A 142,174-nucleotide genomic window follows, 5' to 3' on the forward strand; every position below is an offset into this window, starting at 1 on the left:
TGCTATCATATCATAAATTACCTTGGAAACAAAGATTTGAAACTCTGGCAGAAGCACCAGTCAGACTGGGGTTAAAAACGTTAAGGAGAACAGTGTTATACACAGTACACATGGGGAGGACGAATGTTAATTGGTGTGCAGCCTAACCTGACTCCATGTCTGGAGTTTGTCCTCTGATTGAATGTTACTGCTGTTATAATCTATATAAGGCTAATGCTTAGTGGCTGATTGCATTAGAAGGTCTCCTGTGAACCAGTGACGGTGGACTGTTGAGTTTTGAACCCTTGTTCAGAAAGAGCTTGTTGTGATGATGATGACTCTTGTGTGCCTTAGAGGTGGCTCCTTTAACATCAGCAAAGTTGAACAATGAAAAGAATAGGAAAACTACAGGTGGTGTTATAGTCCAACCAAAGTCGTGTATAAATGAAACAATTTCATCAGCAAGCACGGACTCAAATTACTTTATGAGGAATCGTGTGCATTCAGTTGCTTTTAAACTTGTAGTTTGACAGAAATCCCTTGACAAGCCTCAGCGGTGGCCTCCACTGAAAGACTTTGTTCTGCTTTACTTTTGCTGGCAACCATTTAAAGGGTAACTGCATGACTGAGGCCAGTCTGGGTTTGTCCGATGTCCAATGTGTTTGTTTTTTTTTAACAATTTTTGAAAACATGTTCATTACTGAAGTGTTCATGGCGTTCAAAGTTTCCATGTATATTCATAAGAGGAAACGAGTCCATAGCGCCAGGTGAGCTTTGTTCTTGTGAAGTTTTCTTTCACTGAATATTTTCTAACCTGCTTTCTCTCTCTTACAGGCCTGGCTGTCAAGGAGCTGAAGTAAATCCATCGTGTACAGATAATTGTAATAAAAATTGGAAAACAGTCATTTGTCTGGTTTTGTTCACTGTGTTGTCGTGCCACGATACAAACATGATAGATTTAGGAAAACTGGATTGCATCGTGAAGTTGTGACCTGTGTCTGAGCTCCTGTGTAGCCCGCTAGTTAAAACAGGAGGGTCATGGTGTTTTCACAGCTTTCAATAATGTCTGATTTTGAGCTATAATCAAACCGAAAAGTATGTTTCAGCTCTCCACACCTGTTAAAACGTGTAGTCAAGTTTATCGAACCTCAGTGCTCATTCTGATAATCAAATGGCCATTAAGTACACATACACCAACTACTGTGGGATGAGGACTCAAGCAGTAATAATACATTTTATTTAGGGCGCCTTTCAAGGTCGCCGTACAAAATACAAATAAAAGTGCAATACAACAAGTAAACAGTAAAACAAGAGGATACTTAACTTTTTCAAATTAATACCTTGACAGTAAATCATGTTCAGACATTTGTCCTGCAAATGAATTCTAGTTTTCTGGATACCAGGCTAGTGGCCTCCACTGTTAGACTGTTGGACTCAATGAAATCAGTCTCACTGTGTAGGAAGTACAAACATGGAATAACCTGCCCACACAAACTTTAAAACACCTGTATATGTGCACTGCTGCTGTCTGGGTATGTGATAATAGTTATAAAATCAGGGTTTGTGCCTGAGTGGTGATAAATGGGTGATGAATGGGATAAAATCAAGCAGACACCCATTATTCTGTGGCTCGATACTCCAGTATGATTACTGAGGGAGGACCTGCAGATGTAAAAGCTGCATAAAGCAGTGTTTATCAGCCCTGGTGGCGGTGACCCCCTGGCCTGCATGTTGTAGACGCCCCCCCAGCTCCAACACTAATTCAAATGAGTGTCTCACTACCGGACTCCTGCAGACCTTCATGATGAGCTGAGATTTAGAACCAGGTGTGCTGGAGGACGGAAATAGCTCAAACATGCAGGGTAGACTGAGGAACAGTGGCAGAACCTCAGCAGCCTGAGAGGAAGGTAAAGACTGTTTGACTCGGACAGGTGAAGGTGTAGTTGTCCCAGATGACCACTAGGTGGCGGTGCAGCAGCTAATAGTGAGCAGGGAGAGTGAGGAAACAACACCTAAACAACGACACATTATGTCAAGCTGAGGATAATATAACCACACGGTGAGTGTGTGTGTGCTGTCTGATCAGTCTCACCTCAGACTGACATAAGTCTAAACTCCTTAGATTTTCGTCTTTGCGCGCTCCCGTATCTCCTCCTGTCCTCGGTGCGCGCTCCCGCTGTTGACTGTTGTGTGCGTGTGGAGCAGCTGTCTGTCGGACAGGAGCTGTGGGTGCTCACAGGCGAGGAGACATGGGCGCAGTGTGATTTCTTTTTTTTTTTTTTTTTCTCCCCTTTTTCATGCAAAATCTCAGTCGGATTTCACTTTGTAACATCACTGCTGTGCCTGCAGGACTTCTTGGACGCTTTTCTCTCATGCGTGGCTGAGAGTGTGTTTCCACAGACGAGCATGCTTTTATCACTGTCTTTGTTTGAAATGAGACGGGATTAAGATCTCCGGCAGCGGACCAAGCAGCCCGCTTCAGTAAAAGGAGGCTAATTTAGGCTGTAGCCTAACTTTTTTCTCGGGGCAGGGATGTCTTCGGCTCGGGTGGCTTACATTGCGCCCTGGTGGACTTACTGGCTTCACAATTTTCCTCACATCAACCTGAGGTTTCAGCCCACTGACAACAGCTTCCAGCCTGAAGAAGAGAACTACCAGCAGGTCAGTAGAGGATGGGACATGGGGCTTTACCAGGAGCCCCCCCACAACATGCCCTATATGGACGTTTAACGCATTGTGGCTTATTGGAGCCTCTTCCTATAATAATCCTGCTTCTCTCTTCCTATAATAATCCTTTAATGTATGGCTAATCATTTCCCTGACACTCCTGTGGTTTCACTACAATCACTTACAGGGTGTTTATTATCAGTATGCTCTCTGCTGCCTTCACATTCACATTACATTTTTCATTACTGATGACAAAAAGTGGCCCGTAATGTCTGCCTGGATGTTATCCAGTGCACTTAAGTGGTGACCACCTCCAAGAGTCCACCACATTTATTAGGAGCCCCAGCCTGTCTCACAGCTCAGTGAACCAAGACGCACAACGCTTGGAGTATTGATGCTGTGTGTTTTAGATGATTTCAGCGGTGCTCCTGAAGGCAACCATTGCTCCTCTTTGCAAAACTGGTATCACACCACTGAGTCTCATGTGCCTTTTTCAAAAAAGAATGATTAGATAGGCCTACATGCTGCCTGCCAGTGGAGATAGAACATGCAAGTGGGACAGATACTTAGTTTTTATGTCTGTGGGAGAGAGAGAGAGAGAGAGAGAGAGAATCAGGAAGCATTGTGGGTGAATCTTGGCATAGATGTGCTTCACCCATGGGAGTTAAATTGTCCCCATCCAACTCCAGAGGCGGTGACAGGGCTGTTTCACACAGTTCTGAAGTGGGTTGGGATGAGCTGCTGTGTGACTAATGTCCTGCTTATGAGCACATGTAAAGTACTATGAATGTTTTATCATTTCACTGCTGAATTTTTCAAGGCTACAGTTTAGCTGTCCTGTCAGAGCACATAGCTACATCATGCTGAGAATAGGTGACACTGAAGTTTGCTGCTGGAGTGTTTTAGCACAGTGGTTTTCAGGGTGAGGCCTGACAGAGTGGGGCCTCGTAAAGATGTGGAAGCCTTTAATTTGGGACAGACAATAGAATAATGTGTGTGTCAGTCAAATGTGAACTAGTAGAAGGATAAACATGCAGAAAGCAGTTCAATCCTGACTAATAATGCCTGGAGGAAAGGAGCTATAATATAAACTAGTATCACAAAAGACAATACTGTGGTGTATTGTTTTATCGAACTTTGCAATCACACTTTAACTTTTTCCATCATCAGTGGTACAAAATAAAGCCATTAATTTCAGTTACACAGGAAAACCTAGCTGAAGTTTGTTAATATTAGCCAACGGTAGCCACCATAAGCTACTGGTCTGCTAAATAGCAAAATGGAACGCAGCCATCATTCATTTGATCATTTCCTTACGCTTCTACCGTGAAAATGTCTCCTGTAAAAAAGATTTTTTTTGTTAGCTGGTTGGAAGCAAACAGTTGCCATCATCGTCATTTTTCTGGCCACATGTGACAAACATTGGTCTGACAATCGCTTTCTTTTAGCTCGTTTTTGGGTCTCCACCAACTCCTGATGGAAACATGGTGCCCCAGCTAACTGCTTTACCACGTCCATAAGCCATGTCACCAACGTTGTCTGCTGTTTGGTGTGTAGCATTAAAACATACTGACTCACTTTTTTCTGGAGCCAGCACCTTTGGCCCAGTAGCATCTTAAGGTGTTAAACACGTGAGCTGGGATGCTAACATCTGCTTTTACCTGCTGTCTTTTCAACAACAGTCGAACAGTAGTTTGATGCATTTTGGCTCCACAGTTTATCAGATGGTGTGCTGGTATCAGGCCGAGTGGAGGAGATTATTATTTATTTTTTTCTCTTCTCATGCTGCCTGTTTCCATTCTCAGTAGCGCTGTGGGATTGGAGGGAGGCTTGTCTTAGCGGGAGAGCAGCACTTCCTCCTGAGGAACTGTCAACCACAGGCAGGCACTTAAGTCAGGGGTGGGAAACTCTTCTCTATGTTCTCTATGGCTCTTGTTTGTCTGTTTGTCTCACAGCCGTGTCTCTGATACAGCCACGCTCCTGCTCTCTTTTGTCTTTCTTTCACAGATATAGGTCAGGCCCTTTATTCTCCCACTTCGTAGAGCAATTTTCTATAAAGCACCAAAGCTAATGACACAATTTCAAGCTGATGCAACACTATTTAGGCCATTACATTTCCTGTCCTTTGTGGGCTGTCAAGCTTAATTCTGCTCGCCACCTCCTGTTTTGACTGCATTAGTAGCAGTGATAATCTTCTAATACGCAATCAGGGAAAACGGGTGATATATTGCCCCTGGATTCACTTTCATAGTTGTTAAGTTGTAATTTATGCTTGAATTATTGAGGGCTATTTTTAATATAACTAATGAAATGACTCATCAGTACAATCAGTTTAATGTGGTCAGCAGCCCTTTGTAGGTGCCAGTAGTAGTCCTGCATACAAGGCAGCATACAGTCTATGTTTAAGAGGACTTGAGGACCTGTGGTACTAATGAGTGTTTTATCCAGTTTGTTTCCGTGCGAGAATGATTAACAGCTTTGCAACTGATGTTTAATGGTAAAGAATTCAATTTAACAGAACAAAAATCAAGCTTTATAATGGGACCGTGTAGTGTTGAGTCCACTCTTTTGTAAAAGAGTTGCTGAATCGATGTTTCATTGGCTGCTGCTGTGGAGAGTATTGAGCAGTTGAGCCATGCCTTTAACCCAGGCTGTATGCCTTTTCAGAGGAATTGTAATTGGCTAGCTGTGGCGTGGGCAGTCCTGGTGAATTCCTTTGTTGGCTTTGGTCCAGCAAATGTGATGGAATGCAAGGGGTTGTGATCTTTCACTGTTCTTTGTCTGCACGAGTGTGTGCACGATAGTAGGTTTCTCACCCTCTGTTGGACGCTGGTATTGTCAGCAATGGAATGTCTGTCAGCTGAATCACCTGACTAGAGTTTATCCTCTAATTTTTGTCTTCTGACAATAATAAAGCTATTCTTCTTCATCTCAGTCACATATTTAGAAAAATCTGACCCAGTGCTGCATTAAACTTCGAGTTAAGAGTCTTTTTTTGCTGGGGATGAGCCACCATGGGTCATATGCCTGCTACACTCAGAGCTGAAGCATGGAGCATCACACTGATCTCTCTGGAAGAGAGTCTGGGCATGTTTGGACAGTCCCTCTTTGGTGGAGTATCCGGTGTTGCACTTTTGAGTTACGAAAGTGCCAAAAGTTCTGTTTCGACAGTCAAACTCTGCCCACTACTTTCACTACTCCACATACCTGCTGTGTGAAGTGGAAAGTTATGACGTTAAGACACATCCACCCTCAGTTTGTTTTTAGCACCCCAAGATCTTCACTGACCTCTTGGTGAGAAAGTGCTGATGATTGCTTCGGGGATGCACATGCTGCTGAGAAGATCTGTGGATCTCTGCAGCGATCGCTCGGTCTTCCTCAGCCGAGTCCGTCTGATGTGTGAAATGTGTTTCTCTGCTCCTAATCTCTCCGTCCCAAGGATGGCAAGAGGGCGAAAACTGAAAAAGCTCACCCAAAAATAGGACTGGGGCCTAGTTTTTCTAATGTGTGTGTGTGTGTATGTGTGTGTGTCTGTGTGCATTGAGCCAGACATCATGTGTAGGTCAGCAGGTCCTCGTCCATCTGACTTCCCTTCCCATTTCCTGCTCTGTGGTGCAAACAAGTTTGTGCCAGATACGAACGTGTTCATCACATGTGCTGCCGCTCCTCATACCCATCCAGTCAAGGCACCATGAAACTATCCAAGCAGCCAGAACCACAGCATTTTATTTGTGATTATAAATGCTGTCATTAAGTCTCTGAGTGACATCGTTCTAGTCCGATGTAACGCTGCTTCAGTTTGCCTTACGATATGGTACATTTGTCTTTTGGTCTCTGAGCCAGCAAGCAGCGTTATTGCTATTATCGGGGGCTAATTACATCAAAACAAAATTAGAAATTAGGCTGTTGCTTTCTCTAATAATTAACTGACAGTACGTAGCTATTCCTGAGGGGAAAATGTGCCACGTTCTGTCTCACCACTAAAACAGTCTGCATGGGGAGGGAGCTACTGTAGCTCAGAGTGTGTTTTGTATTTCAAGCTCTTTGCGCTTGTTCCAACTTAAGTTTTAACAAACATGGACTTCCATCTAGGTTTTACACTTCCTGTATATAATTACGGAATGAAGAACGATGGTCTGGCCTCCAGCAGATGAGAACTTTTTGAAGGCTTTTCATCCATAGCGGCAAAATTTGTTCACAATAAAACAACATTCACTTTTTTTGTTTTTGTCTCTCCACTGATCATTTGAATGCGCAGCTCAGACAAGCTTCTATTGAAAGCTTTTATATTGCTGTTACCGTGGCCTAGAATGACACGAGGTAAATAAACAAGCCGACAGACGTGCTGTTCAATTACAGGAGCAAACACGCACTCTTAACACACTTGATCTTCTTGCTTTAGTGGCTTTTATGACAGAGATTCCCTGGCAACAAAGGCCCCACCTGAGTGCATCTACACGTTCTCCTCCTCCAGACCTTGCTGGGTTTTTTTTCTGTTGTCTTTGTTTTCCGTGTTTCTCTGTTTTTCTGTGGTCATCAGCATTTCCTTCACCGCCTCCCCTTTGTTCATTCGCGTTAGACATTCCTGTACCAATAGATGTGCTCATATAGATGCCATTGTGTTCTGCATGGAGGACAGAGAATCTATGTGAAGGATAAAATTTGTATTTAGAAAAAGATGGCATCCTTCAAGTGGTGAACTTGCTTTGATTGTATGGAGCAGTGATTCCATAAAGTGCAGTTATGATTGTGTCATTTTTGATTTAATTGATTATATTTGTTGACTTTGTGATCTTGAATACTTGATTGTCTTTGCAGCAGCTCATCTACAAGCAGCTGCAGTTTACTTATCACAGCTGATTTTTCAAGTGAACGCATTCTGTAAGCTCTTGGAGTAGCTTCGTTTTAGTTTGTGTGATAGAAAATCGACAATTATGCATACCAAGGGCTGGAAATCCATTATCTGCTCTGCTATCACAACCACTCTGAATGCATTGGAAATCTTACCACCTCCTATTGCCTCCTCGTCAGGAAAATCAATCTTAAATCTGTTGTTCTTGATTTCCATGCTCCTTGTCCAACCCCAGCCTCTCCCTGTTTGTGTGAACGGCTGTGTAATCTTATTGTTAAAACAGTGATTCACCTCAGCTCATCCTCCGTGGCAGTCACAGAATCTGTTTTTTCCTTACACAGCCGTCTCCTTAGTTCTCATTTGTTTCATGCGTACACATAAAAACACTCACTGTGTCCCCTCTGGCTCTCCAGAAGGTCATTAACCCCAATCTGTCTCTGTAGTGCTTGAAGCCAGTGATTAGCTTCACTTGATTGGCTAGATGGTATGGCCGAGGCCTGTACTAATAAGGCAGTATGTCCATCCCTCATACTGATCTAACGACATTTTAACAGGATGTGACGGCACTGACTGACTGTCCATGGTGACCAGGGTTCAGGATTGTTTGGTGTTCCTCTGCATGTCCTTGTGTCATTATTTCAGTTGGTGATGAAGAGCACAATGAGAACCTTCAGCAGGTCAGATCGAATGTATGCACCCACCCAAGCTGCATACAGCCACATTTTCCCTCCAGCAGAAACAACAATGATGAAAGTCTGCTCTTCCAATGAAGCTGGGGGGTTGGGTTTCCTTTGTTGTGGGGGTGCAGCATCAAAATCGCGACCCCTGGCTCCCTTGAGGGAAGGGTTTGGGCTTTGGGTCCACAGAAGGTGTCAAGAAAAGGGGGAGATAACATGCTTCACTGCACTCCAAAGAAGTCCTGGTATGCATGGTCTGCATAGATGTAGTTACTAAACAGAGATTCATGAAGGTCACACAGAACAGCAGTAATATGACACTATACGGAGAAAATGAGCAACCGCTACACCTGACAAAGCTCCTGGGTCCTTCAGTTTGTAATAACAAAGCGTGGAGCGCAACAAGGCAGTGCAGCGAAACCGATATAAAGGATCCTTTAGCAATGAAGCCCCTTCTTCCTGCCTCTTCCTCGTCTCATCCATAACCCATGGGTTGCTTTGCTGGGACTTAATGGCGTCCCAGCTGTGAACATGGGGCAGGCCCAGCCGAGTGCACTCTGCCGGAAAGAGCCCTGGTCCCTGGGGCGCTCACCCGAGTGTCAGAGTGGGACAGGCAGCAGCGTGGAGGAAGACAGTGAGTCAGACTGCTCCATTGATCTTTGTGTGGGGGGGGGGCATTTCTTCATAGCGATGCCTTTTCTCAAGGCACTCTTTATTCAGTAGGCTTCATTCAACCCTTCATGGTGGTACAACTTCATTTCATAAAGTGTGTCGAATGCTAAATGTATGAAAAGAAATCATTGAATGTGAATGTTTCACAGCACTCCACCAGTTTTGCAAAGCTTTGTCATAGCTTTATTCATACTTGGGACTAAAACTCAGCTTATCTCTGTTGCATTGATTTTGATCATTCTTTTTAAAACTAGTCTCATGTCTGCCCTCTAACTTTATGGATCCACAATACTAAATGACTTGAATACCCCTTTAGTAACTATTTCTGCGGGTCTCCAACAGCAAGAAGAGACTCCTGCTGCTCTCTTTGATTTTTCTGGTAGACTTTGTGTCTTTGTCCACATCTTCTTCCTTCTCTAAATGACCTGACACCCGTTTAACCCCCATCATGTTGAGGGAATGTCACTGTCCATTCAGGCCACACACACATGTATAGTACATCGGTGCACACTGCGCCTGGAGACCTTCTCCACCTCCGCACAGCTGTCTGCCACCTGCTGTTGAGCAGCCATGCTTGCGGAAGACACTTTATCTCTTAGCGTGCATTTAGCACCACTCCAAGTTTGTGGAATTCAGCTGTCACATCACAAGCCTGTTTAGCAGATGCATTGTAACAGATGGAGGTGCTTTCCATCTCCATGTATTAATTATGGTTATTACTTGTGTATTAAAAATTGATTTTTTTTAAAGGGCGCTGAGCATAAGGAACAGGCTATACACCACTTAGACTTCTGTGAGTTTGCATCTGTCTTGACATTCAGCACATCCTCCATCTCCTCTGTTTTCTGCCTCTTTCCATTCTGCTCCAATAAAGCAGCCTTTTAAACACTTGAGTCATTGAGAGGTGTGTATATTGAGGTCAAATTCTCTGGGTAAAACATGCCATGCCTTTATACATGGACTTTGAACATACACGTAACACAAAATCTCTGCTCCGACTCCTCCTGATGAAATGAAGTTGATGATGCGTGTGTGTGAAGCTTTAAAAATGGGCTGCAATAAAGTTGGATTTATTGCAGGGATTTTTAAATTGGATTGAGTCCTAAAATGGTTAGTAGATTAGTCATTCTATTTCAGAAGATTTAATTGAGTATTATAATTGATTTCATTACTTTTTACATTTTCCAGATAAAATGAAAATTGATTAATAGAAAAAAACAACAACAGATTACTCACTGATTAAAATAATAATTTGTTGTAGCCCTAATTGGCTCACACTGGATATACTTCTGTCTACTTTACATTTTGTTAAGTTCATACAGGGGTCACAGGTGTTTTCTTTTTTTTTTTTTGATCAACAAATGGCTCAAAAGTTCTTTTGAAAAGTATTCCTCTTCTAGTTACTATGCTCCGTTAGTTCACTCATGTGCCATCCCTTGAATTAGTCCATTACTCATCCTTTGGGGCAAAATTTATGGCCGGTTTGCCTTGTCACACACTTGTGTGCTCACTTTTGTACATACAACTACGAGATTCTTAGGTTTGCTCACTATTGTAGCAAACCTAAGTAAAATTGTACTAAAATTGTAGCATTATGCAACGTTCCTGCCTCAGGCCAAAGCCATCTACAACAGACTACAGCGTAATAGAAGAGAAACTGGGCCGTGCCCTGAGTAATGAAGAGTCTGTCTGGGGAGGCCATATGGATGAGGTAGCTGTGTCTTTGTCTTCCCTGTCCGGACAAAGGCACGAGCAAACACACACTTTGTCACTCAGGCATTCTTTGCTTTCCTTTTCTCTTTCCTGTGAATTCACTCATCCACACCCTGCTGCCTCACTGTTTTCATTACCTACAATATTCCCTCCATCACCCCCTCTTCCTATTTCTCTTTTTTCTCTTTATCTTCTCCCCCTCTGCTCCCTCCAGATCTCAGGGATTGCCTTTCCGCTCAGCTAGATCTTCCTTCCTTTCTTTCCCGCGTCATTGCCTCCAGCCTCACGCTCACCCCACCCCCTGTCTATAGGGACAATTGAGAGGAAACAAAACAGAGAAAACAGTGGAATAGGCCTCTTGAGTTAGGAATGAGTATGTAAGGAGAAGGGTGTTAACATATCGAGTCTGCTTTTATGGGAAACCACTCAGACCTAATTTAGGTAGCAGTTAAGTGGTCAGAGCTGCCAATTTGATTTTTACCAAAGAGTGAATGTGTGCACACTCTGGCCGGTAAAAGATAAATGGTGTTTTTAAACTTAATGGAAGGCTGGAGCACTTCGGAAGTGATGGTTCCTGGATGGGGTTGTGATGTGTGTGCCTTCTTGTGCACGTACAGTCGCTGTGTGCGACGTCCCTGAATGGATGCTACATAATTCAGAAGCCATTATTTTTGTTCCCCACTACTAAGAAAAAAGGACTGTAGAGGACGAGAGAGAGGGAGAGAGAGTGATAGACAGAAAGTGAAGAGTGTTGTCCTGGCCATAATGTTGGAATAAATGTTTCTACATTTGTGAGCTCCCTCTTACGCTTCATGCAATATTTTAATTATACATTAGGTTTTGAGGAGGCTCAGAGGCCCAAACACCATGAAACGTATCAGTACATGATAATATAAAGCAAAGTTTATTCCTTTGACGGTTGATGTGGACGCTAAGGAGCCAGGTCCCTCAACTGTCTACCTCCCCCTTCTGCCACATTCCCTCTTTTCTCTGCATTGCCTGGCTGCCAGGGAATCACAAGACTGAGGCATGGCAATTTAAGCAAGCCTGTCACATGCGGCTTAATTCAAATAGGCTGTGGTAATTCGCCCATTCACTCGTCCTCCCTCCCTGTCGCAAGGGCACCAACTAACCTGCACGTTTCCATGACGATATGAGCGGCTGGGTGGCCCAGTGTTTGCCCGTTCAGCAGGAGTTTCCCCCCTTTTTCTCCTCCGTCGAATAATCGGAGGCCTTCTCCCACCCAACCCCCCACGCTCCACCTGCGTCCCACATCTCCATCTCATTTACTGTGTTCACCTCAATTACACCCAGTTTACGCCAACTCTCATCACTCGAAAACCCCACCCGCTTTCCTCTCCGTCTCTTTGTCTCACCTTGGTGCACACTGCCATCCATCTGTCTGAGCACACCCATTAACGCATTTACTATTCCACCTCTTAAGCTGCGCCACTAAATTTGCTCTAATCTCCACACCTATTTTATGGGGCACTGGAGAATATGAGAAAGTCCAGAGGTCAGTGAGTGGATACTGCCCCGTCCTTCCTGTGACACCTCTTCTGCATTTTCTCCTTTCCTTTTTTTTTTTTTTTTTTTTTTGTCAGCGGATGTGTGGGAAGGCATGTAGCAGTGAAATGGGACAAGATGAGGCACTGCACCCCAACAGATGGGGCTGAGGAGAGGAGCCACAGCAGAAAGACGGATTGATTTTAGGGGGGAAGGGAGTAAATGATTAAAAGCAAAGATTCGTGCAGAAAATGCAAACTGATATTTGTATGCGTCTTGTGGTTGTAGTTTTGCTCGAGCATGAGCAAAGTCAACAGGAGGGTGATTCTGTCAGATGACATAAACAGCTGTTTTGAGGCTTGCTGAGGATTTTTCAATTCATGATGTACCTGGCACTTTTATAGCAATCATTGACATAATCCTGCAGATTATTCCATTTTTCCAATTTATAATCCCACTACTTGACTTGTGAGACACATAACATCACAGCATGAAAACAGATGGCCCAGCACCAAAAAGATTTCAAACTAAAAAGGAAGCGCAAGGGGAGAAAGGGGACTGAGCTTGAATAAACCCATCTGCTCACAGATGGATGCAGAATTCATTTGAGGCTGTTAGGACAGTCTTGTTGCTATTTTTGTCACAGCACTCCATCTCTCGCAGAAGGTGGGATGGGGGGCTAAAGGAGGAATGAGAGGGAAAAGTAGGTGCAGAGTTGTATGAGGAGGTGTCTGCTCTCCAGCTGTAGACAGTAGATGCAGCTGGCCTTGTTACTGGGGCTCCTGCAGACAAATTTGTTTCTCGGTGCATCTCATTACTACACTAATCACAGTAACCGGTGAAGTTACATTGAAGTTGTTTGTTTGCAGTCACAGAACAGTCACAGTGATGCTCTGCTTCGAGACATTTAGCAAAAGACAAACGGATAGGCTTTTGAACAGCTTTTTATCTGATGAACTCTGTAATCTGTAACGCAGTGCAAATGAAAAGTAAGAAACCAATTTTGTGAAATTCAATCATTAGAGCAAGCGCTGAAATGTCATAAATTGTATTTGGTAATTCTTGTGTTCCAGTGCCTCATGCTAACTCTTCACCAAAGCCTTGGAGAAAAGTCTCAGAGTTTCTAGTTCTTCACTAGCTAGCTTTTGCAAAGCACATTACCTTATTAGATATGCTACATACATGTATATGATACATTATCAAAATTGCAATGTCTTATGGGTAAGTGAACCAACAGGCACATTTCCCAAAGAGTAAAGTTACATAAAACGTGCTGGGAAGCATTAGTCATAAGTGACCCTACATTCCAGGTCAAAACGGTTGTTCATTGCTTGAGGCAAAGCGTAAGCTGCTTTTTGTTTCTGACTTTTCTGCATCATATCACCCCCCCCTCCTTCTCCCTCTCTCCCTCTCTGCAGTCTCTCATATTCCTGGGCTGTGTGGCGGCTGCGGGGCTCGGCCTCAACCTGCTTTGTCTGGCCATCTACCTGAGCTGTTTGTGCTGCTGCCGCAAAGACGAAGAGGATGAAAGCAAGAAGCCCAACTCCTGCTGCGTCACCTGGTCTGCTGTAGCTGCCGGCCTCATCACATGGTGAGAAAATCAAGACACGGACAAAGATGTCAGGACTAACTGCAGATTTATAGTGCACAGACACTCTCTGTTGATGTCTGCTGCTCTGTGTGTTTTCCCATTCTCTTTATTGGTCATTCAGTATTCCTAACGGGGAGCTGGAAATTGCATGGTGTTTTCACTGCAAAGACTCTCTGTCTGTTTCTGCACATTCTGTATTCCCACACGAGATCCATAACTTACTAGTTCAGAGCACGTAGACTCTCTGTATATTTGTCCATACAGTATGTCTGTTTGTCTGTTTCGATTTGTATTCTGGGGGTGTTCAGGGTCTCTCTTTCTAGTCTGCATCCCTTGTCAGTCCACCTCTCTTTTGAAATACTCTGAGCTTCTATTTGCAGTTCTGCAGATACTTGTGGTTTGGGTTCACAATAGCGTGCGCAGTCGTCTTGATTTCCTTCCTTTTGATGGGATTAGACTTTGATCTGCATCTGCTAAGACTCTTTTACCTCAGTGAGACATTGATGTGGATGAAAACTCTGTGATAACCCTTCCTATATTTTTGTATGATTTTGGGATTAAAAATCAGGCATAAAATGTAAGAGAGTGAGCAGTTTTGATATTTATATAGTACACTAGTGTTTTCTTGGAGCAAACGTATAAATTTGTGTTTTTCAAAACAGCTCCATATAAAGCAAACCTCCTAAGTATTGATAGCAGTATGATAGGAACATTACAGAAGTCCTGAAACTCAGTGCAGCTCAGGCATTATAATGGATTTTTTTAACGTCTAACAAATACTTTTTAAATAACATTTCCCCCAGCTTATTTCTTGCCTGAACTTGCAAATATAAAGTTTATCAAGCGTAGCCTATTTATTTGGCTTCTATAAAAAAACCTCCTGTTCACATTGCTGGCTGCAGCCCAATAATGGAAAGTAAGTTTCTGTTTACTAATGGTGAGTGAAAAGACATTTTTATCATTCATTTATCACATTTTATTTTTATCCTAGTAGTGCAGATCACGATCACAAGACAGTAAAAATATCGTATCTATACTGAATCTAAAACGTAATTGTCATGTGTTATGTACGAGGACATGGAATTGTTCGGTAAGTCGCTTCAGAGATTAAAACATTTTAAAAGAGGAGAAATGTTTCCTTATTTTTAAGATGGTATCTCACCCAATTTTCCCTTTTTAGATTTAACAGTGTAATGGATGTGATTTGCTTTGGCTGGAGGCTGCTGGATCTCATCAGCTCTATGGCGAACTGAAAACTTTCCCCCAATGTGAAATGACATTATGTTTAGCTGCGATAAAGATTAATGATATCAGGATCATAGCCATTAGCTGGTACACAGACAACCTAGAGCAGTTCATTATTTTTTACTGAGATCCAGTTTTTCATTCGGTTACCATTCAAATCAACTCTGACAAACATTAACCGTCAAACTACAGTGAGTTTGTTACAAAATTCCCAAATACATAAACTGCTGCAACACAGTCAGCACTTACATCACCAGATAGATCATATTAAGTCAATGAGATGTGCTTTCTCCACAAAGTGGCTAATTGAATTTGTTGCCAGATGAGTGGGTACTTCCCTCAACCATGTGACGGTCATGTTTAGCAACCAGTTGGTAATATTAAATTAAGCCTCAAAAATTATCGTACATCCATCTTTTTTCAGAGGAGGTTCATTGTTAAATGGAAACACACAGTGGTGTCAGGGTTGTCTAAAATATCCTGAGAGTTCAGCACGGGTAAGATGGTCTTTGTTCTGTACCGTCTCCGCTGGATCCCACCAAAAGTTTACATCCCCATCATGCCCAAAGCCACTAAATGCAATAAAGATGTAAAAAGAAAGGTAACACATACTTTAACCCCCTCAATTCAAAACGAACCACCTTTTAAATATCTATTTGGAAAGACCGCAGTAAAGCACTAATCATACACCACTCTGCTTCATGTCGCACACAGTTATTCAGTGGTTTCAATGGGTTCCAAATGGCTTCTGCTTCTTCTTCTGTTTATGTGATATTTAATAATGTATGTGCAGTTTCTTAAAAAGTAGACTGACTCAAAAATGGCAGCCCCCCCTCACATTAAAGATGCATGTTGCAAAATCAAAATTAGAAGAGTAAAACAGCAAGTAGCAGGAGCCAAGCACTATGGGAAATGTGGACACTACATGTAATGACATACAGCATATTCATGTAGTGTTCATCCAAGTCTAATTACATTTGACTTGATAGACTGGCTCAACTTGTTGGATGCTCTTGGAGGCCCTTGTGAATTGATTGCCTGGGAACTGGATTAGATTTTAAACATATTTGAAAAATGTCAGCCTTATGGCGTGTTGGTTTGTCTGAGCCAGATACTTTTAATTAATGACTTACAAGAAGGGCTTCATGCTTGGACCCCTAGAAATGAATGACCGTTTGCCGAGCTCCACCCCCATTAGTTAGCGTTACAACTTTCTGTTCTTTCACAGTGCAGTTTAAAAAGATAAGAAGGCAGATTTATCCCTCAAAGTTGTTTGAAATTACAGACCCACTGTTTCAAAAACTTCTGACTCAGAGCGACAGACACTGGCTGAAAACCATCTTTACTCTTCTACAAGATTTCTTCCTTTCAAACATCCATCTGTTCGGTCTAGCAGCTCAGGCTTTAAGTGGGAACCCCTGTCATGTCAGATACTGTAAAGACACTGTCGGTATTGTAGAATATGTCATGTTTGTGTCTCAAAAGTTGGTGCTTCATATATTTTTATTTATCTCTAAAAGAGCTCTTTAGTAATCCCATTAGAGTGACATAACATTTTGGTCTGGAATAGATTTAAAGAGTTTATGTGGCGCGACTTGATAAGTTGTAAGACGTAATATTATGAGATGAATGAAATGGGAGGAAACGTCCTCTGGGAAAATCGGCTCTCCTTCATGTCATTCTCAACTTTGATTATGTCAGTCTGCTGGATATGCCAGAGTGATATCCCGGTGGATTTTCTGTTGGACTTGGGAAGAGGGAAAACTGGCTTTATTTCAATCTCATCAGTCCTGATCTCTCCCCTCTTTCCATCCTCGCTTTGCTTTTCAGTTTATGTCCTGCTCCTCCAAACTCAGTCCTGCTCATCCTCCCCTCCTCCTCCTCCTCCTTCTGTCTCTGTTTCAAGTCTCGCCGTCCTCTACTCTAATTGCGTTTGGCAGTGGCTGGAGCTGATACGCTGTGATGTCCATCCTAATTAACACTGGTGAAACCAGAACAGATGTCACTCAGCTGTGGTTGCAGCCCTGCCCATGATGTAGCACATTAAGTGTGCAATTACACTGTAGTGTAACTGATCAAGCTGCCCATGCTAACGAGATCTGGACTGCAACAAAGGTACTGATAGTTTAGTTTAGTAAATGCAACCATGATAGTTTACAGTTTAGAATATTACTAGTTCTTTATATTACTGTAATAGTGTGGTATTTGTTGTTTTCAGGCAGAAAACTACTCCAAAGGAAGAAGAGACACAGCACAGACTTCTGCACGATTTATGTAAATGGTTCATCAGAAAGTTATTCTCTTTTCCGGGACACTTGAAATATTCATTTGTATCTGTTTATTGTGATAGGTGTCTGTTGACAATCAGAGAGCGGAAATGAGGACACAAGAAAAGGGAGAGAGAAAGCAAGGAGGAGAGATAAGCCGTCTGTTTACACGTTATCAGTGTACTCTGTTGGACCCCATGCAGAAATGCTTTGGCGCACCAGAAGCCTTTCATAGACTGCAATACAAGCACAGCAGCAGCAGTGTTTTAAGGCCCATATTCATTTTTGGGGTCATCTATTTTTAGTAACTGACAATTTATAACCTTGTTTTTGCTGCATCTCGGGCCTTAAATTGGCTATTTTGGAGGTTTTCTAGCTTTGGAGAAAATGGAGATGTGTGCATGAAAAATTTAGAAAGGAGCTATTTGTGTTTTATATTATAGGCCTACTGCGTATTAAGGGGATTTTTGGGGTTGCCCTTGCGGAGATTTCAAGAGGGCAGAGTGAAAAACAAAATCATCTGACTGTATTTGCCATATCAGGAGAGTCATAGCTGCCATTCTGGGGCACAATCTCAAATACTGAAACATGTCTATTCATAGTGTCTGCTGGCATTTTTCTGCTGCAGGCTTGAGCTTTAGGTTCCTTTTTTTTGAATTCCATTGAATGTCTTTTCTCCACTTTGTCATTTATCAACATGACAGGTTGGACTTTGGCTCAGTACATGCCGACTCAAATCTATGATATTCTTTCTCTCTGAATTAGACCGTGGATATTCTCTTTGAATTAGACGGTAGATATTTCAAGGAGCGGTACTAATGGAACTGGAAGGATGGAGAGAGTGAAAGAAGGAATGTGAAAGAAGAAATAGATTCTCTCCCTTTGCACATGTCTCTCTGTCCTACAAGTTTCCTAATATTAATTAGGTTCAACCCTTAAAATTTTTACATGGTTCATAGAAGTCCATGTTCCTCCTGGCTACTTTTACCCAGTACATGTTCTGTGTCTGGCAGTAGAGGATCTGTCTTTTGTAGGTGTTATTTTTTACTGGAGAACAAATAAAATGTACCACTGTGTGCGTCATCATCAGTGGATTATTATTAAATGTCGTTCCATGAAGGAAGTCAAATCATCTCCTATTCATTTTCTGCCTTTTTTCATTCTTGCTCTCTTTTGTGTCATACCATTTGTTGTAAGCTGTCTGTCTCCCTGTCTGCCTTCAGTATTCACTGTCTGCCTTTATCACTGTCAGTCTGTCTCTTTTGGTCTGTCTGCATCTGTCACTTCCTGTCTCTCTCCAAACCATTGTCTTTTTTTTTTTCTGTCTTTAATGTATGTCCGCTTCCCTTTCTCTGTGCCTTTCCCTCAGGGTTATATTAAGACCTGCAGGGTGGGTGGTTTACCTGCAGGGGGTTAGTTAATGAGACTCTGTCCTTGTTTTACTAATCAGGAAAAAAGCCCCTGTTGTTCTGCTCCACCTGCACTCAGCATCAACCACCGCACTGCTGCACAGCTACAACAGCTCTGCCAGACCTCAGTGATTCCAGGCGAAAGCTGCAGGAAGCACGGTTAACCGTGGATTTATTGTCTGTCTTTTCTGCTTAACACTTATCCGGAGCATCAGGGAGGAGTCCACAAGGTTAAGGAAACTGCACAGAGTCTCAATTAGGCTGACTGCTGCTTACCTTCCCTTTGGTGCTGACCTGACCTGCCTCTGGCCTTCTTCTGGAGCACATTTTGTGATGTGACACTGGTGGTATATAGCAGTGATTCCCAACCAAGGATACTTTTGCAATTGCTTTGGGGTATGTGGAAAGACTGTAGAAATTACAGCTTGATTTAAAAAATAAAAAATAAATGAAAACTTGTTTGCAAGCAAGCAGTTATGTTACCAGATAAATGGGTGCGATAGTTAGGGAAAGGTATTGGATGTGTCCATTAACTGTTGGAATCATCAGGTGAAAGTGATGGATACATGGTGAAACAACTAAAAGCAATGGTTAGTTGGTAGAAATGTTTTCCTAAAAATGATGGATAATGGCCGAAATAGTCAGCTAAAAGTTAAATAAATGGTAAATGATAAATGGTAATGGCTAAAAGTAAAGAATTTATCCATTACTGGTTGGAATAGTTAGTTAAAAGTAACACATTTGTCCAATACCAATTGAAGCAGTTGGCTACAAGTGCACATGGTTGAAATAAATGGTGAGATGGCTATACATCGATGTTGCGATTAAGAGATCAGAGAAAGCTGTATTGATCTTTTATGGTTTATTAGATGAGTGAAGAGCCTCACGCACTCATAAAACCTTGTAGAATTAATGAGGTCATGAAATATTGATCTTGAACAAATCAAATAGCCACGTACTCTCTGCTCAAATGTAGGAAATGAAGTGGAGCCCAATTAAACCCTTTTTCCTCCCTGTTTTATATCAGCTGGCATTGATTATCAGATAATGTAGTGCGTTCTGAATCAGTCTGAGCCAGTGTATGAGGTAGCTCTGCAATAATGAAGCTTCTGTTATACTTCAATGCGATGAAATATAATGTGTAAGAAGCACTGAAACTGCTCTGAAGGCTTGTAGTGGCCAGAGACCATGGTAAGACATTTTATGTTGGTTTTGGCTGTAATTTGTCACCCATATTACGCTGAATCTTTAACATTATATGCTTCATAAAAGTGGGATTTATTGTGAGGCTGTTGGACTGAATTGCACAGGAGGTGTATTTGAACTAGGGACCCAATGTTTCAAGAGTTTCCCTCAGGAAATATGTCAGCGGAGGTGTTGAGCAATGTCATCTCATGAGTCTAACAGATCCTGACTGGATCTCATGTTCTGATGAGTTTAGTGTGATGTGTGACCATGTGATGGTCTAACCAACCACATTACAGTAGCTTTATGGAGTTTATTGTGTCATTCAGTGACTCGCTCTTTCCCGAAAGTTAATGTTTTATTTCATAAAAGGATAATAATTTCCCGTCTTTATTCAAGGTGAGGCAGCCGGCCTGTACAATAGAACACAGCAGGTACCCTGGCATTTTACCGCATTGTTGGTTGTTCATCTGTTTGGTAGTAGAACTGGGACGTTCAGATCCTTACACCAGCTACAGTCCCTAATGGTGTCGTCTTTGCAAGAGAATCTTGTCCAGTGCCCTCAGAGTTTGTTGTTAAACATCGTGTTTCTATATCTGATTTAGTTGTGGGGTTTCTTTTTATAGACCAATTTTGTAGCTGCTTTTAAGTCTCATGATATGGCAGTACAATGCCGCAGCACTTTGGCAGGGGGGAGCACAGAGAGACTACTTAAGAGTGTGCATTTTGCTTGTTGGTGATTATTTTGTTTGTGCTGATGCTCCAGCTGAACAAATGAAATCCTTGGATGACTGAATATGCAAAAGCGGTTTCAAATTATGCCATTCCAAAACACTGTATTGTATAATTTCTGGTTCAAAGAGTGTTGTTTACATAAATGAACACAGACATCCAAACAGTTTCCTGCAGCTTCATTGCTCTATAGATACATATTTGTTTTTCCTGTTGTAGTGAACCATTCAGTTCTGAGCTGTGCACGAACAATTACAATCAAAGGGAGGTTCGCTCACACAGATTTCAGTTTCAGTCACTTACCTTTATGTAGTTCTTTAGAATATTTCATCTTATTGTCCATTGACAATTGGCTATTGAGTGGACAAAATAATGTTCCTGTCCTCTTTGAGGAATTGTCCCAAAGAGCCGCATTACCTTTTGTTTGTGTAAGTTGGGGTTGATGGACAAATTGATGATATGGCTTTATGATAATGCCCAAAAGCCTGGGTTAAAGGAAGGCATGAAATATTCATAAAATGTTATGTAGGTGCTGTTTTATGTTGTGCCACATTCCTTGCAGGCAGCACATCTGTACTACAGGAGTGTTTTAGAACAGAAAGAAAATCCTTATTTTTATGGTATGCATTCACTTTTGAATTCAGTAAGGGTCTGATAATGGCTTTGAAGCTGAGTAACTTTGAATTAATTGACTGAAAAGGACATCACCTCGGACATACACGATGTACATGTCAAGCAGCACTGCTGTTGTAATCTGCTCCCCTCATTAATTCGACAAAGGCTTACCTGTCCCTCCATGCCTCTTCTCTCCGCAGCGTCGCAGTGGGTGTGGGTTTCTATGGCAACAGTGAGACCAATGATGGCGTGTACCAGCTGACCTACTCCCTGTACAACGCCAATCACACGCTGGGCGGTGTGGACAGTCTGGTAGGTAAAACACAGACCTCCTCACATCAGTGACATGTGATGAGTGTCTCCTACACATAAACGCACATTAAGCTCGTAATGTCCCCGGATGAATAAAGTGGCATCGTGTTTTTAAAAACTAAAAATATTCAGTTCAGTTTGTGCTATTTCACATGCAGCTTATAGATGAAAGACCCATCTAGGAAGGAACAAACAGCTCTGACTGAAGGCTTCAGAAATATTGCTTGTGATGTATTCACACACACTGTGACACACATAAACACACACATCCAAGAAAGGAGGAAACCCCAGAGGACTCAATTTAGTATGCCTTTAAATGTTTTTATAGTCTTTTTTTATGGCCTTCTACCACTATACACAAATTGACAGCCAGTCCACACAAAAACTCCTCCCAGACAGAGAGTTCACACACACACACACACACACACACACACTCTCTCACACTCGCCCTCCCTTCTCCACCTTCTCCCATTCGCTGTTGCTTCAGCATAACCAAAGAATCGTCTTGTGTCTTTCTTGTGCTCGCTTTAGCTCCGTACGTGTGCACGATGCTGTTCTATTTTTATTTGCCTCACTTCCCATCTTAGAGGCGCTCATTACACAGACACCCAAATGTAGCTTGCTGTTGCCAGATTCACACTAATGACAAGGCGTTCTTCTCCTTGTAGTCACGAGTCGAACTCAGAAGTATAAACAGTTGGGTGTTTTTTCTCCTCTGTAGTCTTTCCCCACCGATGTTTTTTAAAAACTTTTTTTGTGAAGTAATATTAAGATTGTATGTCAACCCCGTTAGTGAAAGTACTCAGCAATTTAGCTTGGTAATGGACGGTGCTGTGTAGTCAGCCAAACTGCACGTCTGACTCCCAAAAACACGACCAGCACAGCTGTGAAAGCAAGACACTCAAATCAGGTGACATTTTAGTGGTGAGCAGGGATCTGAAAGTAGCAACTGAAATTATGAAGACTTGTGACTTCACTTTGAGCTTTGCTTTGACAAGATTTGTCTGACATTACTTCAGTGTTGAAGTATCACCTGAGCAGATTGACTTGACACATGCACTTGCATAGATTTACTTGAAACTTGTATGTATTGACTTGAGACTTGACTTAATACTTGTAAAAATTAACTGAGATTTAAGACTTGTGTAAAATGATGTTAGACTTGTATAGGTTGAACAGAGACTTGACTTGAAACTCTGACAAACAACGTATTCATGTTTTTTGGTGTCTGAACATTAGCTGTGGTCCTGTGATGGCGTCCGACAGCAAGTCACCCAGACTCTCTGCCTTGTCTAAGAGTAAGGATTAAGTCTCCATCTGCATTAATGGAGATTAATGTGGTGGTTATGTGAGCCACTTAGCGTGGGGCAACTCAAAGTGGCCTCAGTAATAAACACTTTACTGAGAGGGTGTAGAGCCCACAGCACACTCACTACAATGTGTTGAGACTTCTTACGCGATGAGGGATGAGGGAGAACGATGTCACATTTTAATCGAGTGGTTCTTGGCTATCTGGCTCCGATTGATGCATTTCATAAATAATTTCAGCAGGAAACATGTAAGAACTCTGATTATGGATGTTGAAAGATCAGTAGGGCTGCTGCAGATTGTCAGTTGGGATTAGTTCTCACGTGACATGCATTAACCAGCTAAAATAAACCGTAAACACGCCTTTTTGATTCACTCCATGTAATCGATTTAACCACAGCTTGCGGTACCTTAATACAGAGACATAGATACATCTACTTGTTGTTTCTAGATTGTATGAACAATTCACTGATGGTCTTTTATTACTCTCGTGAATCATTTAGCCATGTTCATTTCTCAAAGTCATATTAGATAGAGATGCATCGTGCTCAGTCAATTTGTTCCTCTCGGATGTGTGAACTCGTGCAAACACATAATTTGACATGGTGGCCTTTATTTTAAAATCTCATGCGTGTGAGTGTGTTTGCTTGTGAGTGCGCGTGTGCGTGCATGAGTGAGTTCATTGCACGCATCTATAGACTGTTAAGGAGTCTAGTTCTTGAGAAGCACAAAGAACCCAGTGTGCAGCACACAGTTCCCAGTCTCCCCCCACCTAATCAACCATGAGCCCAGGAGACAAAGCCATTTGATGGGGAAGAACAAGGAGCAACGCTAGCCTGTCTGATTGGCAGAGTCAAGATTGAAATCGGTATTGAAATCATTCTCAGTGAAGGCCTCACTGCCATTTAGCCCACACAAATGCCTTTTAGCCCAGCTCTGAGAGTGAGTTAGCTTCTAAAGACTCGCTATATAAGAGAGGAAAGGAAGGAAGTTAGACTCATTATCAATAGGTGCTCTTTTTTCTCGGCTACTGTTGAGAGCTGGATTTGTTACGGTCTGGAGTATATGCTTATGATGTGCTTATGAACACACACACATATTCACACAGAAATGCTCACAGTCTTTAATAGTGAGAATGTCCATTACACAAAGTGCTTGCATACTGAGGGAGGTGCGATTTGGAGACGCAAAAAGACAAAAAGGCCGTAAACTCTGGAAACTTGCCAGCCGAGATGTTTTATCTATGCTGTAATGGGACTGATGTGACATTTGATGCATGTAGCTGCACTAATAATAACTCTATTGTTTGGAGGTGGGTGTTGTGTGAGAATTTTGGCAGCCAGCAGTCACCAAATGGACCGGGTCAATGTCTGGGTCAGTCACCGAGCGTTTGGCCAGAGCTCAAACACGGTTTGGAAGTTGGCCCAATACATAATTACAAACATGCATGTATCTACAGGACTCTCTTAAGAGGCTTTTTGTAATAATACAAAAGTATTCATAATATGAGGGAACGGCTATGAGTTGAAAAACTGAACGGAATGATTTTCGTGTTTGAGAGAGGTTGAAGGATAATGAATTTGAGTGGACTTGAGAGGGGCGATAAATGTTCTCATGTACCCCTGATGTTTTGATATTTACCCTGCTTCTCTATCATATGGAGGAAACCTGCACAAAAATGGGGAGACCGTTTGCCTCCACACGGACATGTGGAGGTCCAGGTGGAGTTCAGACCTGCATGCTGAGAGGCCGCTATGCGAACCGCTGAGCCACCATGTGGTGTGTGTCTGTGCACATGCAGGTCCACAGTCTGACCCTGGTTTGTGTCCAGAAAAAATGATCACTGAGAAACGGTCCTCAAAGGAGTCTTCGCAATCGGTCTTTAGATTGGTATCCTATTGCTCCATTGATATCACCACCACAACACTAGCTGAATGTTTTGCACATCTGGTATTTAATCCACAATCAAAATTAGATTTATTGCCAAACAAGGTTTCGCAATGAATTTGCTTTGGTATATCAGATACTTACGATACAGAATGTGAGAAGAAATATAATAGAAATGTACATCATATCTGTTTTTTAAAAGAGCTAGATAAGCAATAAGAGGCACCTATACATTCAAAGTCCCGGAAGAACTGATCTTTTGTTTAGGAAATAGAAAGCACTGCCTTCCCTTGGCGTGAATGTGAAGTTCTCTTTGACATCTGCATACGTGTTTTAGTATGTGTGCTGGGAGGTGTGATCCAGTTGAGATTCAACTAATGGACACTTCTGCTGACTGTGTTAGTCTCACGTGGGTGGATGGGCAGCCTCGTAAAGCTAAAGGGAAAGTATTCTGACGCTGGTCCAGAGGTAGTCTCTGTGGCCAAACCACTTTCCACTCCACTTCACCTCTGGAGTTTCTTAAGAAAGTGAGAGTTCACACTGTGAGAGAGAGACACTCATAGAGTTAATGGCATTGTTCTCATTTGGTTGTGTATCCCAGTGTTTTGAGCAAACCATTTTTAGCGAGATGGTTGCCACTTCCTTCCTTTGGTCAACAATTGTAGCTGTGTGGGCCCTGGGTTTTCCAACGGTCGTGATTAAATGTCCGCTCTGTGTTTCATCAAAAAACCCATAAACACCTGCGTGTCCCTGCAGGATAACCTGGAAAAGCGAGTCATAAAGCATATGATGAGGAAAAAGGAATGAATATATTTTTAAAGAGATGTTCTGCTGAGCTGCGTTACACAGCGGTGAAGATGGTCTCTATCTTTGGGGTTAACAGAGCTGCTGAGGCACTTCAGACCCATGTTCCATTTCACGCTCTAGCTCCCACATTCAATTTTAATTGAAGAAAGTCTCTCCACTATCAAGCAGAGACAATGAGTCAACCCAGGAAAGAAGCTTTAATCCTATATCTTTAGTCCTCTAACTTTTGTTTTACCTCAACAAAAGCACTCATCGGTCCTCATTTATCAAACAATTACAGGACTAATACCGAATATAGGGGAAGTGATTCTTCGGTGTTTGTTCAGCAGCCAAATTGCAGCTTGAATGATTTCGTCAGCAGCAGCCATAGCGTGAGAACTGTGTGGAGCTGGGTGGCCATTTACAAACTGTGTAACAGTTAGAGCAGAGCACAAGATTCGAGAGGCAGAAAGTTGTCTTCATCATCGCACCTTTCAATAAACAACACGAAAACAAACCTTGGCAGGTCATTTTCTTTTTCAGCTCTGAGAGGTTTTTGTCTCTGAAGCAGCACTTCCTCAGACGCCATGTACCTGCACAAACGGGCTTAAAGATGAGATCCAATTCTTGTGAAGGAAGTGGGATTTGTAGATTTGTAGATGGATTGTAGAGCCCGAGAGGCGGTATTGTAATGCTGGTGGCAAGACTATTCAAGATAATTCAACAAAGAGTCTATTTTTATTCCTGATCTTGCTATATTAACTGTCAGATGAAAATAACCATCTGATATCAATTATGTGTAATAATGTATAATACAAGTATTTAGTTCTTTGATGCTATGTGAAAGACGGTTTTTTTCTCTGTAATTTAGGATCAGATTTTGTCAATTGATAGTTGAGCCAATGAGGCAAAGAAAAGGATGTGAAACAAAATTACCACAGTGAGCTAGAATCTCCATTTGATATTTGGCAGCACATTGTCATTTTTTTCAGCCTGAGGCCACTTGTCATTTGTCGCAGTTATGTAATTAATCGTGATTCCTTGTGGGGTTTTTTGTTGTTGTTGTTCATCCTCCGGCGTGTAGGAACGAATATCCCACAGTAAAATAGCTTTGCTGCAAACACATTCCGCTGCAAATTGTTTGTTTAGAAAGATGTGAGCCACAGAATGCTCCTCTTTGCCCTTAAAACATCAGACTGAGATCAAGACCGAGACTGGGACTGGGAATCATATCTTCTTGATCGGTGCAGCTCACTTACATGGTGAGGATCAGACCAAGACGAAGGAGAGATTAGCTGGATTGGCTGTCTCCCCGGGCCTTTTAGATAAGATTCTCACACAGGAGGCAAGGATCAGATACCAGCCTTCATTTCTCATCTGCAATTTCATCTGCTCAGTATAAAGAGGAAGCTGTTTCGAGGAGTGATAAGATGGTAAACTACAGAGCACCACGGGCCTGTGAATATGATCTCAGTATGATTCTTTTGTGTCATTTTGAAATATTAAAGTTACTATGTGTCTTCATGTGGTTTTTAACATAGTATAATTGAAACTGTCTATTCTTTTCTTTGTCTTTTTTGATACCGCCAGGGCGAATCTTCAAACTCTACACACAGCGGATGTAAAATAATAGTTATAAATTATTTTGTCATTTAAAATATTGATGATAGTGATTTTTTCTTTTTCCATCTTTACAGAAAGGCTACATAAGCTAATTTCTCTGGTGAACCTGCAACTTCCTCTATGCTATGAAAATTTTAATTTGCCCAATACTTTGGCTTATTCCTTCAAAAGTAGTGATATTCCCTTCAACCTCAACTGCACTTTGTGTTCAGTGCTATTTAGCAAATGTTAGCATGCTAACAGACCAAACTAAAACAGTGAACCAGGTAGATATAACTTGCTAAACATCAGCATGTTAGCTTTGTCACAGTGAGCATGTTAGCATGCTAATGTTAGCACAACTGTGCTAGCATGGCTGTAGACTGTCAGTGTTTGCAGTCTTCTAGTGTCGTCCGCACATTCAGTGCAAACCCAACTAATTACTTCCACCCAACCATTCCTCGCCTGAGCTTCAGCAAATCCCATCCCTGACAAACACAGCAACAATATGAGTTTTCCCTTCTGTAAATGCCAAGTACCCAAAGCTGAATGACGGAAATGTATTACCCTTTTTAATTATCAAATAGCAGGATGTCTCTGTGAATGCCATTTCCCCGTAAACAACTTCTCCCTTCAAGCTAGGCGCAAATTAATTAAAGCCAAGGAAATGGGTAGCGCCCGTACAGGAGATGTTCGCTCCACACAATCTGGTGTAGATGTATTTGGCCAACAAGGTAAAAATCTGATGTGTTTGCCTTAGAGGATCACACTTGGAGAATGGATTAGTTTCTATGTGATTACATGGCATAACAAATAAACTCTTGGTCTCATTAGTGAGGTATCAGTTTGTAAGAAAAAAGGCTGACAAACAACAGCAGTTGTGGAATACAAAACTCCAGCTCCAAACCTACTATTTCACCTCTGGGCTCTGTAGTTTTGGCTGTTATCCAAGTTGAACTGTTTACTCAAAATGAACCTCTTCACCGACACCCACACTCAGTATTCCAGCTCTCCCACTCTGTCCCCTCTCTCTGCTCCACTGCTGATTGGTAGTACAGACCAGCCTCATGTTTAGGCTGACCTCACCTTTGGTCACTTTTTTTTTATTTTTGATTTTTTTTGGCAAAACTTTCTCTGGCAGAAAAGTTGGCCAAAGGCACCCACACATGAGCAGGTTTCTCTGCTGTGTTCAGCTTTAAGAAATAATACATGCAATCATTCTAGTAAAAAGGCGGAGGATATGAAAACATTATTACTTTTTCAAACTGATATACAGCCGCCACCTTTATGAAACTTGTGCTTTACTGTTACCAGAATGGCACCCAATTACCAATTATGTCACTCGTTGCTTAGCAGTGCATACGTTATGCCTCATGAATGGTTAAGTTAAGTAGTGCATGGTCGGGCTGAGCTTTGAATGAATGGATGAATTCAATTAACAAGACAAAGAATTGTGTTTGTCAGTCTGTCTCACGTGCATTTGATAGAACAGATGCACTTCTTATCTTTTAGTAAATAAATGCAAACATCAGCATGTTAACAATGACAACACTACTGTGCTGATGTTTAGCAGGTACAGTCTTTACCGTGTTCACCATCGTAGTTTAGTGTGTTAGCGCACTTCATCTCACCCCTCCTCTTCTCTTGTACCCTCCAGGTGACTGGCACCATGGGCAGCATGAAGAGCGGCCTGCACCAGCACCTCGCAAGGCTGGACGAGATCTTTGCCACGCGGGGCGACTACGTGCAGACGCTGCAGTTCATGCAGCAGATGGCTGACAATGTGATCAAACAGCTGCTTGGCTTGCCTGACTGGGAGGAGGCTAAAGTGGACTTGGCATCCATCGCTGATCAAACGGCAAACATAGAGTACTACAGGTGAGGAGCAGATCTGTGCCATTGGCCAGGATGCCAATGTGCAGGTTTCTAGTTCAACAGAAAGAGAAAAGCAGCCAAAAATGGAATTAAACCAGAGCTGAGAGGACAAAATTCAGGATGTGGATTTTCTTCTAAATTTAAAATGTTTACTGTTGCCATGAATATTTTGGATGATTATAGTGCACCCACAATTTTGTGGGAGGCAGAAATGTATACATGCATTTCTAAATGCAAATCAGTAGAGTTTATTTACAGGTTATACAGGCTTATTTGGTAGAGAATGGCACAAGCACAAGCGAAGATTTACCAGGAATGACCCATCACGTTTATATAATCATATAGAAATCCAACAAATTGCTTCTTAAGCAAGATACACTTAAGCTCATAATATCATGCCTCTTTTGACTGCAGTCACTGAGCAATTTGTCAGTTGAACATGCAGCTGAATAGATAATTCATGTGTAGGTAGTTACATTCTCTACGTTATGACCTGAATATATCACATGATATTTAGTAGATGTAATGTGGTTGCATGTGTGTGTCATCCACTTATATGAACGTGAAGTCCCTTGGTTCTGTGGGACGTTTGACATTAGAAGAATCCTTTCAAACCGTTAGCAGTCGTTGCATCAGCACGTATAGAAAATAATGATAGCACAACGGTCTTAACAACTATATTGTGTTCAGAACTGTTATCGTAGGTCTTGTCTCATTAGTATTATACTGATAGTCTTATCATCTCAGAACAGAAACGGGCCCATGGCCAAGTTTTTTGCCTTGTGTAGGCTCGATGAGTGTTTCTGTGAGTCTGCAGTTACAGACAGGCTGGTGTGTTTGTATTGATTGTAATGTGACTCCTCTGCTCTGCCGATAATTCAATACCCCACAAAGCTCAACGCTAATAGAGTAGGCAGACTGAGAGCAGACAGCCAGACATTGTAAGTTAATGGATTCATTATCACTCGTCAACCCACCCTAACAAATAGTTTTGTGTGTGTGTGTGTGTGTGTGTGTGTGTGTGTGTGTGTGTGTGTGTGTGTGTGTGTGTGTGTGTCGTCTGGCTTATGAGAGTCTAAATGTTGCTGTGTCAGAGTTGGCTGTCTATCTTCACTACACTCATCCTGGAATATTTCATTTACTCTTCAAGCTTGCTGTTGGTCTGTATCAGTGCTGCATGGGTTTTGTGATTCATTTTAGTAATATGACAAACATCCATTCCAGGAATTGCCCCACGCTCCTCTTAATAGGGCCCCAAAGTTACCAGACTCTTTCTATTCTTATTCATTGTGGTCTATCTAGTTTTCTCTCTGTTCCTGAGGCTGACAATGTCAGTGCATTTTTCAGTTTTAGCTAGAAACACTCTGCAGTGCACAGGTATGTTAAGGGATGCACGTTCAACTCTGTCTATTCAGCTTCTTGATTCTCTAGACCCTGATTAAATACGCTTGATATTTACTCTCGCTGTTCAAAAGTCTAGATTTAATGGGTTAATGTGCATTTGCTGTTATGGCACTTAAACTGTAGAATGAACCACTTTTCACTACATCACTTTCACTTTCACTTCACTTTCATTACATCTAGAAGACAGATTATAAGTAATTACTAAAATTAAGTACCAGTTTGAATGACAGTGACCAGAGAATATCTATTGGGCACATGTAAGACGAACATACACAGTCATGCTCACAAGCCAGGAATTTGGTTCTCAGGTTTTTTTTGGTGGGAGAAATGTTGTCCTTGGTATCCATTCCCAACGAGAACATTTCATATGGTCCTTCAAATAAAGGTGGCTGTGATTCACATCTGAAACACATCTTTCTGAAAGGAAAACCTCAATATGACATTTGAGTCTAATGTAAGCAAACATTTACCATCCTGAAAAACCACATTATTACTAAAATAATATGTAGATGAAAGAGCAGGACAGGCTTACTGTCACTTATGTCTCTGCACCAGATTTTGCTTTCTTTCCATTTTGCGGTAGCTTAGCTCTTGTATTATTAATTCAAAACAGGGCACAGATCGACGTCAAACCTATTCTGCATGTTATGTAACCTACATTGACATCAAACTAAATTAATTAAAAAAAAAAGGCATTCATGAAAAATGTTATCGCTTAATTTAATAGATAGAATCAATGGCAAATTCTAACTGACCAAGTCTACCAAAACGGCAAAGCAAAGTGAAGGTCGAGGGTCTTCTTGAAGGTGAACACTGTAGCAACACCACAAAGCCACCAGAACAGATGCACAGCCCACTGCATGACAGTAAATCCATTTCTTTCTTTTTTTTTTGTTGCATTTGCTGCTTTACAGAATACAGCCTCTAAAGCACAAACGGCATCGGTTAAAACAAATGGCACGCCTGTGGATGGAGGCTGCGTGCTGTAAGGTGGCTGGTTGGCTGGTGTAGATGGAGCACTTTCAGCATGGGCTATTTAGCTGAAGCCTCCGGTTGTCCAAGTAGCTCAGAGAGTCGGCAGACAGGGAATGGAGATTTCCACGCAATCCCTTCATTCTGCAGTACTTAACATTGACCATACAATGGCAGGTCTCCACTATATTCACTAATCACACACCAACTTGTTAGTGATGACAATTCCCTCTTGTGGACGACGATTGGAGGAGTTTAGCAGCACTGTGCACACAACTCTCAACACAACACAACACAACACAACACAACACAACACCACTTTGTGGTGCTACTTTGCAGTACTGCCAAATTTAATGTACTCTGACAGTTACAGTGCACAACTAAGTGATCACATGTGATTAACTGGGAAAAAATTGATTCAACCATTCACCCCTTAAGTGTTTTAAGCTGGTGAAAAAAAAGGACATTATGATTGGATTTATGGTAAAAGATTTTATGGGCTCCTTAATGGCCCCGTCGCACTTGCCATTAAGCCCACTATTGGTAGATTATGACCTGTGACCTCTTGAGAGAGGTTCAGTAAAGTGTCATTACTATTATCATCATCAACCTTTTAAACTGAAGCCAGTACATATGAAACCACTTCACTTTTTGCTTTTTGACACAACTCCTTGAGAACATTTGCTTTCCTGTTATACATAAGTGTAACCCGCCATCCCTGTGTGTCTCTATGCTGTCCTCAGTTTGAATGTAATTGGATTAAGACAACACAAACACGGTGGCAGTGTCGCTCGAGAGCTTCCATGTGCATGTCGATGTCCCAGCTCCTTGTACTGTACCCTGCCAAGAGGGGAAAACGAGGAAGAGATGGCACGGAGGTGGTGGCGAGGGAGAGAAGGGCAAGGGAAAAGGGGGATGGGCTGAAAAGAAAAGAGGCAGAGGGACAGAGATTAAAGAGTGAAAAAGAGGAGGAGGATAAAGAGAAAGATGGGAGGAGAGAGTGAGAGAAAGGGAGATGTAGGAAGCATGCTGCAGTGTGATGGAGACACAGATGCATGGGAAATAAAAGAATTAATTCAAAAGAAAGGAAGACTGTACAGAGTGAACATGCTGTAGGAGTGTAGCAGCTATGATGGAAAAAGGGAGGAAGATGAACTCAGAGATGATATGAGAGAAAATGAGATGACTTTGTGATCAATCAAAAAAAAGTGATCTACAGCTTCTCCCCTCAGTTTTTCACAGCATACAACATTTAGCCATATGGATTTGAGGCCACTGATTATCAACCATCTGGACAGACTCTCTGTGTCCGGTCAAAGACTGACCACTGCCCACATAACAGATGGAAACACTGAGGAGGGCAATACTGCACAGGAGTATACCCTCAAGCACCAACACACACTCTCACACACCTCAGATAACAGCTCTTGTATTTGTCTGCTGAGGAAAGAATAAGTGGGACACTCTTCCCTTCCGGTTTCTTGGTCCCACTTGTTTTCTCCATGTCATTTTTCTTTCAGGCTGTAATGATTTAAAATTCAACTTTTTTATTTTTTCAGTTATGATAACATTGTTCTCAGCACGTCAATCGGCTCATTGCTAAATCTAATCCCCTTTACTGTTGCTATGCCTGTCGGGATTTTTGTTCTTGCACAGCACAGACACAGTTTACAGTGACGATGGTGAAAGATTGCCACTTGAAATGCTTAATAAGTTTGAAACGGTGGGTCTTTGTTTTCAGGCAGAGGTAGACAAAAGCAGGCTGAAGTTACGCTACATGTCCCAGGCAAAAAAATCTGCATCCTCAGCAGCTCATTATCCATGTAGGAAACCTGGCAAAAAGAAGCAGGACTGTTCTTGTATTGTGAGGCACCTAGTTAAACAGAGTATAATAGCACAGTATTACAAAAAATACTAAACCTCCTCTTCTTTTGGCAGAGCAGCCATTCACCAGCAGCAGTTTAATGTTTGTCTCTGTCTGTCTCTGCAGGTGGCTCACCTACCTGCTGCTCCTCATCGTGGACCTGATCATCTGCCTGCTGGCCTGTCTGGGCCTGGCCAAGCAGTCTCGCTGGCTGCTCACCACGTGAGTCTAAAATGCCTCCTAAAACTGAGCTGTTTACTGAGACAAGAGCTATTTTTTTGCCTACAAAGAAAAGAGGCAATCTGTGCTATTTTTATGGTTATTATGTGTGATTTTCTTATCCTGCACAAGTGGAAGGAGCGGCCGAGGGAAGTCTGGGTTGTCTGGGAAATTAGCAGGCAAAGTAAATTACAACAAACTGGGAGACAACATGGAAACAAAACCACAGCCTTTTTGTTTCCGTCACATTAGTGCTGCAGCAGCTGCTGCAGATTTGTCCATTGTCCATTTGTCCAGATGTTATAACGTGGAACTGAATGTGCACGCTGTAACACAATGCTCACTTCTCTAATCAAACCCTAAATTATTCCTCCTACATCATCATTCCTAAAGCCAGAACAAATGTATATGTTTTCCAGTTACTCCCAGATGCATTTACTTTACTTCATGTAGAAATAAAACCAACCACATCTAAGAGGCTGAAAGTTTAAAAAAAGATTTGAGTTTCTACCACCATTCGCACCCACATGCAGATCATTTATCTTTTAAGATGCTTTCAATTTTGCCATGAATCTTTTATACCCAACCAGGAACAACGCATATGAAACATTTTAACATAGAATGAAATGAATTAGTATGAGTTGTGTAGACAGAAGTAGCTCGAGGCTTCTCCTCCATGGGAAATTGCCAGTGAATTAGGCAGCTAGATACTGGATACAGATACACATCCTTGTTCAAACACTGCCCAGCTACTCTTGTTGTATTTCACCATGTGCCCTTTAGCATTGCCAGCGGTAGGTTGAACTTGCTCACAGTGTTGCCGTCTCAGTGGCTTTGCTCTACAAATTGGTTTGGAGAGCTGTGGAGAGATGGGAGCGGAGCCATTTGATGTTATCAACAATATAACTTCCTGAAGATTGTTATTCCGCTTTAACACTTGACTTGCTTTAAATGGCTTCAGACACTATGTACTGCATCTCTGCATACTGTGTACATCTGTATCTGTATTATTCAGCTTTGTATTTTTGGACCGTTTTTTATTATACTTGATTTGACTTTTTAGGAGTAACAAGAAAACAAGATAAAGAAATTAAAGCACATGCATGGCATAACCAAACATAACACAACATTAACTGTATATCACAATGTCCCCATGACGTCTATATCTAGAGGGTTTTGGCCATTTAAGAGGATAGATTATGGTATAAAAACACTCCCACACTTCATAATACATGCTGTTACAAATGCTGCACTGGACGTGCAATGCGTTCACATGCGCTGCCTCTGCTTTTAATTAATCTTCTTACAGGATATGTAGCCATCTCCACTGGAATGCATTTTTTCCTGCCTGCCGTAAAGGAGCTTTCACCAGGCATGAAATCCACCCAGGCCTTCATTCATCCAGCCGAGCGTTACTCTGTCTTTCTCAATCAGTCAGTTCAGGGTGTGAGCTGCACTAAACTTGCCCTACTAACCACAAACCAACCCCCAGTTCATCCTCCCACCCCCCTGCACACACAAGATGAGTCAGTGTCAAAAGTGTCTGCCCTCCCAAGGCATGCTCTCTTCCAGTACAGTGGAAGCGGTTGGAGGCTTTTGAGCACAGTGGGGGCCTACCGACTTTTCTTATAGCTGGTTGCCTTTGGGTTAGCATGACACACAGTAACAGCTTAGACAAGAAGATATGCCCACATGTTGGAGAGGAAGAGACAGCAGTCAGCAGTTTTTATTTGGATTTCTGGACGGACATTTTGCTGCTGATTTTTTTTCAATTGAAATTGTTTTAGAGTGAGTTGAGTTTAGAATGTTAGAGTGCAGTGCATAAGACAGCGTCTTCACCGCTGAACTGAACCTTAAAATGTCATGATGTATGTACAACGCAAGCTTATTGTCAAACTCAATCTGATGGATTGCAAGATTACATGTGTCCCTTGTGCAGAAGAAAGCAGGAGAGGGAGGAGATTTTCCCAGGATGACAGAAGAATAAAGATAACTGTCATTTAAACAAGCAGTGCAATCAGAGTACACTGTACAAAGTACAAAGCACACTGGCTGACCGTGTGTGACACATATCATTAAAATGACTCATTCAAGTTTGTCCAAGATGAACATGATTTAACACTTAAACTTCATTACAACGAAATAATACTTTTCAATTCTGACAACAAAGACTCAAAATTGGCCTCTCTAACCTAGGCCCAAGTATTCATGGTGTGCCACAGGAAAGTGTACTTGGCCCTTTGTAGGTCTGCATTTATACAGTATATACAGTATACAGTATATTAGACAGTATGCAAAGTGCAGAACCCATGTATGTAGACACAGTTCTTTGATATTCATAGGGTCAGCAGGAGTGACAGGGCCACAATCCAGGAGCTACAAATCCAGGTCACAGCAGGCTGTGTATTTGAAAAAGCTTAAGATGTAGGTTGTTTGATGATTTATTAAAACTGCAGCTATTCAAATGTTGCAATTTGCACAAAGTTTTAGTGATATCACATGTATGCAATTACTTATAGTGTACATATAGTCAATAGACGGTCAGCACAAGCCAGTAATAATTATGCTGCCAAGGAAATACGAACAAGCTCAGGAACTAGACACTCATTAATCCAGCAAAGGAAATGTAAATGTGTCCAGTGTCATCCAGATAGTTAAAAAAAAGATCTGCACATCAAAGTCACATTTCATGAAACAGTTGTTTTTATTTGCTCAACACACATAAACACAATATAATGAGGTGCGTTCTGAGTTAGCGGCCAATGGTCTCTGAGATGATACACAAGGTGGAAGCCAAAATTAGAACTTGATTCTTATGACAAGCTAATTGGCAGCTTGTTCTCATGTCTCCCATGTTTCTGGTTTGAAGGTCACAGCACTTTCATTTCATTCTGGTGTTAATTGATGTACAGTATAATGGTTGCATTCTGCGTGATGTATGGACATAACGACAGTTAGTTTTTTTCCAGAAAACCAACTGTACTTCCCACACTGATTTAATTCAGATCGATTGGACCTCATCCATTTTGACTGCTTTAAATAGCATCATCTGCCCTGCTCATTTGCCTCTGTGACGTTTTCACTTGATGTGCTTTGCGTTAGGTTTACACACGATTTCCTGCTATTCTGCATAGCTGAGTGAATCCCCTTTGCCCACCGAAGCACAAAGCTGAATACACTCTCGCTTGGTTTGGATGTGACCTGCCGGCACTGAAGAGGAGATCAAAGGGCATTTCTCCTGTTTGCCTGGTCACCCAGTGTCCTAGTTAAAGATCCTCACGCTGTCTAGTGTCACACACACTACAGCAACATACATGGCCTGGCAGAAACATGGGCTGAACCTTTTCAGCGTATGACCTTTTAAAACAAAGCACTGTGTACTTGTTCCCCTCCACCTTTAGGTGGGGCAGACGTTGTGACCATTTTAGCCAAAGAGGAATTTTTCCTGCTCAGTTTTACTTTTATTTGAAAGATCTTTAAAAGACTGATGATGTAAGAGTATTCACTAGAAAAAAGTATAATAGAGAAAAGTCAGAATAATGAACAGAATTTTGTTTCTTATTTTCTTTGATCCTCTTGTGATCCCTCAGATTTATCTTGTGGGAGCTCTGGGAACCACTGCCATAGACATATGCATGTGTGCACAGGCACATACAAACAAAGAGGTAGTAGAGAAACATAATTAACAAGGGCACTTGTGTATTATTGTTAGAAAAGATACTGAGATACTTTCAGTGTAACTGTATGCAGATACATACAGGCATTACTGAGATAATCCACACTGAATAAGTAAGACAGTACAGCAACTTTTGCACGCGTTCTTTTTTCTGAATTCAAATCCAAATAAGGACTCTGTGAAGCCTCGCTCTCTTCCCTATCTATTCCTATCTTTGTTATGTGTCAGGGCCTGTGAGAGCTCTGTATCTGAGAAAAGGAAGGAGACAGAGTACTAGAGTAAAAAAAACTGATAAAGAGGGAGGCAGAGAAGAGATAGGGGAAAGGTGGGGGGGGGGAATAGAGAGAGTAAAGAACTGGGGAAAAAAGATAAAGGAAGAATGAGTAAGGACAAGTGGTGGCTCGTAAGTTCAATGTTGGGAGCTCACTATCTTCTCAGCGCATTGTGAGTGGATTAGCCACAGGGCTGGGGAGTGTGGAGGAATTGACAGCGTCTGGATGTGCATATCCAAATTATTATATTAATTAATGGATAGGGGAATGTTTGGATTTCGCCACGGCTAAATCAACAGGAGCTTATTGGATTTTCGTGGAGAGTATTTAACCTAACGAGAGCTGATCTATTACAGGACCAGTGTTCTTTTTTTTAATGGGTATTGATCTTCTGTCTCACTGTATACACACAGACAAGCACATCACCGCTTCCCTGCATGAAGAAATGCTCACCCAGATCTTCCCATCTCTCTCCCTTTATTATTACATCTCATTTTCTGACTATGAGATCATCAGGGAGGGGGGCCACTGTAAAACAAAACCACATTTTTATGTCCTCAAGGGTGCGGGGAACAGCCATCCACCCAGGGGGCTGTAATCGAATGTAGGCCAGCGGAGCGGATATGCAGTGATGCTCTATTCATCGGTTCATAAAGCCACAGCGCTGCAGCTGTATGTCGAGGCTGCTGAATCAACTCCCACTGATGTAAACATGACCTCTGACTTTTTCTCTTGATGACAGGCCAGTGAGATCACTGCTCATGGCCCTCTGGCTCACACAGTTTCCCTTCAATAGCAGAGGCTGTTATGAAAACATTTGCGTCACTGTAATCCCTCTGTAGGATGCTGATTTATATTATACTAACTATATTAATTCTGCAAACTTCCACTTTTTTGTACTCATTTTGAGGTGGTCTAATCATTTGTCATCTAGATATATTACAGATTTTGCCCAGCATCTCAGGGTATGTTTTTTTTTTTCGTCACAAAAAGGCCAACTCAAAACAGCTATAAGAAATATTTTTTAATATTTAAATTGGATCACAGAATCCACAGAATCCTCCGCTCTACAGAGCTATAAAGCATCTTTTAACACGTTTTTCAGCCTGCAATTTACTGTTTTGGTTCCCTTTCAACCTTCAAAAGAGGCAGACTGAGTTGACAATTTAGCGCCTAGCCGGTGAAATTAGTTCAGCTTTTAACATCTTAATTAACAGTATATTTGTCTTTGCAGGGTATGTAAATTATTAAGCAATGTGCTTCAATTGGACAAAGTACAGGCTACACTTTATTTGGATAAATGACAAGCTTCACAAGCCACCATGGCCTGTTAGCTGAGGCTGTGACTTAATGAATATTGCACTGAGTTACACTCGCACCTTGCTTTGTGTCCCTGCAGGATGATGGTGTTTGGAGTGCTGACGCTGGTCCTGAGCTGGACTTCTCTGGGAGCTGACCTGGCCACTGCTGTGGTGAGCTGCTCTGCTTCCTCACTGACTGTCTTACCCCAATATAAACTAATACAAACGGGTCTGCAATCAATTCTTGTCATGACCGGCGGTGGTGATAAATTGCTTTGAGTAGACGCACACTGCCCTTTCACTGTGTGAGGGTAAAGGAGAAAGGATGATTATACACTGTATCGCATGTCCTTATGTGCATATACTTGCATGTGTATATGAAACATCTGCAGTGTGTCATTACAAAAGGATGCGAAACGAAAGTCAGACAAAACATTAACACGCAGGACGCAGTTGCAATTTGTTGCATTTGTGTCAAGTCTTTTAATCTCTTTAGCCTTTCTTGCCTTAATTTACTTCTTCAGCTCAAGTTTAAATAATTCTCATTAAAAATGTGTGCATGCTAGAAAGAGACCCTAACAGCCATGCTTCTGACAAGGTTTTAGCCCATTATCACTGCCCGATCAGATTCTTCTGATCTAGTTTTGTCGTCCTGCCACATCATGTGCTTTTGATCTCTGCCGTCAAATGAAACACCACTGAAAATAGACCACAAAGCACAAAATCCCAAACCCACACCTTTGTCAGCATCATTATACAACCTTCAATAATTTGATTCAAAGTCAAGGATAATGACAACAACAAACCATTTTCAGCTGTTAAAGCCTATCACGCTGAATAGGTGAACAATTTGAGTGTTTTGCTCCATAATGGTGCGACACAAATGTTTATATGACCTCGAGGGTAAGAATTAGAAACAAATGCGAGAATAGAGAGATCAGATGGATGAGCACTGGTGTCTGACTCACCTGCCTCGGGCACGTGTGCTATTTTTCTAAGATTTGTTGTTGGGTGTTGTGTTTTGACTTGAGGCTATAGGAGATAAACATGTGAATTTAAGTTGTTGATAATGAGCATCGTATGGAAATCAGTAGGATGTGTGATGGGTTATAACACATTAGTCTCTCATATCTTTCTTTTTCATCTATCAGCTTACTGTCTCCACTTTCTGTGCTTCTTTGTGATACCAATGACGCACAGAAAAACCAAGACTTACACTAAAACCAAACCCTGCAGGGGTTCAATGTTCAATACCTTGAATAATACAGAACTCTTCAAAAGACAACATGCAGTTTGTCTGTTATAGTTACAATTAGTTGGTTACACTATGACATACAGGATGTTGTGTGCAGTTGGTAGTTTGGGCTGAGGGAGGCCCTTTCTGGACCACTAGTGCGGCGCCTGTTTGAGCCGCTCAGAGCGCAGGCCGATTGCTCGGTGCCCAGAAGGGGGGAGTTGTTGTCTGTAGGAAGCAGAAGAGAAAAGGTGGTCACCAAAACCTAATGATATATCTGCAGCCATCAATCGTTCTCTAAATGCTTTATCATGTCCCAGATGTTTGTCATGGGGATATTTCAGCCTATCTTGACAAAAAGAAATGATAAGGGGGTCATTAAAATCTTCAGAAATGATCAACTGTTGACCATACATATCCATACCAAATGTCATTGCAGTCTGACCCACAGTCGTTGAGATATTTCACTCAAGACTGATGTTGGTTTTATTGCGACTTCAAAATGCTTCTTCAGATCTCCCTCTGTTCTACATCTCAGCTTGACGAGTGAAGTGTCTGTACAGAAATTGCTCTCCAGAAATCACTCTTACATTTTGAGATGACATTTTTTTGTCTGCCGGTTATGTAACCTGTCTGTTGCATTGTGTTTGGCTGAGGCTGACCCTGACTGGACTGTATGGTTGACGTCCACTTGGGCTTTTCTCTGCTGCTTGAGAGCAAATGTCACCACAGCTTTAAAAAGCCTAATAATCACTCAGGCAGGAACAGGAAAGGCTGTAAACCAAGCAATTACACGAAGAATCTCCGATCCTTTCTATGTGTCAATACGTGCATGTGTGTCCTCTCAGTTATGTGTTAATGTGAGTTGTTCTTGGCGAAAATGCATTAAGGTGTGTGTGTTTGTGTGTGTGTGTGTGTGTGTTTGTTCTGTGACTCAGCACAGTCTGCACTGTTCTGAATAACGAATTAATGACACATTTCCAGCCAACATACATAATTTTCTACTGGGCCGCCAATTATTTTTTAGATTAATCACTTTGTTTTTTCCAACATTTTATAGACTGAGTCTTAAGTTGATGTCTTAAAAATGTTTTGCTTTTTTTTGTCCGTCTAATAGTCTAAAAGCCAAAGATATCCAATTCAAAATGGGAAAAAAAAAAAACAAAGAGAAGCAGCAAATCCTCACAGATGGAACCAGTGAAATGTCTTAAATACTAAATCCATCATCAGAATTTTAGTTAATTAATTGTAATTCTTTTTTACAAATGGGATTATTGATTAATTGGCTAATTGTTTCGGTATGTAATACAGTAAGAAAACATAAAACTAATGTGGTGCTTTGAAGCATTATGAAAGATTTCGCTCAACTCAAAAGTCTTTATTTATGTCATTTAGTCTTAGTCTTTAGACGTGGCAGCAGCGGTGGCCACGGAGCCGTCATATAACCCCAATATGCTACTGCCACCCAACAGTGTTTGAAAATCACCAAAGTGCTTTCTTCACACTTGCACTCTTTCCTCCACGCCGACTGGAGGTTGAACTCGTGATAATGTTATTTGGCGCTGCAGTCAGAGCGCTGTGGCCCACTTTAAATGAGAACGAGTTTTGTTGCTTTGCTCTAATGATGTCAGACAACCACCACATCCAGAGGAAACCTGCACGCCGGTGTGGTGTATCGGTGTGTAGACAGTGTATTTGTTTGTCTTCCTGAGGATCTTCATGTGTGTGTCTCCAGTCTGTGTGTAAAGGTGTGTATGTCAGATGTTTTTGTGCTTGACTGACTGCAGATGTTTTTGTGTCTGCGTGGGAATCTTCACATTGTGTGTGTGTGTGTGTGTGTGTGTGTGTGTGTGTGTGAAGGCTATGGTTGGATTAGTGCCTCAGTACACTGTAAATGAATGCATAATGAATGCCCCCTCTTCACAGAAGTCTTAATTACAGACAGCGGGTAGTCAGAGCTCAGCATCAGAGAATCATTGTCTTCCCTTCAGGAATTCTAACAAACTTGCTCCTGAATTGCAGATATCCTCTGTATCCCTTGTTTCTAACAAACTGGCTCAGGTTTGCTGAGGAGTTCAGCCTGCTTCATCTCATCTGTGCACGGCGCTCATTAGCGTACCCCCAGAGAAGGTTAAGCTACGCGCAGTGTGTTTGTGCCGAGCCCAGGGGACATTTAACATTCAGACAGCACAGTTCGGAGGAGACCACCGCTGCTCACTTTTGTTATTTTGTCAAGGCTGGGCTCCTTTTTAGCACTGTTCGGTGGAGAGAAAGTGGCTGTGAGTGACAGAATTGAAAACTATTCCTGTGTAGACGTGCTAAAGAGGATTATAAGAGCTGCCTATGCTCTGTATTTTCCTTTTCTGTGTCAAGAAGATGATCAAGTCATCATTATTATTCAGCTTTGTCAGAGGTGTTTCAAAATGTTAATGAACTATTAATGTCAGGGAGAGTAGTTAGTATTTGACACTCTGAATGGTTCTTCATGAATTTCTATCGTCTACCTCCTCATTTCAAGAAGCATTCTTTCTTTTCAGCTCTGCCTTTGTTTTCTGCTCAGCGCTCTCACACGTCTCCTCTTTGATTGCAGGGCACAAGTGATTTCTGCGTGTCCCCTGACAAGTACCTCATGAGCCAAACAAAGGGTATCGTCGGTGCTGGTGAGTTTCCGCGACAATCATATGAATAACGTTGCATTAATGTGGTTGCAATTATGAGAGCATAAAGCTGTGACCATGCCACTAATTGCATTGTAGTTAAGTAAAAATGACAGCTGGAAATGTATTTAATCAGCTTCTTCTGCCTGTTTGTGTGTGTGTGTGTGTGTGTTTTTCACAGACATTGTTCATTACTACCTTTACTGCAACCAGACTCTCTCCAACCCCTTCCAGCAGGTAGGAAACAGGATGCTTAGCTGAGCTCCTACTGAATGTTGACTGATACGACCACGTAAGCATTATTTGGGTTATTTACAGGTCATGCAGGTTAACACAGGGCTCAATTTAGTTGAAAAAAAACTAGCTACCACCAAGCAGACTCATGTCATTGTTATTTCTTTTCAGTTTGGGGGTAAGTTTGGGGGTTCACAGTGTACATTTAAAGACTTGCACACAGTTGATAATTACAGTCCATGTATGTTTAGACTAGATATACGGAAATTTGACAAAATGAATAAATAAAGGACCAGTGACGGACACTCATAACTGAACCTATACAACAGAATACTTTGAGGAGTGTACACATGTTTTTACCTTCAGTTATTGTGTCTCAATACATCAAAAAGTTTTGTCCTACTGAAATATTAGAAATGTTTCCTTATTTAAATCAGTGAGTATCCCAAGAATTTGGCCAATGATTGAAAACCAAATTTCAACATCTGTATTTTAAACCTGGCAGTGGGAAGAAGGAACATGACATGACTTAAACTGTCATTTTCAAATAATAAGTTGTATAAAAATACATGAACATATAACTACATTGATAAAACTCCCCCAATCCCGGCTATGGTCCTGCATCCACCTCACACAGAACTGTTGTTTAAACAGCATTTAAATGACTATATTGAAATGTGAAGCAGGTCCTCACTACATTTTGGAATACAGTGATTTAATTGCTGTTGAGGAAATAGCTTTATATAACCAAGCCATTTTAAAACTAACTTTTCAAACAATTTTTACTCTCCTTTAAGCTGAATGTCTTTTGACCTGTCATTTCAGTGCTCAATGGGGAGTTCATTTCTCTGCCTCTCAAGCCTCATCTCTGTCAAGCTCTTTCTCTCTCTGTTCAGCACTGTCTGTCTTATTTACATCCTAATTTCAGCGCACAGGTCTGGCAGAACGTTACAAACGTGTTTCAAAGGCTATAAAATTGCAGATTAGAATAAGCAATTTGATGAATCTTCCTCTCCCCTCTCGTCTGAGGTTCTGTGAGGTTTCTCTTCAGACACAGAACAGGGATTGTGGGTCACGTCACTGACTTCACCGCTCACATCAGTCAGCAGTGAAGTCAATTTCTACAAGCTCTGGCCCAGTGAAGCTCAGATGTTATTATCTGGCTCTCGTAGACATGCCCTGAGGATAACAAGGGCACTGCAGCAGAGGGTAGGCAACCGTCACCCTGCCCGGTAAACAAAGTCAGTACTCTTTTCTCTGCCACACAGATCCCCAACAGGTGCAAAGTTCACAAGCAAGCTGGGAGATACAGGAATTCACTCTGATTGGCAAACATACAAGTCCCTCCTCCTGCTCTCTTCCCCTCTTACGTCTCTGTCTCAGTGCCCTGTAGTTCTACCCTCTGTGCCTTTTGTACTTCATTGCTCCAGGCATCACTCCCACGTCACTTCGGCTTCTTTCCACAGCCCTTTTTCTATTCTTATCATGGCCATCTCCTTTTCTTACTGTCCTCCTCCATCCACTTCCTCTGTCCTATTTTTACTTTATTTGGCTCAGAACAAGCTCACCCAAGATACAATAAAAAAGAAAGATCTGATCAGGCGGCTGGATTGTGCAGGAGGGAGCAGTTTGACCACGAAACACTAATGCAGATCCAGAAAAAAAAAGTCAGATCAAACGAAAGCAATTACATTTATGGATGGTTGAGGTAATTGACCATATCCTGTTTCAATTTAACATTATGCCACTGGCCAGGGGGTTTCCAGGCTTCTCTTGTTAGGGTTGGGTGACTGTGGCGATACAGTTTTACTTCGGAGATATGACAGATTAATTCACTTATTCACTTATGCTTGAATAATAATTTCAAAAGACGTATAGGGCAGAAGGTGCTGTGTCTCTTGTAGTATGTGATTATCCACTTAGTACATTGTACCGGATGTGGAGGCTTACTTTGCCCCCTGTTGGTGAGAACATAAACCTACATGACCACAATGACAAACTACAGAATGTCTTAATGTAGCAATACCACATTTTGTATCAATTCACTGCCATACAAAGCCGTAACGAAGTGACATATAACCATAATCTGACTTTTTGACGCATGTCAAACATATTACAACCATAGAAATGTGTAGTTTTAGAAAAGAATAATTCTGGTAAATAAGCTTTAACTTCATTGAAAAGTCAGTTTTGATGCATCAACATATAGTAATTGAGTTAATTTACCACAAAATAAGGCTTTTTTTCCGGGGTGGGGTGGGCAATCGTCCTAAAAAGGCATAAAGTTAAAGTATTAGTAGTAGTAGTTTCATATATTGGCTAAGTAGCCTTCAATGCTTGTGTTCTGTTTTGCATACACTGTTTTCTGTTCCTTGACATGTTAACTTTGTGGCAAATTTCTATTTCTAACTAGATTTTTAGTGTTTCTAACTAGCACTTGTCTTTTGCTGTTAAGTTATCTGTATTGTCCATTTTGATAAACGCATTTGGTGCCAGACAAACCGGATCCATTATGTAGGCTATTATGCTTTCATCTATGTGTTCAGCCTGTGAAAGGACAACAAGTCTGCATATCAGTTCCATTAAACAGCCTAAAAGACCTTTCCTTTCTACACTGTATGCTGGCTCTTTCGTTATAGTGAAGAGTTCCATTATGTGTTTACTCTTCATTTGCATGCTCTTTACTCTGCATGCGTTCAAACACATTTCCTTGTTTGCAGCCGCTGACCATCTTTCAGAGGTCCCTGACGACCATGCAGATCCAGATCCAGGGTCTGCTGCAGTTTGCCGTGCCTCTGTTCCCTACAGCTGAGGTATTACTCACGTAAACACCAAGCCGTGCCTTTTATGCTGTAGTGTAACAGAGTCAAATTGTTTTAGGAGTATCATTAGAAGGATTTTCTCATATTAGTAGGTGCTTCAGTATTTTTCAGTGATACTCTATGGTGACCTCTCCACAGAGAGATCTACTGGGAATCCAACATTTGCTGAACTCCTCAGAGGCCAGCCTGCACCAGCTGACCGCCCTGCTGGACTGCAGGGGGCTCAACAAGGTTTGTTCCCAGCATCCTAATTGGCATCAGAGCAGCACAAGTAGGTCAACAGGATAGTTAAGTGGCCACACTGGGTTTCAGCATCAAACTGAACGTGGAACTGGGCAAAGAGAGCAGAGCAAAACACAACAGAAAGAATTTGAAATTTAACAAGATCAACTTCTCCAAACTATGTTTTCCCACAATGTATATGTGAGTTTCCTGCACTGATTAACTTGCACAATGTGGCTCAAAGCTGCAGTGCAGTATGTGTCTTCCTGGGGACGACGCACTCCAGCGCGCTAAGTGCTTTTTCATCTTTGCTTCATTTTTGTCTGCTGTGAATTCAGATGACAGTAACAGTCCGCCTATACGAGCAGATTGTGTGTGCATCTGCCTTTTTGTTCGTGTTGTATTTTATATTTTCTGTTTGACCTCTTTAGGACTACCTGGATGCAATGGTGGGGGTGTGCTATGATGGGGTAGAGGGTGTGCTCTACCTCTGCCTCTTCTCCACCCTGGCAGCCTGTGCCTTCACTGTCATGCTGTGTGCCATTCCCAGGGCATGGAGACAAATTGCTTGCAGGTCAGTTTGTTCTCTGCTTGCCTGCCCGCCTGAGCGCCCTCATTTCCCCATCGTGCAGCCATCTCTATGCAGCGCTGCATGAGCCAAGCAGTAAAATGTGTGTGTGTGTGTGTGTGTGTGTGTATCGTTTACAGTTGCAGATGTTTTGTTGCAAATACAAATTCAGTTGTGTGAGTGCACTGCTTTGGGCTACAAAAATACCTTCTTAAAGTAGCTAATTAATGATAATTCAGTGTCATTAATCTTGTTTACTGTGTGCTTCTTTTATCCATTCAAAGCACCATAAAGCAGATTTTGCACGTTTTAACCCATTTAATTATACAGTCATTTATAGGATCGAAGCATACTATAGCTTTAGATGAGTCTCCGGCCCTTTCCTGGCTTGGTTTTTGACCTATTTCAGCACACAGTTAAAAATAACACTCAGAGGATGGGGACTTGGTTGAGAAAGGTCATCCATCACAATGAACACTTTTATCACCTTTATTTCTTTATCAGTTACATTCTCATCATGTAGCCATGCGGGTGTAAACAGGGGCTGATTTGTAAACGCTTCTCGTCAAGACACACTGACTTACATTTAAACTACAAAGTCTTTTTAATGCAAGAAACAGCAGCACGTCTGCTTTCTGGTTTGATGTATCGACGGTAGAGATTGTGAATGCTTATTAGCAGCTGACTGTCAAATCTCAGAAGTTTGTGTTCACAGCTGTATTATCATACACTGACTAATTTGACAAAAAACACAAATTTGTCCCAAAAAATTGTGAAATGGTTTCAATGTTTAAATCCGACTAAGCCAGGGGTTTACTGAGTCTGACTTTTAATGGATTATTATTTATTTCCTATTTCTTCTATGGTTGTTTCACAATATGAAATTACACAAATAAATGTAAGACTTGTTTGGATTTTGTTCTGTTGTGGGGATAAACATGCTTTACGGCACACCTCCCAGACTGAGAACCTCTGGACTAGACTAATCATGTGGCTCCCCTGTCTCTCCTCTCTCCTCGTCTAGGGAACGAGATTATGACGACATCGATGAGGAGGATCCATTCAACCCGCGGGCGAGGAGGATAGCCTCCCAGAACCCCAACCTCACCAACATGCACAGCTTCTGCAGCTACAGCAGCAGCATGGGCAGCCAGAACAGCCTACACCCGCCCGCCCCGGCCGTCTCCAACGCCCCCATGTCTGAGTACATGTGAGTGAACGGAAATAATGCCTGGAGCAAATGTGTGATGTCTAAATTTCATAATTGCTCCTGCGTCTGAGCGGCTTCTCTCATTCTTCCTCAGGAACCAGACAGCTCTGTTCGGGGGAAATCCACGGTACGAGAATGTGCCTCTGATAGGACGAGGCTCTCCGCCCCCCTCGGTGCGTTGGGTCCCAGCGGCCAAGTCCTTCCTATGATGTCACTTCCCTTTTAAGCTAACAGACAGATTTAGCCTTTAAAGCACAGGAAACAGTTTTATTATAAAAATCTGCTGATTATCTCATGTTTTCACTCTGTAACTCAGCTCACTTCAAGCTTTAAATGTCACCTCAACATCACTGAAATATTGAGCCATATCTAATAACCTTTCACAGATTTAATCAACTTTTTACGGCCTTCAGAAAGGTATTATACTCTTTCACTGTGACACTGTGCCTTAACTCTGCCCTCCATAATTTACAGGAGGCTGACTTACTTTACCAAAGCAAGGAGAGGAGAAGTAATGTAGTTAATATTTAATCATGAACTGAACATCATTTAGCCTCTCTCAGGCCAAATTCCCCGGAGGAAGTGACACGGGTCTTAACCTGTAAACTCGCTCAGTGTCGCCACTAACGGTTTTCTTCCTCATTGAATGAATTCGCTCCCCGCTGGGCCACTTGTCTCCTGTAACAGTGCATCACAGAGATAAAAATAGAAGCATTTTTGGATTAAATTTTCATCGGGCACACCCCCTTCATAACAAGTGTGTGCTGAATTACAGCAGTTAAATGCATTTTCGAAGGCATCTGATTTACTTGAGGTCAGAGTTTTGTAACCCTGCTTTTTAAAGAATGATTCAGAGAGACAGTTCTGTTGTCATGTGAGGAAATGCAAACCAAATACATATTGTATTTCTGATAAATTGCAGGTTTGTTTGTTGTTATGCGTAGAGGTTTAAATTCCACAAAATTGTAACAAAGAATATATTTTCTACTTTTCATGGTAATATTTGAGCACAGTTTGTAAATCAAGAACAATATCAGGTTCTTTTGTTAAACTTGAGCCTATAACTCCAACCAAAGAAATGTGTCATACTTATAAATCCCCCCTCACAACAACAACAACAACTGTACAGCCCCATGCAGTAGTTTGCGGCTAACAGCTTCTTCTATATATTTTTTTGTTTGTTTGTTTGTCATGTGTATGTTTGTTTGTTTGTATCTTTCATTTCTATATTTCCTCTTTTTTTTAAATCAACTTTTGGAGATATACTCTCAGCAGTATAGAAACCGAGTAAGTCTTTTCCACTCTTCCTCAGGATTAACTCCCTCACTTTTCCTCTGTTGCATCTCTGTCTTCTTCCTCTCCTTCACCTCACATCACGTTGTACAGTTCCTGTGCAGTTCTCCTGTTTGGCATGGCTTTAAACACGCAACCTGTTGTCCTCATTCCAGAAAGCCTGTTTGAGTTAGTGAGGGTTTGTCTGCCCCTGGTGTTCACAGGGCGGCACTGTAGTCATGTCCCCGGATTTTCTCATGGTTAGCCTCCCTGTGCATGCACCTCTGCTCCGGTCATCCAGTTCTATAGCTTGTACGGCCACAAAGTGTTAAGCATCAGGCATTAGCGCTATAGAATTAATTTGATCCCAGTAGTGACGTGACGGTAACGGTTAATATCAAAGTGACTTGAGTAATGAATTGATATGTTTGAACAAAGTGTAGATTACATTAGTTATCTATGCTCAGAGCAGGTTTTATGAGTTAAAGGAATACTAGCAGAAAATCTTTTGAGCATAAAACACTGTTGGCTTGATGGTGGTTATTAAAAGTCTGTCACTGGCCTCTTTGAGGAAGATGGTCAGCTCGCATGCACAGCAGTTGCAGTGGAGTTCCAAAGGCGACCAACCACTCCTCCAGCATCATCCACCTCTCCACCACTGACTCACACACACGAGGTCCCCGTTTAGCTATTTATCGGTGAAACAGCAATGCTGCCCATAATTTGGTTCACCGCTGGAATCCATTGTAGCTTCTGTGAAGCCAAGCTGACTACACCTGCTACCTCTGCTAAGCTTCAGTCTTTTAAGACCCACCTGTCAATCCCACACATGGTGACACTCAAAAGACAGATTTTCAGTGGACTATTCCTTTAAACACCCATGACATTTTTTTCCCCTTCTTTTTAGCTGATAATTAGGCTCAGTCTGTACCTGTGACACCTCACCCTTAGCTCACAGAAGCAGCTTGTAATGTTCTCTGTGTGTCTGTGTGCTCACCTTTCCTCCTCAGTACTCCCCAAGCATGAGGGCCACCTATCTGTCCATGACCGAGGAACAGAGAAGACACTTTGGGAACGACTTCCAAGCATAGACTTCTTTATCTGTCCGAGGAGGGAAACGGCATCACACGTACACACACGCTCGACAGACGGAGCGTGTGGCTATTCCAAGCGTTGCAGAGGACGGTGTGTAACATCCCATTAGTCCAGGACTCCAATCTGTGCAGTCTCAGGACAACTGAAGCATATCTGTACTGTTATCTGTTGTACACTCTTAAAGGATTAATCACACTTTTCTGCCCCAAGCCGTTTGTGGGGGGAACTTGTTAAATATTTCTGACACTTGTGTCGAACCTAACCTGCTCTTAATACATTTTGTTCCTTTGCTGCCGGACCTGTTATTCGTCAGGCTGTGTCATCTGTTGATGAAGCATTGAGGGGAAAAAAGGTGTGAAAGATTTGGCTGTCTTAATGTCTTTACACATGAGGAGGAAACGCATCATTAATAACTTTGCAACCTCAATTTTGAGGTTTGATTTCTTGTTGCAGTAATAAAGTTTAAAGAAAGAGAGCGAGAGAGAGAGAGAGAGAAAAGACGACTTAAAAATACTCATCTCCTGTTCAACAAGGTTTTTTTTCCCAAGACTCACATTCAGGTCTCCAAAGAGAAAAATGTGAACATGGCAGTAAACATGGCAGTAAACATGGCATACTGTTTTCTGTGTATTGTGCTTCAGGCTTGATATTTATGAAGCACAACCCCAGCACTGGCAGCACACAGCAGAAGGTATTATTGAGGTATAATTTATTTACATTCACACATGGACATGCCTGCAGAGAGACTACCTTGAGACCACGGATTCTGTATATAAGTTGTATAATAACAGACTGTTGTCTCATTCAGATGTGGTTTATTTTGATTTTGTCAAACAATGTGCCATTTTTATATTTTTTTTGTCTAGTTTTGTGTGGCGATGTCACATAGGATCACAATTATTATTTTTGAATATTTTCTAAAGGGCCATTAATTCATGTTCTCAACATATCTAATCCAGTTAATACAATAGCGTTGTAGTTTCTGTCATAACTTGGAAAGCTGTGCTGCTCTAACCATGATTAATGAGCATATTCAGGTAATTATTTTCATCATTGAAAACCACCCAAACAGTCCAATGTATGTATTGACTAACAGTAAGTTTCTGTAGGGATTTAATACATGCGTTTTTTTTTATTAATTACTTTGTTAAGTGTCATTTCATTCAGCATGTTACATTGTACAGGCACTGAGAGTGGTGCTTAATTTTGTGTGTGACCTTAAACTTCAGGGTCTAATTGTGAGTTGAATAAATCAGTTTTGAGTACAACTTGATGATGTGTAGTCATTTTGCTCTTAGGTTGTTTGTCCTTTAAGTGCATGACGCCACAGGAATAATTTCCACCTAATTTCCACACGTCACAACTTCATATTATAATGGAGCAAACAGTATTATTGTCATAACTTAAGCCCCTGAAGTCTCAAAAGATATTTTTAAGACATTAACGTCATTAATTAAGGGCTCAATAGTAGAGTTGCATTATCTTATAAGTCAAAAATAACAACGATCACATTCAAAAATGTTCAAATGTTCATCTACTGATTATTAAGAGTGTATAGTATTATAGATAATTGATTTTGGTTTCACTGATTCGTGACATGACATTTTGATTGTTTGCATGACTTTTTGTCACAGATGTGTTTCTTTGTTTGTGTTTTTCTCAAACAAAAACAAAAACCAACTGACATGGGTATTTTGATTGTTGTGAATTTGATTCAAATTTTGGACTTTTGGGTTTGAGCTAGTTGGAATCTGCAGCTATGGCTTGAAAGGGAGGTAGTTTTTAATTCTTCCAGCAGATGTCAGCATAGAGCTGTAAAAAAAGCAATAAACCACAACACATTTAAGTTAATGTGGAAAACTTAAAACGGTTACAAAAAAGTTGAAACAATATATAGTCGACAGCTGTAATGCATGTGTGTACAGCCTATTTGTGAATGAATAATAATGATAAAAGAGGGGAAAGACACACTTACAATAAAATAGATTATTTTATTATTTCCTATATTCTTTTTTTTTTCTAGCTTTGCACTTTTTGATCGCATGCAATGAAAAAGACGACATCCGCTCAGTTTTTATTCTTTGATCAGGAGCTGCTTGGCTTAGTTGTTATTGTGGCCAGTTTGGTCACAACAGCGGTGCACGCGGATCACCAGGGACAACACGCACGCAAGCACGCACGCACGCGCACTTGGTCACGCGCAGCCGGGCAGCGGGGAGCAGCGAGGACAAACGGGGAAGTGAGTGTAGTGAGTGTGGTGGAGCAGGTGGAGCAGGTGGGCCGCTGCTGGTGGTGTCACACACCTGCCCGCTCAGTCATTACTGCCGTGTTCGCGTTTCTAACCTGCCGAGTGGAAACACACCTGAGCGTCGACGCACTTTCAGACACGCAGAGAGAGAAAGAGACCAGCCGGGCTGCTGGTGGAGGCAGAGGTCGGTAAGTGTGTGTGTGCGGGGGGAAAACAGGGAGCTGTTTGGCTCGGTGGCTGCTGCTGCTGTTGTTACTCCGAGGAGACCATTACAGCAGCTTCGGAGAGCGCACTAGTTGAGGAGTGTGTGAGCGGAGCGGCTGCAGATGGTGGAGTAGAAGAAGTGGCATGACAGGGAGGAGGATGGTGCAGTGTCCCGTCTGCTGCTGACGCTCAGTATCCTTCAGTCGGACCCAAAGTGACCATGAAGGACACAGGGGAGTCCAAGGACCACCAACTAACCGTGAGTTCAAACCTCAGACTGTGCTCTTAACGTTGCTTCTGGTTCCTGGACTTTGTGAAGCTTGATTTGTTTGTAATTTTGATCATTTCGGTTGGATGAGTTGACTCGAACAAGCTGCTGTTAGTGAAGAAACTATGACCACAGAAAAAGAAACAAACCCAGAAATCTTCTGCTTTTTGTCGCACAGTGGCCACTTTATCAGGTGGACTAATGCAATCCAATACAACTGCCTACCTGTAGTCAACATCTATGGTTCTTATCATAATCAGTTTTGTTGACAGACCCGTGTGAATTCACTTATGTGCTTATTATTATAGTCACAGGTGGATGTAGTGTTGCACTGGACTATATATTATATTGACAGGTGTCTTTCCCATTCACATACATGAGTAAGGTAGAATATTACACACACCTCTGCCTATAATTCAGTCCAGTGCAGCACCATCACCCACTATGACCTCAGTGTTAACATATAATTTCATTAACATTGTTTAAAAAAAAAAAAAAAACATTACAGGCATCAAAAAAAGTAGAATTTATAGCAGAAAAGCTGCAGTGTGTCTCATTACATTGCACAAGATTACCTAATGTAACATGATGTGTTTTTTCTATTCGTATTTAAATGATTGTGTGTCTTTTTATAATTCCTCACAGCATGCGTCCTGTTTAGCCCCACACTATCTGCACTGTGTTCTGCAGCCCATATCTGAATAATTGAAGCTGCTGTTTCAGCTGCCTGGCCTCTGTCCTGTCCAGCATGTACTAATACACTTTCTACAGGGTGCTGACAGGGAGAGAACCTTATTATTCCCCCTTTATGCTTTAGTGGAGCTAAGGTGGAGCAGTATTACTGTTGCAATTATATTCATCATCATCATTATTATTCTTACACCCTATTAAGACCCAGACAGATGATTAAACATGCTGCAACGGTGCATCACAGTTGCTCTGACTAATATAGATTTTAATTATTTGTTTTCGTCCTATTTTATGCCCATGAAAAGCTGAACTTTCTCTCTGATCTCTGAATGTTTTCATGGAAAGAAATCATGAAGCGAGAGAAAAGTATATCAACTGTGTACGAGTGTTTTAGTGTAATAATGCAATGTTCATTCTTCATCGGGGGAAGACTAATTTAACGTCAAACTGTTCCGAGTGCTGCTGATTGTGGGAAAACGTCATGATTGTAATTTTTGATTATTATTTTTTTCACTTAAGCAGAGGAAATTGACAGGCTGTGATTAAGTGATTAAGAGTTGGACGTGAAATTAGTTTAGTTAGTCAGTCCATTCATGCATCTGTTTCCATACTTGTTTTTATATAACCAGCATTCCAGTTGGTCTGCCAGTCAAACACATTTCTACTTATATTTACATTTATAGATTATTTTAAGTTTCCAATTTACCTCACCTGCATATGTTTGGGCTCAGGGGATAGAAATTAGAATGGAAAACATGAAAAATATGCAAAATTCACTCAAGGTTTGGTTGAGTGAGTGCTCTTTATTATCTGAATGAGGGAAAAATCTCACAGACATTGCGCCTCCATGAATTTGTAAAGACTAGAGCGCTCTTGTGCTGTCATTGTCGTACTTATTCGTCAAGACCAAGTTTAATTTATTTTCCAACCTATAATTTCAGTAAATTGAAAATCTCTGTGTCGATTAAATTCAAGGACGATTAAATTCACTCTTTGTGCAACAGGTTGCCTTGAGGATCCGACCCCTCAGCGAGGCCGAGCAGGAGGAGGCGGCTACCATCATGGCCCATAGACTGGATGACCAGGTGAGATGGCCGTCCATTGTTCTACGGCTGTGTGTGTGTGTGTGTGTGTGTGTGTGTGTGTGTGTGAGTAACCTGTTTACCTCTGTGCACATACAGTATGCATGCACGTGAGTGAGTGATGGGGTCAGTGTGTGTGCTTGTGTGGGAGAGGGCTGTTGTCTCTGTTTCAGAACCCTCTTCCTGCCTGTCATGAGGCTGCACAGATAAGGTATCTGCTGGGACCTCAGTAAAGCCAGCAGCGTCTGTAAATGAATGCGGGATGACTCAGACCTGTGGCAAAGAGAGTGACCTTTCTAACGACTGATAGAAATAAAAAGCTTTGCCATAGCGAACGCCTGGGGTTTAACCGGACATCAAAAACTGCAGCGCTATGTAACATTTCTAATATAAAACAGTCGTGCTGATGGTGGTTCAGTCTCTTAATGTGACTGTCTGACTTGAATGATAAAGCGTTACTGCTAGGGCAGCAGGTGGTAATTATTTCTGTTATGGATTGATTTTACAATTATGTTGTAATTTTCACTCAGTTAATTGTTTTGAAGAGTATTCCACTGATGGAGCAGTCCTATAACATCGTCAGAACAAACCTGGTGCAGCAGAACCAGATATCGTCCTTTTATTCCATGCTTGCTTCTTCCTTGTCAAAACCTGTCGCCTACATTGCCCGCGACTAATGTAGCCTCAAGCGAAGATGAGGAGCAGACTACAGAGGCCTGGTTAACCCCTCTTTAAGCACACCAGCCGTTTCACTCATACTATCAAGCTATAGGATTTGTTGACATTTCTCAGAGCAAAGTTTAATCTGGGAACATATTTCAGATCCGATATTTCTGAAAAATTCTTGTAGATCAGTATTGAAAATTGTTGACATTCTTTCAAGTCATGAATGCTGCCATGTGCACCAACCAAAGACACATTATAGAAGAGGAAGACATTGCTGTCGCTACCTTTAACTGCTTTAACTGCTATGTTAAGTAATATTTTATTCAAGAAATTGCAAAAATTCACTGGTTCCAGTGTTTTATTAGTGATGGGTAGTGGTACTAGGTTTTTTGCTTTTTGCTCATATTTGCTATGATCTACATATTAATCAGCAGATTAACTGATAGTCAAAATAATCTAACAAAGTTGCAGTTGTGATTTTTATGATACACACACATTTGGACATACTGTATATTTCAGGAATTTAATATGTTAACAGTTGAAAATAGATAATGTTAATATTATGCCAAGCTCTGTTCACTTTATTTACTTGTATCTTTCTCCCCTGTGCACTATGAGATGGCTGTCTGATTTTCTTGCCAAGTAAACTGCTTCAAATGGAGCCATTATGCTAATTGTATTTTCCATTAGAGTAAACCATGACAGGAATGATGGCCACAGATATGCATAACCGCAGAGAGCCAGTCGCACACATATAGCATAAATTACATTACATAGATTTTGGATTTATGTGTCCTTGCAATAACAAAAATGAAAGACTGCTATCACACACAGTGGTGTTTTCCCTTCAGGGCATCCTGCCTTTAGAGCACGACCACTGTGCGCAGCATGTAATGATGTTGTTACCATGCAACCTCTCATATAAGAAGGACATACAGTATGAACAAGCTCCATGAGGGCCATGTTTACCAGCAGTCGTCACTTTTCAACCTGTCCCTTGTGGAGACCATTTAACAGTACCACCGGTGAGTGTGTGATGATGATGAAGGTAGTGCAAATGATAATGAGCATCCTGACTGGGAACTTGCTGAGGGCATAATGGTGGTGGGCAGCTTTTCTTGATTAATTAAGACCAAGCCAGACCGTAACAACATAGCAACAGCTGACATAGTGACTCAGACGTGTCTTGGTGTAACAGTCACCAGTGCTGGAGGGAAAAATTATATTCATTCAAGGATGTAAGTAGTAGTGTTTGTTCATACTGCTGAAGGATTTTTACTAGAGAGCACTTCTAGAAACAGATAATCCACAGCACTAACACCTGACTTGATCGTCTGTTTTCTCAGAAGTCTTAGGAACATCATCAGCACTTTTGTCTGCCATGACATCATTAAACTAGGCTTGGGCACAGGGGATTACAGCGTAGCAGTAGGCACGTAGATATGATGCTGACACAGCCACCATAACAAAGCTTTGAGCTCTACCGAACCTCAGCATGTTATTGTGTGTCCCCCTTTTCAACTTTACCTGCAGTATGATGATTTAATTCCTGAAAAACACAGTTCAGACTGTATTATGTCTGTGTGGAGGAATACAAACTGACAGATATGCTGTATTGTCTCTGTGGGGTTACATCAGGTTCGCTCAGGTACGTTCACGGCGAAGGATTAGCAGGGTTTACAATCCACGCTTGTTATTCAGATAGTGGGATTGTGGGAATCTGCTGTTTACCCATGTCTTGTGAAGGACTTAGTGTACAAGGGCTGCCCTGACATGAATGGAGGGGATGTAGTGAGGTAGGCCACAACAACACTGGGATGTTGTGAGATTATAGAGCTGGGGGTGGCTGAGTGTGTTTACCTGTGACTGTCCCTCCTACCCTTGACATCAAATAAGTCACACACAAATAACAACTGCGATCCCTTCTACACGCTGCCCCTCCACAAACACATGAGACCGTGTTCTGACTGCTTTGCCTGGAGATGTCCATATGGCCAAGTGGTAGTGCTCAGACAGATTAGCAGGGTGCTAGTGGCTGACTTGGCTGACTAGGTGGGAGTACCCAGATCTGGCTCTCCTGACAGAAAGCAGACAACTGGAAGCTGACTAAGCCCACGGAGATGAGCTCATTGGATGGGCTTTAGCTCAGGTTAAGCCCCCTGCCACCTGCTCTCTTTCTCTCTCTCTCAAGCTTTTCTCTTCCCCCACTGACAGCCTCAGGGCATCCACTCGCTGCCTGTCATGGACCACCTGTTGCCTGTTACGCTCGATGGGCTTTCCCTGTCCTTGAGTGAGCAGTACACAGATCAAGGGTGGAGTGAGGTGGATTTATGAATGAGATATTAAATGGCTCAGGTTGAAATATTTTTCTCAGTCAAGGTCATAATATTAAAAGGTTTTACCAGAACAGAAAAGTGGCTTGGCTTTTATCCCGACTTGTAAACAAGATACAGGTAGGCTTTGCAATTTCAAAATATTTGCAAAGCATGATTCTAGTGGAGTTTATCTTGGAAACCGATGTCAGAGTAAACTTAATTTCAAAATGGGGCTGAACGATAAAAACACATTATGATTATGGTGACAGATGTAGTGATTACGATATCAATGATGATATCCAGGGTGCCCCCCCTCTCGCCCCACAGTCAGCTGGGATTGGCTCCAGCCCCCCCACGACCCTTAAGGATAAGTGATATAGACAATGGATGGATGGATGGTCATTTTTAAATTTCATTTTCAGCGAAAAAAAATCTAAAAAAAGAAGATGATTTTGTTTTTTTACTGGAGATGGTGCCAAACAAGCATGTTCCCTTTCATCTAGAGAATATCATTTGTAGGCCAGGACATCTTTGTAGCACAATATTACCTTGATAATGGTATGTTGTGTAACATTTACCTTTTGCAAAAAAATTACTGTTCCTGCGATTTGGATATTGCACTTGGCCATACTGCAATTTCAATAATATTCCTATTAGTCGTTAAGCTCTATTTCAAAAGAAGGACAGTTGTGGCAGTGAGTCAACAAGACCTTCATTTGGGCAGCAGACAACATGTTCTGGCCGGCTTCATAATGTTTAGGGAAATTACAAAACCGGCCCAACTGGCGTTGCCTGGGAAACTATGGACAGTGAAAAGACACCTTAAAATGTTACGACACAAAAGATGACACACAGATACTGTTTTGAAATCAAAAAAGTCATACTTGAATTGTATAATGTTCAGAGAATTAGTACAGTGTCACATGGGGTCTGTCAGTTAAAACTAAGAAGAAATGTTAGTTGTTTGTATTTACGTCCTCAGCTGACCTGAGCCCAAACCAAGAGTAGCTTTAGTAGTACAGTAAAAGGCCTAGAGGTGATGTCACTCCTCCTTAAGAGGCTATCAGGAAAGCTGTGTTTATCCCCCAAGGGATAAAGATGGTCGCTGAACCTCGTGAATGAGACACCTGAGACCATTTTATCTCACTACCGATTTCACTCTACTTACAAAAGACTGGCCTTGGAGGCTACGCATACACGTGGTATCAATTTAGAGCATACATTAGGTAGGATAATAGATCCAGGTTAGCTATACTCTACAGAGTACACGCAATTAATTAATTAATTCATTAATGTCCTTTTAGCTTTAACACATCTAAAATACATACATTCCAGGTTCATTCTTTCAGGTTTGCATCTAGTCTGTGTGCATGTAGACGTGAATATTAGCCAGTTAGCAGAAATGTGTGTTTACACCCTGTGGGATTTGTCTTACTTAGCCCTTAGGCTTGACAAGCATGTCTTCGGCAGGGCTTGCCTGTCAGCACACAGTGGGGAATGCTTTATGGTGAGGCTTTGTCTCCATGGAGACACCTAGACAAGGTCAGGGCCATTGTTTGTTTTTGTTTTTGTATTCCTGCTCCTCAGTAGTACAGTCTTCCATATGGGAGAATCAGGAAAAAAGCCTGGAAAGGGGGCCCCTTTTTGGCTGTTTTTTTTTTTTTTTTCATGTCAGCAAACGTTCTTTGATGGAACATTTGTTCGTCTCAATTTTTGGCAGACTTGCCTATGACATTTAGGGTGGACTGTAAGTGTAGGAGCAATAAATATATCACACGAGGTGTTCATGGTGGCATTTTAGGATCATCTTTTCAGAGGGAGGATTCTGTTGTATGCAGATAATGGAGGACTTAAAAGCCCTTCTTCATATCAGCAAGAGGAGCAAAGACTTAAAAAAAGACTGTATTTATTCATGTGTTTACTTGAAAAAACCTCTGAGCGCGGTGGTTTGTTCTGATCCCTGAGGGAGACTGTGTCAGCCAGCGAACAAACAGAAATGTACCGTTTTGCCTCCCAGTTCCTTTGTAAAGGTCAAGTCCTTTAAAACAATAAGCAGCATTCAGCCTGGTCCAAGAACAAGTCTACTTGATCACAATATACCATGAATTGGCACATTTTCTGCCTTGGTGGAGTACAAAGCACCTCACCTCAAGTGCTCAGTGTAGAGTTTCCGCCACCTTAGAACAGGTCGGTCAGTGAAAGGAGATTCAAATAGTGTTCGCCTTAGAGGCTGCAATGTAGTTAGCCTGATTCAGCTAAAAACACAGCTCCTCCTAGAAAAACTACTGTGAATGAGACGGGTTGTACTCCCAACAAAATGTAATTTGTGATGTTCACAAATGGGAGCTGGCCTGGGAGTGAGTTACATACCTTAAAAAATCTCACAATTTGTGTAAGAATTCGCTGACTAAACTGTTGTCTCAATGCTCCCCCACCCTTGGCTGATGGAAACGTTCTCTCCAACACCATCACCCGTCACCATAATAGACCAGCTAAAAAGCTGGGGGAAAACATGATAAAGGGCACACTTTGTCCATGCAGAGTCTTTTTTACGAGGCAGAGTGTTTGAATAGCCTCACTCTCTGGACAAGAGAGGGACAGGATCTACAAATAACCATGTCCTTTTTAGCTGTGAAGTTTTAACCTCCACACACACACACACACACACACACACACACACACACACACAGCCAGGTAAGAGACCCGAACCTGAAATGGCAACAGTGTCACAGCAGAGATATATAATGAGTGTAAATGAGCTAGAAGCACAGAGGAGTTTATTTTAGGTCACACACTGAAGGTGGTTCTACCTTTTTGCAAAGCTGGGTTAATATGTCAACACAAATAGACTGTCTGACCTCAGAAAGTGGATAATCTTCGCTTTCCTCCTTTTGCCTGACAACACTTGTCCTTCTCAGCTTCCCAGCGACACTCTCTCTGATTCCCCTCATCCCTGCCCTTCCCTTGAGTCTAGAGGACTGTTGTGTTTGGGTCAGTGCATGTCTGTGTCAGTTGCATGCGATCCCTTTCAATGCCTTCCCTGCTCTCCCACTCCTAATTGTGATGAGAGGGCAGGGCGTGGCAGCTCACTACAAGGGGCCTCTGAAGGAGACTAGATGCTAGAGTGGCCCTGCTCTTTGTTCTTCTGAACAGCTTGTAGTACTCAAGAAAGCACACTTATTGCCCCTGACTTAAGCCTCAAAGGGTAGAGCAAGGCCTTTGCAGTAAGGACCAGGAGATACTCGGGCATCGCAATGGGTTCATGATTATTTGAATTAAAAAAAACAGCATTATACAATCCAGCTGTTATATGTCCTCAGGTGTCCTCTGAGTCATTCTTCAGTCCACAGAGAGGTGATGGCAAGGAAGAAACTACCCAAAGGGATTTTACTGAAACTTCATCAACTCATTATATCACAGGTTATACAAGCATAACATCTTTTTCAATTTAGGAGAAAAGTTTTGGTAAGAGCTTTTTATTTGATGATGTGTATGTGCAGTTGTCTGTGTATGTGTGTGCTGTGTTCTGTGTAACAGAATCAGGAGTACGATGTTCCCCTTCTTGCTCCGCGGCCACCTAATACCTCTTACACAAGCAGGAAGTGCAGGCCAGCCGCAGGGCCATCATTGTGCCGTCTTTATTGGGCTCCTGGCCAGGATGACTGGAGGGATTGGTCCATTGTAAAATAGCTAATAGGTCACACGTTGATTCTCAACAGCAAGGCATCCTCTCAAAATCTCCTGAAGACACTAACAAATCTAACTGAATGAGAGCTAAAGAAATAACATTTTAATGAGAACACAAAATGTGAAACAAGATGAGGTGAGTAGGAGAAGCAATAGGCTGACAAAAAGAGGTTGAAGGAAAATCAGGCACTGAGGACAGCAGATTTGCAGATAGCGTTTACAAAGAAAACATCTCCCATATGTCTTGGGTTTTAGTTGAACAAGAGGGAATGAGTCTCCAAGGGCGTTTGCCGTGTGATACTCCATGTTGTTTGTCTGGTAAGTGTCATCCGTGAGACTGCCTTTCCCTCAAAAGCTGGAGACGATGGAAATGTTTACGCATGGTACCTATGTAGGGAGTAGTGTTACCTAACCCTGCCTTATCCACAACGGTGGCAGATCACGAAAAGCTGAGTCATTTTTGGAAATCTGGTATGAGTCATTTTTGGAACAACAATCTCATCAACAATCTTTGTTTTGCATCCAGAAATATTATATATGACAAAAAAAACAGGGGGAGTTAAAAAGAGTGGGAGACGAGGCAAAGATAACACTCGAGGTGTGCCCATGACAGGTGCCTGCTGCTGTCCTTAAAACAACGGCAAATTTAGTTGCCGTGGTTTGGCCGACTCATCTGGTCTGCTCTTCAACAGTCAGACAGAGTCATAAGTGTAGTTATACTTTTAGAATCCGTGAGAGTTTCCAGAGGTTGTCATTTTGTCTGATTTCCATTACAAATAAATGTCCATAAACCCACTTAGAAATCATGGTTAAAAAAACCTGCCAGAGAGTCATGAAGTTTATTTCAGTATCAAATGAATCCACTTGTCTCTACATTTGTGGGTACATTGAAAACAGGACCTGCTAATGGCTAATTTGGGGTACTTTTAATCGTATCAATGAGCCAAAATGTAAACAAATACTGCCTAAAAAATATGGGGCTCAAGTTGTAGTCCACAGCATAGCTCAATGAATGTGTAACAATACTGTGGCAGAGGAAAACTGAGCGGCTTTGTGTGCCTACTTTTCATCCACAATTTTGTTTTCTGTATTTTTTCTGAACTTGACAGTCTGCGTGTGGGGCTGCTAGCATTCATGGCTATTTTTCGGTCTTTTTTCTCTTTACTCTGCGTAAGATCTTTCTTCTTCTTCTTCTTCTTCAAAAAAGAGTGCGTTGTATTTTGAAACCCATCGGAGAGGCTACTTAGAAACTCTAATGGCTTCTTTTGTGTTTCACACAGATGACATCTCCCACTCTGTCATGTCTATTGAAAGCAAAATGGACTAAAATGGCTGAAAATAACACGCTGTTGATCACCATTTTTCTATTATTTATTTCATCACGTGTGACCATGTGCGTGAAGTTAACTTGACACTGTACTAAATGGATCCTTACTCACCTTGCTGCTGTCTCCTTTTTTCTGCCTATAATCTATTATACTTTACAGAGGAGAGCTGCGTAAATATAATACAGTAAATCATAGCAGTGATGTTGATGTATGAACATTACAATGGAAAATGAACAACAAAACATTAGATGCTGAGTTGATACTTTTCTAAAAGTACGAGAACTTGTTCTCTGTTACAGAAATGTTGATCTGATATACAAATTAATCTCTACCAAATTTCTGATATACATTTTTATTGGTGGAGTTAAATAGGAGTTTAAATGGTTTAATCTTTTCCTGAATTCTTTGGTCGAAAACAAGCCAGCACATATGCAGCTGTGAAAATCTAGCTGGCCCTTTAGTCCTGAACTCCTGAATTGAGATTATTCTTCATCAGCCTTGTGTGCGGTTGTTTGCTGTCGTACTCATCAGGGAAGTCAAGTAAGACGAAGCTAGACGCAGTCATTGTTTTGATACTGTAGCTTCAAGTTAAAAGGTCTAATTTAGGGGTCTTTTTTGTTGAAATGCAAAATTAAAAAAAATCTCTCACCATTTTCATTCTCCTAGCAACAGTGTTCAAACTAGGACTTTGGAGGCAGCTGTTGTCTTGGTCCACACTGCTGAGCCTTCATACTTGCTGTTGTCTCCAGCATCACAGGGTGTTTATCAGTTATTGTTTTCACTTCATAGTGACACTTCACACTTTGAGTGACTAGAAGAAGATGAATAATTTTCCTTTCCTTTCCTTTTCTTTGCAGCGGGCAGATAGAAATATTTTGAACACGGACACTTAGACGCTGAGTTTGAGTGAGCTTGAGTTTTCTTCTCTTTAGGTTTCCACTTGACTTGGTTTTAATCCTGTGTTTTCGTCTTTGACCTCATTCTTTTTATGCCAAAAGCACAGTTGGACAGCTTCCTCTTTACTCTTAAGTTGTTCCTCTGGCACTCAACCTATGACTAGATGTCGACCCATAAAGGCCACAGGGCTGTAACGTGATTCTAGCGTCTGGGTAATTGGCGATTATCCTAGTTTGTATGTTTTGGTCGACCTCCGGCCTCAAGTCTACCTCCGACCTTCAGCAGCCAGCAGCCAGTGCCAGTCTCTGGCATCCAACCACTGAGTTTTCCTGCCAGTTGGCATACCTTTGGATGTTTGTTATTTGTGATGGCACCGAGAGGATAAGTTAAAGCTTTGCTGTAAACCACCTAATTACCTCCATTAAAGAGGTTGTGCTATGAAATATATGGAATCAGATTTGTTTCAAGCAAAACTTATTGAAAGTCAGTCAAAATAAATGGATTTGAGAGAGAAAAAAATGAACTCAAGCAAAAAATTATAACTCTTGTCTCTTGAAAACAAATAACTCTCTAAAATTGCTCTCGCCCTCTCTCTCTTTTGGTTACGCTTCTGGCTTTTTCGTTTGCGCTGCCAGATTCTTTTTTTGAGTTTTGACACAAACCTGTCGCGTGGGCGGGTTCTTTCAAGGGCGCGTTCCTATTGGCTGTTGAGTTTTTGAGCGACACGGCTGTGACCCGGAGGTTGTTCCCCTGTTTGCTTGAATTGACTCCTGGGGATCTATAAAGTTTTTTAAAAAACTACATACAGTGATTAGTACTTACTTTAATCTTGAAGCAGTTGCTTGTATGCCCCCCTATACTTCCTCTTCATGCATGCCTTGCATGGCGAATGAAAGATTCTTTCTCCCGCTTGGTGATTAGAAAAAGTTCAAAAAACTTTATAGATCCCCAGGAGTCAATTCAAGCAAACAGGGGAACAACCTCCGGGTCACAGCCGTGTCGCTCAAAAACTCAACAGTCAATAGGAACGCGCCCTTGAAAGAGCCCGCCCACACGATAGGTTTGTGTCAAAAGTTATTTGTTTTCAAGAGACATTTTGTATTTTGAAGGTTATAATTTTTTGCTTGAGTTCATTTTTTTCTCTCTCAAATCCATTTATTTTGATTGACTTTTAATAAGTTTTGCTTGAAACTTTTGAAACAAATCTGATTCTATAGAAATACAGCAACAGTTCTGCTATGAAGTTGTGAGTTATGAAATTTGAGTTATAAATGTTCTATTTTGCACTCATTTGATATAAGAACATCTGGCATATGGCTATATATATCTTTTATTATTTTATATTGAGGGTGACAATAATGGCAATAATAGAGCACCCTGCACCCTCTACATCTTCACACCTAATTGAGGTCTGTGGGTTCAATGAAATGCTTTCATGAAAGACAAATTGCTGTATTGTTCCTCATATCCTTTGTAACCATCTGTGCCTGTGATACCCAATAACACATCTGTATTACAAGCCCTCAGAACCAAAATGGTGAGGCTAATGTGTCTAAGAGAAAAAATAGGCAACTTGCAGAAAAAAGAAAGCAATGTGATTTCTCTTATGCAATTCTTGACCCTGCAAGATCTCTTGTGGCGGTGCGTAAGAGGCTGGTAATCCTATTGCAAGGACCAGCGCCCGCCACAACCCTGTGCCTGCAGGTGCACATGTGAGCGCCTCAGTCGGAATTACAGCGACGCTTGTCTGACTGTACAGGGCATTCGTTTGCCACAGCCAGACGTCTTACGTAACTTCAAATGAAGAGCAGACCTTGCTATCAAGCACCGTGTATCAGGTACACCTCCAATCACCGAGAGCCCCTGAAACGGGATATACAGTAGCATTGTTAGGGTACAGAGAGGGCAGCTCTGAGGTTTTCTATCAGATAACCAACCGCAATTGTGCCCGTTGGATTTTCCAAAGCTTCAGTTGCGTTTCTGAAAGAACAGCTTGAAAGGTTGCCCCGTTAAGGTCACCGCTTAGACCTGACTGACTTTTTGTGATCTTGATCCTTTGTTGTGTGCTGTATTTTTGATGCAGCACACAGATGTCATTGTTAAAAGACTCGGTGGTTATGTCATTATGCAACCTCAAGATAAGGGAAGGGAAATGGTGGAAAGCATGCAGAATGAGCGCAGCTGTCCACACACACATGTACACACACGAACTTATGACATATTTTGATGGATGCTGTGAGACTGATCATTACATTATATTACATGTAGTGGTTTTCGGCTATGTGCTATAAGCATATTGATGGCTCATTGCAAATAATTTGGTAGGCAGTTTTGTCTACAGTTGAGCTTCGATTGCTAACTTTTGAGATTTTGTCATTCATAAGACGTATTATTTGCTTTTTAATCATTATTTTTGTACATGCTTGTTCTAACGCATTGTTTCAAGAATATTCAATAATACATGCTAACATTAATATGGTTATTTGCCGTTCATCTTTGTTACACATGGGACTGATAGTAATGTCAGTAGTTTTACAGGTCTTTAATGATAAATCAAAGTAATGGACAAATTAAACCTTTGATCTGATGATCAGTCAAAATTAGTCCAAAGAACAGACAGATCACTTGTATTTCTAAAAACGGCTGTCAGTGAACTCTGGTGGAAAGTTCAGCCAGTTTCCCAAGAATCTTCTAAAGGACTGATAATACTGACATACGGCATATACATCCCACTCTGCTGTCGCTAATCAGATGCATTTTCATGCAGATGTAGATCCATATTTTCTAGTATTAAAGTAATACAGCCTCACGGGAGCCTTGATGATGATCTCCTGTTGCACATAAATTCACAAAGCAGTTGGAACTGAATTGAAAACAGGCTTCCATGGTAACAGCAATGTCACATGGATTTGAGGGTTAAATGAGAATGGTGTCTCTGGGGAAAAACGAGATGCACAGATAGACATGAATGGACATTCATTTATACGACACACTAATGCATCACCCTCAGATAAAAGCTCCTTTCTTAATCTCTAAAATGCATGCACGGGCAGACCTATGAGCTTTATAAAAAAGGATGTATCCTCATGACCTTTGACACCAGAGCAACAAAGACAGGACACAAATGTAAACAATAAAATGTGACAGCAGTGTGTATATGGTGGTTTGACGTGCTATGGTCCTATCGCTCTAATTCAGACCCTGTCTGTATATTTTTGTCTAAAAAGGACATTGCCCTCTTCATCTGCTGTCTCTTCTTGTTGTCTGATCTTTCAGAATCTCCTTTCTCCTCTCTTATTAGGTTTTCTTAACGTAATGAGGTTTTATTCATAGCTGTTCCATTTATCTTTATGCTGGCAATGGAAACCTGTTTGTGATGGATTATTTTTAGTGTCAATAATCTGTTGATGATTTTCTCGATTAAAGGATTAGATTTAAAATCTCAAAAAAAAAAAAAATCCAAACATGTCGATCAGTTTTTCCCAAAGCCCAAGATGACGTCCTCAAATGTCTTGGTTTGTCCATAATCCATAATCCATAGATATTCAATATACTGTCACAGAGGAGTAAAGAAACCAAAAGTACTCACATTATAAACTGGAATCAGAGCATTTTGATTTTTTTTCTTTAAAAAAAATTACCCACACCAATTAATCGATTACCAAAATATTTTATTAATTTAATAGCTGACTACTAATAGATTAATCGTTGCAGCCCTAGTTTGTGATGATTATAGAGAGTGAATGCTTTCATGGTTAACGACAGGAAAACACTTAATTTAGCTTCTAATCAAACTTTTTTTGTGTCATTACAGTATGAGAGGTTGTCGGTGAACTTCAGGCCTTTTGTACAATTGAGATTTCCAGTTGCTCCTCTGTCATTTTATTAGTGATCGGAACCATCATTTAGGTGTAATGAAACCAGTGCCTATAAAAGCGGTTGATTTCTACATGACTGCTGACTTTTGTTGGCTGTCTTGGCAGCATTGCCACTTGGCATGCAATAGTGGAGCGGGTCAGGGAGAACCAAACCAGGCAGGCTGGCTTGTGAAACAGTACCACATCCAGGCTTTGAATTATGGATCTGTGGTGGGAGCAAGCAGTGCTACAATCAGTAAGATGGCCAACCAAGTCAACCCTGCTGCATTAACGACCAGAACAGCAGGTCCTGTTGATTAGAAAACCCATCAGCCATGAAGGGCGGTGGGCAAGGGTGCTCCATCGCACCCTGCTGCTTTTTGTGGCATTTAGATAACTCCATCACGCTAATTGGTTTCATGTCGTTGCATAAGCAAGCTGTTGTTTTGACTTTGGCTGATCCTTGTGAGGATATAAATATTTTAGGAGCCTCTTTTTTTCATACCCACAGTGTGTAAATTCACGCTCTAACCATTTGTTTTGTCAGCCCCCGGGGTCAAGTTAAATTGAGTCAGGCACTGCATCCAAATGAGAAGTGGCTGTAGCGTGCAGTGTCCATTGTGAAAGGACAACATGATTAAAACTGCTAAAAATGACACCACATTTACAGAGGCTGTCGACCAGGAAATTGCCTTCCTTTTCACCCCATGCACTTCTTGGGTCCGTTAGGCTTCTGGCCCGCTTGTGTCACACATTGACATCTCCTTTAGCGGGGACCATGAATAAGTCAGTGGTGAATGAAAAAGGGGTGATTGGTCCCAGTAGAAAGAGCAACAAGCCTCAATTTAAACCACAGTGGAAAATCTGACCTTGACATCGCTCTTCGTATAATATGTTATTGAACTGGACCACAGTTGAGAGATTCCTTTGTCTACTAAGAGTCTGACCTTTCCCGGTCTTTGAAAGATCATGGTTAGCAAGCTGGTTACTTTTACCTGATAGAAGTGCAGATATAGGGGCTAAAGGTCAGACATAATCATCCACCATCATGGGCATTTGAAAGTCAAACTAAGGGCTTTTACTTACACTGTTTCTGTCCTCGATCTGATGTTGTTTCAACTGTCAAATGATTATTGGTAAAAAAAAAAAAAACTGTCTTCCTGGGAGCATAGGAAAAAAGACAAATGGCTAATAAATATGCTCTTATGCCTGAGTCTTCATATAAAAGTCATAGCCAATGTCCCAGCAATTAATTATCATTGTCATAGTTACAGCTTGGCCCTACTTTGTTCATTAACAGCAACACCAAATCCAGCCAGACATTTCTATTAATCTTATCAGGTTCTATGTGTTTGCTGCATTGTGCCACTTGTGTTTGTAGAGTGGTTGCTGTGCAGCTGTCCACTGACTCACAGCCCAGTTTTAAGCTTGTTGAGTTCATGATTTAGGTACAGCAAATGAGAGAGATGACATGACCAGCTTTTCTAAGGCTGATTCTGATGATTCAGACTGCTCTATAAATCCTGCTTGAATCTGAATCTGCTGGGTGTGTGATATGTTTGGTCAATCCATGTGGAAATAAGTCATAGACTTTATCCAGGTATAGAAATGACTTGGCATGTGTGTTGATGTACCCTCTGTTGGTTGCAGTATATGACAGGCTTTGCAATAGCATGATCTGGTTGTTTTCTGGAACAGTTTTGGTCTGTAAAATGTCAGTAAATTGTAAAAAATGTCACATCCCAAAGATATTTAATTTACTATCATAAAGTATCATAAGAAAACCAGAAAATATTCACAATTCAGGAGCTGGAACCAGTGAATTGCCATTTTTGTTGCTCAAACAATTAAATTAAAGAATTAGAAGTCAATGAAGATGTCTTATTTTGTCTGAACAGTCCAAAATCCAAACACAATCAATTAACTATAACACAAGACAAAGAAAAGCAGTAAATTCTCACATTTGAGAACCTTGAACCACCTTCTTTTTAGCATCTGTGCTTTAATAATGTCTGAAACGATTGATTATTAAATTGATTATTAAAAGAGTTGTTGTTGCATCTCTGTTAAGAACCTTTGGACCCTGGTTGATAAAATGATTTGTCTGAACTCTAAAGGTGTTAAAATTCTGGTCTCGACATTGTTTTACCATCAAACTTTGCCATTGTGTAAGAAATACAACAGACTGTACCTCCTGTGATGCATACAGCCAAGCACACTGTGTGGGAGTGCGCTGGCCTCAGCTCCTGTGGTCAGTCATGCCTCTCACCACCCTGCTTGCACAGACTTGCTTGTTGCACAGACATGAAATGCTGCTTTCTCAGGTGCTATATGTGTACATGTTTCCATGCAACTGTGTGAGAAGAGAGTGGATGTGCGGGAGATTTAAAGGTTTCCATGAGACTGCCATGTTTCCAAGTGTTCTTTCACCTACTCTGTATGCTTAGACATCAGCTACAATTGACCTGCACTTCACCCCAGACTCTTTGTTCCTCAAAAGCCTCTAAATAGAACTCAGAGGACAGTCTGCTGTGAAGGGCATTCATTTTGGCAGTCTGAACTCAGGGAGGTTACCTTTAGTCCATTATTGGCACCAAAACCCTGAGGCACATGCTCAGACATCCAGTCTTATGTTGCCACACAGTGTACTGACATTAGAGCCAGCATCTTACAGTCTTATCAGAAGACTTTAAGAAAATTAGTGGTATAGAATCTGCTCAAGCAGCAGCTGCTGTGTGTGCACGTTCATGGGTGGAGCTGTGGAAGGTACTGTAACTCAAGAAACACAGATGACAGATGGGACAAGAGGTGTTATCAACACCCTTGGCCTTTAATGATTTTCCCAAGTGCATACACACGAACAAAACCATGCATGGATGCACACACTATTTGATACCTACTATCCATGCAATTACATAAGAGCATTGTTGCATGCTCATCAGCTTTCTCAAGGAACACAATTATGCACGCACACCATGCATATAGTAGCAGGCAATGTTCACACTAAGCTGGCTAAATTTTCTCTCTGGTTTAGCTGTGTGGAGAAATAGTGACATTTTAGTGTGGATGAGGATGCTGAATCTTTTCTGAAACTATAATTCATGCTCTGAACACAGGTGGGTGTAAAAGTAATAAGAATCCGTTGGCTGAGCTGGTGCCTCCAGCTCTGCTATGCAGGTGATCAGTATTTATGTTTATGTTGACAGGCGACTTTATGAACAGAAAATACTGTCTATACCATCTATTTTCCTTGATTAACAGGTACTGTGCTGCATGGGTGATAATCACATTGCTACTTTTTACTGATGCAGTGCAACAACAAAAGAATAAACAGAACAATTGTTTCTTCTGCTATACTGAAACACAAGTGGGAGGCAGTGGAAGAGAGGTTTTCTGTTAAGACCCGCTACTGCTTATCAGATGATGGTTGTAATTTACAGTTTTGGTGTTTTCCAACAATATATTCAGACTATCTACAGTTTAGTCGATTGCTAATGCCCCTGCTGATTATAAGAAGCTGTATTTATTGTGTGCAGTCTGCTGTGGTAATCCACTACTAACATCCTGCGTTTGTGTTTTACATTTTGAACTAAGATCTAATATAATAACATTAGTCTTATAGCCTAAGCTCTTTCACTCCACAGTATCTTCTGTATCTGTATCATCACACATCAAATAGTAACATGCTGTTACTCAAGGCTGTCAGGTTTCTCCTGCCATCCCTTCCACCCTAATGTGGACATGTTAGTGTGAACAGTTGTAGTGCTGCTTGTCCTGTTCTCATGCAACTCAAAAGACACATCTGCTCATCACTCGGCCTCTTTGCTGTTATTTGACCAACTAATTCACCTGACTATTCTCATATTGGCTCTGAAGGTCATCAGATTGGCCACGACTAAGTGGCTTAAGTGCCTCTGACCTTAAGTGCTTTTGATACTAAGAGAAGTACTCTCTCGTTCACAGTATCTTTCCTGTGAAATGTGATAAGAACTCATACGTCATTGGAGCTGAGCAGCAAAGAAAAGTTAGAGGAGAAGCAGGAAGAAGAAGTTGGGGAGAAACAGGTGGGGAGAGGAAGGATCGGAAAGAGAGTAGCATCGGCTGTTGCACATGCTACACGTGTTCTCCATGTGTCCTGAGTTCAGTGGCACCTTATCCTCAACCATGTGCACACCAAAGAAAATATCGAATTCGTTTAGAAAAAAAAACAGCAAGGAAAGAAATAACTTGAGTCCAGTAAGGGAGTAAAATCGATGGGGAAACAAGTAGTGGCATTAGATTCATTTCTCCCACCTCTCCATTTTCCTCTCTCTCCCTGTCTTTCCTCTTGAATTTCAATTGAGAGGCTTCAAAGTGAGCAGCTCAGTGGATGAGGGGGTCATCAAACAAGCCGTGTGCTTCAGCGTTACAAGCCTTAGAGGACTCTCCAGGCCCACTGCTGAACTGGGCTGATCAGTTGAAAAAGCGGGCAAGCACTCAGCAGCCCCGTGGCCGTATCTGAAATAAACTCAAGAGTTCTTTCCATCATCTCTTCTTTATCTTCTCTTTATTATCGGGACTTTTCTACCAGTTGCAGGAGACTCAAAGCCACATCTCTGAGAGGAATCGTTTTGTTTTTGCTGCAGACAAAACATCAAGCAAATGACACCCACTTAGATTCAGTGATTTGTCAACAGCATTATGATATTTCTCTCCTTTGTCATGCTATGTAATTTCTTTTCAAGATTTGTCCATGAAATGTTCTTTTGCAGAGCTGTGATTTACTGATGATTGTGGGTTAGACATAAGCTTTGTCAAACAATACAAATGGAACAGTGAGACACCTCAAACTCCCTGTATTCATGTACCACGTGATTCTAGCGCTCAGGCTGTCACATGCACAAAAACACATTTTTAGCTATCACAACCTACTGTTGGTCTTCTCCAGATGCTGTCCTTGACATATGGGTTGGTGGTTGGGTCATTATGTTCCATAAGCAGGGTTCAGTGTATGGCAGATGGCTTGAGCGGATTCCCATTTGCATACATGCATACATACAAGCTATGAAGTGTCCCTGATCTGAACAGGGGCCGTTTTAGTCTCGTCATACTTAGGAGCAGCTTCCATTGACATTTCCATTTTTTTAATGACATTGCTTACCGGAGCGGAAAAGAAATATACATAAAAGAAAAAATACAGAAAAGTAAAGTAGTGCACCCAAGTTTAATTGATAGTTTGGGTTTATATTTTAACTTTTTTAGTCCCTGAAAGAATTGTGAAAATGGGAAAAATACGACATTGTTTTTTTCCACTCTGTTTTTATCTGAATAGTAGATCTGAGATTCCCAGTATCTCCACTAAGATGAGAAAAATGGAAAGTATTAATTGATGAAATGATAGTTTGGCCCATATTTCAATTTTAGGAGAAAAATAAAGACTCAAACACAAAAACAAATTTGTGTGATGCTGATGTGTCATAATTACCAATTAACTTCCATCTTTAAATTTTCCTCATGTACACCATGTGCAGATTGTTTCAACAGAAACAGACATCTGCAGCAGACAGAGAGCCATCTGCATTATGTGTTAGCTAGTCCTGACAGCAGATGCTCCAGCTGTGTGGTGCGCCTTTGTTCCTGCTTTTTTATTTCCCATTTGTGGCCATTTGTTAACAGATAATGTAAACAAACAGTAAGTGATAATAGTAGCTCCCAGTGAAACTACAATTTTCTGATCTTTGATTCGTTGAGACAGTAATTTTGTCTGTCAGTAATGTTCTGACATTTACTTTTTCAAGCCGGATCTTAACTCTCTGAATTGAGGGCACATTTGCTCATTAGCTTAACCTTCCACTGTGAGAAGAGCCATATATTCAAGCTAGCTGGCTGCTTAGACATCACTGTGGTCTTTACGACGCAAATTTTTTTCATTCTCTCCTTTATCTTTCCTTTCTTTGCCTTCCTCTTCATCATTAGATGGTGGTTCTGATGGATCCCATGGAGGACCCGGACGACATCCTGCGTGCCAACCGCTCCAGGGAGAAGACCTACATGTTTGACGTGGCGTTCGACTTCTCAGCCAGTCAGGTTTGTCAAAAGTAAAATAAAACGATAACATGATTAAATCTAAACAAATGTGGCACAGCATGCATGTGCACTTTTAAGTCTTTTTTCTTCTTCCTGTGCAGGAGGAAGTGTACCGAGCTACGACCAAAGGGCTGATTGAGGGCCTCATTTCAGGCTATAATGCCACCGTGTTTGCCTACGGACCCACAGGTTTGTATGTGTGTGGGTCTGAGTGTGTATGACTGTGTTGCAGGGAACCCACAAAATTAACCAAGCACTCAGTCTGACTGGAGGTGTATCATCCACCAGTTACATGTTTTAGCTTTCTGGTGCATAATGTCTCATCTGCCTCTCTCTGAGTCAGCTAGCCGGCACGCTCTCAAGAAAAGGGTGACACAACTTATTTGCATCTGTTTTGGTATTTAAATTTAGCACTGGTCTGATTAGAAAATGAATGATGCTTTACTTCCAGTGTTTCCAGTGGTTAGGGACAGATTGCACCATTTCTCCATCACATTACTTGTTTGTCTCGCTGACTTCTTGAGCCTTCTGTCTGTCCATCTGTCTCAGAGATTCACAGCTCTTTGTCTCCTCTCGTGGGGAAGTAAACAAGAAGGGTTTTAGCATGTTTGTGTGTGTCTGTGTGTTTATGTGTTTGTTTGCAACTACAGCAACTGTGTGGTCAGGCCTTCAAAGACAAATTAAGACAGCACATCCTGAAAGTTTGAAAAAAGTAGAAAGAGGGATGACCCTTTAAAACAAAGTCAGCCACACCGGCCAAAGATATTTATATTCTTCAATTTTCTTTTCTGTTTACAGGTTGTGGGAAGACATACACCATGTTGGGGACTGACAAGGAGCCAGGCATCTACGTTCGAACACTGAACGACTTGTTCCGTGCCATTGAGGAGACCAGTGACGACATGCTGTATAGCGTCTCCATGTCCTATCTGGAGGTCAGAAATTCATTTTCCAGACATTTATTCACATCACGTGCTCCGAAAAACATCTAATTAATGCAGCAGTGGCGATACATCTCCTAAATACCCTGAAGTGGGACTCAAATTGTTTGAGACTTGATTGCGTACTCAGAGTTCAAATATTTATTCTGATCTCTTCATGTTTGAATTGTGTTCATCTATCTCTGTCTCTGTCAACGTCACAATTAGAGCGTCTTCTTTCACCATCATCTGTTCACACTGATAAGATCTGAGGTTGTTAGCTAATGCCAATTGCAGGCAGATACTACTGGTGTCCTTTTACTTTTCCCTGGCATTCGTTTCACATCTAAAATGAGCTGAGCTGGCATCCTCATCCACAGCCCTGTGAAGAAGAGCAGTGTGCGGAACATGTTAATTCCACACTGGTATATGTGTGTTTTTGTATCCTGTGTGTTTTTTTTCTTTTATCTTGCCTTGATGCCTTTTATGTCCTATGTAAATCACTTAGAATTGCTTTTTCAATTGTTGGTGAGAGGTGCTGAACAAATACACCTGTCTTGCCTCCCTTTGCCTTGCTACAGCAGTTAAGACTTACTCCTGCTACCTCAAAAGCCATCTTTCAAAAAATACTCTTTTGAAAACAGCAGTCAAACACTGCGTGATTGTCAGCCACTCCATCATTAAAGCATTGGCTGTAGTTTTTGTGGTTTGTCCCTAACTGACCCATGTAGATGCCCATTCATTCACTCAGGCCAGCTTGGTGTGTAATGGCCTTTAGATGGAGTTGTTCTTTAGCAATAATAGAGACTTATCGAAGACATTGTACGGAGACTGCAGTAATGATGTTACCACACCATCACTTCAAAATTAGTTTGAAGACCGAGCATGTTTGTCTCTCTTAAGTCTTATTATCTGTTACTTTGACACCACCATATCTTGGACAAGATTTACAAACTGTACTTGAGGTGACAGAGTGATTATCTCTACCTCTGTCACTGGATGATGAACCACAGATAAGGCGGCAGGCTGATGATGACGGTTTCTGTGTGCCTGCTGGCTGTTTTTCCAAACCTCATTACTGAGAAGCAGGTACAGCTCAGTGTTTAATAGCAAAGCCCTTAATAGTATTGGATACAGTGGAGTTTGTTCATTTAACTCTGACAGCAGTAACTGAGCCTCACTGTCGTGACTTAGTACTCTCATTTGGCTTCTTTTGACTTTGGTCAGTTTGACACTAATGTAGTCATGGGCAAAGATTTCTTAGCTTATATAGTGTTCATCGTTCTGAATAAAAATGTGTCCTTTCAAAAGTTATCTTTTTACACTTTTCACCCTGCAGGCACCAGCTACTTGGTTGTTGAAATACATAAAAAAATTATATTATGTGGGCCTTAGAAATTGACTGCCTCATTCAGGATCTTTTTTTATGACTTTAAGTGAACAATCTGTCCATTATAGCTTTGCTCCCAAAAGTTGTTCTGGAAAAGATGGTTGCATAAATATAAAGAAGAATCAGTCAGATTTGTTCAAAAATGTCTGGGGTGCCTGGAAAGGAAATGAGAGAAAAGTATAAAGAAACCAAAGGGACAAAGACAGAAAGAGAGAGGCAGATGATGAACATGACCTTGTATATAAAGGGAAATAAAGGATAAGAGCATTAAACCTTCAACTGAAAATGAAAATGGCACAATATAGGCAATTGTTAGGTGCAAATGTTGCCTGTTGGGAGGGTTCACGTCAGACACTGACATTACATTTTGTGTTCTTAGTGCCAAACACTATCATTATGTTCTGTGATTGACAATATTATTGAAGCTGAGCTCTTTAGTAGCACTGTGAGTGGGTGGAAGTGAAATTTTTCCAATTGAAATGCCAATCATGAAATCTGGATGTTCTCTGACCTATATTGAACTCTTCTGGATGACTCCAGACACAAGGCTGTTGGTGACGTGTGTGTTTGCTGTTTCCAGGGAGCAATCTGTTGCCACTGCTGCCTTGCCACAAAGAGGTTAAATGCCATTTTACAGCCGGGCTGAGCGATGTGCACACATCTGCTCCTTTTCATGTTGAAATCACACTCATTTCACACATGCAGTCTCTGAAACGCATGCAAAGAAACACATAGAGCAAATGCAAATAAATATACTTTGTGTAGATACTTTGTTCTTCACCACTCACGCACATGCATCAAGCCCGCCCCCCATTCTTTTATTCCTCCTCTGGTTTTGTTTGCCATCTCCTCACATTTAGCAGCATCAATGGAAGGAGAAACCTTTTTCGCCAGTATACACCGGTATCATCGTCTGTTTGTTGGTCACCATTTTTGTCTAGACTCAAATATCTCAACAACTATTAGATGGATTGCCATGAACTTTGTTACAAATGTACATGATGAGTATGAGCCCTACTGATGTCGGTGATCAGTTGTCACTTTTCCTGTATTGCTACCAGGTCAAAATTGTAATTTGTCTAATATTTTCTTCAGTCTACTTTTAACAGATGCTTTATGTTAATGACCAAATACCTAAAAATATATCTGTACTTTGTCTTTAGCGCTATTAATAAATGTTAGCATGCTAACGTTCTAAACTGAGATGGTGAACGTTATACCTGCCAAACATTAGCATGTGAGTGTTGTTTTTAATATTAACATTAATATTACATTCATATTTAGCTCAAAGCAACATTGTGCCTAGTACCAGTGTGGCTGTCTGCTTTTACTCTCGTTCAAACTTCACAGGCAAGGAAAGACTACAGGTGGAAAAAAATAACAGAAAAAAATGTTCAGCTGTCATTTTCAGTAAAAGTACTCCCCTTTCAGAGTTTGTGGCCGGGGTCTAGTTGACAAACAAGACCTGTCTTTACAGCTCTAGCCTCCCTGTGGTTTGTCATCCAGTGGTCACTTTCCAGGATGTCATTCTCCTAACTGAGCTTTTATGTGGGTTTAGGGGCTTTAGCAGCTACATCAGTGTCACTCCAGACAACTCACCTGCATTTTCATTTTGTGAAAGAAGAGCACTGACACTGGCTGATGACAGCCTGCCACCCAGCAAGCTGTGGTTTCTAAATGACAAGTTGCTGAAAATATAGTACATGGTGTTTTTGTACCAGGTTTGGGTCTGTGCAAGATGCCTGAAAGCCTGAATGAAACCTTTTCAGCAGACATCAACAACAAACAACCTCCCAGTTAATTCATGTCTGCAACTCAAAGGAACATAACTTAAGGATTGCGAGAAGAGTCATGAACCTTGTATCTGACTTGTACTGCATTTAACCACACTTCACCAAGACATCTTCCTACGCTTTTTATTACATTAAGCTGAAGTTGTTTTATTTTCCTCTGTGTCTTATTAGATCTACAATGAGATGATCCGTGACCTGCTGAACCCATCTTCAGGCTTCTTGGACCTGAGAGAAGACTCTAAAGGAGTGATTCAGGTTGCTGGCATCACAGAGGTTTCTACCGTCAATGCACAAGAGGTTAGACAAGCTACAAGAACGTACATGACATGACTTCTCATCTATTTTAACCAAAGCATTCTGATTTCATCCTGTGCAACTGACAGTGAACTCTACCCACGTGTTTTCAGATTATGGAATTGCTGATGAAGGGCAACAAACAGCGCACCCAGGAGCCAACGGCAGCCAATCAGACGTCGTCTCGCTCCCATGCTGTGCTGCAGGTGGCCGTCAAGCAGCAGAGCCGGTGTCGAGACGTCCTACAGGAGGTCCGATATGCACGCCTCTTCATGATCGACCTTGCCGGCTCTGAACGAGCAGCACAGGTGTGTGTGGATATATTCAGTCGGGTGGTGTTTAAATGGCTGAAATGCTGTTAAATTGGTAGTTGTACAGATACAGACAGATGTACAGACCATTTATGCTGGATACATTCACTTTTGTCAACTACTTTTCTGCCAAAATCAAGTTATAATTCAAAGACTCGATGAATGTGCCTGTTTCATACACTGCTTCTTTTAAGTCTGTAGAGACACATTACACATGTAAAGACTCAGAACTACAAGGGTCTGCTTTGTGTTTGTAGTCTGCTCACTGGGGATACTTGGCAGCCGATCTTTACAACAGTCTAGAGGATTGAGGTCCCCATAAACCTCAGGAGACTTTAATAAAAGCCTCTTTATATCTGCCATTATGGCCCACTATGTAGTTTATTAAAGTGATACACCAGCCTTTTGCCACATTGTTGTAACACAATGCTTTGCAGCTTCATAAAAGCAAAGCTTAAACTGTTTAGCACTGGTGGAAAGTACTGTCACTTTACTTAAGTATTTCTGTATAAACTATGCTTCCACTCCACTGCATTTATTTGACATACTTCAAGTAGAAGTGCTGATAATTCTCATTTACCGTTCCTTAACATTTCCAAGGCAAACCTTTATTGCAAATGTTACTTATGTCAGTGGTGGTAAGTAAAATTAAGGATGTGATTACTTTTTCTACTACTGGCTATTAGTCTTTTTGTCACATGACAAGCCATCAAAGAGTTTATTTATCAAGAGTAATGGCTGTGCATCGACTCAAACTTATTCAGAAGAATAATCTGAGACAGATCTTCATCCATTTAAAGCATAACCTAAAATGTTGGCATTTTCCTTTGACCAGTGCGATTCCATCCCGAAACATGTTATGTTATTATTTATAATTTATTTATTTTAAAATAAACAGAAATAAAAATTTAAAGTATAGGGGGTGATAATGGCATACATTTAAGAATAAAGCATCAAATACTCAAAAAAGAAAAATAAATATATAATATAGACTATTGAAGATGATAAGCAGTTTCGTGATTGCCAAATAAACTATTTTAAAGTAAAGCCAGTTGCATGCTGTTAGCTGAAGATTGCCTCTGGTGTCCTGCTAGTGTGACCACTGCTGTGTGTGAGGAGGAGCTGCATTATCAGACAGGAAGAGAAGATAATTCAGGTCCTGGTTTTATTATTACTTTGACCTTCTCTTTTTAAGACAGTCAAGTGAGCATGTTGAAAAGTATTCGACTAAAGTTGAGTTGCTTTTGTCGGTCAGATGAAAAGCATGTCACTGTCACCCATGTTAACACGGCCGCGTCCTCGCACACCACAAGAACAACATGCAAACAGTTAGTGAGTGAGGGCACTTAATTACCATGGAGACTGTCCAAAAGGGTCGCAACCATACTCCATTAGTAACTGAGCAGAACAGAGAGCTGTTTGTCTCTTTAGGCCACAGGAAAGATTGTCTCTGTCACTAAAGAAGAGCGCTGCATGTGATTAGTAAAAGTTGAAGTTGATTTAGTTCCGCCAAGTATTAATAGACCAAAGGAGGGAGGTAATGCCATCTCCTGGCCAAAGGTGGAAGCATGACAACTACACTGAAAGAAACAGCCAAGAGCCTATTTGTTCCTTTGTTTGGTCAAGGGTTTAAAACTCAAAACAAAAGTGTTGCACTGTAACATTAACTATCCATGGCCAAGTTAAGTAAAAACAACATAAGTTATTTGGAGGTTTAAACTCAAAAACTCAGTTAATCTGCCTCATGATGACTTTGTGGGTGATATTCGATCAACCAGATTAGGATTCAAATGTTGCTACACAAGTAAGTGATGTTACTTTTCCCTGTCAGAGTCAGGCCCGTTTCTAACCAGTAAAAAGAGCATCAAGGAAAAAAGAAATCCAGAACTCTCTCATGTGAAATCACCGTAACTGGTTTATGTGGGATCACTTTTGTCATTGTAAGAAGTTGATTAGGAAATTTGTTTTCCGACCCTTTAAGTAGCTGACCACGATATCAGAAGGTCGCTGGTTCAAGTCTAGTAGGGACCTTTGTTGCATGTTATTCTCCATCTCTCTCTCTCCTCATTTCCTATCAGCTGTCAACTGTTTATGCTGTAATTAAGTAAAAATACTCACATCTATCCGCCTATCTCTCTCTTAGACTCAGAATAGGGGTCAGCGGTTGAAAGAGGGGGCCCACATCAACCGCTCTCTGCTGGCTTTGGGCAACTGCATCAACGCCCTAAGCGACAAAAATGGCACCAAGTATGTCAACTATCGAGACAGCAAGTTGACTCGACTACTGAAGGTACAGTGATTTTGGACTTTATAGGGGAGCAGCTCTCAGATATCATACCTGTATTTTGCAGCTCAGATATTATCAATGTGTTATATTTTAATTCTGATGTCTCTGATTGACAGGACTCGTTGGGTGGGAACAGTCGAACTGTCATGATAGCCCATATCAGCCCAGCCTCTGTGGCTTTTGAGGAGTCTCGTAACACGCTGACGTACGCTGACCGTGCCAAAAGCATTCGAACACGGGTGAGCTCAGAATCATCTTTTAGTCTCTTATCTGTCTTTACTACAAGAGTGAGAGTGGCATGAGTGGATTTCATGATACAGTTAAATATTTGATTACATTTCTTTAAGTGATACTATTGAAAAATATGTTTACTAAACTGTGATATTACGTTTTTAAATGAAGCTACTTGCATTTAATGCAACTTTAAGAGTCACATGTCTAAGTCTACTCTTTTCTTTGTCTTTCTCTTACTGTGTGCTTCAGGTAAAGAAGAACCTGATAAATGTGACATACCACATTGCTCAGTACACCAACATCATCTCAGACCTGCGCTGCGAGATCCAGCGGCTCAAGAAGAAGATTGCAGATCAGGCGAGCCGCCAGCAGAGCTCAGACCGGGCTGACATCCGCCATGTCCAGGGTAAAGTCTTGTCCAAGCTGCCTCTTCCAGCACATGAAGAACGCCTGCCAAATGAAGCTTGTTTCTAGTGTTTGCATAGTCATGGCTATTTCCTTATTCTCCTTTCCTCTCTGCTCATCATCTCGGCACTCGTAGCGGAGGTCCAAGCCCACTCCAGCCAGCAGAGTCGGGTGGAGATGGACCAGTTGAGGGAGCAGCTCCTGGATGCCTTCCGTCAACAGATGGAGATCAGGAGGAGCCTGATGGAGCTGGAAAACAGCAACATGGAGATCCAGATTGACACCTCCAAACACCTGCTAACCATTGCAGAGTCAGTGTTTAGGATTTGTCTTTTCGCTCCTATCTGATAGCACACACCCGTAATGCCCTGTGTGACTTACATACAGTTAGTTAACAAAAAGGTTGAAAATTGACTTCCATCATCGGCAACCTACAGTCAATATTTTTTGAGTTTTATACAACAATTAGCAACTATACTTCTACTTTGTGTGACATTCAGTTAAGTCTCAGTGAAACTGACCTAACCATGAATTTAAACAACCTTTATTTGAACTGTGCATATTCAGATTAAGCAGCAGAAAGCTAATCATTATGACCTAGTTGTAAATTATGAACCAGATAACACAATTATTGCTGGTAGTTACAGTGTCTGTATTTATCTTTTTCTCCCAGCTGGGAACAGGAGCGGAGTAGACGCAGGAGGAAGTGGCGGGCTGAAAGGAGGAAGGAAAGTGTTAATAAGGACGAAAGCGAGAAGGACTCTGACTCCCCAGAGTCTCCTCCGGACAGCACAGAGACTGACCAAGTGGGGATGGCCCGAGAAAACTTGGTTACACTCATGGCTGAACAGAAAAAGATCCACAAACAGAAGGTAGGACTCCTGGTCTTTGTATTCAGACAAAGGGAATTGTTCACACACTTTTGTTTATTCTGTGGAATATAGAAAGTAATAACTTGCTTTTAATTGCTCGCTTTACATAAACATGGCATTGTTGAGAAACACAAAACATAATGTGCATTCGTCTGTTCACCCCGAAGGAGATTCTCGAGCGCAGATTCCTGGAGCTTCAGGATCGGGCCCGCCGCCTGGAGGAGCTGCTGCCTCGGCGGGTGAGCTCCGAGGAGCAGCGCGAGGTCCTGGGCCTCCTCTGTAAGGTCCATGAGCTGGAGATCGAGAACGCAGAGATGCAGTCCCACGCGCTGCTCAAGGACAACGTCATCCGGCAAAAAAACTTTGTGGTGCAGCGCTTCGAGCAGCACAGACACCTGTGTGATGAGATCATACAGCAGCAGAGACAGTTCATTGATGGTGAGTGATGACGATAAGTAACTTGTTGAAAAGTAATAGTAAATAATTAATAGTGAATTGAATGTTGTGAACAAGAAATTTGATGACGTCTGGTTGTGAGAAATGTAATGTTTCATAGATCAAGACAGTAATACGCAGATTAATCAATAATGAAAATAATCACTAGTTGCAGCCGTTGTCTGTTTTTTGTGTTAGACACAATAAATGTCTGGTTTTCTGAATTGTATATGTGCCTGTGTTCCAGACCATAGTCTCCTAGTACCTCCACACCTCCAGGAGCTATATGATATGTATATGAGAGAGCTGGATGAGAGGAAACTGGACAGAGCCATGGCCCTGGACAAGGTGACCACCAGACACACCATCAAGGTAGCCTAAACTAAAAAATACAGAAATATTAATAAGGTGGCATAGATGAATATTGACCCAAAAAATCCTAATGAATGCTCTGTTGTCATCTTCAGGAGGGCTCTCTGCCCAAGATCGCCCTGCCCGGTCAGGGCCGTGACAACATGCAGGACATGGACTCAGACCAGGAGAGCGTGCGCAACATGTGCTCTGACAACAGACGAGGCCAAGCCAAAATCCGGAGACACACTTTGCCCCCCATCCTGCCGGAGCCTGAGCTGTAAGAGAACTTCTCATTCACATGTTTCCCATGTAGAATTCATACAACAGCATCTACGGTCATATTAACAGCAAGCATGACTTGTTCTATCTCTTTTCCTGTGTCAGGGATAATAACAGAGTTTTTAAGAACAGCCCTCATGCCAGGCAGATGAAAAACTCGGCTGTAATGACTCCACCTCCCATCCACATTAACGGGAAGGGCAACAGAGAGGTGAGGACAAGTGAAATAGAATTTAAAAAATGTCCCTGAGAGCCTGAGAAGTCCTTCGTGCTGTGAATGAATACAGACTAGTCAGGTGTTGCTTTTCACTTCAATGGGTTCCTTTTAGAATTAAACTCACAGACATTTTACTGGTAGAAGAATATTACATTTTCATCTCACATTAAGAAACTCCGACACCGGCTGCCACAAGTATTCAATCTCACCTCAGACATTCAGGGTTTTTGCTCAGTTGTTGAAATTTGCAAACCAGCAGAATTACACCTTCTGCACGGGCTTTCATCTTTTCTCTCCATACAAATGTACCTGAAGTGTGAGTCACACACAAGATGAAGTAAAAAGAGTCATGACTGCTCGAATCCAACCCATCCTATTCAAAGTCAAAAATTCATTTTTCGAGGAATTCAGAATTGGTTAAGATGGAACTCGGTCTGACCTCGACTGAAAGCAAAGGACTGCAGTGAATGTCTGATCATAATGTGGCTTTTCAACATTTCATGTTTGCAGCTGCAGCCGCTGGTCCCTGAGAGCTCTCTGAGCTACAGTCATCTCAGCCACAGTGTCAGCAGCCACCTGGACTCATCGCCAGAGAGCAGCGAGGCCGGGGCCGATATCCCCCTCTCACAGACTGGTAGGGTGTTCAAATGTGCTGTGTGTGTTGGTGGGGGGACTCATGGGGCTGGTGTGAGCGCATTCAACAGCAATTAGTTTCTGAAATGTTTCATCTTATTAGTGTTTGTGCATTAATGGCAGGGCTGCATACTAAAGATTGTTGAGTTAATCTGTTAATTGCTTTTATTTTATATGTATATGGCACCCTCTGTCCTTATATCTATTAAATATCGATTTGTTTTTTCATGCAAAATGCAATGTCCCAAAGGCCACGGTGAAGGCTTCTAACTGCTTATTTTAAATATTAAACAGACATTTTGAGAGCTTGAGAACTATTTAGCAGGTACTTGCCATTTTCCTCTACAAATGACTTCCTCTTCTGATAAACAAATAATCATTTTAGCACTAACGAACACTTAGCCGTGCCCATAAACATTATGAGTAAGTAGTAGTAATCCTTTGTCTTTCTGAAACAGACTGTAAACCTTGGCATTCCCTTTCACCCTGTGCAAGTAGTTACAAGTAGGTAAGACAGTAAGTAAAGTAAGATGCCAGACATTTTAATTTTCTTCCACAGAGCGGCAGCAGATCCTAAAGGGGGTCCAGAACATTGTGGTTAAAGCGGCATGTCGACGCTCCAAAGCCCTGGAGGTGGACGCCTTGCGGTTACCCCCTCCGCCCTCTCCCCTGGACCCCAAGAAGCAGAAGAGCAGCCTCTCTTTGAGTGAAGCACCTCCTAGAGGCCTGCCAATGCGGCGCGGCAGGCAGCCTAGCCCTGAGCTCAGACACGCCACCTCGGACGATAACCTGTCCAGCAGCACAGGTGAGGGGCCCGGCCTGCAAGTGACCTGGACGCGCCCACGCAACCGCCAGGTCACAACCAAGAACCAAACGCCCCGCGAGGTGGACTTTGAGGCTCGCCGCAAGAAGAGGCGATCACGCTCTTTCGAGGTCACTGGTCAAGCAGTGAGTACATTTTGCATGTACAGTATTATTATTGTAACATTTCTTAGTACTTCCTCAGGAGACACTGATATATTTATATTATCACCGCTTGTCTGTTAAAGCTGCATTTAGTAACTTATTGATAACTTACACTTCCAACAGAAACAGGTAAAACTGGGCATTTACATGCCCTTCAGCCTGGTTTTCCCTGGTGTTACGGTGTCTCATAATATGTTTGTGAGCCATGAACGCACATAACATTTATCACAGGACTAAGCAGCGCCTCATTCGATTGTGGTTGGGCTTTGAACTTTGGATGTAATCATTGCTTCCTCTTCTGGCCTTCAGCTGCCTCAAACCAAGACAACCGTAGCTCAGAGGTTCCGTCCTCTGGACAGCACATCAGACCCCCATCTCCACAATAACGGTCAGGCTCCCATGCTCCGCCCCCAGTACAGAGGGGTCCCCCCTCTCGCCAAAGTCAGGGCACCCCACATCAGCCATCAAACAGGTAAACCTCTGCCACTGTCAGCGTAGACTAAAAGATGTTCCTCTGTAACGATCTTTTCATTCATTGTGCTTTCTTCTGTTATCTCCTCGTCTCTCCACAGGCTCAAATGCAGAGTTGTCCACAGCCTACCTGAGTAACCTGAAGCGAGGGCCCCAGCTGCGGCAGCCTCAGCCCCTCCTCTACATCACCACCACAGGCACCGGGAGCCAACGCACACGCAGACACTGAGCCGTTTCTCCTCATCTGTCTTCAACACCAGCACTAACACCCAAACCAGCTGAGCTGCAAGGGCGACCGTTTCAAACTGGAGAAATGGGAACACCCAAACCCACCCCCAACCCCATTAAGATGAACTATTAACACCCCAAGATGGTGAGCCAGTAAGACGGAGACCAACCGCACAGTAGCACAGTAGATACGTCCACACAGGTCTCCTCTGCGCTCTGTTGTGGACACTGAGCGATGGCGCTGGCAGGCTTTGAGACCGACAAGCCTACAGACGCTACAGATTGCGGGGCATACCCAGTGCATGTTCTGTTCTGTCAAGTGTTCCCACTTTAGCTTGCTGTCGTGCTGAATTATGTGTTATCATCAAGTCAGGATGGTGTCAAGCTCACTGTGAATGCAGCACTGTGCTAATTTTGTGCATTAAAAGAATATACGGTTTGGTAATCGTCAGTGCTTTTTGTGAAGGCCAGAAACAGAAACATCAAGCTAATGGTGGTTGTTAATGGGGCTGAAACTCATAGTAATGATATAAATGAGAATTGTGGGAATAGACTTCATTAGACACAGGATAAAAAAGACTGAAAGGATATTAGTCTAATGGCAATGTAAAAACTGTTTCATGAAAAAATGAAACGGCCTACTGTCAAATTGTTTCAACATCAGATTTCCATGTAGTGAAGTTTCACACTAATATTTGAGTTAAAAATATCATCTTGATTGTCGTGCACTTCTGGATTCAATGTTGTACTTCTGACACGCCCCAGGTCTATGCCTTTTCTTACCCACACTGGACCGTTAAATGTCTGTTTGTGTAGATGTATAGTACGACAAGTTGCTTTTCCAGATTAGTTGGCTGTATTTTTAATGAATTATTTAACTGTTGCCTTTACTTTCATGTTGTGCTCATTGACATTGCTGTCATAATTACTACTTTCTATGCTTTATTTTGTACTTTTTTTTAATTGTAATTTCTACCCAAATAAATCCAAATGATACAAGGGTAACAGTTGCTTTTTTTTTTTTTTTACATTGCAAGCACACAGTTTACTAGCTGCAATGAAAGACAGTCAACTGTCACCAATGAACTGCGTGTCAAGTCGTGTGAGTGAATGAGAGAGAAAAAGTGCCAGTTCGTAAGCTCATTTTCCGGTCATTCTATTTCACATTATTACACATTGGGAAATTTTCATTTTAGGTAATTATTGAGTTGTAGAAAATGTGACTGACAAGCAGCTGCATCGGGGTTCAAACCAATACATGAATCAGTGCATTGATGACTTTCATTGACATTGTTTTCAGAACAGTCTGGGACCAGCGCTTAGGAATGAAATACTTAATACTTAATGTGCAGGGAGTTTTCTTCTACTGCTTTCTAATGAGTGGATTTGTAATATTCTGAAATGTCCAGTAGATGGTGCACAGTAGTCACATTTGGGCAGAAGATAATTGAACTATCCAGCATTAAAGTCACAGTACTCCACCTCATGGAGGATGGCTCCTAAAACAGATACTGGACAAGTCAACTTTGTGTCATTTTACATTTATAATAACTATCTTTTTGTAAAAATATATTTTTTTATTATGACTTAAACATTTTTCTTGTGCTATTTTCTTTCCTATAATTCGACTACACCTAAGGTTTATTATGTAGGCAGTTTTCATAAAACACAGATAACTTTTGGGTGAAAAACCATTATTTTAAACCATTACTACCATTATTATAAAACGCTCCATAAACCATAGACATGTAATACGCAATGAAAGCTCAAAATCCATTGATTAGTAGTCATATGTCAAAACTCTGACAAGATAAAGCAACGCTCCAAATAATGTATATAATATAAATACAAAATACAGGTTGAAAAAAAAAAGTTTCAGGTCTGCATTAGAACATTAATGAAGGGAACAATTCACTACTGGTTTATGCTCTGACTTTGAAGCAACTATGTGTCTTATAATAAGTAAGATTGAGAGGAGAAATGGGGCCAAGTAAGAGTATTGAAGCTCTACCTAAAACCTCATTAATGCTTGCTGTGGCTGTTGTTCCTGTTTAATCATCTTCGAGTGCATTCGAGGTCTGTTGTCGTGAGTGGTGTTGGGAGTGCTCTAGCATCAAAAAAAGAATTTAAAAAAATGAAATAATCAGGAAGAAATAATGTGATTTTATGTTGCAGATGTTGATTTCAGTGAGACTCTGATCAGCATCTACCATCCAACGTTATCAACGCTCCCCAGAGAGGGTGGTGCAATGAAGGGGAAGACACAGACGGAAGTACCGCCCCCTTCTTTCTCCTGACAGCCCTCTTGTCCAATGACGAATCGCATTGTGCGTGATTGACACGTCAACCGGCCAACGAGCAGTGGGATTACGGCTCTCGGGCGGTAGTGTACGTACAGCTGATTTGCAACCCGCCGAAGCAACAGCAGAGAAGGAGGAAAAATGTCGCTGCTTTCGACGAGGACCGTTCTAGGATCAGTGTCCTTTTAGGAAAAACCAGACGGTAATTCGGTGAGTGGGACAGCCGTCACTAGTTGCATCCAAGGTTAGCGGTCTATTTCGGTCTGTCCCGTTCAGAAACGCCGCCGTCCGCTGCGGTTTTTAGTCCGTTTCGGGCCGCTTCAGGCCTGCTGTGATGTTACAAGAAGCGGGCAACGGCTGGCAGCCATGATGAACGTTTGTTAGGATAAATGAAGCACTGTTGACATGTTTTATATCGCGACTTTGTAGCTTAAAATCCGCGTTTCTTTGTCCAAATGTACCACTAAGGCAGCATGAATGTCTCCTATATGTCAGGTTTAAAGGTGAAGGTGCTTGTTTTGGAGGTTATTTCCTGAAGTGATTAGTTTGCACATCGGAGCTGCAAACTCACTCACTCACTGAGCGCGAGACTCAAATCGTGTTTTAACACGCGCTCTTGTGCACCACATGTGTCCCCCAGCTTTTAAAAAGTTAAACAGAGCTGAAGTATTCTGTGGACACTTGGACAGACGCTGCACGGTTGCTGGAGCAGAAATGGAGAGCTGTCCTCCTGTTAGTCTAGTGGTCCATTCACAGACAGACAGACAGACAGACAGACATCGATACACAAAACTGTGACTTTCAGCCTTTTTTTTTATAAGAATTAACATCAGCACACAATAATCAGCCTTTCCTTTCCTTTGCTTCCTTATGAAGCTGTGCGTAATGCACCTGGATGGGTTTGCGCCATGACGCACAAAGCGAACTACAGTCCTGTCTGTCTTTCCAAACTGTGAATAAAAGTAAAACTGTAATAAAATATAAAGCTAAGCAGGCAAAAGCACCTGGAGAGTTTGATGCTTGGCCTGCAGTCTCCTTGTGTCCCAGACCTCCAAGCACATACCCACAGTTATGTAGGTTCAATGCCTTTAACAGGATTCCTTTTTTTCAGGTTTCACTGAATCCCTCTATTTTATGCAGAACAGCACAGTTTAAGGCCTCTACCTTTTTTTGTAAAAGCAGATAAGACAGAATACAGTTATACTCTTAAAAAACGGTTAGTTTTTCCATCTGTCTCATTTTGTATATAACGACAAAATGGCACAAAGGACAATCTTGTTTATGATGATTAATTAATATTTTGTTCTTTTTAGCTACATATTTCCTGCAGTGACAAACTAAAGGTAAAGATAAGCTAAGATCTTCCTTTATTAGTCCCACGGTGGGAACATTCACAGTTACAGCAGCAAGTGAGCAAAAGCAAAAGAAGAAGAAATAAATGATACACATAAAAAAGTATGTACAATTCAAACAAGATAAGGTATAAGAATAGGGACAATGTACACGGGGAATATAAAAAATGTTGCACTTGAAGTGAGGTTGTTGTGAATAAATATATTGCACAGTTGGTGTACATTATACTGCTGTTTTGGTGCAGTGTTGTCTACTGGGTCTGCTGGTTGTAGAGTCTGACAGCTGCCGGAAGGAAGGACCTGCGACATCGCTCCTTCACACACTGAGGGTGGAGGAGTCTGTCGCTGAAGGAGCTCTTCAGTGCTGTCAGAGTATCTTTCATGGAGTGGGAGTCGTTCTGTCTCATGGATGATAGCTTTGCCATCATTTTCCACACCTCCACTGGGTCAAGGGGGCGACCCAGGACAGAGCTGGCCTTCTTAATGACTTTGTCCAGTCTCTTCCTGTCCACAGCTGTGATGCTGCTCCCCCAGCAGACCACTCTATATAAGATGGCTGATGCCACACAGAGTCATAGGAGGTCTTAAGCAGATAGTCTGCTCTGCCCTTTCTTGTAAAGTGCGTTTGAGTTCTCAGTCCAGTCCAGTTTATTGTTTAGGTGAACACCCAGGTGTCACCATCTCCATGTCCGCTCCCCAGATGCTCACAGGTGTTGGGGGGGCGTGTGTGTGGAAATCGAGTTGTAGGAGAAGTCAATGTAGAGGGTGAAGAGCCCCGTTAATCCTATTATGATTATTCTATGATCTTATTATCTAATTCTTATGTAACTTAATTTCTGTTTGTATTTAACCCCTGCTTTGCTCGAAGGGGCGCTGGAAGGCTTGAGGGACGCCACAGCAGTCCAGCAAGTCGGTAGCTGCTGTTTATTAAATAGTATAAAATATAAAAATGGACAGAGGTCAGACTTTCAGGGACACTTTACCTTTGCTATGTAGAACTTAAGTCCTCTGGAGAGATCAGCAACTCTGACATCAGCTGTTGCAGTGAGCCTGCTCATGTTTGTCCCACGTAAAGCCAGGTGGCTAAACTCTCAAAAAAGTGAATTTCCACCATATGCACATGAATTTCAGCTCAAATTTCCAAAGACATAATTTCTGTTGATCACCATTTGAATCCCTTTCTCTTTCTTTGTCTTTCAGAATGGACCCTCTGCTGCCATGAGTGATTATACACGTCATGAAACTGTGCAAAGAAAGTGAAATATAACAGTTTCAATGTAGGAAGTTTTACCTTGATTATAGTGAGAGAGTCAGTTTACATTCCCGTTCTGTCAACTTTAACTAGTCTAAGAACAGAAGAATATACTGCCACACTGCATGAGCCTCATAGGTAACCTCATCTAATAATTAAGCCTCTTCAGTCTCCTTTCAGCTCCAAAGGTAGAATTTCAGTGAAGACATGGACCCATCTACTCGGGTGGTGGGTCTGGATGCCCAGGGGAACATGGTTTTCACAGTGGTAAAACCAGTTATGGGCATCTTTCAGGTGTCTTCAGAGCAAACAGAAAGCGTTGCACAAGCAGGCATGGGGATACAGGGTTTATCAGAAAATACACTGATCCTCCCTCAAGCGCAAGGCCAGGCTCAGCTAGACCAGAACCAGGTGGAAATGCACACCATGCAGCCTCAAATGCAGCCCCAGATGCAGGTTTCTGCCCCAGTCCTGATAGAGGATATGCCCCAGCATCAGGATCCGCCACCAAACCCGAGCACAAATTCTACCCAGATGCCTTTTGCAGAGGTGTCGTCACTCCTGGATCCCAACATGAAAGGATCCAAAGCGCGTAAGTGGTCTGTTGTTTGAAGATAATGTCTTTTGAATGGTCAAACCGTGAAGGCTTTGGGGTTTGGACACAAGTGCTGGTTCCATTTTGGTTTCAGCTCCAAGTTGGTAAAACATCAGGCTTGAATATGTTAAATCTTCTGCAGGAGCACTGCAGAAAACATTCAGGCTTTAGCTCAGTGGCAAATGTATAATCTTGAAGTTCTTGAATCTATTTTTTTCTGTGAAGTTATAAACTTTTGTCCCTTAAAATTGCTGAAAGTTAAACCGTAATAACATAAGTAAATTGGATTTGAGAAAATTTGATATTCAGATATAATAAAGTGCTATTAAATCCCAACACTGCTGGTGCTGGTTCACCTCCTCCTGTCTCGCTCTCATTTCAGGGAAATATCTCATCTCGTATGATGAAATTAAACGGCGCCTGCAGGCCCCAGAGAAGATGTCCCTGCGCTCCCTGGCAGCCTACACTCGGGTCAGCAGAGGCCCGGCCAGCAAGAAAACCCTCCTGGAGTCACTCAATGTTCTCGGCCTCACGCCAAGCACAACCACCTCTGTATCCTCCTCCTTCTCCAAACTCACTGAAGGTGACAGAGACGTGTGTTAGTGTGGGAGGGATGTTTAGGTCTGGTAACATGACAAAAAGTGCAAGAAACTAAACTTTGTTTCTATTTGTGTATCTGCTTTAGGCGACACCACAGCTTTATGTGACGATATGAAGGACTTTGCCCATGACTACATCGACTACAGCAACATGGCTAAACAGCTTATCCCCGAGATCAATACAGTTCAGCACTGGTCCAAAATTATTGAAACTAAGTATGTACTGCTTGTCCTCATGCTACACATGAGCTTCAAGCCCTGAATAAACAGAGTAATAACGCTCTCTTCTTCTCTCAGGAACCACCTTGAGGACATGAGAAAATGTTTCAAGGACCCGGTCAACAGCAATGCTTTTGATAACGTCACTCACGGCCTGGGTCTGGGAATGTTGGACGTTGCACTGGACATGGTCGTTATGGTAATTGAACAGCAGATTCGGATCCTGTCTGGCGCGGCGGCATCTGACCCACCGGACTCTGGTCCGCCAGCGCGCCGTATCCGCAGGCGCCACCGCAAAACCCGCTCAACTGACAACGAGAAGTCTCACAAGACGTCTGGAGAGGTCAATGAGCAAGGGAAGGTCATTTCAAAAGGCAAGGGGCGAGGCAGAGCCAGGAAGAAGATAAGGCAGGAAACGGGAGCTGCTGGTCCTGTGGAGACCCATGCAGAACAGTGCAAGCCAGATGATGCAGAGAGTAATGTCCTGACCCTGGTTTCTGTTGGATATGAGACTGTTTCCAGTGGTCTCAATACGACAGGAACAGTTTGACACCTGGTCACATGATAGATCTGAAGAACCAGTCGTAGTCCCATCCAGATTGGTGGACAGTGAACGGACTCCGGCTCTGCTCCAGCTGAGTTGGGCTGAGCTCCAGGGAAAGAGGTCACAGTTGTGGTGAGCTCTACAGTTGTGGAAATACAAACACATGAGAAGATTCATACCGCGCTCACATCTGTATGGTCAGTATGTAGCTGGAGCCAGCAGCTGCTGGTTAGCTTATCTTAGCTTAGCTTAAGACTGGAAACGGGGAAGCTGCTATCCTACACTTTTTGGTTTATGAACAGATTAAAGGTCTCATATTTCGCTCAAGTTCATATTTGTGTTTGAGGTCCCAGTAGAACAGGTTTACATGGCTTATTGTTCAAAAAACCCAGCATTTCTCTCATGGCAGACATGGCTGCTGCTGATGTTTTCAGCCTGAGCGCTCTGTTTCAGAGGAACAGAAAAATCTGCCGTTCTTCGCTCTCGCCTTCAACATCTTCATGTTACCAGGAGGTGGTGTTAGTGAAGAAAAAACAGTTACGGACAGCGAAGGCAGTGGACATCCAGCCAGCAGAAGGGCTGGAGGAGGTCACATGATCAGTAGATCCCCTTGTGACATCACAAGGGGAGCCAAATCCAAACCGTGTTTTTACACATTTACTGAAAGATGGAGCAGGAGAAAAAGAGAGAGGAGTGAGTTTTCTGATAGTTTGGCAGTCTGTAGACACACTAGGGACATGTATGTATTTTGAAAAAAGACTAAAAAATGTGTTTTGCATAATGTGGGACATTTAAACAAATAAGTTATAGTGTTTTAATTAGTTTAGAGGTACTTGTAGGTGGATTTTGTTAGCGAGTCTAGCTCTTTCCCCGTTTCCAATCTTTATGCTACGCTAAGCTAACTTGCCACTGCTAGATAGAGTGTTTACTGTGCAGGAATGAGAATGGTATCGATCATCTTAAACTGTTGGCCAAAAGCAATTCAGCATTTTTTCCCCAAAATGTCCTTTACGTGAATCCATTGTTTTTTTAGTAGCAGGTTTCATATATGTATGTAGTCTAACTGAATCAAACCATATTATTTTTCTACGCTATCATTGAAAACACAAAAATCCCCACTGATGTATCTGTAAATGTAAACATGTTGAACACAGATAAAACCTGTCCATGCACAGACACAGCCCATAATGTGGGACAGACAATGTTAGAGGTCTGGACTATATATTTTTTGATGGTACGTTGTCTCTAGTCTTCCTGTTGTATTTATTGTTTAGATTTCCATCTTCAACATCTGTCACTCTGAACCAGACTGTTGTCTGTTTTGTCTGGAAAGAGTTGAGTAAAATATAAAGATTTAATTTTCATAACTGCTTTGATTCTGTTATTGTCTTGTCAGCATCACTGCGTAAAAAGAGAGAGGAGCTTCTTATACTTCATTTAAGAGTTTAAGTGACTTTAACATTGTGGCATTTATTATTGACAGAGCTCTGACATGAAGGAAATATTTAAGAAATCCACTTTCTAAATTGTTTTAGAAAAGGAAGTCAGGGTCGGATGATTTTCAGTCATGTAGCATGTTACAATGATGCTGAGAATGAGAATTTCTGTGCTTAAATTTTATGAATAAGGCTGAGGACTTCTAATAATACACTTGGGTACAAAAACAGATGCCCACCTGTCTGTGTTGTTGTTTTGGCTTGGATTTTCTAGAAGCCGAAAGGCATCGTGGGAGATTTTAGGGCGGTAAGAATACACTCAGCAGAATCAGCCAGGTGCTAATACCTTGACTGAACACACACACACACACACACGCGGGTGTGCGGAGAGAGAACAGCTTTAGCAGGGATTTGCTCTGTATTAACCCTGAGAGGGGACAGCTGGAGTACAAGGAAGACAGCCTAGACAGACCTGCACAAAATATAGACAACAGCTTAATTTTGCACAAAACAATGGTGCAAGATGGGTATGGAGTGCAGCAGTGGCATTAAAGTGAGATGTAGTGTGGGCTGAACTTGGCAACAACTAATGACTCCAAAGACTGGCACTAAAGGAAAGAAAGCTGGCAAGAGAGAAAAACAAAAGCAAGAGGAAAAGTGTCATGTATTTTCAATGAGGATCTCAACCTGAGGACGTTTCACCACCAGCTGTCCACAGACGGAGGGACGGAGCAGAATGGGACACCCAAGTGTGCCACTCATGTACACCTACACTCGTCCCCACAGGGATAAACGCAGATCCAGTCGTCTGCAACCCTACACGCCAAACGGTGAGTGGAACAGAATCATGACTGATGTGTATCAGTGAAAATCAGTCTTTGTATTGGCTTTGACATTAATGTGGTTGCAACCTACTCACTTTTGTTTCAGTGATGCTCAACCTTCAAAGTCACACGTGAGACCAGCTGGTGTGACCAGACTTTAATACTATTGGCCTCTGAGCTGCTTAATCAGACAAGTTAAGGGTTAAATGTCTCGCTTGGAAGCACCTCAGTAGTAGTTTCTGATGGGGGGGGGGATGCTATTCAGTCACACACGTTGTCATAACTAGTGAAGAGATTCAAACTTGTGATCTTTCGGTCAAGAATTCTTAAAGGGCCGTGCCAGAGTAATACTTCAGCTCTTTAGTAAAAAATCACTTGTACTTTTAATGTTTCATCTTCAGATGCATCATTGATACTTTCAAATTAGTTTATGTATTTTTCCTGCTCTCCATGCAGCCATTACTTCCTGTTCATTCCTGTGCTTGCAGACTCTGGCCTGCTTGCTAGAGTTGTATATTCTTAATAAATAATAAATGATTGTGTCCACTGGCTTTCAGTTAAAAGGATTCCACAATTTGAGCGAGTTTCAAGAGCCAAGTAATTGATTTTCATATCATGTGGAAATGAATGGAAACCAATGGCTGCCAGGAACGATAGTGAACACTAGAAATCTGTGATCTGTGTCTGCAGTTAATGGTCTGGTGTTTGAGCAGTACAGTGACCACTACTACTTATCACTATGTGTCTCTGGTCTCTTTATAAGTTCATTGAAGGACCATTCAAAGAAATTGGGTTATCAACTGGAGGGTTTTATATTTGCAGAGATCAGCTGGGACAATCAGCTGTCTGTGTAGCCCTCCATTCACTCTGACTGGCGCTGTAACTCAGCTTTAAAAATATTTCTATTAATTTCCACTAGAGTCAAATATAGTGCTTATATTTGGATCATACAGTTGAAAGTTAGTGAACCAGATCCTGTGGTACCAGCTACCCATGTTGTTGATCCCCAGACTTTCTCCCTAACACCACCATGAGGCTGACATTCGTGGTTTTGGGTATAATGTCTCAACAGCTTTCAGATTAATTGCCAGAAAGACCAGCGTATGCTCAGAAAGCTCTCTTCATTGGCTCTAAACCAGAACGAACAGAGGCACCATCTGCCTGTTTTACAAGTAGGATGTATTGGAGTGAAGTGTATCTCTGCACAATTGGTCAAATTATTTTTTATTATTCTTTGCTCTTGTTCTAATGGAGACCCCCAGAACTGTGCTGATTTTATACTTTCAGTAGTTTATTTGTATGGTTGTTGTCGGTTGTTTTATGGTTGTTGTATTGTTGTTTTATGTGAAGTCCTGCTTCTCCCTCATCTAACTGTAATGATGTTCATATTTCCTACACTTACACATACAACCTTCATTTGCGCTCCATTTTATGACCCTTAGTATGTCTCAATTTTTATCTCCACAGAGAACCTGAACAATGCGTTAGGTGCTATCAGAGTACTCGGTGTGGAACAGATTGAAGACGAACTTAGACCACATCTGAACACAGTGCTCACCAACATCAAGGAGAGGAGTGAGTCCGTTTACACTCTTTTACACTGTGATGTCTGATTTCTAACTGGAATATATTTTAGGCTGTTCTATCCCTCGAGCCTCAGTTATGACATTATCTGCTTGACAGCATTAAATATATCACAACGTGTCCTAGGTTTCATGCCATAATGAGGGGTGTCAGGGTTATTTTACTGTGTCACAGTATGTCTTTCATCTTATGTGATGGTCCTGCTGCCCCATGCAATTTACCTATTTTTAAACATTTATTAATATGCGTTTCCTCACAAGTATAACTTAAGGCATCATGCCTCCCACAACTAGTGCGACCATATCATGACAGCTCCCCATTCTGGATGATAAAACCTTTAGCAAAGCCACACCGGTGAGGGATGGGGAGCTGCAGGGTTGAGTGACCGTGACCGGATCAGGTGAGTGACACTTGTGAGTCCTAGGTCGACATTAAGCTGTATCCATGTCTCCTAGCAAGAGGGCAACAGGGGGCAAGAGAGGCAGAGGAGGTAAAGAAGGGTCAGAGAGATCATGAAGAAGGTGAACACACTAAAAAATTCAGTTGATTATTATTCTGCTTAAAGATTAAAGGAGCACTGATTAAAAACTACACCTGCTATAACTTGATACACTTCATGCAACTTCATCTTTCAAGGCAAAATTTCCGTTGGCTTTGGCCTAATACACTGATCACACTGTTATGTCTACTGTGTTTATTTCATTGTCTCCATGTTGTTTTTACATGTGTAATTCCACTTGTGTCCAGACAAAGGCGCTGCTGAGCAGGTGGTGATCAGTGGGATCCTGCCAATTCTGGCCCTGTCTCTGAGGAGCAGAGGGCCCCTCGCGCTGCTGACCGCAAAACTAGTGGCTGAACTCGCCAAGGACCGTAAGTTATTTTCATATACATGTTCGTCTACGCATGTTTATTTCGTCTATTTCCCCTGTTGGCATCTTTATACTTTATGTTTTGTATCACTGTAGCTTTCCATTCATTTGTTTTCATGAGTTTTTTTTGTTCTTCTGTCAGCTGTGGTGCGTAAAGGTTTTGGTGACACAGGTTTGGTTATGGCTCTGCTGTCTGTGCTGACCAGTACAAACCAGGAGCTGCTCGTTTACGCTGTAAAAGCCATCTCTCGCATGTCTTATGACAGCTGTAAGTAAAGTAAAGCAGTAAAAGTACCTAGTTCTAATCATACTAACATTTTGACAGTCTGGATATTTCTGAACTGTTTTCTGTGCCTCCCTCTGCTCCTCTGTCGCCCTCAGCTAAGCTGCAGGAACAGCTGCTCCGTCGAGGTGCAGTGCCCCGTCTTGTTGCCATCCTGCTCCGTTTTCCTGATAAGGAGGCCCTGGAGGAAGCATGCCTCCAGGCCCTCTGTAACCTCAGCGGCATGGGAGTGGCAGAGGAGGCTGGCATGGTCTGGGAGCGGGGGGCGTCTGTGAGACCAGGGGAGTCTGTTTTTCATGGGGTCTCTCCTCACACATGCGGGTTTGCCTCCTCCGTGACTCTAGTGTGTGTGTCTCAGTGGGCACCAGGTCAATACGCGGTCAACATCGAGGTTTTCCAGCGCTGCTCCTCCTCTTTCTGGAGCCTTCACGGGAACAAACAGACTGCTCGTTGGTTCCCGTTCTTCAGCTTGGGAACCTGTTCAAATCTGTTCAAGGTGTTCAAGTTCTCTACGAGGAATATTCTCCGAACCAAAAGTCTGAAGACTCGTGTGTTCCACACTTTCCTCTGACTGTTTAACCACTGAAGGCTAATTAACTAAACTAACTGGCATACAAAACTCTGAGGGGATTACCACAACCTCTCTAATTACACCAGAAGAACATCAGTGGAATATTTACACACCACAAAGCTGGACATGCACACTTGGACATATTCAAACTGCAAATGCTTCCTAATGTCTCTTGTCTTTTCCTGTTGACTTTTATCTTTCAGCTATTATGGGATCCTATGCCATACAGGTATTTGTTTTTTGGGGAATAATTATCTGGGATCTGGAATAAAGAAAATGCTACATATTAATGAAGAGTATGTATCTAAATAAGAAAACCTTAAAAGCGAATGCACTGATGACGTCGTTGGTATTGATTTGTTCACAAGTGCTTGAAATGAAATTGAACATTTTTCCTTGGCAGCAATATTGACATCATTCTTTTCTACAGTGCAAGTGTATCATTTGTGATTATGGCTCGTTCAGGTTTACCAGACATTTCTGATTATTTCACATCTTTGACACCCACTTTAAATAATAAAATACCTTGACTTTTAATGTGTATATGTCTCTGCTAGGGGTACGTTTTTAAATAATACATCATTACATTAGTGTTTCTTGCACAGTTTCCACATGAGTGAGTATAAAAAGACCCATATATACAGTATAAATGTAATAATCAACATGTGTTTTCCATGTGTAGTTGCCTTTCTTTTGTCTAAACTACTTTGTGGGTGTTCACCTTTTCACTGTCATCTCTTCAGGGTTCCCTACACCAAACTTTTGCCATGAAACTCTCGGGACACTGATTCAACATGAGCCTCAGAAGACGACAAGCTGAGAGGCCACATGCGATGCCTCCTGGAACCTCCAGATCTGCTCAAAGCTTGGCAGTCTGGTTGCTGCACTGGGCTCAGTAATCTGGTTCAAATCTGTTCTAGGCTCCAGGGATAAACTATGGAAGTCACGATAACACAAGGTAGCAAGCCAGGACACGGGCTAATGGCCCCTGTGTCACCTAACAGGATGGCAAAGTAGTATATTGATTTGGCAGAAAGTCCCACAACCTGTGGGTGTGGAACCTGTGCATGACAGCAGCCATGTGCTCTGTTGAAGCATTAATGAGCCAATTATCCCCCAATCAGATAACCATCTCTATTTGTTCTTCTCTTACCCACTGTGTCTGACTTCCTGTGTCTGGCACGTGCAGCCTCGCTGAGCCAACTTGATTACTAGAGTTGAGCACTAGATGGCATGCATGTGCTGTGGAGAAACCTTTGTAGTCATTGTACAGTAAAAGAAATAAAAGCCCGTTTGTGACTTTCCACATGTGCCTACATGCATGGACAGAATCTAACAATGACAAGCTGCCTGACTGCACATCTCGGTGGATATTCTCAGATATTTACATGGATTTAATTGGCTCACTTTGCCCTGCTGATATGAGAGCGGTTTGTGATAGTGCCTAAGTTAAACTGAGCACTTGCCCTTTGACTGTAGAACTGTTAGATACAAGTGCCAACACAAAGATAGACACGTGTGTATCCCTCTTAGTGCTTCTCCGATTCCTCTTCCTCTAATTACCTCTCTTATTGGTTCCATTCAGCTCCAGGCGTCCAAACACAAGGGCCCGTCCTCTAATCAATCCTAACTTTATTACTCTGGGAGCCACTAAATATTTCATGTGATAGAGATGAAGCTTTGGAATTATTTACAGGTAGACAAGAGGCACACATACCTATTCTTGACAACCTGGATTATCCTCTGGTGGAAAACTGGCTCCCTGTGCACTTGTTAAAGTTGAGCAAAAACACATTTACACAAGAAAACAGCTTTATAGACAGCAATCAGTGCTCTCATTATATTCATGACGTGAGATAATTGGTGCATTAATGTCTGTCTAAATGAAACCAAAAATGTTTTACACAAAAATAACTACATGGCAGGGATGGCGAAAAGCTTCTAGAGTGAAAAGACATTTGGTCTGGTGTTTAGGAGAGTTTTCAAGGCCGAGATGACAAGTTAAACACACAGACGCAGACCAAGGGTCGAGCTTCAATGTGGCTGGGTTTAGTAAAGAAGTTCCCACACACATTCACACTAAATGGCATTCATCGTTCACTCCGCACCACCACCAGGAGACCTTCATGCGAAGCAAACCCATGTTGCATCACTCTAGGCCCCCTTAATATCAACACTAGGTTGAAGCACAGCATACATCACTTAAGAAACTAATGTCTGCTTCTATAAAGTCTGTCCATTAGTGTGCATATGTTTACAATCATTCTGTGGGTGTGTGTGGTCTAACCACTAACAGTCTGGTGAGTCAGGGCTCAGAAACAGCAACCAGAGGTGAGAAGCCCAAACTTGTTAAAACAGAGCTAAAGATCGAGTTAGGGAGGATTTTTCCTGCTGTCAGCAGCAGCACCTTCACTATCAGAGCAGTGAGCCCTGTCAAAATACTACTTTTTAAGGGTTTTAGCCATTTACAATGTACACACGACTGACTTCACATATCTGAAAATAGAAGCATTAGTGAACATTAAAAGATGTAAATGTTTGGTTTAGTTTCTGTCTGTTATATAGACAACACTTTAACACGATTACTTGTTAAATTCTACAGAATTCAGGATAACACAGACTTGACGGTCTCTTCTTGTGTGCACATGGTTTCAGCCCCAGCTTGTCATGCATTGCCCTTGCATTTCAGTCACAGCACTAAGCATCTGGTTTTCCAAAAAATATTCACCCTTCAATCTTTTCAAAAAGGTTGTTTAATAACACTTGCCGCTGTTCTGAAGGTATTTATAGAATCCTCAAAGACTCTTTCAACCATCTGGCTAAAAAAAATATTCCATCTGTTACATGATTGGAAAAAAAAAAGAAAAAGATTTTAACCTCATTTTCGAAGTTGCGCCTCCTTCTCTTTATCCGAGCAAAAGTTGTAGCCAGAAATGACTCATTCATGTCAAAACAAATCAAAACAGCAGTGACTACATTTACATGCACACTAACATTTCAGCATCATTCCAAATAGTCAGTGTGAACCATTTTATATCATTTTATATATGGATTTAGTTTTTTACTATTTTATTTTTTCATATACTATTTTATTTGTATAGATATTACTGGCTACGTTTATTAGCCAAGTTAAAAATCTGTGTTATCATGAAAAATAACCGAATATTACTCATCCAGAGTAGCTAGCTAACTGGCTACATTTGCGGCAGCTGTTGAGCTAGCTGAAGGCAGGCAGAGATTTCAGAATTTTACAATTCACTGATTTATTTTGGATTTTGCACAGTTATTAATTTCAAGATGTCTCTTACTTATCTAACATCGAACACTTCCATATAGCGCAGGATAAATATACTTTTTTAATTTCCAGCTGTTGCCTTATTCTTTGCACAAATGTGTTGCATCAGACATGAAGTGTTTAATCAATAGCTCCACTTCTACTCCAGGAGACACAGGAAGCCTGCATATATTACTTTTAATATAAGACTTATTAATAATGTATGATGAACTTTGCATTATATGCCCTCAAACCCAGATAGCATGGCTGTTTTATTACTTGTCTTTGCAAATGAGTCATTTAAACTTTAATCCTCTTGTTTTTCTGCAGAAACAACTCCATGTAATTGCATTAGGATTTCATGGCGCTGTGAATTCTAATTACTGCTTTCGTCATTTCTCTATTGTGGCTTTTGTTATTCTTAGCCTGTGGCATCCTTCAGTGATAGACAACAATGATCCACCTTGTTGACTCACAACACACGCGTTCTCATTCACTACGGACACACAAACAAACCACAAAATATAACAGCAAACACAGAGACACAGATAATGCCATCATTTCACACAGAGAGAGAGAGACAAACACAGTATCTGCAAACACATACATGGACACAAACCAGCACACACAAACACAAACAGAACATGCAGGAGGGGTTTCATTTCAGTGGACAGCGAGTGCAATCACTTTGATAGGTCTCTGCTCAGGGGTTTGCGTCTTGTCTTTAAATACTGATTGTCATGCAGATAAGATGATGGACTGCTGATTCTTTGCCTCTCTGACACTCTGCCGCCTTTGCAGCCGTCCAGATTCTCACTTATGGACCTCTGTGATGGGTCGATGGCAGCTCTCATCAGCAGAGATTCAGGATTAGCATTAGCCAATCGATGCCTCTGACAAGTGCAAGTGAGTTTTTGGACAGACCTTGGAGAGGGGAGCTTGTGAGAGGAGTTCAAACCCGAAGCCAGGGGATAGTGACACCAAAAGCCTGTCTCATGGTTCCACTGAGCAAGGCACTTCAGGAAAAGTACATGGTCTTTCATGCCATCTACACACCATTTTCATAGAACTGACACAGGTTTAGGGTACATAGGTTGATACAAACACTGCTCATTTCATTCAATTTGCCTGCCTAGCTCTGACAGACTTTTAAACAACAGTGACAAGTGCTTTAAATCATCCAAGACAACACCTTTGCATAACTCATGACATGAAAGAAAGACAGAACTTTAGCAAAAATTAAAAACTGAACAAATGCTCTTTTTTTCACAGGCAGAAAAGTATATTCACATATCTCGGCTCACTAACATCATTATAAAAAAATATGTGTAACCTGTCAGCGTTCCTCTGCATAAGATACTGATTTCTGACAAGATACATTCGACAGAGAATCGGCATGAATAATACATGACAGAGGCTGTGACTCCTGTGTAGGTGGAGCGAGCAATAGTGATACCAAGCAAGAATGGCACAATACATCTTTGACAAACTTCAATAAAGAAGATGTTTTCTCTTTAGTCTGCCATACATTTCTGCTATTTCCACTTGTTCTACATTTCATTGTCACCTCTGCTTTCCCACACTGTCCCTAGTCCACACATTCACAATTCAGATGTCTCTTTTGTGATGTAACTTTTCTGTCCTCGACTCACTCACAAATATTCTGCTCAAAATTTCAACCATCAGCATCTAAACTCCAAGGAGATCCCGCCCTATCACCTCTTGTCAAGTGGACCTCTTAATGAAGACGCCTCATATCGATAGAGTCTAATCACCAAAGTCGTCGTTGTGGTATTTGCGGCTCTTTTGTAGCTCAGAACGATGCCATTTGTAGAGGTTTGGTTTCTTTCTAATTCAAACACATTGTCACAAAAAACAGGTGAACCTCAGGGATTATTTTAGCTGTCTATGATTGTCTTGCTAACAATGCTAAAGCTAGATGAAGAAGTGCAACATCATGTTGTTCTACTATTGTTGGCTCCTACCCAAAATGCTGTGTAGTAGCCTTGTGCTTTTCTTTGGATTCTTCCTTTTATTCCAGCAAACAGAGACACTCAGATGCCAACATTTCCATCAAAAGCAACAAATGTGAGAATGATCAGGGAAATGAAATTGAACTCGACTTCTTGCAGTGAGAACAGCGAAAAACAGTCACTTGAAATGTCATCCAGTCTCATCTGAATTCCAGCACACCTGTGGTTGACCCGTCACAGCATGATGCTGTACCAGGTTATGACAAGCAGATGTTAAACTCAACACCAAACACAAAAGAGCCCACCGTGTACCAGGCAGCTTATTTTTACCCAGGGATGTCAGAGAGCTGAATGGTCGGTTCAAACGCCGGCTCCTTCACTTCTATTTCTGTACTGACATCACAAGCAAACGCGGCACAGATGTAGCTCTCTCCTGCTGCTCTGAGCGACAGAATAAGGCTAGCACTGAAACAGGCAACAACAACCACGACCAAACACTGAGGCTGTGCTTCAGTGTGTGTGTGTGTGTGTGTGTGTCTGTCTGTGTGAGCATGTAAATGTGTGCATGTAGTGGCGGGCAGGTGGGAGAGGAGGCCATCTGTCCTGCCCTATTACGTCCATCACAGGAGGGCCACCCCACACACACACACACACACACACTCACACACAAGCTCATAGATGTTGTGGCTCATAGATGGTGTCAGAGAGGACAGTGCACGACTAATTGTGACTTTGATTTCACACACTGCGTTATGTTTAATGGCTGTTTTGAGGGGATATTGCATCTTGACATTATCAGCGGGGGAAAGTGGGAACGCGGCGAAGGGACTGAGGGAAGGGCAGAGTGGTGGCGCACAGAGATGACACGGCAGATGGTTGATTGGAGATTATCACCGTGGGAGGAAACACCAGGAAGCTAATTAGGGGAGGGGACAGTGATGTCCAGACAGTGGAAGAACCAATCAAAATTCTTCATACTTGATTGTGCGCAGTATTTCAGACCTGAGTACTTGGAGTGTTAGAGTGTAAACCTTATGAATGATTACAGGCCAAACATATGCCCTCTCATGAATACAAAAAAGGGCAAATGTAAATGAAAAATTACATAGTTTATTTATATATAATGATGTTTGTTCATTTTCCAAACATTGTAACACTGTAGAAATAGTTTTTAATTTTGATGTGTGCACTTGTCTTCATGCTTGTGTGTGTTTATTAGTCCAAACCTTTAGAGGTGTGCAGAGAGTTCTGTGAGCAGATTTAATGAACAGTTTTAAGAGTTGATTATGGCTCAGACCTCTGGGACGTTCTTTTAATCAATGATAAAACGACAGGAAAGAGTGTTGTGTGTGAGTGTGTGTGGGGGGAGGAGATGGTGTGGGAGGCTGGTGAAAGAAAAACAAGAAAAGAGACAGTTACAGACTGGGACTGAAAGACAAAGATAGAGGCAGAATTTAAGACGAGTCACACACAAAGCAAACAAAAAGAAAAAAATGGCAGCAGCAGCTCGACAGAAATGAAAATAGCGAGCTGACTTTGACAAAAACATCAAAATGGTCCTCGAACATTCTTTTCAACCTTCCCTGTTTTTTCTCCATTTACAATTTTGGCTTTCATCTAATTTTTCTGCTTTCAATAAAAAAAAAAAGTCTTGACTCACCGCTTCCCTCAGCCCGTGGGTATATACGGTACACTGTGTGTTGTTGTCATTCTGCTGAATAGTGATGACAGTGTTAGTAAGCATGGCTATCACTTTGTTTCAAAATGACTACAGTCTCCTGACAGACTATTCCTTGGGCAAATCTCTCTTTTCCCAGCATGTAAGGCCGGTCAATCACACCTACTCCACCATCACCCTGAACACCGCTAAGGCTGCGACCTCAGTCCACTCCTCTACTCACTTTTCACCCACCATTGCTCTCCCACCCACAGCTCCAACACCTTAATCAAATCCGCAAACATAATTGATGTAAGGACAACTACTTGACCCTCAACACAAAAAACTAAAGAAATCATTATCAATTTCAGGCTGAAAAACAACCCACACTGGACTGTGCATCAATGGGGAGGAGTGAAGTGGGTTACCAGTTTCAAGTTCCTGAGAGTCAACATATCTGAGCGCCTGTCCTGGAGCCTGAACGCCCCCTGCCTGGCCAAGAAGGCCCTCTTTTGTCTGAGGATCCTGAGGTGGAACAGACTCCCCTAAAAACTGCGGATCGACTTCTTCTGCAGCTCTATTGAGAGTATCTTGACATGCTGCAGTGGTCTGGTGCCCCAGCTGCACCACAGCAGACAGCATGGGCCTGCAGACGACAGTCAAAACGGCTCAGCGGGATTGTCGGCTCCCCACTGCCAAACCTGAAAGACACCCACCTGAGCCTCCCTCACAAACGAGCCTTTAACATCATGAGAGACCCTCTGTTCACCATTCTCCCCTCAAGCAGGCTCAGAGCCATTCGCACACGATCCAACAGGCTGAGAAACAGCTTCTTCTCCAGAACCATGGACAGACTACTGAACCCATAGCTCCCCTCCCCTCCAAAACTATTTATTTATTATATGGCTATGCCTATTTAAGTTTTAGAGGGTATCAAGGCTTCCCTGGTACAGTTACTTATGGACTCATCAGTTTAGACCTCAAGCTGGAGGCTCCTAAACCCACAAAACAAACTCTGTGTTTCATTTAAATTGAAGGAGAGAAATGCAATCGAGCTGTAAAAGCTCAGTTCTGAAGCAGGCCAATTAGTTTCAGCACGGAGGAAACAGGACTTGTCAGTGAATGTGAGGAGGGCACACTAAGAGATTGAGAGGGGAGGTTTTATGCTAATGTATGTCTCGGTGCTGCTCCTCGTCCTGGATATGTTAGGCCTGGAGGAGGCAAACCTGAGAGTGAACACCACGCATGACCCCTTGAGAGACACTTTGCCTGACACTAAGATGATTGACTGCTCTGCAGTTAAGAATATGCAGATTTATTTAACTTTTTCACGGTTCACATTTAGCTTGGACCAAATTGGACAATTAGCTTTGGAAGAATGGGAAAATATGGAACAGAACATAAATGGGGAATTCGAATTAAATACAGCTGAGAATGAATGTAAAATCAGTATTATGCAGTAAATCACAGGTATGACCTATAGGGCAATATGGTAACCTTCACCCTTTCATTTTCATATAAACATTACCACTCAACCTACTCCACATTAGGCAACTTTTACATGATTGTAACCACAGAAATGCTGCATTTCTTTTAATTAAGCCATGACAATAAATGGCATATCAGTGACAAATAATGTTGAAACAACTTTAAGGAAGAACCCATCTGTGTTCAAGGCTTTAGTCAAAAGGTATTATCAATGCATCTTCTCCCTCCCAGGCAAGAAGTGACTGATTGAGGCCAGGCTGAGCACTGCTCTTCAGCAACCCCCCCAAGCCTAATTAAGATACTCAGCTGATTACAGACTTGTCTGATTAGACTGTTCATTATGCCTGCCCAGGGTGAGAGCTTTCACACCGGCTGCAGACGATCTTTGATATCATTGAACGACACCACATGGATACAAGCTTAATGGAGCTTAATGGGGTACATTTTCACTCTTTGATCCCTCTCTAAAACATCATCAAGTGTTCGTGCCTCCTGATCATCCACAAGCAACTCAGCCGCCACTTAAGCACTTTTGGATTTGTTTTTCCGGCTGTCCCCACCTCCCATATCTCCCCAGATTGAAAGACAAAGCTGCCAGGCTTCCCTTCTCGTCGTCCTCCTCCTCTCCTCTTATTTCTTCTCGTCTCGCCCGATCTGTCAGCGAGTGTCTCCCAGCCATCACTCTGTCTGACAGACGGACTATCTCTGAGTCGTCAGTCACTCCACTGCCTCTCTGCAGCCGTCATCCTCAGCCGGCGGGGACACCCCCTGCAACACAGCCGTCACACTGCAAATGAAGAGAGGCCCCATGTCTCCTGAAACAGGGATGCATGAGAAGAATATTTCTACTGATTAAGGAGCCTCCCTTCTCATGTGGTCATTAGCATCGCTATCAGTGGTTGTAAAGTGAATTTTAATAGTCAGGGGGATGTTTGACCTTGAATTTGAAAAGTGCATTTCTGCTTTAATTAGATGTAACACACTCAGCTCCTTGAACTACAATAGCCAGACACCTATCTGTGGAATGATATTTGAAATGAAAAGAGCTTTTCATATAAAATATATCCCATTTGCCAAAAGTAAAAACTTGATAGCAACACTTCTCAGGTTAAAGAGGGAAAGAGAAGATGATGAGGTCGGATTTTCTGTGCCTGATCAGAGACACAAGAGTCAAAACAGAGAGCTTTGTGTCATAAATTAATAAATACAACCATAGACAAGAGTGAAGCTCAAAAAATCCAAACCCTAACTGGAGAAAAGTTCTACTGGGAGAATCTGATTGACACAAAGGAGCAATACACAGACACATGTCAGTGACTGGCAGAGACGAGTATTGCCCCGATGCTTTGTGGAAAATGAAATTTCCCTTCAGCAACAACTTTTTTCTGACAGAATTAGAAATGAAAGGTTGGTGCACAAGTGACAGAAAAGGTCATGCTCTGTGATAATAGTTTGGAATTCTAAACAGTTTGCCTTCAAGTTGTAGAGGTAAGAGGAAGCTCTTATGTGTCTCTTCCAGGCATGTTTACAAGCAATTTACAACAGGTGAGCAACAAAGATGTGTTTATTCTGATATCTAACAGACATGTAGGCAGATTTAATAGCTGTCCAATATCAAAAACACCAAGCGACCAAGAAGCACAAGACATGAGTCCCAATCCAGCTGCTTAAACCACCTCAGGATGTAGCATCAGTATGAGATTCATCCCAGACAGACTTTGAAAAGGGTTTAAAAGCCTTGTATTCTTGAAAACATGATTATTACTCCTCCCAGCAGAGGTGGACTAGAGTGTGTTAGAGCCTGCAGGTCTGCAGCTCGTGCTGTGGCAGAGGAAGTATTCAGATCCTTCACTTAAAGGTGCCTTGAAGAGTTTCCTTGCAAACAAAAAAAAGTTCTGCTTACATTCTCACCAAATGCATTCAATGCATCCAAAGCAAATTTTTTAATATTTTTGCATATTTTTGCCCTCTTAAAAAGAAGAGTGGAGGAGTTGTGGAGCAACAAAACAGCATTAACTACAATCAAAGCAAAAGGTAAAGCAGTTTAATTCTGCATCAGATAGTATTATAATTTGTTGAAGAAGAGGCCTACGAAAATAACCCAGAGAGTTTACTGGGTAACAGCAAAGATTTAAAGTGTCAAATGCTTGTGCAGTTTGATCATGGGTAAAATATTTTACTTCTTATCATAGGTATCAGCAACAAAATTACAATGAGGAAAAGATAAAACCTGTATTTCTGTCTCTGATAAAGTAAAACCAGCTGTGCTTTCAGGAAAGCGAGCTGCATCAGTTTCTATTGAAGGAACCCCATTTCTATCAAATTGGTTTTCCTGCAGTGTTTTGTCTGTGGGTTATGACACTCGTGTTTGTGCCTCTTGGTAATAATAGGCTGGTGGAGTTTGCCAAATAACATCTTTGGTTACGCCCGTGGTGTGTCCCTCCGAGGTGACTTCCATTTAGAAAAAGGCAGTCAGATGGAGATGGGAAGCCATAAATGTATTTACCCTCAAAGCATGACTGATAGCTTCATGACAGTTGACAGTTGAGGGAGGGGATGCATGTGTTTGCATGTGTAAATAAAGCCATTCTCGATACATACAGTATATACCCACCAGTTATTATGGTTAATAATCTGTGGCTGTCTGTATCCTCATTTTCTGTCATCCCTCTTTCCTCAATTCTTCCCTCCCAGTCCCCCTCCCTTTATTCCCCCTCTCCCTCCCAGCCCGACCGTATATATGTACTGTATAGTAATATACTTTCATACATTTTCCTCTACAATAGCCTCATTGAGATAAATTAAATTGCAAAAGGGAGACAGAGTGCACGCAAAATGCTAATCATAGCGTACCGCAAGCTCAGTGCATCACGATATGTGTTTTTACTGATGAACCCAATGAACTCCCACATGCTGCAAAGAGTTTTATAGGGAGTGTGTATCAAAGTGTAGCAGCATAGTCAGAGTGATTCTGAATATATTTGGATGATTTTACTCTTTCTTTATGCTGTTTATGCTGTATTTATCCCTGCTGCCCCTTCTATTTTCTGTCTTCACTTCCTCCTTCCCTCTCTTCCCTTAAATCGTGTCTCTCCTCTCCGTATCTCTCACCAGACACTGTTTTCAGTATCCTCGAGTAAACAAAGACAACACACTGTTGGTCACTGCTCCAGTTTGTCCTCAGCCAATAAAAGCAGCTCTCCTGACAACAAGTGAATGAATAGCCACACACTCACCAAATACAGATGACAACTGTTTGGTGTGGTGCGTTGTTTGAAGTGGGATCAAGTGCAGTTTCCAGTCCAAACATTCAACACTGCTGCTCACACAAACGCCCAAAGTGACCTTGCTCTGTCTGTGTATCCACAGATGACAATGTTTGTGTGTGTGTGTGTGAGTGTGAGTGTGCCTGAGCTTTTGTGTATTCTGTGCATTTCCTAGGATGAGGGTGAGGGTGTGATGGATGTGCAAGGATGATGAGGGAAGATGAACTGTTGATCAAATCAATAGGCAAAAATATGCTTTATACAACATTCAATCTTTTGCCAAAATATAGCTGAATAAGTCAGCGTGTTTGTGACATACATGTATGCAAACAGCTAACGCTAAACATTCGCTCTGTACTTAGCCATATTTACGTTTTTCTGTCCTGGGTTTTATTTTTCATGTTCAACCGTATAACAATAATATTGAATATCATTTCTCCAAAAAATTCTGCCCTTATCTGGACTCAGGAGGATAAGTGCTCCAATTCTGAATTTCTAAGGTATTTGCATAGTTACAAATATCATTCATCATTTTGAACTAGGTTTTCTTAATTGGGGAACAGAATAAGTGGCGATATCACGCAGAAATATTTTATGGATCATCACAGTTTTGACCAAATAAAAACATAAGTAAAACACTAAGCATATACAGTATGCTGCGGCATGTAGTTTTTACTTTCACCTATTTCACACACACACACACACACACACACACACACACTCACATAGACTTGTATGTGTACTGTGTCCATAATGACAGCTATTAGTTATCAGCATCTGTCTCTTTGCTGGATCGCTCCACAGATCCCAGACCAGCAGCCCTGCGCTGACATTGAGGCCAGCTGTTTCATCGCGGTCTCATGTGATTAAGACCAGAGAAAGGGTGGGACGGCGTTTCCTGGGCGAAGAAAATATGAGAGGAGAAAAGATGGCTGTCGTCCTCACGGGGCCAACACAATACTTTAATCACCTCACACCTCTCCTTCATGTCATCCTCCCATCCCAGATGCCCAAAACAGCCAGCCAAATTCTGAAGATCATTTTTCATCTCGCCGGTTTTCACTTTCCCTCCATTTTCTTTTGTCCTTTTGTGTCCTATTTCTCCGTCTGTTTCGTTCTTCCCATGTCCTTAACTCTCTTTCCATCTTGTTGTCCTCTCTATTTATTACTTATTGACCGTCTCTCTGTCACTCTGTTTCTCTCGCCCGCTCTCTCTGTGTCTCAACATGGTATCTATGAAGACAAATGTGACCCCAAGGATACATGGTATCTATTTTCCAGCCAAGTCAATCTGCCTCCATGTAACGAGGATAGATCCTCATTCAAAAGGACAGAGAGGTGGAGAGAGAGCAGGGAAGAGGAGAGAGAGAGAGAGAGAGATGGTCTGTATTCAAAAAAATAAAACATCATTAATAGTTCATGCACAATCATTGGCTCAATCAGACAGTGACGACCAGCTCTTTCTTGGCAGAGCAGAGCCTTTTGTCCATTTATCCTGTGTCTTTGAAAGATAAATCTGGTTTATTATTATGACAAGGGCCTTATTTCCTTAATTTTGAGCATCATTTATATCAGTTATCTCACGGGAGTAATCGGTGACATCTGGAAACATGACGGCATCACTACACCAAAGTCAGACAAGGTGAGAAAGCAGCAGTCCGACAATCAGAGAAGTCGTAAACAAGTCGACAATTTGAGTTGACGTGTTTCGAGTGTTTGAGTCCAGAATTGTTCAGCAACAAAAGCACTTTGGTCAAGGTTACAAAAACACGATGTTATCGGCAAATGCAAGTCCGATTGTCACTCTCTTTTATCTCTGTGTTTGATCCCAACCAACTCCTGAGGGAAAAACTTCACCAGCTAGTCACTACCTTGTCAGTCTGATGTTTGGAGCTGGATGTACAGTAGGTTTATAGAAGCTTTTCTGCTCTCAACAGTCTGCTGTGCCAGAAAAAATGATGCATTGAGATAGTGGATAGGGCTGAAACTCGCTGTAGGTCCATCACTACAACCAGCATTGTACATGGTTTTTACATTGTCTCATCTTAATATGTTCAGATAATCTGTGAGCTGTCTGACCATGTGACCTCTCATCCCAGGAATCATGGTTAACGGTAGACATGATGGTCAAAATTACAAAAATAAGACCCGCGTTGTAACAAACCAGAATTATGAAGTCTTGTTCTCCTATTTGGACCATTTTGCCATGTAGTCACTTGGTTCTTGCTTTAATAAACATAATAAATGTCAGTGTGTGTGGAGGGAGGAATGAGCAGCATGCAGAGGTTATGTGAGTGTTTGTGTGTGTGAGTGTATTCTGTGGATGACAGGGTAATACATTCTGTTGTGACAGTAATTCTGAGGGATTGTATTGATTGGCCCTGATGGAGGCTGAGATATCAAGCAGAAGGACACTTGTCTCTGTCCGTCTTTGGCTCTCTCACTCTCACTCTCACTCTCTCACAGACACACACACAAACATGCACACACACACACACACACACACACACACACACAGACACACACACAGAGAGACACACACAAGTGTCTACAGAGGCCACATCAGTGGATAGAAATAGAAAGTAATCACACAGTTAAGTGATTAGACGACAATTTCAGTCTTGAGTCTACAAACCATTCTTTTCCTTGCCCTTGTAAAGCCCACAGTGTTTTAACAACTGGAGAGGGAATTCAGTGGCAGCTCACTTCATCACTGACGGCCAGGAAACAGCCTCTCTTTATTCCCTGGTTGTGTTCCACTGCAAAAGTGGTACATTTTATCTTTAATGGAGTATTTTCAGACAATTCTGATTCATAGGTTTGTAATCTTCACCTGCCATCCAACAAAAAGGGAATATGTTTGAACAAAAGTGATGCCATGGGTCAGCTCCATTATAAGCAGTGACCCCCTGTCACGTCGGTGTGCACTTTCAGCACAACATCAGCGGCTGAGCGTGACGTCTGACCATGTGGCTGTCCAATAAAACAACGTTTCTCAGGTGCTGTGTGTGTTGTATCTCTGTTTGCTCACGTTGGTTCAGACCTAACAGGTACAACTCTTCTCATTATTCTGTAATGGTTCTTTAATTGGTCTTTTAATGGAGCTTTTTGTGAGCACCTAATTGGCTAATTGGTGTTTTGCAGCGTAGCCAGCAGTCCCCTCCGCCTGCCAGTGAGAGTGGGGGTCCTTAGGGCGCTCTCAGGTGTCTGAGCTGATTGCCTGCCTCTCTGTTTGCTCTCAATCCGTCAGCGTTGCAGCCATGCCGGCAAGAAAGGAAGGGAAATTGCAAGAGAATATTGTGTGCGTGTGTGTGTGTGCCTGATTCTGGTGAAGGCGTCTGCGTGACATGCCATCCTTCAGGCGGCACCACGACAGGACCCATCTGCCAGCCAAAACAGAGGGACCAGTCGGAGTAACTGTGGCACAGACTGGCACAAACACAGCACGGCTCACCTCTCCACCTCTCTTTAATAAGCCTTTTCTTCTCCCAGTCTTCCTCCTCTGCATCCATCCAGTTATTACTCCACTTCACTGCCCGTATCCCCCTCTGCTGTTCATCTTCACCCTCCATTCTCATTTCCATCCTCCTTCTTTGAGAGCAGTAACTTATCTGGCTCTCTTGTGAAGCCTCTCCTCCCCTCACTGCAAACAGATGAGCCTGTCAACTCTCTGTTTAAAATATAAAAAAAAACATAAAGCTCACTCTTAACTGAAATCTATTTTTGTCTCATTAAATGATCCAAGTTATATTTTATTTTTGAATTAAATCCCTTCTTCTATTCATCAGTTACTCTCTTTATCCCTCCCACTCCCTCTCTGAAACAGGTGGGTGGATTAACACAGTAGTCCTATTGATTAATCTCGCTGAAAAGGCGGACTGCAGAGGGTGTTTTGCAAAGCCATTAGTGTTATATTATACCTGCAGACTTAAACTGTCTTCACTGTATCCTCTACCTCTGCAGAGTATGCTGGTTTGACCCATTGAGAACAAATTAAGAAGAGACAAAGGTCAAAGGTCGCACAGGTGGGTGATGCCAGAGTTGGAAATAAGCTGTCTGGAAACTGAGTTGTAGCCAAAGTCCATAGAAGTGGTTTGTGTGTGTGTGTGTTTGTTGGCTTGTCTGGCCCCGGACGGCTAATTGGGAGGTGATTATCAGCCCGTCACTGTTGGAGTGTGACTGACAGACTTTCTCATCAGGTAGCAATGAGTCATTCACACAACGACACACTCAAGCAGGTAGTAACACGGCAAACACATGCAGGTGCTTGTCCGTAAATACTCACAGAGCTGATTCATAGTTAAAACAGATCAAACACACACGCCAAGAAATGTACACAAAGAGCAAAAACACACAGGCATATACGCAAACATTGGCAAGGACACACCACCACAAACACAAAGCACTCAGCTCTGTCCATGCTGAGCCATGCAGAAGGTGAATGCTTTTCCATGAGCTTAGTTTATTGAGGGTGAACAAGCTCAACCTTTACAGAACATGTCTGAAGCAGCCGCAGGGGCCAATGTACACATGATAGACTAACCATCATGCTATTTGGAGGATTGCCCACCCGGGAACACAGTGGAGGAGTTTTCACTGACTTCATTTAGCTGCTGTGACGGTACACGTCATGTGATGTGCCACTGAACACTGTCAGGTCTGGTTTGGGACAGCGAGGCCCCTGTCCAGTAATTAGCAAGCTGCTATAGGGCCAGATGTTGGATGGGGCTGTCAACATGACGCAGTGAAATTCAGAGAAAAGTAATCTTTCAAAGTTGTTGTTTACAGCTTAAATGATGCAAGGATCTCTTTCAATACCTCCAAAGTTTTATTCAGCAGCTGTAGCAACAGATTAAATGGATCACTTTTAAAATCCCAGCTTTCAAGCGGATGTAGGCAATGGAGCTGTAAACTGGCTGTAATCAATATTTCTATGGTCACAATGATTCACATGACTGTGTGTAATGGTAGTGACGACTGCAACATTTTCATGTTTTCATTTAACTACTATTAACAAATACACACGGGGAAAGTAAATTACTACTCAGCTGTAGGGAGAGCCAAAGTTATCCCATTACTTTTGTGTTGAAATTAAGCACTGACTTCATGTATTTGATGACATAGGGGGATTAAAGGATGTCTTGCTATGTCTAGGAGAGCAGAGCTACTTCATTGAAGATTCAGGTATTAACAATTCTGTAATTATCATTAGTGTCATTATGTCCCTGCCTTTCCTGTCTTCCTCCCCTCACTATTACTGCTTTTCCTCTCTCTCCCATTGGCAAAGTGTAATCATCTGAGTTATCAATCATGGCACATTGCCTAGGGCACAGAACTGTAATACCTGCAATGACAGAGATGATTCATATCCACAGCTTGCTCATTATATCAACACAGACGCACTGCACTGGCTCAAACATTTATTCCCTGACGCAAAGTTTGATTTAGTACACAAGCAAGTTTTTTTATTTATCTAAATCAGAGTCTTTGGTGCGGAATAAAATGTTGTAGTGATTACAGCAACAACTCAGAGTGGTTTGATAATGCCCATTAATACTCTCTAATATTATCCTCTGTCTCGGGTGCATAATGTTCTTCATTTCAAAAACACATTTTCAAATATTAATGCTCAGGTTTTTATGAAGTAAGTATAGTAAAAAAAAAATCACTTTGAGAATATCAATCCTGAAAGTTAACAAGCAATTCATTGCTTCCTGGTAAGTCTCCAGTAAACACTGAGTTAGCTTAGTGTCTGAGAAAACATAATATCACTGTACAAATCACTACAAAACACACAGCTGATCAAAGAAAGTCTGAACTTCAAAATAACTTTATTGGGTTTTATGGGAGTGACTGTGCTGTAACACAGACATCTTAAAGAATACAACTGGAAAAGCTGTTTTCAAGATGTTAAACAAAACCAAAGAGCTCATCCGAGCCAGGTGCAAATCTCTGAGAACAGCACATTATTAATGGCAGAGTGAGACCATACTCCTGTGTGCAGTCTTTAGCATATGCTGGGTGTAGAATATTCATGCACCAACAGTATTACGCAAGAGCATTATGCCCTTAGGTGGGGTAATAGCCATATGCAGAATACTGGTGGGTATGTGTTGTTGATACAGAGGCAGCTTGTGAACATCCACTGTTAGGCTATAAGATCCAGTTTACAATAATAGTGCTCATATTATTTCATTATGTCTCAGAGTTTGGCAAAGTGCTCCATATACCAGTCTATAAAAGTAAAACTTTTGGGGAGTTTGAAAGTAAACCTATAAAGTTATGGGCCATAAAACCAAAACAATGAGCTGGATACTAAAAAAACTCAGTAGAGTTGTGGAGAACTGTCAAGTTAGGTGATGAGTTTGTCACTACCAGCGACTCCTTTCACATTACACATTGATCCATTGTTTAATAAATATATTTATTAAGGTAAAAGCTGCAACACCTTACTGTAAAAATACACAGGTATAAGTCCTGCATTTAAAATTTTAGTAAGCATACATGAGTATTTTTATTTTGAATACAGAACAGAAATTTATAAAGTGCTGTAGATGGACAAGGTGGAGCTAATTTCACCTACTTTATGTACAGTGCTGTGTGACGATCACATGTTTTATGGGGTCAATGGAAACTGTCACTTTAAGGTTGTGAAATAAAAAGCATAATATGGAATAATATACACAAGTGTACAAACTGTACATAACTGGCTGACTTTACTACAGTTCTTGACTAAACTGGTTACATTAACACAATATGCAGTAGATCTTCATTAAACTGATAAACATAATCTATGCATAGATCATGAGCATCAGAAACATATTAGTGGTGAACATAGTTTTTATTTTCACTAAAGAGTGAAACTCAGAATCATGTCAGCAAGCAAAACTGTCAGGACTGATCTTGTCATGATGGTCATGTTGATGAATATGTGACTATAATTAGACTAAAAATCAAAACAATGCAACTAAAAGCATCAGCCAGAGGTTTGCTTGTGGTAAGTTGTATAAGAACTCTCTGATGGCTCCTCGTGCATGACCTACTACCCTATTACCTTACTCTACTTAGCTCTGTCACTTTGATCAACGCCTCATCTTACACTGTCAAACTCTGACCTTCGGTGTGCGTCCGATGAGGCTGTTTGTCTGATGGATGTTTGCAAAACACCGGTATGGATGGAGGGCTGTGTAATGGAGGCAGCAGAGGTGTTGTAGTTAACAGAGCAGAGACTTATTTCCTCCTCACCTTTGTAATGAATTGACCGCCTGAGCTCATTTGTGTGAGGAGATGTGTGCACACATATAAACATGCCCCTTTTTCCCTCCATGAATGGTTGCAGACAGTCATCATTCTCCTGGATGGCCTGTATGACAACAAGTACCACCAAAGGAAGGAGGAGGGAATTGTCCCTCCATCCCCTTCTGTCATGCTCAAACCCCCCAATACAACTACTCTTATCAAAGACCCTTTTTTAGTCACTTTGCTATGATTACTTTGTCCTTCTCTTCCCCCCCACTCCCCCACTCTGGTTTCCATACTTTTCTTAGAGCATCATACCAGTCGTTTTGTATATTTTAGCCAATGAACTACAAAATCAATCTAATTTATATGGTGGTGGACAATTTGCCATGACAACTTTTTAAGGTGTGATATGATAGTGGTTGTGTATCTATTAGCTTGTTTTGATATTGTGGGGCCCCTAGTGGCCAGAAATCAAGTAATGCAGCTTTAAAAATGTAATATTGGAGTTTCCATGAAGACAATAACAAGCAAGAGATTTCAAAAAAGTCCTTTCTCACAACTGGATTACCAAAATATTACCAAAGACAAAAAACAAAATAACAACTCCCTGTGACCTGTTTGACCTTTAAAGATTTCAGTTTTCTGCAACTTGATGTTCTTACTGTGCTGGCATGACCTTAAACCACTGGCTGCTAAAAGGTAAATATACAGAATAATATGTAGTAAAATATGCAATAGTCTCTTTAAACTCCCCTTCTGACTCCCCCCTCTCCCTGTCTCTCTCAGTGGTCTCATACAGTCAGTCACCTGCCCCGTGGTGAGCTCCAGGTTGGAGGTCATGTATTAGAACAGACAGGGGGAACTGGCAGTGCTGTTTCTGAAAGACCCCCCCGCCCCATCCACAGGCTCCCATCTGCCTGACAGTGGGATCGAACTGATCTATCCCATAATCTGTGTGTGCAGAATGCAGAGCAGGGATCAACGCTGATTACGATCACCCATGTGGATGCTCATGGGTACTTACGTGATAAGTATGTATATAAGTACAGAGACTGTCCTCACTTGAACATTAAAAGATTTGGTCTTCAAATGGTAAAAAAAAAGAAATCCATTGATGTTTTTTAATGAACTCATGCTGCCATTCAAATAAATGCTCTCCTGCCCATTAACATGACATCAAATTCAATACACTGTACATTTGGTAGCAAAGGTCGAAGCAGCGTGATGTTATTCAATGACAGTGATTACACAAATTAAATGACTGCTCTCAGAACTTTCCAGGAACTCCACTTCCCTCTGTTGTTTGCCTCCAGACCCTCTTGCTTTCTTCTTATCTCTGTGCTTTCATGTCTTACCGCCCCAGGACAAGTGCTAATTTTTCATTTTCCCCCTTTTATACTGCTGTGGGTTTTTTTTACTCCAGGTACTGGCAAGGAACAAAGGATCAAAAACAAAACTTCGACATCAACATTACCGAAATAAGGGGCTGCAAACAAAGCAGCCATGTCCCTTTCACACTCTGAAAGAGCCTCCGCCTGAGAGCTTTTCAGTCCTCACTCTGGGCATCAGCTTTTGAAAATGCCTCTGAGTTCAAAAGTCAGACCAGGGATCAAACCCCAAACCCCTCACACAGGTAATGAATTCACTGCACCTCAGAGCCCTGCTGGACCTTAATAGCCCTATCTTTACATAATTTGGATAAAAAATGACTGGTCGAGTAGATGGCCTTCACCAGCAGCTGAGAATGGGTGGTAAACGTGCTGTAATGGCTGTAATGTAATCAGAATGGATACCTGTAAGATGCTTTTTCTTTAACCATAAATGACCATTACATCATGCTATTCAAACCCACCAGACTCCATTAACAAAAACAATCATTTGCAAAACACATTAGTTTCTGGTCTTCTGCTGCCTCAGTTGGTTAGTTTGTTTGTGTTACTGTGTGTTACATAAATCCCAACTAACCCTTTAAAACACACAGCACTGACAAACGAACTGATTGAGACAGCTACAGACCAGCAACTAGCGTAAAACTGATGTCTGTTTGTGAAGTCAGGTGGCTTTGAACCAAGCAATATAATGGCTGTTGCAGGTGAAACAAAAGGATCTCGAGAGTCTGTCTGTGGAGGGATCCTTTCTCTGATGTTGTCAGACTCTTCAAATAACAATCTGAGCCTGTCAGTGGCACTTTTAGTGGAAGTACTTTCCGACACAATTGCCCTGAAGGATTAAGCTGCTGGTTGAGGTGATCTACTGGACCAGTTCCAAAAGTTTTTGTTTTTGTGTTTTGGACTGAAAGTAGCCAAGCCTCAAAAACACCAGAGTTATCCTTTAACCCTTTATGGCCTACCTGGAGTATTTTAATTTACTATACATCCTAAATTCTAATAATATGCATAGATTCATGCCTTTACTAATGAAATAAATTGCCAAAAAGTGCAGTAAACCACAAAAAAAGTGAAAATCATTTTTACTGTCTTGAAACTTCAGAACACATGAACACAATGAAACCTTTTTTTGTATCAAAATACATATACAATCTGGCAGAAATATCTACAGAAAGGAACAATTTGCAAAAAAAACAAAAACATTTCCACCGATTTCCCTGGGAAAGAAATGTTTGCTTCGCGGGTTTCCGGGAGAGGCGCGAGTGAAATTACCGTAATGACACCATTAGCTGTAAAGCGCAATGTCTCCGCTTTCCGAAAGCACAAACTGTGACGGAATTATGGTAATCCAGAGCGCACATGCGCACTTCGGGCCCGTAGGTCTTAACAGAAGTTAGTTTGAGTTGCCCAAACTTTCAGTCACATCGGTCACTTTGAAATGCATCAGATGACTGACTTTGCTGTGTTGGTATGAGGACTTCAAATGCATGTAAGTGGGTCCAAGTGTGAGGCAGTAGCAAGTGTGTATGTACTTGTACATTGGAGGGAAACTGGGTCAATGAGGCAATATTTTATAGTTTTATTGATGTAGTTTTGTCCTCTGGGACGAGCGGCCTTGCTCTGAAATGGCTTTGACTGTTGTTTTTCATCTGCGTCGCTCTGTCCTGTCCTACACATGAAACCATCTCAGTATCATTTTCACCTTTACTGGTGTCTGTCTGTGTGTGGTATTGTGTCTGTCTAGCAGTGTATGTATGTGTTAGTGTGTGAATGTTTTGTTCCCTCTTTGTCAATGGGGAAAGGTGGATACAGTGTCCGATCTTGAAGTTGACATTTATCGCTTTATGGTGTCAGGTATGAAAGGACAAAGAGGACAGACTAAGAGATTTACTTTATCCCCGTCCATGTCTGTCTATGTACCCATTCCCCTAGTGGCACATGGGGGTCAGGGTATAACAGACATCAATTTTGACCCCATTGCTTCTAAGTCACTCTCAGTAGCCACCGTGGGATGCCTTGTACCGGTCTGAGAGGGAGATGAAACTGGAGGGGTCACTGATGGGCAAGCGGGATGGAGAGATGTGAGAAAAAGAAAAAAAAAACACATTATTTTCAGCCATGGCTCAAGGGATGGCAATCTGTCTGTCTGTTGGTCACTGAGTCCACCACCTTGGTCCAGATGGAAGTATCTCAGCAAATATTGGATAGATTGCCAAATTTGGAACAGGCATTCACGGTCCGCAGAAGAATCCTATTGACTTGGATGATCGCCTTACTTTTACTCTAAAGAATCCGACGTATCCTATTTGAAAGGCTGACAAGAATATTTTTTGTAATGAACATTTCTCTTTAAAGGAAATGTAATATGGCACAAACGTGACATCAAAGAAATCGAACTTCTAACATGTAATACTGCAATTTCTGTCAGTTTCAAGCAAAGGATTACCTTAAGTACAACCAAAAAAATAACCAGAAAATTGAATGTAGCCTGGTTCCATTTAAGAATATGAGATACTGATTTGAAAGAGATAAAATTGGACGTCCCACTGAGCAGCAAAACGTTTCCTCTTTGACTCACTGGATTGTTGTAAAAAGCAACAATCCCTCCAAATGCTACAATGAGTTTATTAATAATGTGAGTTTAATCAGCATTATAGTCACAAAAAAGGAGTTTAATACACATAAAGCAAGGCCAGAAATAACTGCAAATATCTTAATGAGATAAAAGGAGGCTGAGATGATTGAGACTATAGTAAACTATAATAGATAGTAAATGGTAAATCCCATAAGAACACTGTTAGATGTTAATTCATTCATTCATTTTCTTGATACCTGTAAATCTGCATACTGAACTTTTGATTAACTTTGGGTGCAAAATGTGAGTCAATAATTAATTTTGCTTTCTTTGCACATAGAAGTTACAATAATTGTCAGTAGTAAGTAAAGTAGTACATCATGTAATTCTTGTTCCACGACTTCTTGGTAACTAACTGCAAATGTATTTGTCCTCCTTAAAGTTAAAACATTGTCGCAGCAAATTACAAGTAGCAACCAAGTTTTAACTGATATTGCACTTGTAGTTCACAAATGGCTTAAACCAGAAAAGGTGATTGATTTTAAAAAGGGAGAACCTTGTTTGCCTTGTTGTAAAGTTGATGACTTTAACATGACAGTTGTTTAGAGAATTGGGTGGGTAAGAGAGTGAGTGCAGAGAAAGTTTGAGGTAGTGATAGATGGTGTTTTATTTAGAAGGCAGGGGAGACAGTTCTCCTCATCTGTCGCCTGCTGCACCTGTTCTCTGTTCACAGCAACCAAACAGGCCTGACACTCCATCGCCCTGCATGAAGCCACTGTGGGGAAAGAATAGACAAACCACACTGTGTTTGACTCTGTGTGTGTGTGTGTGTGTGTGTGTGTGTATGAGGGAGAGAGAGAGAGAGAGAGTCGTGAAATTTGAGTGTGTATCCTAGAGATCTGCCTCAGGATTGTGGTGTGTTGGGTCACTTTGGGCTCAGTCAGTTTGTATTTTAGTGGGAGGATCAACACAGGTTAATGTTGGAGCAGGAGTTTAGGGACTATCGCCCTACATCCAAGGGTCACATAGGTAGGGAGAAGAACTGCTACTACTACTAATGTAAGTTATTCTGTTTTATTCTGTTTGATTTTATGGTTTTATCTGTCCCTCAATCTGTTTGTTTGTCAATAATCCTTCACAGGCAATACCATGATGTCAAAGTTACCACTTAAACACGAGTAATAAAAATGCAAGCATAGTTTGCCAAAGCGATGTGCTTTGCTAAGCACACTCCTGCTCCCCAGAGGATGAACTCCCTTTAAAGAGTCTTCCTCTTGTGAAACCATTGGAGAGAATGTCAGTTTTTCACATAACATGTTTAATCTAATGAGGAGACCATCATGACATTTGCTGAACCCAATCATGTTCCCAGGAGATTAAACCCTTTTGATTTTTGAACAGTTTCATGGTCTCAGCTAAAGTACCGCTCAAGGCTTCCTTCGAAAGGCATGGCACCTGCAGGGTGTTGACATTTGTGTTTATCCTTTGACATTGACATGTGTGCTGCTCACCCCTTCTTTACATTCACACAGTGTTGTAAAGCCACACCTTGGAGCAACCCTGTACATCTATTGTTACCCAGAAGCCCTGCAGGCAGCTCAGTGATGGTTGTGACAGTAGAGATCCCTCCTACATCCCAGCTGGCCCACTTCTCTCACTTCTGGATAATAGTGATACAATTGCACATGCATTCATGCTTCATAGAAACATTATTTTTGTTTGCATGTGTGTGTTTTCAGGCTCAGAATTCTAGTAATTGGCAGCACTGGAAATATTTTGGCTGTTAGCAGCCTGAAGAAAGCAGACCTGCCAAAGATGAAATCCAGGCAGCTGGTAATACGCTTCCACATCTCAACTGTCTCTGGTTGCTTAGAGAACATGGCTGTTGTTTTGTACCCATATGTGTATATGTACAAACACTGAAAGCGCTAAATACTATTGATATAACATGAACTGGTAGATCTACACTTCATGTCAAAGGTATGTGTGAGTGATTATTGCTTGGAAAATCAATTTACATCAATATTTGTATAGCAAATGATCATACACGAGATCTTATTGGCTGGAGCAAACCAGTAGTTTAGCAGGTTTCAACCATAATTTTATTGTCTTTAGAGTTCAACAGGGATGTTGTTCTGGGCCACTTTTGTGTTTGATGTTCATTAGTGATTTGACCTTTTCCAATAAGTGTATAGCAACTATTTTTTTAATTTTTTGGCCACTTGGGGGCAGTGTAAACAAGTTGCTAACACAACAGTGACATAGGATCACCTTTTAAGTTGATCTGGCACTTGAAGAAGACTTGAATAGTCACTAAAGTCAGAATGGATGTTTTTGCTAAGATGTTGCTGATGGTTCGCTACGGTGTTCTGTGTTCGGATGGGGCTTGTTTGGGTGTATACGTGGATCGATTCTTGGTGTTTGCTAAAGAGGCAGGAACACAATGAAAACATTCAGTCAAAACCTCCATGTCACAGTGGTGGCTCAATCGCTAATGCACCTGGTTTAATGACAACAATTGCCAGCTGTTAACACAGTGGCAGCACAGAGCAGCTCACGGACACAAACCATGCCGAAAATATGTTCTTCTCTTGCCTCAGTTGTGGTTAACATTACAAAAGCTCATTTTTTAATACGTTTTTGAGTATTTCTCTCTCTTTTTTTTTTTAGAGTGTAGTAACTGTGAGATATTACTCCTCAAGCCCTCCACTGCACAGCTTCATTTTATCTCCTCTTCTGTTCCTCATCCACTCTCACATCCACTTGCCAGCCTCTGATCGCCTTGTGATCTCGCTTAACTCCTGTTCCTGTAAACATAGCCACTGTCCCTGTGGTGCTGCTCTGTGGCAGCTCATCCACACATTACAAATGTGTTTGACCCTCTGTGGAACATTAGACAACACCCTTCTTTGTATTACTGTTGCTTTTTCCTCAACACAAAGGCTTTAGCCTCAGTTTGTTACTGGCTCAAACCCCTTTTGGACTGTTCCTTTGTAGAGGTACAAGGCTCTAAATGTCTTTTATTGATTGTGGGTTATTCTTGAATTAATGAAACTTGGCTGTTTTTTGTGGTGTTATTTCAAAAGAACTAAAGATAATCACATGCAACTTCACTGGCTGAATCGTCAGGTATTATAATCCATCTGTGATTGCTCAAAAAAACATTGGGGATTATGATTACTGTTCCTTTTCTTCTAGTGTAAATGATGATTAGTAGCTGAGCAAGCAAACAAACCGCAGCACAGTAACAGAGAGTTTAAGAATGTAGATTTTTCATGGGTTTTATATTTGATTATGAATATGTTTTGTGTTAAAAGTGAATCGTAATTTGGGAATTGTTTATGTAATTGGTTTGATGATGTTGGCAAATAATACAACGAAAAATAAATCAGGCGATGGAGATGGCGATAATTGCTCCTTCTTCTATTTGTGATAACAATATCTGTATCAATACTACTACAAACCACCATTGTGACCGCACTAGTGGTACCAACTTTGCTACAACAGCTACTATTACTATAATAAGCAGCTAAAACTACGCAGTACTCAGACTGTCAGCACTTAGCAGCAACACACTTTCACAGCATCAACTGTATAAAGTGCAGTTGTTAGGATCACATTAAGTTCATGAAAATGTTCCTGGCCTTTTCCTCTCCCTCTTGTCTCACTCTGTAATGAAAACTTTAATTCAATAAAACAGCCAAGGTCATTCCTCCCCTCTCTGCACAGCACTGCGCTGACCTGTCATATCCTCTCATACCACTGCACACACAGTACAGCAGCACTCACACGCACATTATATTCGCACATACATGAACTGATCCCTCCTAACCTCTCATGTTTTCCACACACTGCACAAACAGACACAAACTGTAGCATCGGTTGCAAGCATATTGCAAGGTTACATTGTCCTTCTACTGATCAGCGCCGTGTGGGGCTAACACATAACACTAACACATCTACTCTCTTGCTCATTTGTTCTTTCTATCTACTGTCCATCATCTTGCTTTCTTTCTCATCTACACAAATAATGGCATCATAGCCTAATTCTGTGTTGGCAACCTTTTAATAAGACAAACAGTCCACGATATGATACCATACCATACCATACCATACCGTACCATACCATACCATACCGTACCATACCATACCATACCATACCATACCATACCATACAGCTTTATTGTCGGTTTACAATGAAATTCATCTTACAGTACATCTTTAAGTAGCTCCATTCAAGATATTTACACATTTATTCAACAAACAGTAACACATGAGACACTTTTCAAAGACAGAAACAAAAGATAATCTAACAGTCATGAATTAAAGTTAAAATATATAACATTATATCTTCTGGATTCAGATCTCAGGTAGCAGCACAGTGATTTTAGTTTAGCAACAGGACAGACTGATGTATATAAGAATTCTTCCATTTTCTCCGTTTAAAACATGCAAGGAGTCAGATGAGATACTGTTTGCAAGTCGGAGCATACTGTTGCTATGAGTTGTTTGAGAGGAGTGTCACAAGTTTCTCCAATAATCCTTGTGCAAATTTGGATTTGATTATAGAGTTTAGTTTTATATATCACAGTATCGTACTGCAGTACTGTTGAATTCCTAAATTTGTATTGAACAGGCAAAGCAAACTATGTTTATTAAATTCAAATTCAATTAATAAGCCTCTGTCAGACTCGTGGAGAAATTAGTATCTTTCTGCAGCTCTGCCACTCAAATCATTAGCAAAATTATTGCCAGAAACAATAGAGAGATCCAACTTTTCACAAAGAAAAACATGACGTGACGGATGTGTTAACAATCAGGGTAGAAAATCAACACCGGCTAACAGCCAGTTGGCATCAAGCCTTGGCTGTCACTGCTACCACACCTGTTACCACAACACTTTTCCCAGTCCAACAACCACTCTGGATGAGTGACAATAAAGTTACTTTTGCATTTGTTTTTTAGATTTTCACCATGTTTAATTATAACTTTGGATTGGTTTTGCTTAGAAATTGGATATTTGAAGTCCTTAGATGCTCATCATGGTGTAATATATCAGTTACACTGTTAGTGCACTTTCAATATTCTTTGCAGGTTTCTGAAGAAATTAAGATTTTTTCATATCGTACCAATATCATCTTAATATAAATCTGCATGTTTTTGTGAAAATCTACAAGCATCGTTGATACATATACAATACAATTCTAACTTTTGACACCAAAAGCTCAGTGAAAGTATGAGAGAATCATATGTGCATGTGACCTTTTGAGTGTGTGTGTTTTATGTGTATGTTCACATAGGGTTGATTCAACAATACAGCTGGTCTGCTCTGCCTCCTCCTTGTTAACCTCTTACTTTTCGATCTCCCTCCCAGCGAAGCAAGAGAAAGATGATGAACAGAATAGGAGGAGAGAGATGGACGAGTGATGTTCCCATTACTGCTCTGTTCATTTGAGCCCTGGAGGGGAAAGAGAGAGAGAGAGCTGTAATAGACCGCTATACATTTCTGGAAAGATGAGAGGAGTCTGAGTACTATTAGTCTGGGTCTGCCCAGAGGAAAGGAATATTAGAAAGCAGGAGGAACATTTCACACACACTTCATGTACAGTACATAGTCGAGCAGCTGTGTGAATTTATAGCTTTCTTATATTTTGAATGTGTTAGCATCAGAGTGATCTAAATCTCCTGCAGGTGAAAAATTAATTGCCTTTTTCGTACATCTCTGATTCTGCATTCAGTGACAAGACATGACTGGAAGACAGATGAAAAGCTACTTGAAGGACAATGTTTCAAAAGATACTGTAAAAGCCTTGTGATTGGCTTGACATGTGGCTCATCGGGGGCCAAATCCACCTGACTGTTCGCTGAGTGTGGATCGCTTGTCATGAAAAAGGATACAGATGCTATTTTATGTCAGTCAGTCAGCCGAGGAGGCAATGCTTTTAAAGCGGAAGGTGTCGAGGTCAAACTGCTTCAAACGGATAATTATTTTTAGAGGCAATTATGCAGATATGTTTATCTCCGTTTATAGTAAGTGGATCTGCTGACTTTCATGGCCTTGTCAAAGCATGAATTAAACACCATGTAGACATAAAGGCATGTTAAAAAGAGACCAAAGACTAATCATCAGAAATAGTTCAAAATGTGTAATTAGCCATCATAAAACGTTAATGTGGATACAATGTAGAAAACGTGTTTTAATTATCTTATGACAGGTATGTATAGGGGAATAAACAGTAATATGTAAATTATGTATATTAGTCACATCACCTAATACTAATAGTTACTTTTGTCACCGGTGATTACATTTAATTAGTTGCTTTTGAAGCTTTTTATGAATGTATTGCTCATGACTCACAACGCAAAATATTCTCGTGAACTCACTGTTCACAGTTTTGATCAAACACAATAACATTTTCCTCATCAAGTTAATCGCTGAGATGAGTGTCCTACACAATACTCAGTGTAGCCATTTTATCAAAACCTCTCATTTGGAGGTGAAACTGACATCAGGGTACCTCAAATGACGGTCATAATCCTATAATCCACGCCTTGAAAAACTGTGGATACAGATGATTAACCAATAATACAACCTGCATTATTTATTGTGAGTGGTGGAGTAAGTAGTCAGATACAAGATACAACATTTCCGTCTGAAATATAGTGAGGTACAAGTAGAAAGTAGCATAAAATGGAAATGCTCATTTAAAACTAAAGTGCAGTATTTAAGAAAATGAGTTGAGCTGATGAGTTAGTTACTTTTCACAAATGTTCATTATTAATAATGAACAAACTAGGAAAAACTTTTGATGTTTCCCTTTGTGTTGTCCTCTAAATAAGTGTGGTAAACCTGGAGCATTGTTTACATCTCGTCTAATTTCTAGCATTTCGTCATTCTAGCATCACCAGATCTCGAGTTATAGGAATGATGGCAAAAGTTACTGAAATAGAGAAATTTAAAAAAAAAAAAGCTTTAAACAAAACTTAAATAAAATCTCTTTGGTTCCTTTAAGGCAAAAAAAAAATCAAACGGAATAGGAAAAGAGACACGTGAGCTGTAGGGGATTTATCGTGATCACCCGAGTGTTCACAAGAAAACACACATACATACACACACAATTGGGTTTAGCATACCTTTAAGGCACCGAGTTAAATTCTCTCCCTGGACGGTTGGCCTAAACCTAACCCCAATTACTAACCTTAACCTAACAATTAAGACAGAAAGCACTTTACATCATGCTGAATGCAGCTGCAGTAAAAATCAAATGGGGACACCAATTTTGTCCCCAATTAGACATGCTGTTCCCATTCAACTAGTCAAAAATTACCCCAGAAACCACACACACACACACACACACACACACACAGGTATATCATAGTGTGCCTCCCACGGGCAGGGTTCAGTTTGACTTTCATTTTCTAGCTATTGCATAGTCCCATTTTTTTGTTCCTGGGGTTGCAGGGCACAGGAGATGGAGAGGGATGTAGAGCGTGAAGCCATTTAAGTGGGTTTGGGAGTCACACTGACAGTCTACAAACCTCACAGAGATATTCATTACCTCTCCTGCTCCCATCCACACTCTCATGGAAACACACTCTGTCCCTGCAGTATGTACAGAGGGATGTTTTAACAGATTCAGTCATAATACATCTCTCCTGAGAGTCTGATGATTTGACTAAATAAGCAGTAAAACCGTAATTGTTGCAATAGAATTCAATTTGAGTTGGCCACAGTCATTAGGAGTGGATGTTTTTGGTGATCTTTAGAACTTATTTCTTATTTCAGTGAGGAGTGATGAGACATTTTCCAGTAAATTGCATTAAACTTTTATCTCTTTATTCATCAGGCTTGCATTTTAATATTTTAAGCCCTTTTACACCTGGGTTATAAAATGTATTATACCAGTGCTGATACCAGGTTTTTTTTCAATTAAATTAGTATTACGTGTTGTTCTTTTTTTTTTTTTGGGGGGGGGGGGGGGGGGGGGGGGGGGGAGTGCATCTGAAGTTGATATGTGATAAGTGTTAGCAAACAATAGCTTATTAACACAAAACAACATTAACAGTCATTTTTAAAATTCACTCTTCTTTCAGGTCTGTCTGGTTCCCTCCAATTGCGGAGGGAAATATTTTCCTTTTTAGCGGCTAAATGCTCCATTATATTCACCAGCTGGTCACCAACTTTGTTTGTCTGTTGTTTGGTGCTGAGTACAGTCGGTTTATCTGAGATTTTCTCTTTAATTGCTGAAAACAGCTGCTTGCTATAGCTAGAAATAGGGTAAGGGGGTGAGACTAAACCAAAACAGCACAGCTGCAGACCAAAACTGAAACAATCAGCTGGAAGGCATTAAAGCGCTCTAGAGCTGAAAGGAACTGCAGAGTTTGCTGATAAGTATCTATGGGTTTGTCACTTTGACTGGGTTATTTCACATTAAGCCATTTGACCCACTGAAAATATGTAAAGCAGCTTTGACAGAAAACACTAAAGTTCTCAAATATTTACACAACCGGCTGATCAAAAGTTACTAAGTTATCTAAGTAAAAAAAGATTTGTTAAATCTGAAACTATCCGACCAAAGAATAAGTAATCAAGATTAAAAATCTTACTGGACACATAGCAGTTTTCAGTTCTTGACAGTTTGCGATACTGGACACAGGCGACGGAAACATCTTGGTCGGTACAAAAAAGTATTGATTTTCTGAGTTCTGGATGAAACAGTTTTTTGCTTTGCTCTCAGGTCTTTTTCTTGCAAAGAAATTAAGAAAGTTAGATGAGATTAACAGGAAGAAGCTATTTAAAACAGACCCAGACATACTGGCAGTGCATAATGTGATTATGGTGAATTAAAGAGTATTAAATGCTGTGCTGCAATTACTCCCTTACTGCGTGAGCGTTTGTAACAGATGAATATATCAGGATTTATTTAAACGCAGCGCAGCGAATGGCTCTCTCATCAGAAATGAAATGGGCATGAATAAATAAGTAAACAAACAAGAAACGCCACGCTCTGTTGTGATGAGAAGTGCCTGCTCGCTGGATATTAATCGATGGCAGCGGTTTCCATCTTCGATCCAGCGTTGTTTAACAAGAGGAGAACTGCAGCAGAAGATTAGCGATTTCAGATGAATCCTGCTAAAACTTGCTTTGTACACCTGTCTGCCGTTCTGTCTGGTTGGGTTTTAAATATTGTTCACACTCAATTACACTCCTGTTTCTTTCATTCACTGTCTGTCTCTGCTTTCACCCATTTGATGGCCTCCTCTGTCTGCTCTGTCTTTTCACTCCTTCTTTCTCTCTCCTGTTGTTGCTGCTCTGTCCTGTTTATCAACGTGTTGTTGTATCAGGTTAGCGGTCGATGGCGTGAGGTGACAGCAGACAGGTAAAAAGATGAATGGAGTCCTGGCTCGGCTCTGCGGGCTGAGGCGGCACTTCACACACGGATCACTGATGGTGCTAATTCAGGCATAAACAGATTCAAAAGCACACAAAGAAGTTAATGAAGCATGGCTGATTGGACAGTTCAGACAGAGTCCCCCTGCATCTACATGCAGACACAGATAGACAGACACACACACACACACACACACACACACACACACACACCAGCGATATCAGAAAGAGAGACACATGCACACATTAGAGATATGAAAAGGCTGGCAAGTGTGTAGCTCTCCAGTGGGGCGTGTGCATGTTCGCCTGTCAGAGCTTCACGGAGAACTGACCAAGTGTGTACATCTGTCTCAACCTCCGCCTCCTCTCCTGCCCTCCTTTCTCTTTCCCTTTCCTTTCCTTTCCTTTCCTACTCATTTCTTCTCTCCTCATTTACTTTACTGCCCCCTTCCTTTTTCTAATTTCTTTTCCTTTCCTTTCTTTTTAATTTTCATTACCTTTACTGTCTCCTCCTTTCTTTTTTCATCACCTCTCCCTTTTTCGCCTCCTCTTTTATCTCTCTCCTTTTTCCTTTCCTTCACTCCCCCTCTCCACTTTTTTTTCTGTCCTCTGCTTCTTTCTTTTTCTCTCCTCCTCCTTTCTTTTCACTGTACTCCTCTACTTGTCCCCTCTCTCCTCTCCTCTCCTCTCCTCTCCTCTCATTACATCTAAACCAGTGAGCCTGGTTTGATCTCTGCCTGATGGTGATCTCTCTCCCCGAACGCTGGCAGGTACGATGGGCTTCGCATCCTCGGCTCGCCGCCAGATGACTCAGGGAGAGTGATCAGAAAGTGCAATGTTCTCCCCTCGGTAAATGAAAGGGCTCAGATATATGGAGAGTGGAAACCAAACAAGCAAGTGAGTGCAGGCGACGACAGGGAGACATGCAGGGGAAAGGAAAGTGAGCAAGAATATATGCATGCATGTGTGTGTGAGAGAGAGGGATTAAAGCCTAAGCAGTAGAGACAAAGACACAAAAGTACTTCAGTCGATGTCTCTTTCATTGAGTCAGAGGTAACTGAAGTTTACTACAAGTTGTGTAGATTTGTTTTTACACGCGAGTATCTATCTTTTCTGTTACAGTACATATAGTTTACATATATGCAGTAAAACACGATTTGAGTCTGTCCACACTAAAAATCTGAAACCTGCATCCTTTTGTCTGTGGTTTGGCCTTCCCTCCACGGTCGGGCACACGATGTAACTTACGCAGCTCCCTCTTTTATTTCTATGAGACCACTGTGCTGGCACAGCAGGGCTGGCGATACAGAGCGCTCCAGCAAAACAAAAGAAAACCTGAGGTTTGTTTAGTAAAAAAACAACATCTGGCAACATCTTCCGGCAAGGTTTGCCAGTCAAATATGTGTAAAAACACACTCTGGATGGATTATTTTGTAACGTGGGCTGCATATTTTACTGTTTGCTATGCAATCGTCAAACACAAACATAGAATTAGTGTCTCTATGTTCCAGCTGCTGCCGAGTTTTAGCAAAACTCCTTTTAGTATTATAAACTACTGTGCAGTGTTGTGGCATTTCATATATCACTCAAACCTGCCTTCCTGGGTCGTAGTTTAACAGTCCCACCAGAGGCAACACTATTTCAACAAAGGCCCTTTTTTAGAGGCAATCAAATGACTGTTTAACACTAAACAAAAACATCTGTTAAACAACTAAACCATGAATTTGGTTGTATTACTGTAAAACATACTATAGCTAGAGGGGACACAGTAGAGGTTTAAATGGGTGGTCTGTGCCGCTCCTCACCAGATGTTGACTGTGATGCATGGTTACTGAAGATTTAACCATTTTCAGATTTAACTTGCAGAGGGCGGACAAAGTCTCAAGCTGACCTGATTTAGCAAGCAGATGGAGGATTGTGTTTGTGTGACAGAGAGTACAAAGAGAGAGAGAGAGGGAGAGAGAGATGCAGTTCAGTGAGTCTGTTACACACACCAAAAAGTCACTCTGGAAAATTGGTCTTGTCTTTCCTTAGACGCAGGGATACTATCTTCTCTGTCTTCACACACACACACACACACACACACACACACACACACACACACACACACACACGGGTAGAAAACTCTATCAGTGCTGTCAGAGGTGGTTTGTGCTGACTCAGATAAGGTGCACCCATCTTATCATCTCCCTTAAAGCGCAAACTTGTCCACATTTATCTGCTCTGCTCAGCTCTGATCTCTCCCTCTCACACACAGACACAAACATTTGTGTGTAATACATGACCTTCCACAAGCTTTACTTATCGCCTCTTATGTACTGATAGCTTTCATCTCTGATATCATTTTACATAATCAGCTGGTAAGCTGACATTTTTCTGTCTTGATCATTAAAGAGGGAGAAAACTGTCATTGTTGGAGAAAGTCGAAATCAGTAAATTAAATGTGCTGTCAGTTTATTACACTCCTGTACTTTTTGGCTTTGGCCCTATTCTGTTCATTTCAACAGCTGATAAAAAATGTCAAGTTTCCTGTTACACAACACTCCCGAACCATGTTCACAACAGCAGAAGGACGAGTTTCTTTGTTTGTTGTTTTGGACCGAATAAAAGTAATGCCATTTGTACTGTATGTCCTTGTATTCCCTTAAAGATTAGATGAATAGATGTAACCGATCTCCTCACACAGTCTCTCTTTGAATCAATGATCCATTATGCTTTTGTAGCAGATGCTCAGCAAGTACAGTTTTAGTATTATACAGTCTGCACGGTCACAAATGTTGGGTGCACATAGGCAGATAACAAAATTTGTGTCACATGGACCAGGAGGGGATTGGAGTGATCTGACCCCTCTAATTAAGACATAGAATCTATAATGTGTAATGTTGATTTGTTTTTTCAGACTGTTATTATATATGTTTTTAAACTAAGAAAGCAGCTGACACTTTGAGATCATTTGGTGGACTATGCCATTATTGTTAGTGAGGCGCAGGCCTATTGTAGATGCTGCTATACTATATATATGCATGTTAACAGTGTCTTTGGTTCTGGTGCAGACTTGCGTGGACAGATTGTAATATAATTCACACTGACATGGATATCCTGGTCGAAATGCTGTGGAAATCATGAACTGGGCTTTGAATTTTGGATGGTAAGAGGGATGATTTGTGTCACGTGAGTAATAACCTGGCCATTAATGCAAGGCTAGCTAATTCATATAATCTAGCTCAAGTTCTGTGAAACCTGGATGATCATCAGACGTCTTATCTTGGCTCAAAATGGGCTGAATCTGAGGTCACTTTTTCGCAGAGCAGTTTAACACTTTCAGGGTTCTATATGATAAATCAACACATTAGAGAAGCAGCAGGGTGAGAATGTAAGTAGTCACAAGTATAGTTTCTGCTGCAGTGCGTATGTCCTTTCCCTCTGAAGTGCCCTTGCTCCACAGTTCAACCCCTCTGGTCAACTACATGCACATTACAGTGTTAATTGAGAAAAGAATTTCTTAACTAGTGGTTATGTAATATTCAAAGTTTTTGACAACTTAGAATATGTACCCAGTTGTCCTGAGGAAGCATGCCAAAAGCTTTGTAAAACAGCAAATCAGCGTGAAACCCAAAGGCAAAAAGTTGCTTCTCAAATATTTTGTTGGGCATTAAGCAGCTCGGTGAGGCAGAGGAGTTTGTATCTTGAGTCATTGTGTTCGTTTCACCTACAAAACAATCACACCTATTTCCCTCGCTATTTATTGACTGATGCCTAAAAAAAATTGAGAATAAGGATGAGAAAGGGAGAGAGTGAGTGTGTCTCAGTTTGTGTGTGAGCGCTGACAGACGATGTCTATGGTCCTGATGAAGGTCGAGCTGTCCCTGTACCCACTGGGTCGGAATCATCGTTACAAATTTCTAATAGTCGCTGCTTCCTTGCTGATTTCCTCAGGGGTACAAACTGAAATGGACTTTGCTCAACTCAGGATACATCATATGTCTCTTTTTTCGGTTTCCCTTCCGGTCTAATGGCACTCTCTTAGAACCTTGCACTAAAGTTGTGTACAGTCTATGTTTTCGTCCGCAGGCACAGTTTATCATTCACCTGTCCAAACACCCACAATTATGTTAAACACAAATAGTTTTTTACTGCTTTATTTATGCTGCTAACAGTCCTCATACTTTAAGCTGCAATAACTGACTTGTTTACCACTTGGGGGCACCAGGTCAGGTTTAGGCTGGGTTAGGTTTAGACAGCAAAAGCATCATCAATGTCATCACGATATCACTGTCATGGTTAAAAAATACCAAGGAATAGTTTTGGTACGGTAGAAGACAGGTTTTACATGCTTTTTGTAATGGTAGAACAATGTCATGCTACTTTCATCTTTGTTACTTAGACAGGAAGACTCTTATGTTTACAAGAGGTCACTTGTTTGAGAAGCCTACGTCAACAGACAACCACTGTTGTTTTATTCCTGGTGAGGATAGTCTCAAACAGACTTCTACATTATTAAAAAGATTATAGACACCCCACACATAATAACTATTTCAGAAGTACACAGATTTTTTAGTCTTGACAGTCAAGAGGGAGCACATACTGAATTACTAAGAGCATAAATACAGATGATGACATACTGAATGATTGTTAAACTGATATGGGCATCCATCTTCAGCGGATAATTTTGCTTATTTATGCTGTAATTTGTGCTGAAAATCAAAATGTTTGGCTGATTATAGGAAAATGCTTTTTATTAGATGACTGCTTCTGTTTTCGTACGGTTGCACATGAAACTTTGTGTGGTCATGAGATTTCACCCTTGAATACTATGAATGTTAAGACTAAAAATCTAAATAGTCAACATAACGTACAAAGATTGTCTAGTTCTTATGGGTTTCAATAATCTTAAGTCAGCTAAATCAAAAATAAGGCAAATTTCACCGAGTTCACTAAGAATGAACAAGACAGCAGAGCATAAAAGTTTAAGGCAGGAGGAGAAAGACGTGTTTTTGAGGGGGGCGAAATAACATCTGTAAACTCTGCTGTTCCAACTGTTCACACACACACCGATGTATTAAAAAGGGTCAACAACTTTGAAAACTGCAAAAAGTCTTCATTAATAACATCCTAGCTAATATTTTTTCTCTTCTCTTCTCATTCGCTGGTTCTCCTTTAGGATAGCGCAGGGTTGAACCACATTTTTACAGAGAACAAGACTCCAAGAGGGGTAAAGATCTGCCTGATAATAAGGCTGCTCTTGGCTACTGGGTCAGGAGGGTGGGACTGGTTAATTAGAGGGCTATGGTTTTGGCTTCTGTAGCCTGCAGTGTGTGTGTAAGTGTGTGTGTATTTGAGTGTGTGTGTGAGTGTGTGTGTCTGTGCGTCTTGTTGGCAGACTGGAAGATGTCTGTTCGCACTCTGTGATGATATGGCATGTGTGTGCGGCCTGGTTCCTTGGCTGTGCCGTCGGCGGCTCATCGTGGGGTTTTTGTTAATTTGCTGAAGTAATCGTTGCCAAAACACCCCAGGAGCTGTCACCTTGGAAGGACAAGAGGAGAGGCGACAGTGTGTGCTTTATAGTGTCGTTCACAGGACGTCAGCAGGGCGACACCCGCTAATCACAGCTGCGGCTTTTATCTGATGACCTACAGCATCTTTTCATGCAAAAATCAAGATCCTCCAAAGAGCTGATTTATTTTCCAGACAAGGTGGATGTGAGCACAGAGGACTTGTTGTTCGTCTGTGTTTCTGGTTGCGGCTGCATCCTCAGACTGATGATATATAGGCTGTGTACACACAACCCAGACCTGGATGTGCCGCACTGAAATTGCTCCCCAAAAAACTCATTGAGAGACTGGTGTGCCTCAGGATTGGAGCCCCTGGTCTAATAGAGATCGGTGACAGTTTGGAAGGGATGAAAAATCAGGCTGATCAATATGAAGCTGAGGAAAATGCCACATAAGGTGCATGACGTGGAACCACCATCATTCTTCAACCCTGTCTCAAAGAAATTACACTTCTATAATACTAATTTGTTTTTCCAATTACGTTGTGCTAAGAAACATAATCGCTGTTCACAGGCAACATTTTTGCTTCAGTGCAGAAAGTGTCATGTATATACTGCACAGAAATCGTAGAAGTCCACCTACCACCACCTGCACATCTCTTCAATTCACAAATATACATATACGTAACCAAAAGTTTTCTGAACAATAATTTATTGTAGTTATGTGCCACACAGAGTTAGAGAATGGTTGTGGTTTTGGCTAAATTTCATTTCAGCTAAACACAGCATGCATTTTGCTCCCAAGAAGAATGACAGCAATGGTCGTTTAGTTTTTCCTGAAACTCCACCTACAGTATACTAACTCCTCAGCATCCAACAAAGTTAGAAACTGGCTTGTATTTAGCATTTAGCAGCTAAAGAGTCTTTTAGACTTGCATTCACCAGGTGGCCAGAAACACGGGTCCAAATGAAAAATAATGTTGCTCTACAACTGCTGAATGTGTAAAATGTGCATCTGTTTGCTAACAAGCTCAACCAAAAAGTTGGTTATATGTCAACTTGTATTCTGGTGCCCTAAAGTGGCCAAAATAATCAGTTGCTGCCATTTTAAAATTAGGGAAAGATTGGGGCTTCAATAAAAGGTTAATAAATACGGCTTGCCAGCTGCATGTGTTAAACCAAGACCCTGATGTTCCTTAATCTTAAGCAGTTGCTGTGAGAATCCAAATATAACCATAAAAAAAGTTGAATAATGCTGTAGTTGCCATGATCAGATAGCGTGTTGTATGAGCTGATATTGTGGGAAAACAAATAAAATACGTTGTCAGTAAATGTTTCATATTCATTTCAGAATCAATTTTTAAGCGACTTTAAACATCAGTTAACAACTTTTGCTCATTATGTTGATAAAGAATGTAATTTGCGCGTCACTTTTCCTCAGTGGTACATAAATGTAATTTCGAGGAGATAGGGTAGCATTCCTCAGTTTTTTACATTGAAAAATTATATAGTGTTCCAAAATTTAACTATACAAAACTGAGGGGGGAATGTATTTCTGTAATTTGTCTAAAATTGGTTGGTTGATTTGTTAATTAAGATACAATCTGTCTCATTAACTCACTTAGTTTATGTTTAAAATTCCCTGACAATCAAAATTCTCGACTTTACATCCCACACTTTACATCAAAGCATTTCATTATCCATCCCATCCCAGCTGTTTTGGAAAGTGGAAACGGAAATTCATTTTTAAGAGCAAACTCTTCCATAGCGAAAGCACTCTGGACTCCATCTGTATTGTTCTGCTTATTTGATTTCCTTCTTCCTCGAAACAGATTTAAATCAGAGGTTCGGCCTGGATCTGGGCTTCCTGAATGGCCGAGCTCATTCCCCTCCCAGAGATGGGAGTGATTGTGGGAAGTGAGCCTGAAGATTGCTGAAGTAATTAACGTTCCTGCCGGCTGGCAGATCCAATCGTCTCGGATGCTAGAGGAGGCACGCGCACAGTTCGCACACACTTGGAAACACGCACAACAGATTCTCAAATTCAAAGTTTAATTGCGTACTGTAGCACAATAAAATGTGTCCTCATATGCACAGACAGCTGTCACACTCAGATTGCTGCACTGCTTTGATGATTTAGTTAATGTGATAATGGAAGTGAAAACAACCAGCGCGGCTGTCATTTACGTCACGTTCCTGAATGTATGTCAGTGAAAAAGTAATGATGTTGTTTTTTCGGTTTGTGTGACTCGCTTTAATAAGGCTATCATAGCAAAATTACACATTTTCAGTCAGGAAATGAGGACGTGTGTCATCTTATGAGGCACTGGAGGAGTTTTTTCCCAACATTTCCTGGTTTTCCTCACCGTCTTCCTGCAGTTTACAGTTAATATTATAATCCTTTTTCGAACACACACACACACACACAAGCGCACAAACCCACACAAATAAATCTCTCCATCCCTCTCTGCTCTCCTGCTCACTTCTTACCTGCTCTGATATCAGCTGTCCTAATATCTTCCCTTTAAGCTGCCCTCTTTCCCTTTCACTCTCCTATCTCTCCCTCCCTCTTTCCCTCTGCCTCCCTCCCCTTATTCTCTCTATCTCTTCTCAGAGCCCCCTCATCTCCTTCCCTCCTCCTCTCTTGTAACGTATTCTGTCTCTCCTCCTCTGACAATTCTCACCATCTCCTTCGCTATCTCTAGTTTCGTTCAAACCACCTCCTCCTCCTCCCTACAAATACCCTTTACCATTGTCCCAAATATTTCTCTGCTCGTCTGGATTTATTCCCACATCTTTTTGTCTTCTTATCTCCTCTTCTCCCTCTCTCCTTCCTCCCTCTCACCTATCAGGGAGGGCAGGCCAGCCTTTTTGTCTCAAGGTGACTCAGAGCATCTGGAGCTGTTGCTGCGATACGTGAAGCAATTTATTCGCAGGCAGGAGGTGTGAGGAGACCGGACTCTGGCCCTCTGGTGACTCCAGACGCTGTGGCCAACAACTCTGTCAAGGTTGCTGCTAGCTGTTTACATACATATAAGCGTCTGTGTGCTTAGAAATCAATTGGACTGCTGGTTTGAGTTTCACTTTTTGACATCAATCTTATTTAAAAACACTTTAAAAAACAAGCAGACGCACACATTGGGTAAAAGAGTTAAATCTCTGGTGGAAAATTAGGCAGTGACATGTGTCTGTGCGTGTGCCTGAGTGAATAAATAAATAATGTTTTATCTTCAAGGGTGGTCCTTACAGAGTCATGTGTTCCCCTGACATGAATATTAAATCCCCATGATGGTGGAGGCGCCTAATTGTTTTTCATCTCTGTATTTGTTCCCCCTGTCCTTCATTTTTGAAGGATGAGTTTGAGTATAAGTGTGTGTGTGTGTTTGTGAATGTGGATGCATGTGTAAGAGAGATTATCTGAATGAGTACATGTTTTTATGTGGTTATCAGCGTGATTTCTGCTCTTAATGTCTTTGTGTGTGTGTGTGTGTGTGTGTGTGTGTGTGTGTGTGTGTGTGTGTGATGTCTGCAGCCTGTCCCAGGTGCTCCATTGATGCTTTCATATGCACGACTCACATCTTTCATCATTTGGCAAGACAGGCCCTTCATCAATCCTGATGCAACCACGACACACATGAAGCCCCGACACACACATACACACGGTGATCGGTCCAGGCATCCAGGCATTTGGTGACTGGAGTGACTGCAGTGAATCCTAATTACTGTGTTTGTTATCAAAGCCCCCAAGAAAAACACTGAAATTATATATACACTATGAAACCCAAATTATTCATTTTCAAGCGATACCACCAGTTTTACTTTGTACTTGCCATCAAAATTTACCACTGCATATGAATTGTGTTTAACATCTACGTCTAAAAAAGCCTAAAAAATAATTGTAGCAATCCTCTAATTGATCATCTGGTGTTTCTGTGCAACTAGCAGCTCTGTATTTATGCTCAGCAGTGCTTGGAGCTAAATGCTGACATGCTCACTATGGCGATAATAACATGCTGATGTTTACCATCTTGGTTCAGCACGTTAGTATGCTAATATTGCTGAAGTATAATTACAGCTGTGGAAAGGGGATTAGTTTTGCAGGTACTTTGTCATAAATCAAAGTATTGGAAAATGTATTGGAATTAGTTTAGGAAAATTCTGGCCGAATGATGCTGGGGAAGGTTAAAGGATCACCAGAGTGATCACAATTCATCCTGAGGGGAACATAAATGTGCGAGCCAGATTTCAGGACAATTCAGCCAATAGTTGTTGAGACATTTCACTGAAAAACTACAAATGTCAGCCTCAAATTGGCACTAGAGGAAAAGTCAGAGGACCAAAGTGATTAAGATTTACCTTCTGGGACCATGTATGTCAGTAACAAATTTCACAGCAATCCATCCAACATTTCAGTATGGACCAAAGTGATAGATCAACTGACAGGCTGCCATCCCTGGAGTCATGCCACTATTATGACCAAAAAAACAGGATTTTAACAACCATAATTAAATATAATATTAAACATAAAAATACTAAAAAAAAAAACATGCATGAATTAAAATTCGTGAAAACTGGCAGTTGTACAGATGTAAAACAGTTGTGACACTTGGACACAGAGTCCCAGCTGGCCTTGTGGTGTAGGGGGTGTTTACAGTCAGCTGGTTGTTGAAATGATTAACATCCTATTCTCCCCTGGAGAAGCTCTTCTGTATGATTAGCATGTTATGGAGAGGTACAGTTCACGAACGCCACTTTGTATATCATCCTCTTCCATGTGCCACCTGGATACTTTACATACGTTTACTGTACAGATACAATTTAGTGCACTGCCCCCCCTGTTCACTTACTGTTTACAACCTTCTCACATCACAATATTTATATTTATTTACTGCCTGTTTAGGAGCTGTTTGAAAGCCATCACAGTATGTATTTATCCATCTCTGTATATTTGATCTACCAATGTATCATATTTATATGCTACCTGTCTATAACAGCTCTGTATATATACATTTACCACATTACTGCACAAGTTGTTTAGAGTTTATACATCTTAGTGTTACTCACCTGGCTACAACAGATTTCACAAGTCTAAGGCAGCATTGTATTTCTATTACTATAATGTTCATGTTTATCATCATGTTTTAGATTCTTCTCTCTTTATTCACTTGACACTTTTTTTTTACTTATTTTTTTCTGTACATATGTATAAGGTGACTCTTGGATGGATCCTGAGATGCAAGAAATTCAATGACAACAACTGCTTTCTGTAATTGATGTGTATATACCAATAAGAAAACTTAGTGGATGCCTAGTGGATGAACAGTATTTGAATGTACATCAACATTATTAAAAAAAAAAAACAACTGTAAATTATCTTATAGGTATAGAGGGACATCCCTCTTCCTGGGCTAAGAGACCAACAGCAGGTGATACATTCAATTCTAAAATCTGGAAAGTACTACAAGAAGCTTTAGTGCTCAGTGTTTAATTAATTAAATAATTAACTACTCTGGCAACACGATCATGGCCTTCTTATTTTCCTAGTTTAGAAGCAAAGTGTTCAACCTGCTCAAGAAAGCCAACAAGGATCTCATTTTGTGAAGAAAGCCTTCAACAGCAGAGTGTTAAATGAAATTTGACATTTGACTATAAGAGTATAGTTATTTTGGAAAATGATCTGTTCCAAAAAAGTTGAGTTCAACATCACTTTTATTTACTCTCATAACCTTGAGTTTGATTGATTTAATTGGACTTCTCTATAAATAACAGATGTAACAACACTATCAAAAGTTTAATTTGAACTCTGTTTAGTCTTTGTTCCATAACACTAAAAACAGAAAATGTCAATAATGTTGACCCATTTATCTTGATGGAAAATAGCTTTGTAATGTAGATACAGAGACAGCGCCTCCTGACTGTGCTTTACTTCCTTCCATCCATACTATCAGACATTTGTACAAAAACCATCAAATCCACCTGCACCTGTGTAAATCCAGGCTTTATGTTAGGCCAACAAGCATGTCTTAATTACATAATCACCAAGGCACGCTGAGCCCTTTCCTGCTCTTCAGGGATGAAAAGAAGTCCAATTATCTTGAGCTCTAAAAATATAGGATCAGTAGCAGAGCAGAGGATTAAATCAATATTATGGTCCAGTCTAAGGCAATGCTCCAGTAACAAAGCAGAGAGTAATGGAAAAATCAAAGCGCTCAGTGTTTGGACTTTCCAACATTACTCATCTGGCCTCCTGAATGGAGTCTTATCTCATCATGACAACAGCATAGAGACAGTAATTGCTATGGCAACAGGTCACCTTGAGTAGCTTATTGTTGGCGAAGTTTGCCTCAGTCAAGTACTGCTGGAAAATTTAAGACGTGCCATGAATGCCACACTGCAAGGTTCACCAAACCTGACAGAAACCTTGTCAAAAGTTTCCAAGTTTAACAGTAGATTTGAATTAAAGGAATAACATCATTGCCACTTGATGCAGTGTATTTGTGTCAGTCACCAGCTGACATGTGACCCAAACACCAGAAGGATATTCCTAAAGGATGCTGCAGCAGATGACGACTGACCTCCATATGACAAGATCAGAGAACGAGGCTTTGATCTGCGACCAGATCATCTTCTTCATGCTGCCTTTTCCTTTCCTTTCTACCTCATCTTTTTCCATCCTCTGTTTCCACAAGTTCTACATTGTGA

At 41.4% G+C, this 142,174-nt stretch overlaps 4 protein-coding genes across 6 annotated transcripts; all 4 read left to right on the forward strand.

Annotated features, from left to right (window-relative positions):
• The first annotated feature begins 2,177 nt into the window (after positions 1–2,177).
• On the forward strand, positions 2,178–50,955 carry ttyh2 (tweety family member 2). The gene is made up of 14 exons (XM_070852090.1): positions 2,178–2,640; positions 13,485–13,657; positions 21,311–21,422; positions 28,663–28,883; positions 33,247–33,342; positions 38,687–38,759; positions 42,413–42,482; positions 42,661–42,716; positions 45,434–45,526; positions 45,674–45,766; positions 46,189–46,331; positions 47,350–47,535; positions 47,630–47,708; positions 49,818–50,955. Exons 1-14 carry the CDS (start codon positions 2,512–2,514, stop codon positions 49,896–49,898), a joined length of 1,605 nt encoding a protein of 534 aa, XP_070708191.1. The 5' UTR covers positions 2,178–2,511; the 3' UTR covers positions 49,899–50,955.
• Positions 50,956–52,512: 1,557 nt separating this feature from the next.
• Positions 52,513–86,274, forward strand: kif19 (kinesin family member 19). Its single transcript, XM_070852082.1, has 20 exons — positions 52,513–52,613; positions 54,317–54,397; positions 73,100–73,210; positions 73,312–73,399; positions 74,009–74,145; positions 77,485–77,610; positions 77,721–77,915; positions 80,062–80,208; positions 80,322–80,444; positions 80,689–80,845; positions 80,981–81,155; positions 81,518–81,716; positions 81,884–82,154; positions 82,399–82,523; positions 82,619–82,782; positions 82,890–82,995; positions 83,512–83,635; positions 84,194–84,582; positions 84,910–85,072; positions 85,173–86,274. Exons 1-20 carry the CDS (start codon positions 52,575–52,577, stop codon positions 85,298–85,300), a joined length of 3,048 nt encoding a protein of 1,015 aa, XP_070708183.1. The 5' UTR covers positions 52,513–52,574; the 3' UTR covers positions 85,301–86,274.
• A 1,447-nt stretch (positions 86,275–87,721) lies between these two features.
• Positions 87,722–93,618, forward strand: LOC139219928 (uncharacterized). 3 transcript variants are annotated; one of them, XM_070851938.1, is made up of 6 exons: positions 87,722–87,809; positions 90,152–90,228; positions 90,384–90,795; positions 91,181–91,381; positions 91,484–91,613; positions 91,695–93,618. In XM_070851938.1, exons 3-6 carry the CDS (start codon positions 90,411–90,413, stop codon positions 92,164–92,166), a joined length of 1,188 nt encoding a protein of 395 aa, XP_070708039.1. In that variant the 5' UTR covers positions 87,722–87,809; positions 90,152–90,228; positions 90,384–90,410; the 3' UTR covers positions 92,167–93,618. The 3 variants fall into 3 exon arrangements, with proteins under 3 accessions (XP_070708039.1, XP_070708038.1, XP_070708041.1); XM_070851937.1 differs by having other exon boundaries at positions 90,152–90,795; XM_070851940.1 differs by having other exon boundaries at positions 87,722–87,801; positions 90,152–90,795.
• Positions 93,619–94,356: 738 nt separating this feature from the next.
• Positions 94,357–97,727, forward strand: LOC139219401 (rap1 GTPase-GDP dissociation stimulator 1-A). The gene is made up of 5 exons (XM_070851226.1): positions 94,357–94,426; positions 95,888–95,995; positions 96,752–96,874; positions 97,016–97,141; positions 97,255–97,727. The coding sequence occupies exons 1-5, from the start codon at positions 94,357–94,359 to the stop codon at positions 97,725–97,727; spliced, it is 900 nt and encodes a 299-aa protein (XP_070707327.1).
• Positions 97,728–142,174: the final 44,447 nt, after the last annotated feature.

This window comes from Pempheris klunzingeri, chromosome 20 (genome assembly GCF_042242105.1).
Source record: "Pempheris klunzingeri isolate RE-2024b chromosome 20, fPemKlu1.hap1, whole genome shotgun sequence".
Lineage (NCBI taxonomy): Eukaryota > Metazoa > Chordata > Actinopteri > Acropomatiformes > Pempheridae > Pempheris > Pempheris klunzingeri.

Coding starts and splice junctions, on each gene's coding strand:
- ttyh2 (XM_070852090.1), top strand. CDS start 2,512: ATGTCTTCGGCTCGGGTGGCTTACATTGCGCCCTGGTGGACTTACTGG. Junction 42,717..45,433: donor TCTCCAACCCCTTCCAGCAG/GTAGGAAACAGG, acceptor CCTTGTTTGCAG/CCGCTGACCATCTTTCAGAG. Junction 47,709..49,817: donor GAGGCTCTCCGCCCCCCTCG/GTGCGTTGGGTC, acceptor TTTCCTCCTCAG/TACTCCCCAAGCATGAGGGC.
- kif19 (XM_070852082.1), top strand. CDS start 52,575: ATGAAGGACACAGGGGAGTCCAAGGACCACCAACTAACC. Junction 80,445..80,688: donor CCAAAAGCATTCGAACACGG/GTGAGCTCAGAA, acceptor TGTGTGCTTCAG/GTAAAGAAGAACCTGATAAA. Junction 82,155..82,398: donor GCAGAGACAGTTCATTGATG/GTGAGTGATGAC, acceptor CCTGTGTTCCAG/ACCATAGTCTCCTAGTACCT.
- LOC139219928 (XM_070851937.1), top strand. CDS start 90,411: ATGGACCCATCTACTCGGGTGGTGGGTCTGGATGCCCAGGGGAACATG. Junction 90,796..91,180: donor CATGAAAGGATCCAAAGCGC/GTAAGTGGTCTG, acceptor CTCTCATTTCAG/GGAAATATCTCATCTCGTAT. Junction 91,614..91,694: donor TCCAAAATTATTGAAACTAA/GTATGTACTGCT, acceptor TTCTTCTCTCAG/GAACCACCTTGAGGACATGA.
- LOC139219401 (XM_070851226.1), top strand. CDS start 94,357: ATGTACACCTACACTCGTCCCCACAGGGATAAACGCAGATCCAGTCGT. Junction 94,427..95,887: donor GCAACCCTACACGCCAAACG/GTGAGTGGAACA, acceptor TTATCTCCACAG/AGAACCTGAACAATGCGTTA. Junction 95,996..96,751: donor CACCAACATCAAGGAGAGGA/GTGAGTCCGTTT, acceptor ACTTGTGTCCAG/ACAAAGGCGCTGCTGAGCAG.